This window comes from Peromyscus maniculatus, chromosome X (assembly GCF_049852395.1).
Source record: "Peromyscus maniculatus bairdii isolate BWxNUB_F1_BW_parent chromosome X, HU_Pman_BW_mat_3.1, whole genome shotgun sequence".
In the NCBI taxonomy this organism is placed as follows: domain Eukaryota; kingdom Metazoa; phylum Chordata; class Mammalia; order Rodentia; family Cricetidae; genus Peromyscus; species Peromyscus maniculatus.
Genome location: NC_134875.1, coordinates 79,623,249 through 79,753,880, shown reverse-complemented (window position 1 = coordinate 79,753,880; position 130,632 = coordinate 79,623,249). Strand labels below are relative to the sequence as shown.

Sequence of the window (130,632 nt, the reverse complement as noted above, 5' to 3'; positions counted from 1 at the left end):
GAGACCCTAAAGTATTTAAAATCAAAATGAAAGAAAAAAGTAAAAACTGTAATCTAGGCACTGGGAGGCTGAGGCTAGATTGCTACAAGTTTGAGGCCAGCCTGGGCTACAAATCTAGACCTCTCAAAAGTGTGGACTGGTGAGCTAGCTCAGCACAGCTGGTAAAGACACCTGCTGCCAAACCCAATTTGAGTTCCACAAGGTCCACAAGGTAGAAAGGGAACCAACTCTTGCACATTGTCCTCTGACCTCCACATATGCACCAGAAGTATACGTGTGCCTACACACACACACACACACACACACACACACACACACACACACACGCAAATAAAAATTTTAAAAGTGGATTTTTTTTTTTTGCCTTCTTGGCAGCATATATACTAAGTTTGGAACTACACAAAGACAATCGTCATGGACCCTAAAGAAATTTTTTAAATTTATTAATGATATTTTAAAACTCTTCACTAAAAACTTAGAGGACCAAGAGGGCTTTACAGACAGCCCATGTCTTTTTACTATTTAGTTTGTTTTATTGGTGGGAGCAAAAGTAAGATTGTGAAGAAGCATTTCCCTCTTTTTAAGGATCTTCAGTGATCTCAGCCAGTTTTCATCAAATATCCAATACTCATCTAAAATTAAAGATAATGCTTTACAGCTGAGGAAGATTCCATTTTTTGGTCCAGTTCTGTTTACTGTATTATAGAGCATTATAAGACAGAAGTGATTCACTAGATAATAATAATGCCCTCAAGAAGAAAAATAAAAAATGATAGTAAAATAAAAGCAACCTATTTATAAGTTGGATTTATTTATTTTGCAGTGCAGGGGATTTAGTACAGGACCCCACTCGAGCTAGGCAAGCATTTTACCACAGGGCTGCATCCCAAGCCCAAGTTGCATTTATTTTGAGTGTGCGGAACATATTATGTGATTACTCTTTCAGGTCCTATGGGAAAGCAAAATCCCCACAGAGTTATTCCACTATTTGGAGAGTTAAGGAGATATGAGAGGAAAGTAACTGGTCTCAACATAAAGAGACAGGAAAGAAGATGACCATGGTGACCTGCAATCCACTCACTCAAGAGATAGAGGCAAGAGGAGCAGGGGTTCAGTATTAGCCTGGGCTACATAGGGAGTTCCACCCTGAGCTACAAGAGACCCTGTCTCAAGAAAACAGAGAGAAGAGACAGAGACAGAGAATGCAATAGCCATATGTGGTGGCCCATGCAAGGAATCCCAGCACTTGGCAGGCTGAAAGCACGAGAATCAAAAGTTTGAGGCCCACTTGGGTTACATGGTGAGTCCCAGTTTCAAAGAAGAGAAAAACATATGAAAATAGGATATGAAAATATTAAGCTGGGCCTCATAGGGCAGCTTAATTCCAGCTACTTGGGAAGCTGAAGCAGGAGGTTTGTAAGTTCAATGTCTGCCTGAACTACAGAGTGAGTTAACAGCAATGTGGGCAACTTAGAGCTTATCTCAAAATTTTAAAATGGTTAAATTAAAAGTGTGGCAGCTCACATCTATAATCGCAGCTCTTGGGAAGCTGAAGCAGGCCTTGAGACCAGCCTTGGCTACATAGTAAATTCCAAGTCAGCATGGGCTACAGGATGAGATCTTGTCTCAAACAACGAAACAAACACATACATAAACAAACATACCAAAATAAGCATGGGTGTTTGAGTGTCTTTGTTGTATGCTGACTTAGACTGCTTCAGGTATATGACAATTTGGACAGAATATGGTACAGAATCACCAATGGCTATAATAATAAAACACAGTGGATGGAAGCTTGATTCAGAACAGGAGAGTCACAATGCATTCTTTATGTTACTCTTTTTTTTTTTTTTTTTTTTTTTTTGCACACAACCCTCCTTTCCTCACAAGATACTTTTTAATTACAAAGAGAGTGTAGTGATTTTAAAGTGTATAAATCTGGAGCACAGTGCTTTAATTAAATGATTAAAGTTCATACTGTCAATAATGGGACATGCTAAAGCTGCATACTTTCTTTTTTAAACATATTTATTTATTTAATTTATTTCGAGACAGAGTTTCTCTGTGTAACAGTCCTGGCTGTCTATGGAACTACCTCTGTAGCCCAGGCTGGCTTCCAACTCACAGAGATCCGACTGGCTCTGCCTCCTGAGTTCTGGGATTAAAGGCATGTGCCACCACCGCCGGCCCCATAGTATTCTTGCCAGATGTACATAAATTGAATGGAATCACTCAAAAACAAAGAGGCAAGTTGATAAATCAACAGTCTATATTTTTCAAAAATCAGAGCACAGACACATAGAGTCCTAAGCATCATCATTACTAGTTCAAACACTATAATTGCTTCACATTAATCTTGATCCGAGCTTGAGCAAGATCACTTAAGAATTCTGCATCTTGCCGGGCGGTGGTGGCGCACGCCTTTAATCCCAGCACTCGGGAGGCAGAGGCAGGCGGATCTCTGTGAGTTCGAGGCCAGCCTGGACTACCAAGTGAGTTCCAGGAAAAGGCGCAAAGCTACACAGAGAAACCTTGTCTCGAAAAACCAAAAAAAAAAAAAAAAAGAATTCTGCATCTTACTCTCTTCATTTGTAAAACTGAGACAACAAGCTTATGTCTATGGATAAAAAAAATTAATGCCAGAAAGACAAAGAAAGGCTGAAAAACAATAGATTTTTAAAGGAGTCTAAAGATACATGGTAACTAAATTCAATGTTGAGGTTTAGATTGAATTCTGGATAAAGATCTTGGAAAAACCTGGTGAAATTGGAATATAAGCTGTATTATATCAGAGCTTTTTTTCAATTTGGTAACTATATTGTGGTCATACAACAGTCATATATATATATATATATATAGATATAGATATATAGATATATAGATATATAGATATATATCACATATGGGGTTTGGGGATTTAGCTCAGTGGTAGAGCGCTTGCCTAGCATGCACAAAGCCCTGGGTTTGGTCCTCAGCTCTGGGAAAAAAAATGTATCACATATGTAAATACATGAAAAAGACAAAATACACTATCCTGTCCTTTTAATATTTTATTATGAAGGTACCCAAAATGGAGAAAGATTAAATCAATTATACTGGAAATATTCACCTCAAAGGTTCAGATTCATTCAATATTTTATTTTATCTTATTGTTTTCCTATTTGGTGACAGGATCTCAGGCATTGAAGGCTTTGCGGTGGAGGATGGCCTTGGACTTCTGTTCTTCTTGCATTCACCTTCTGAGGAGGGAGTATAGATATGCATCTGGCTAGCAACTTAGTTATTTTTCCTTTTTTATTTTTATTTTCCTTGTCTTTTTTGAAACACGGTCTTTCTATCTAGCCCTGGCTGGCTTAGACCTCACTATGTAGCCCAAGCTACCCTTGGTCTTGTAGGTCATCCTCTCTTCTGTCCACCAAGTGTTGATTACAATAAATTGTATACTATCTCTGTTTTTTGCTTTTGTTTTTCGAGACAGGGTTTTTTTTGTGTAGCTTTGGTGCCTGTCCTGGAATTCAATCTGTGGCCCAGGCTGGCCTGGAACTCATAGAGATCCACCTGCTTCTGTTTTCCGAGTGCTGGGATTAAAGGCATGTGCCACCACCGCCAGGCTACTATCTCTGTTTTAAAAGCATTTTAAAACTTTGATTATGCATATTCCCTTGAAGTCCAGGAAAAGGTGTTGGATCCACTGGAGTTGAATTTGGAATTGTTCTATTGCACCATCTTGAGTGCTGGGATTATAGATTATGCTACTATACCTGGCTTTAAGAATGTCTCTTTAGCCTGGTGGTGGTGGTGGTGCACACCTTTAATCCCAGGGGTTTAAATCCAGGCCAGGCAGATCTTTGTGAGTTCGAGGCCAGCCTGGGCTACAGAGCGAGATCCAGGAAAGTTGCAAAGCTACACAGAGAAAACCCTGTCTTGAAAAACCAAATCCAAAAAAAAAAAAAAAAAAAAGAAAAGAAAAAAGAAAAAAAGAAAAAAAAGAAAAAGAAAAAGGAAAAAAAAAAAAGAATGTCTCTTTATATGACCCTGGCTGTATGGAATTCACTATGTAGACCAGGCTGGCCTCAAGCTCGCAGAGATCTGCCTGCTTCTGCTTCAAGAGTGCTGGGATTAAAGGCGTGCACCACCATATCCAGCCTTTAATTTTTTTTTTAACAAAAATAAAACAAAGCAATTTTGCAGGCTTTTTCTAAATTTGGAGTTATTTCAAGATTAAAAATTAAAACGAGCATGGTGGTGCACACCTTTAATTCTAGCATTTGGGAGGCAGAGGCAGGAGGATCTCTGTGCGTTAGAGACCAGCCTGGTCTATATAGAGAGTTCCAGGACAGCTAAAACTACATAGAGAGACCCTGTCTCAATCACCCCTCCCAAAAAAATTACAAAAAAAATCATTAAAAGTTAAGCCAATTAGTATAGGTAATAGGAAACAGAAAATGAAAAATTTGAAGTGACAATAGTTTGAAGTGAGACACCAGACCCAAACCTCTGGAGTTTTTACACAATCTTGAAGCTGGTGCCTTATGTAAGGTCAGTGTCTCTCAGCTCTCTTTTGTAGAGTCCTAAACCTTCCTTTAAAGAATTATCTCAGTTTTCAATGAATACTAGTCTATGGCCCTTATGAAGCTCGAAACTACATTTCCCAAAGGCCTTTCTTTTCCCTCGCAGGAAACAGGATCACAATTTCTATAGGTCAACCGCCAAATCTCGCGAGCTCTCCCCAAATACCGTTCGGAATCCCTACTGAAAGCCATTTTGTTTTTCAGGGCTCTTTGCAAGGGTAGCTGGGGCGAATTTGCACTCAGGCAGTGCTGCGGTCACCGCATTTCCATCTTCTTCTCCGCGATGTTGCCCTTTGTCAAAAACGCAGTAAGCCGTCTCCAAGGTGAGCAGATAACGTGGGCGAGTCCTTTACAGCTGCCGCGGATCGGTCTGTCCTCGTGCTTTCGTGCCCTTTTCCTCTTCCAGTATCCTGCACTTTTAATTCTAGGTGCACGGTCCTCAGCGTGGTCTCAAGTCACTGGGAAGATAGCAGTGACAGCGGTAGCCGGGACAGTGGCTTTATCATCCCGTCGTTGTGTTCCTAGCCTAGTTCTGCATTCCCATTCTTCAGGGACCTATGATTTCCAGGAAGAACGCTTGGCGGACACCTAGTTCTCCTTAAGCGATGTTCTAATTTTTAGCTTTGGGATTGTATTTATTTGTTAACCCAAATAGAGGAACTGATCTTGTACTGTAACGGTTGTAGGACACTAAATCTACCTCACCTGGATTCATAGCAAGGGGAAATCCTAAGTGGTAGCCTGGCAGCTTTAGCCATCTGTAGGTTATAAACGGACTAGTAACTATTGTGAAAACGATCGTGGTCATTTTTTCCTGTTTGAAAGTAAGGCAAATACGTGGAAAATTGAGATTGGCGTTGTATATGGAGAATGCATTGGATTGGAGAGAAAAAAATCATTTTCATAATTGCTTTTCTTTGAAGGTGACCTTCAGTAATGTGAGTAGAGGTGACTTTACACAACTACCTTTAGCTTGCTTTTCTAAGCATGTTTTTATTTTTATTTTACAGCAATATTAGGAGTATCACAAATTATGTTCTAAACACTGAAATACTTTAGGAATAATTGAAAAAAAAATAGAAACCATCTGATGTGATGCCACAAATGTATTTATTATTTCTTTCACTTTGGGCAAATCATTTAACTTTATGAGCTTGTTTTCTTGTTTTTGAAAAACAGAGATTAGTAAATAATACATATTTCATAAGAAATTTAACCGGTCTCTGGTCAGTAAACACCGTCTCCCCACACACACACCTTTTTTTTTTATAGAGCAGAGACTTAAGGAAATCCACTTGGTAAATCAGTGTTGAAACAACAGTTTGGTAATCTCAATTTATTTGACCTTTAAGTGATTTAGGGATTTTTATACTGCAGGAAAAGGTTATCTTAAGAGTTTGTGTGTTTTGTTTCTCAGTGTTGAATTCTTATACTCACCTTTAAGTGTTCTAGGGGCAGAATACATTATGAAATATTTATGAATTTGCTTATTCTGGATGTGGCTGTTATCTGATGGTCTTATGTAGACTAGGTTGACCTCCAACTTAATATATAGCCAAGGATGATCCTCAACTTGTAATTGAGGATCCTCTTGCCTCCATTTCCCAAGTGGTGGGCTTACAAGTACTTTAGTACCTTTATAGACTTAATTGTGTGTGTGTTTCTGCAGCATTAGGGATCAAGTCTAGGGAATGCTCAGCAAGCACTACACCAACTGAACTCCATTTCTCTGGGTGTGGCTGGTTAAAGGTGAAAATGAAAGCTAAGTAAAACAGCTAAAGAACTATATGATGGTTGAGTAGTTATCATGATTATACCACGTAGAGACCATTATTTTTATCTTATTTTTGGGAGGTGATGGGGTTTGAACCCAAAGCTCTGCCACTGAGCGCTCATCCCAGCCTGAAACTATTAGGTTTTTAAGTGTGAGTGAGTGGACAGCATTTTTATTTTATTTTTGAAATGGTCTCACTCTAGTCCAGGCTGGCATTAAAATTGAGTGCAATTTTTCTTCCTTAGCTTTCCAAGGGCTCAGAGTACAGGTGTGAACCAACACGTCTCAGATCAACATTGCTCTCTTTCCACTGTATCTGTAAGCACCTTTAAAGACCCTTAAAACAATAAGGACGTACGTAATACCTAGATTGGAGAGGAAAGACAAAAACAAAACTAATAGCTTTTCTTGGTATTTACCACTTCTTTCTAGTTTTATTCATTATTAACCTGCCTATATACCTTGTTCTTCATCAAAACTTGATTGGCTTTCTTGTACAGTAGATCTGTCTATCTCTGTCAATTTTAATTCTACTTTTCTACATCTATATAAACAATGCTCCCTGCCTTTCAAAGTACTTAGTTAATTCTACTTTCTTGTACTACAGTGATTTTTGTCTTTAGATATAATATTCACTTCTAGGCTAGAAATTACCCAATGATAAAATCTCTATCTTACACATTTTTATATATTCCATTTTAAAAATTATTTTATGTGTATTAGTGTTTTGCCTGCATGTATGTCTGTGTGACGGTGTCAGATCCCCTGGAACTGGAGGTACAGACAGGTGTGAGCTGCCATGTGGGTGTCGGGAATTGAACCCAGGTCCTCTAGAAGAGCAGCCTACTCTTACCCACCGAGCCATCTCTCTAGCCCCCTATACTCTTATTTTTTTGAGACAGGGTCTCATGCATTCTAGGCTAACTCCTGATCTCACTTCCATCTTCCAAGTGCTGGGATTACAAATATATACTCTTATTATATAATCAAGCCTTATTCATTTCTAATTGTTTTAAAATTTGGCTTGCCATAGTTTGGAGATATTTTGTTGTAATTTTAAGGTGATAAACATTTGATATGTATTAATGTGATAATTTTGAGTTTATTTTCCCTTTTATACTTTATTTTATTGAGCAATGTTGAGTAAATTTTAGTGAAAATTGAAGTCAGAGATAATTCAAATTAATGAGTTGTATCCAATAAACCATTACTGACATACATTTCCAATTTTTCTTTTCCTCCAACCATTTATTGAGACAGGATATCACTGTATAGCTCTAGCTGGCTTGGAACTTACTATATAGATCAGGCTGGCTATACTTGAACTCAAAGAGAGCTGCCTGCCTCTGCCTTGGAGAGCTTAGATTAAAAGGTGTGTGCTATCATTCCTGTCCTCCAACTTTTTATTCTGGGAATCCAGAAAATTGAGACTAGCATGAAGAACATTCACCATTATGTGTTAACACTTTGTTGTATTTATTTAATCCTGCTTCTGTCTGCATGTCAGTTTACCATGTGTATATTTTTGAGATAGAGCATTTCTCTAGCTCAGTCTAGCCTGGAATTCACTGTGTTACTCAGTTTGGCTTTGAACTCGTGGCAATTCTCCTGTCAGTTTCCCAAGTGCTGAGATTACAGATGTGAACCCCAGGGCCTGGCATTTCATTTTCAGAGCATTTGAGAAGGTGCTTACTTGTTCTTTTCTCTCTTTCTTTTCTTTTTTTTTTTTTTTTTTTTTTTTTGAGACAAGAGTTTCCCTATCTAGCCCTGGCTGTCCTGGAACTCTCTCTGTAGACCAGGCTGGCCTCAAACTCACAGAGCTCCACCTACCTCTGCCTCCCAAGTGCTGGGATCAAAGGTGTGCACTACCACCTCCAGGCCACTTATTCCTATGTGTAATGTGGTTAACATTTAGTTGAATTGCATAGTATGTAGCGTTCACTACCTTTCCTGCTTTGTAGTTGTGTTCTCTCTGTTTTAATAATTGACACATATATTTCTGTGTTCTTTTTTAAGTTCGAAGCATTCAGCAAGTGGTAGCTAGGCAGAGCCACCAGAAACGGGCACCTGATTTCCATGACAAATATGGAAATGCTATATTAGCAGGTGGATTCCTCTTCTGTGTTTCTACATGGACATATGTAAGTACTACTAGTTGATTATTTCTTTTTTTTTTATTTTCAAACTCCTTGAAGCACTTTATTTTGTGGCATGGCACTGGGATTTAATCTCCAGGCCTTTCATATGCTAGGTAAGTGCTCTCCTTTTGAGCTGCAGGGCAGTTTCCTGGGAGCTCATTTAAAAATGCAGGAATCTCCCCAGCATGGAGGTCCATACCTGTAATTCTAGCACCTCTGAGGCAGAGTCTGGATGGTCACTAAAGTTTCTGAAAGTTCGAGACCAGTGTGGTCTACATAGTGTGAGAGTCAAAGTTACACTTTAATTACTATGCCAAAGAGATCCAATCCATGAAACAAAAAATGTCCCTGATCAGCAAGCCTCTTGCCTAAGGACAGATAATTCCTGGAATGATTATTTCTTCTTTTGCAGTGCTAGAGATTGAACTCAGGGTCTTGTACATGGTAGGCAAGTGCTCTGTCATTGAGCTATACTCAGGTCAGTGGTTTTTCATTTAGAGTTGTTTTATTCTTAGCTAGTCTATGTATTGGGAATGTTAAATTTCTAGTGAAGGAGGGATTTGAAAGACTATCCACCCAATGTGGGTTATGTCTTCATTTGCATTCAGCATTCACCCATCTTTTTTTTTTAAGATTTGTTTTTATTATGTATACAATATTCTGTCAGCATGTATGCCTGCAGGCCAGAAGAGGGCACCAGATCTCATTACAGATGGTTGTGAGCCACCGTGTGGTTGCTGGGAATTGAACTCAGGACCTCTGGAAGAGCAGTCAGTGTTCTTAACCTCTGAGCCATCTCTCCAGCCCCGTTTTCTTATTAATTTTATTTTGTGAAAAAACAAACAACAAAAACTTTTTAAGTGTATAGCTAGAACACTCTATCAAGGCAGAACAAGCAAGGCAACTGTATAGCCAGAATCAAACTGCTGAGTCATTGCTCCAGCCCCCATCTTCTATTCTTAATGTTTCTAGTAACAAATTGCTTGTTGAATCACAAGACAGCCCTTTTCTATATTGTGTAGCTATTAGAAGGATCTTATTTGTGGAGCCCAAGCATGGTGGTATATGCCTGTAATCCCAGCCCTTGAGAGGTTTACACAAGAGGATTGCAGTTGTGAGGTTAGACTGGTCAGATATTCTGACCCATCATATTTCCATATGACAGCCATCAGCTAGTCGAAGATTTCTGTCGTAGGTTGTAAAGCACATACTTGACATTGACGGGGCCCTGGGTTCAATCCACAGCACTAAAAAACCAAACCAAATCCCAGAAACCATTAGCATAGTGTCTTTAATTTGTTAAGATTAAAACATCTATATTTTTTGGATTTTCATATTTTGAGTCACCTTTCCGGATATACTTCAGTGATCAGATTTCCTTCTAAAATTCTGTAATCCGAACTGGTGCACAAACCAGTGTGGTTGTAGTTCCCTGCAATCCCAGCACTTGGGAGAATAAGCAGCTAGAGCAAGTGTGAGGCCAGCTTGGGCTACATAGTTGACTTTGTCTCCAAAACAAACAAACAAAAAACAATAACAAAAAAATCCCCACCCAAAACCTGAGTATAATTTTCTTGATAGATGAAATGTAACTTGTTTTCCATATTTCAGGGCTCTGCATCTGTTGCTTAACAACGTATTTTCTGGTTAAAAGTGGTTATTTTGAAATTTTGAGCAATGTATTTTGGGTGTAAGCAATACAAATTGCTGAGTGAAGTGGTACACATCTGGAATCCCAACACTAGACGTGCAGGGGATCAAGAGTTGGGGTCATCTTCAGCTACGTAGCAAGTCTGAGGCTACCCTGAACCACATGGAGCCCTAGCTCAGTAAAACAGAAGGGACAGTCCAATCTCCTTGCCTGAAATGAAAGATACTATTAATTTTGGTGCTGGGGATTGAACCCAGAGTCTTGTGTATCTAAGCATATTCATACACCTTTAATGATCTATACCTCAGCCTTGAAGTCAGATATTGAAATGAGTTTTCTTAGGTAGTTGTGCTTGACAGGCAAGATTTTGAAGGGGAAGGAAATGTAAAATATAATTTTGAATTAAGAACAATTTAAAATTCATTTCCTCATTTTTCTAGCCACATTCCAAGTATTTAACAGCCAGATGTGGCCAGTGACTCCTGTATTGGACAGTGCAGATTTAGAACATTTCCCTCGAGTCTGAACGTTGAGTTAAGCAAACTGCTTTGGAGAATTAGGACAGCAGTTGGTTTTGACCTCTATGAAAAGCACTGTATCCCTGGTAGCATTCTGTTTGCTGTTAACCTAAGAAGCAGAATTCTTTGTAATTTTAAAGAAATAGTTTCCAAGTTGAGAATGGACTGTGGTTTAAATATGTATAACTGACAGTCTTTTAATTCTTACAGACAGCAACACAAATTGGCATAGAATGGAACCTGTCTCCTGTTGGCAGAGTCACCCCAAAGGAATGGAGAGATCAGTAGTCATGCCAGCTGCTACAATAATCAAGTGATTGTGTCGAAATCAACTTAGAAGTGATGCCAAGGCAAAGAATCATGTATTCACTAAAATATAGCATATTGAAGAGAAAATAAAGTACTTCTGAAACCTTCATTTTAGGTTGTTTTCTTCCTTTGTAAATGAAGCCAAGGGTGATGACTTTTCATTTATTTAAGCATTGCATTTGAGTCAAAAAGCTGTGCTGTCTCTTAAAAATGGCTTTTTTCTTTGAAGTGGTATGAGGGCAATCTATGATCTGAAGACGACTTTATAGTAAGCTGAAATCACATCTAGTGTATAAATAACCACAGAGCTCGGTCAAGAGGTTGGTTCAGATAGGTTATGCCTAGTACCTTCTACCTCATGGTTATATTTGGAGTTGGCATTAACTCCCTTCCTCTCCTGCTTAGAGAATTTAAACTGTCACCAAACCCAAGTGAATAATGATCCTGTAAATGTGAACTAGGTTTGCTAAAGACTGGCTCCTCGGCCCCCATAACACATTTGCCTTAATTAGGTGGTGGGTTTTCAGCATAATCCTTAGGTAGGCTCTGTCACATACTTCCTAGTTATTGTTGCCATAACAATAAGAGTATCTGTTAATCATGGGTTTAAAGTGATAACATTTTGATACTTGACTCATTGGCCTCTCCTGTTGGCTTTCTGTAATTCTAGAAATATACAACATTGGGGTTTGGGGATTGTCCTGAGTTTAGTATATGGCACTGAACTTGCTGTGTAAGATGTCAACTAAGTGAAACATTAATTGAATTAGGTGCTCCATTCTTTTGGTTAGAGCTATAGTCTACAGTTACATTTATAATGTTCTAGTAAGCAGAACATGGAGTTCTTGTCGAGTAGCATTATTTGTATTAGTTAGATTTAGAGAACCCAGATACAAAACTGAGTTATAGAAGTTGCCTTTAAGCTGGGCGGTGGTGATGCACACCTTTAATCTCAGCACTCGAGAGGCAGAGGCAGGTGGATCTCTGTGAGTTCGAGGCCAGCCTGGGCTACAGAGTGAGTTCCAGGAAAGGCGCAAGCTACAAAGAGAAACCCTGTCTTGAAAAAAAAAAGTTGCCTTTAGCAATCTCTAAGTTTATCTGCTAGGAATTTCACATTCTGTTTACTGAAAGATTGTAAGATTTGTACTTGTAAGATTTGTAACTATATTAATACTTTTTGATAAAACTTCAGCTGGATGTGGTGCCATACACCTTCAACCCCAGCATTCAAGAGGTGGGAAGGCAGGAGGATCACTGCAAGTTCCAGGCTAGTCAGACCGTACATGGTTGAGACCCTGCCCCCCAAAACCGAAAAACTTGAACATTTTTATGAAATCTGTAGAAATGTTCAAACTGGTATTAAGCCATTTAAATACAAATTAATCTGAAATGTGATTAAACAAATTTAAAAGAGTATTAGGGGGTTGGGGATTTAGCTCAGTGGTAGAGCGCTTGCCTAGGCAAGGCCCTGGGTTTGGTCCTCAGTTCCGGGGTGAAGGGGTGGGGGAGGGGGGAAAGAAGATGTTTTAACATGTTAGATCCTAAACCTTTTAACCTCAGAACTAGCACTCATTTATAATGAGGTAAGTAATGTTCACTATGGTTTCTTTTTTGTTGAGTAAATGATAGCTGTCAGCTGCATGTAACATTTTACATTTATTTAATTTGTTTTTTGAGCTGAGGATCGAACCCAGGGTCTTGCACTACCACTGAGCAACCCCTATTTATTTAATTTTTGTGTTTGTGCCCACATTTACCACAGTGCACATGTGAGGGTCAGAGGACAACTTTTGGGAGTAGGTTCTCATTTAACTGGAGGTCCTGGGGAATAAACTCGGGTCACCAGATTTGGCAGCAAGTGCACCACCTACTGACCCATCTTGCCCTCCTTTGCTGGATGATTTTATTTTACTTATTTATTTTTTTTGGTTTTTCGAGACAGGGTTTCTCTGTGTAGATTTGTGCCTTTTCTGGAACTCACTTTGTAGCCCAGGCTGGCCTCGAACTCACAGAGATCCGCCTGCCTCTGCCTCCCAAGTGCTGGGATTAAAGGCGTGCGCCACCACCGCCCGGCCCCAGCTGGATGATTTTAACACGACCGTAACCACTAGTAGAAATGAAGCAGTAGTGAACTGATTCTTGCCCTCACAATATTCTAACCTGTATGCTTTCCTATTACACTCAGCCAGGTAGGTTCAACCCTTTCATGAAAATGTCGTCCGTTGTACCTCTAACACCTTCCTTGGAATTTTATTATTGCCTAGAGTTGGGAGGTCACTAAATTAACTTCTCTGTTATGTATTTCTTTTTTCTTTTCTTTCTTTCTTTTTTTTTTTGTTCTTGGAACCTGTCCTGTTACTCACTCTAGCCCAGACTGGCCTTGAACTCACAGAGATCTGCCTGCCTTTGCCTTCCGAGTGCTGGGATTAAAGGCGTGTGCCACCATCACCCTGCTTGTTTTTTTTTTTAAAAGATTTATTTTATTTATTATGTATACAATGTTCTGCCTGCATATACACCTGCAGGCCAGAAGAGGGCATCAGATTACTGATGGTTGTGAGCCACCATGTGGTTGCTGGGAATTGAACTCAGGACCTCTGGAAGAATAGCCAGTGCTCTTAACCTCTGAGCCATCTCTCCAGCCCTTGTTATGTATTTCTATGGCTGAAGAATTGAGACAATTTACCTCACAAGTATTGCTAATCCTTTAAAATTCTTTGAGGCACTATTAAGATTAAGCTGAATATGCCGGGCGGTGGTGGCGCACGCCTTTAATCCCAGCACTCGGGAGGCAGAGGCAGGCGGATCTCTGTGAGTTCGAGGCCAGCCTGGTCTACCAAGTGAGTTCCAGGAGAGGCGCAAAGCTACACAAGAGAAACCCTGTCTCGAAAAACCAAAAAAAAAAAAAGATTAAGCTGAATATAAAGTCTTGTTTTTCACTTTACTCTGAAATGAAATTGTCATGTATTTTTCTGTTATTTAAATTCATTAAGCTTATCAAGTACAAAACACTGGTATTTTGAGAATACAGATGTTGCCTTTTTTAAAGTTAAGAGATTTGCTCTTTATGTGTGCCACTTCATGGAGGTGCCAGTGGAGACCGGATTGCGTGTTGGATCCCCTAGAGCTGGAGTTACAGGCAGTTGTGGGAAGTACTCTTAACCATAGGGCCATCCCAGTGCCAGCTGTAGTTTCCTCACCCTGGCGACTTCATTAAGAATATATTAATGTCACATTTGAAGCAATTTGGAGGTACTTAATTACTGAACTCCCAGCAAACCTGAAACCTACTGAAGACATTTTCCTATGACAATATAGTAATATCGTTCAATATAGTAATCATGAAAAGAACATTAATATGCTGGAGCATTTGTCGGCAGTAGAGAAGATGGAGGCAAAGATGACATTTTAGAGTGAGGTGATAGGTGACATAAAACCAATATCTAGATTAACTTGAGGGGTAGCTGACTTACTATCCTGCTTCTCTAAAGCTGGTTTCCTGATTCCTACCATTGAGTGGGTTTTATTTTTAATAGTTCAATGACAGTTGTGTTGGGAAAAATGTGTACCAAGTGGCCGAAGGTATAAACTATGTGAATTTTCTATTTTTGTGAATTTCTTTGAGTTTAACACCAATCATATTGCACTTATAACTCAATTTGTTGATATTATGGAGACCACTTAAAAGTCACCTTAGTTTCTTGAAAAGATTAATTTTAAAATTATGTGTATATGTGCTTGGGTATGTGCACATTTGGGTGTTGATGGCCTCTGAGTTCAGAAAAGGGTGTTGGGTCCCATGGAGCTGTAGTTACAGGCAGTTGTGAACTACTCATTGTGGATGTTGGGAACTGAATTTGGGTCCTCTACAAGAACAGTATGTGCTCTTAACCACTGAGCCATTACTTTTTATTCAAAAATTCATTTTATTGTATGTATTTATATGTGGGTGTGCTGTATGTACTATATATAGTTCAGGTGTGAAGACCAGAGGACAACTTGGGGGAGTTCTCTCTCCACCAAGGACGGAGCTCAGGTCAGTAGGTTTGGTGGTAAGCATTTTTACCTGCAGGGGATTCAACTCAAGGAATTGCCAGCCACTGAGCTATACCTCCAACCCCATTGAATGTTTTTTTTTTTTTTTTTTTTTTTAATTGAGACAAGGTTTATCTGTAGCTTTTGGCGCCTGTCCCGGAACTCTCTGTAGACCAGGCTGGCCTTGAACTCAGAGATTCACCTGCCTCTGCCTCCCAAGTGCTGGGATTAAAGGTATTCACTACCACCGCCCGGCCTGTGTGATTTTTTTTTTTTTAAAGAAAATCTCTGTGTGTACGTGCGCGCGCTCAAGCACGTACCACAGCATCTATGTGGGTTAGAGGACAGTTTATAGCAGCAGTCTGTCATCTGTCATTTGGGTAGATTTATTTTTTCTGTGTATATGGGTGTTTTGCCTGCTTGCACGTCTGTGCACCAAATGTAGGCAGTGCCCTAGAAGGCCAGAAGAGGGCATCAGAGTTGTTACTTGCTCAAACTGGAGTAACAAAGTAACAACTGGTTGTGAGCTGCCATTAGTTCTCTGGAAGTCAGTGCTCTTAATTACTGAGCTATCTCCAGCCTGGAGGAAAAAAAATTTTTTTTGAGACAGGGTTTTACTCTATACCCAGTATGGCCAGGAACTCACTATGTAGCCCAGGCTGGATCCAACTCGCCATCCTCTTGCCTCATTCCAAAGCTGGGAAAGCAGCAGGAGCCATCACGGTAAACCACGATGTCAGTGGAAGTTCATGGTTATAATTTTTCCCGTCTGGAGTTAGTTTAGTAAGTAAACACTGTCAGGCTACGATATTTTATGCTGGACAAGGACGAACTATAGAAGGTTTGTGGCAAGCTCTTATTGTTCAAGTCCGTTTTCCCCTTTCTGTTGAGTTTGCATTAGGCACCAGGGTTGGAAGCCAAGGGGGACTCTAAGCGCCTAACCCATCTCGGCCGAGGCTGCGTGCGGGCAGCAGGGGGCGCACGGAGCTCAGGGAGCGCGCTCCCTTTCACGTGACCTGGGCCGTTTTCCCCAGGCGGCCCAGCTTCCGGGCTCTGGCATCACCCGGAAGTGGGGGCCGCCGAGGAGGGCGGGGCAAAGGCTGCGGGCTGGGGAGGCTGGGGCTGGCAAAGCCGTCGAGGGAGGAGCTGCCGCCGCTGGCGCCTAGACTCTTCAGTGTGTGAGAGCGCGGAGGCTGCGTGCGGGCAGATCGCTACCTCCCTGCGGAGTGCCGGAGCTCGAACCCCAGCCCTGGAAACCCAGGTGAGTCCCACAGCGGCTCCCCATCGGCGACTTCATTGGAGGGGCCGTTTTGTCAGTTGGTTTACTGTCGAGAGTGGTGAGAAGGTCACCACTCGAAGCTGGGGCAGTCTCTAAACTCCTTCACAACTCGCATTTTTAACTACACTGAGGCTTTACCCTCCCAACCAGGACAGAGAAGGGAGGTTGGGTCCCGATTTATGTCACTTTGTTGTGCTCTCCTGGAGAGAATATTCTGGTCATCTGTGGCCTGTGTTAGTTAATTGTGGACACTAGAAGGTCTGCCCGCAGTGGACTTCTTGTGAACTGGGGTCATTGCTCCAGTGACATCTTTTTCTACTTTAGAAACTGAGGTTCTGAAGACCACCATCACTGACTAAATGTTTTTTGAAAACGGGCATTTGGCTTCTAGTCACGTTCTGGGAGCATTAAGCTAAACGGAGACTCGTCACTCCTTCGTTTTGTTTTTTGTACTCCATTTCTAGTTAAGTTAGAGCCATTCCTATCCCACCCTGAGACGCCTTTCTGAGCCTCTTCCTCTGTCCATTTTTCCCTTTTCCTCTTCCTCCCCTTTCTCAGTGCTGGGGGTTGAATTCAGTGCCTACCACATGCTGGGCTGCATCTTACTTTTGACAATTTTTGTTGTAGATGCCGAGGTTATTTTAAACTCAGACAACACTCATGCTTTTACAAGCCAATATTTTTTCTAGGATCTGAACTGTGTTTTAATTATAGTCTCATTATTTAGTAATAAGGCTTTGTATTGAGGCAGTGTGTGCAGAACATTGAATTAAGTGATACTGAGGTTGAGGGATGGGGCAATTCCAGATTGAGACAGTTTCTGGACTCAAAAGAGTTTGCACACAATTGAGTCGAATTCAGCTAGAAAGACCTTGGGGTTCTAGCAGCCCCACTAATTGGATAAACTTAGGTTGTTTATACCATCCCTCTTAATGAAAGGTTATTTTGAACAGTGATTTTAGTGTTTTAATTTCAAACTTTCCTGCATCTATGGTAGTCACATGAAAGTTTTGTTATCATACTTGAGTGTCCCACAATGAAAGTAGGAAAGAAACACAATCACTTAGCGACTTAAAATCTCAGTAACATATATTACAACCAGGAAGTGTTATAAGGGTGTATGGAAAGAAGCATTTGAGCTGGGTCTGGAAAAGTAGATAGGACTTAGCTCTGTAGGAATGGAATAGTCCAGGCACAACAATACTGGTAAGATCACACTGTACACAAATGTGTCTATTTCTAACAACCACCCTTTCAAGATTTCAAGGGGAAAAAAAGACTAAGGGCTGGGGAGGTATTTAGCTTGTAGAGTGTTGCCTTTTCATGGACAAGGCCATGAGTTCTATCCCTGGAACCTGAAAAAAGTTAAAATACACTGGTCGGTGGCAGAGGCAGGCAGATCTCTGTGAGTTCGAGGCCAGCCTGGTCTATAGAGCGAGATCCAGGACAGGCACCAAAATTACACACAGAAACCCCGTCTTGAAAAAAAAAAGTTTAAAATACAAAAAAAAGTCATGAAGGATAGTCATTTAGAATTAATTGTTAATCCACAAAAAGCTTACATGTAGAAAAAAAGAGAAATGATAAATATAGTAAATGTATGAGCTTAATGGTAATATAACCCCAAATTTAAAAGACACAAAAGTAGGTAGGCATGGTTTGTGTTTTGGGAGCAAGTCTTGCCTTCCCCTCATTATGTTTCTTTGTTGAGCCTCAATCAGTTTTTAATTCTGATTATTGTGCCTTCATTTGCAATGAGTTAAAAAACAAGTATTGGCTGCCGGGTGTGGTGGCAAACACCTTTGATCCCAGCATTCAGGCGGCAGAGGCAGGCTGGATCTCTGAGTTCAAGGCAAGCCTGGTGTACAGATCGAGTTCCAGAGCAGCCAGGGATACACAGAGAAACCCTGTCTCAACCCCCCCTCCCCAAATTGTTGGCATTGAGTAACTTTTTTTTTTTTTTTTTTGGTTTTTCAAGACAGGTTTCTCTGTGTAGCTTTGGTGCCTGTCCAGGATCTCACTCTGTAGACCAGGCTGGCCTCGAACTCACAGAGATCCGCCTGGCTCTGCCTCCCGAGTGCTGGGATTAAAGGCGTGCGCCACCACCGCCCGGCTCAAATAACATTTTTTAAAGCTAGAAGCTGTTCCAATTTCCCCTCAAGGAATCCTTGCATTTCTCCTCAAATTGATTTCTCTTCTCATCTTGCTAATGTAATAGAAACTCTTCAAACCAGTGTTAGATCTTGATTTGTGGCCCTAAGCCAATGTAAACACTATTTTTCCCTAAAGGATAGGTGAACATCTTTTTTTCCTTAATGCAGAAGACTGCTTTCTTTGAAAAAAAAATGCATGTAAAAGCAGTAAAATTTGTTTTGGGATAAGGGAGAGGAGGCAATGATGGAGACAGGAGGAGGGAGATAAAGTGGAGAAGAAATGGAGGACGCTCCAGTATATCACAGGTAAGCCATCATAACCTGTACTCCTGTGAGGGCTCTAAAAGCTACACATTCCTTTTTAAAAAGTATAAATTACTTGTTAAACTGCTTTTTATCTATATAGTATATTCAGATTTGCTTGGCTAATGAAATAATAATTAAAATTTTTGACATTACAGGGAATGAAAATATATTCATTTTCCAGTTAGGGAAGTAAATTTTCTGAGCTGATACAGTCCCTCGCATAGATGAAAATAATATTTTGGAGTTTTCTCCTAAAATCCTCTTTACCTATCTTTGTTAAAAGGACAGTCCAGGTTTTCCAAGTATTTTTCTTCTTAAAATTTTTTTTGAGACTAGGTCTCTCATTATGTAGCCTTGGAACTCACTGTACAGACTAAGCTGGTCTTGAACAAACAGAGATCCACCTGCCTTTGCCTCTTGAGTGCTGAGATTAAAGGTATGCAACCCCATGCTTAGGAAAAAATTACTTATTTGTGTGTGTATGTGTTTGTGTCCCTGTGTCCTTTAAAACCAGGAGAGTGTGTCTGATGCCCTGGATACAAGAGGTTGTGAACTTCCTGCCACTGGTGCTGGCTCAGTAAGTGGTGATCCATCTTTCCAGTCCCATTTTTTGTCTTTTGAGATAGGGTTTCTGTATGAAGCCTTACTGGCCTGGAGCTTGCTATCTAGATTAGGCTAGCTTTAAATTTGGCAGTAATCTTCCACTATACCTCCCTGAGTGTTAGGACTGTATATATTACTGTGCCTTTTTTTTTTAAAAGAGCATTCTGCTTTAATTAACATTCTGTCAGAAAAGTGTTGTTTTTAACATTTTATTTATTCATTTTTTTGTACATGTGCATTTGTATGTGGGTGTCTGTATGTATGCAACAGCTCGTATGTGGAGGTCAGAGGACAACTTGGAGGGCTCAAGTCTTCCATCTACTATGTGGGTGCTAGAGATTGAATTCAGGTTATCAGGCTGGGCAGCAGGCACCCTTATCAGCAGCCTGTGATTGTTTTGTTCTTTTTGAGACAGTGTCTCATGTCGCCTAGACTGGCCTTGGACTCCTGTTTCTCTTACTTCCATCTTCCAAGGGATGGGATAATAGATGCCAATGTTTTGTTATTAGAGGGGAATATTTCCTAGGACTTAAGTAAAAATAAGAATGAGGCAGGTAGCTGATAAACCATGACTAGAATATTTCAGTTCAAACTACCATTCTGACAATTGTAATTCTCTTACTTCCTGATCTCAGTCCGTAGGTTGACTTAATGTGATGGAACTTACTTCTGAGTGTGGTGGTATATGCTTAATTCCTAGCACTTGAGATGCTAAGTCAGGAATATTAAGAGTTTGAGGCCAGCCTGGGCTATATAGCAAGACCTCGTCTCAAACAAAATAAAAAAAAAACTTGCAGATTTAACTTATTAAGGTAATATGGCAAGAAAAGTACCAATATTTATTTAGGATGCGTGTTATTATAGAGTAGGTGCTATGTTTCTTGTTTAGTAAATATGTTCCTATGTCGTCTAGCATTGTCAGCAAATTGATTTCCTCATTTGTAAGTTCAAGTATGATAGATCACACTGATTTTCACAAATACTTCTTTTCTTGATAGAAATGAGGAGAAAATAGCTCAATTTTGAACTGATTATATAACCACCATTGCATGTTGTCTGATTATTTGGAATTGTACAGCTATGCCTAGAGGATTTGAAAAAAATTACTCATTTTACTGTACCTAGTGTAGAAGTGCGTTTTTTCACACGTATAATCAAAAGTGCATTTAAATGGCTCACTTCACACGGCAGGGATATTGTTTTAGCCTGGCTATTTACACTTGCTGATTTTGTTCATAAAAGCAGTGTGTTTGCTGTATGCTGTTGTGATTGCTGCTGCTCCAGCATGTGCAACTGATGTCACAACTAAAGCAGACAGGGAAGGAAAAATGCAATCATTTCCCTTTTCCACTCCTGGTGGACAGTTTGCAGAGCTCTGCGTGCCTCTTGGCATTAAGAAGAAAATAATTTGTTCTCTCTGTCTTTCTGTCTCCCTCATATTTTGGTGGTGAGTATTGAATCAAGTCTTCAGGTACATGCTAGCCAAGCACTTTCCCACTGAGTCCTCTCCCTCCTCTTTCTTTTTTTTTAAGTAAAATTTGAATTTTATTTACTTAGGTATGTGTGTATACATGTAGGTAGTGGTAGTAATTGCACATCCCAGACAAAAGCTCTACCACTGAGTTCTATCTCCGGCTCCACGTTGTTATTTTTGAGACAGTCTCACTATGCAACCTCAGCTGGCCTGAAAGTCACTAAGTAGCCGTGGCTGGCCTTGAACTTGTAATCCCTTCCTTGGGTTTTCATTTACTATGCTGCTCAGGAGAAAGAAAAATTGAAAGGGCTTCTATTAAGACCTGAAAAACCATCAAAAGACCAGAACAGAGAAAAAGAAGTGAAAAGTCAATAGCCTCTTCTAAAGAAATTTTTCTCCATACTCTGTAGGAGAAATTTGTAGCCACTTGTGTGATAAAGTTTCATAAAAGTGGCTCCTAAGGGGTTTGGATGTAGTTCAGTCATAGAGCATGTGCTTAACATGTGAGAATCCCTGCTTTCAATCCTTGGCACACGGAGGAGTTGACCTTACAGCTAACCAATAGTTACAAAGGGCTCAGTTGTTAAGAGTTCCAAGTGTGTGTGCTCTCCTTTGTGGTGGAATAATGGAAGGTATCTAACATTTGTTTTGAGACAGGATCTCATTAGCTAGTCCGGATGGTCCTGGAGCTTACTGTGTAACCCTAGCTGACCTCAAACTTGAGATCCTCCTCTACTTGCCTCCTGATTGCTGGAATTATGGGCATACACCACCACTGCTATGCCTGGCATGTCTAATTTTTCAATTGATAAAATCATTTGCTCTAAAGACAATGGTAATGCTAATTCTTTCTCCTCCCTTTTTGTGATGCTAAATATATAACCTACTTTATGCTAGACAAATACTCTCCCTCTGCATTCCAACTCTAGTAGGATTCTTGTTTATTAATAATAAATTAGTGTTAGTCCAATTCTGTGTTAATTATTGTTAGTGTATTAGTAAACATAATAACAAGTTTAGGGTATAACTTAGTAAATATAGTATAATCTCAAGTGCTGGGATTAAAGGTGTGCATCACTGCAGCCCAGCCTGAGCTATCTATTTAGATATCTCTTTTAAAAAATATTTATTTGCTGGGTGGTAGTGTCCCATACGTTAGTCCCAACACTTGGGAGGCAAAGACAGGCAGATTTCTGTGAGTTTGAGGTTAGCCTGGTCTACTGAGCAAGTTCCAGGATAGCCTAAGCAATACAGAGAAACTGTCTTGAAAAATGAAAATGAATTATTTTATTTTTATTGGTGTATGCAGGTTCTGAGGAGGCCCAGAGAAGGCATAGGCTCCTATGGAGCTGGATTTACGGTGGTTGTGAGCCTCCAGATTTGGGTGCTGGGAACTGAGCTTTGGTCCTGTGTAAGAGCGGTATGAGCTCTTAACCATGTAGCTCTTTTTTAAACCCTTTGAGAAAGGATTTTACTCCAAGCCTAAGTTTCCTGGACTTACTATGTAGCCTGCTTCAGCTCACAAGTGTTGGGATTGCAGGTGTGAATTACCACACCTGAATTTTCTTTGTTTTGAGATAGGTTCTCTTGTAGTCCAGGCTGGCTTGAGTTTAGTATAGCCAAGCCTGACATTGAATTGCTAATCCTCCTGCCTCTTCCTCCCCAGTGCTGGGATTACAGGCATGAATCATCACTCCTAGCTTCTTATTTCATTGTTAATTGGGCTATTAAGTTTTATTTCTGCTGGGCACGCCATTGATCCCAGCACCCTAGCACTTGGGAGGCAGAGGCAGGTGGATCTTTGTGAGTTTAAAGCCAGCCTGGGCTACAGAGTGAGTTCCAGGAAAGGCACAAAGCTACACAGAGAAACCCTGTCTCGAAAAAAACAACAAAAAAGTTTTAGTTCCAATTTATAGCCACAGTATGTTTCCCCCCAGAGACAGGTTTTCTCTGTGTATGTCTGGCTATAGCCACAATATCTTGTTAGTGGTTTTAAATCACAATTATAAATACACTAGGTATCAATCATATGTCTTCAAATATTGTCCGTCTAGAGCATTTCTAGCTGGGTCTATTAATTTGGGTCAGGGAAACCACGTAGTCTTCAGAATTTTTTTCCTTTTGTTTTTTTGATAATGAATTTCACTTTGTAGTCCACAGTAATTTAGAACTCACTGTGGACCCAAAATGGCCTTGAATTCAGTAGTCCTCCTTCTTTTGTGCTTTCATTATACTTAGACCACTGAGTGATGATTGCTAAGAGGAGATCTCTTTTCTACATTGTATAATAGTGCAAAAGTCTGCTTAGAATTGTCTTAAGAGTTTGCCCACGGTGATTATTAAAAATAAAAACCACAAATTCCTATATTTTATTTTATTTTTTTGGTTTTTCGAGATAGGGTTTCTCTGTGTAACAGCCCTGGCTGTCCTGGAACTCACTCTGTAGACCAGGCTGGCCTTAATCTCAGAGATATACCTGTCTCTGCCTCCTGAGTGCTGGGATTAAACGTGTGTGCCACCACACCTGGCGCAGATTCCCATATCTTTTTTTGTTTGTTTGTTTGTTTTTGAGACAGGGTTTCTCAGTGTAGTTTTGGTGCCTGTCCTGGATCTGGGATTAAAGGCGAGACCACTGCCCAGCTCTTTTTGTGTATTTTTGGAGAGAGAGTGTCAGCGTGTGGGTTGGGTTGGCCTTGAACTTGGAATTCTGCTACCTTAGCATCCCCAGTGCTGGGATCATAGGCATGTACCATCATGCACTTGCCGTACTTATTTTTATGCATATAAGTGATAGGGACCAGAACAGTTTTGTTTAAAAAAGAAATCTCATACTTTGTCTGTTGTTTGTACTTTGGTAGAGATAATTTTTTTAGGTTCTGATGTTGAATTGTGGGCTTTGTACATGCCAGGCAAGCTCTATACTACTGGACTAAATCCCTAGCCCAAGACTAGCTAATGTCATAGGGGCAGATTCTATTCCCAGACATAGCAGGTGGATAAATTTAAAAGCACTCAATCTTGGCTTCAAAGCCTATGCTCTTACGTAACATAAAGGAATTGTAATTTTGTTGTCATTGTTATTTTGAGGTAATAGTTTTGCTGTGTTGCTTAGGCTTGTCCCAAACTTCAGTTCAAGCAATTTTCCCACTTTAGCCTCCCAAGTACCTATGATTACAGGTACCCTCCACTATGCCCACTTAAGATTTCTTTCTTTCTTTCTTTGTTTATTTATTTATTTTTATTTATTGACACAGTCTTACTATATAGCCTAGGGTGGTTTACAGGATAGGAAGTATGATTTGAAAATACACAGGTAAACCAAGAGTGCTTGTGCATTCCTTTAATACTAGCATTGGGAGGTAGCAGCAAGAGGATCAAGAGTTCAGTCCCAGATTGTAGCAAGTTGGAGGCCATCTTGACTATGTCAAAACCAAACCAAACCAAAAAACACCCCCCAAAAAGGCATGTGCCAGCACCACCAACATATTTTCCTATCTTTATAGTACACCTGGCCATACTTTACTATTTATAATCATGTGTAGAACTGAAGTATTCTAAAAGAAAATACAGTAGAACTTAAGCAGGTACAGATCACAACATTCCAGTTACATTTCTTGGATCCAGTGACTATATTCTCTTGCTATTTTAAGCACCTTAAGTCACTGTTGCATTACAATGCTGTGTTGTTTGAGAGAGGCAATGTAATATAGGGTTAAAAGTGGCTGGGGACTCTGGTCCCAAACTATCTAGGTTGGAATCCTGGGTCCTCTGCTTACTCCTGGTATAGGTAATAGTTTAGGGCATATCCTCACCCTTCTTCACAGTTGTAAAGTGGGGACAATAACAGTACCTACCTCCTAGGATTGGCAATGAGTTGACACTTATAATGCTTAAAGAACAATGTCTGGTGCCAGGTGGTGGCAGCTCACGCCTTTGATCCCAGCACTCTGGAGACAGAGGCATGCGGATCTCTGTGAGTTCAAGGCCAACCTGGTCTACATAGCGAGTTGCAAGACAGCCAGGACTGTTACACAGAGAAACCCTGTCTCAGAAAAACAAAAAACAAAAACAAAAAAAAGAACAGTGCTTGGCAAGTAGTAAACATACAATAAATTTCAGTTACTATTATTATTTTAATATATTATTCACTGTAAAGTAATTTTAGTAACCTATGTAGTAAAATTATAAATTATAGTTATGCTCTACTATCAATTTAGTAGACTATAGGAGCTCTATACTAATCAATACCCACAAGCAATAATTAATTTCTACTGTATGCCACAGAAAAGGGGAAACTGGTATTGGGAGGGCCCAGGAGCCAACAGTACACCTACTATTTGAACATGCATCTTGGAACTCGTGCTAACTAGCAGATGCAATCACCATGATGCAGTCATTCTACTTCCCTACCAAGAAAACCTGTAACAATATGCTTGTGTGTGTAATCAGCAGCCACAAATTCCGGGGCATCGAGATTTTCCAGATGCTTTCCCTAATTGCCAGATGCTCAGTCACAGTTCTGCTTAAGGAGTTTTGAAATAGAAAATGTCAGCAAGCGAAGAGGCTTGGCCATCTCTAACCTAGCGTGCAAAAATAACTATTCTCCCAAAGTTGCTGTAGATGGGAGTCTCATGCAGTACATCCCTATGCTAGGAAGTGTTTATGGTGTGCTTCCTGTGTATCCAAATTTCCTTATATTTGTGAGATATGCAGAGGTTTGTAAGGTGTCTGGGCTCTAATGGAGCCTAGCCAGGGAAAGAAGTCAAATGCAGAGAAATTAGGTGTTAGGCTGTGATACTAGTTCCAAGGTTTTTGACATTACAAAAGAAAGTGAGTAGGAAGGAGTGTTTGGCATGCCTATTCCTAGTGTAGGTGGGACTTCAGTTCCTTTAATTACTCAACAATGATTTACCAACTAGCCACCCTACTCACTAGGGGTATGCTAGTGAACACAATGGACAATCTTATGTATCCAGACTTTTTTTTGTTTTTTTGTTTTGGTTTTTCAAGACACGGTTTCTCTGTGTAGTTTTGGTGCCTGTCTTGGATCTTGCTCTGTAGCCCAGTCTGGCCTCGAACTCACAGAGATCCACCTGGTTCTGCCTCCCAAGTGCTGGGATTAAAGGCATGTGCCACTGCCCGGCTTCTAAGTTTAGAATTTTGTTGTGAGTTTTCTCAGGGATACAACTTCATAGGCATATTTGTATCAAGTGACTGGGGTCATTAACCCTAGGACCACGAGGCATTAGACAGGCTAATCAACATGAAGTGCCAGTGAGCTGTCTTAGAGATCAGGATAGACAGAAGTAAGTTAGGTGGGGAAAGCGAAAGCCATGCTGTGTGATAGCTGTGAGGGTGCCCAACGTCTTCAGGCAAAACAGTACATTTGAGTAGTCTGTCTGCCTGCCTTCTTTCCTTCCTTTCTCTTTCTCTGGAGACAGGGTCTCATAAATTCATGCTGGTTTCAAACTAGCTATGTAGCTGAAGATGACAGCCAGCTCCTGATGCTTCTGCCTCCACTACCTGAGTGCTGAAGAGCAGGCATGTATCACCATTTCTGTTTATACACTGGTAGAAATTGAATCCAGGGCTTCACACAGGCCAGGCAAGAGCTCTACCAATAAATCTGTATCACTAGCACTAGCCTTGTTTTTTTTTTTTTTCCTTTTTCTGAGGGAGGATCTCTTATGTAGCTGAGGCTGACCTCAAACTCCCTGTGCAGTTTAGGGTTGGCTCAGACTTTACGTGTTGCCCAGTATGGCCTTGAGTTTGCTATGCTCCTGAGTGCTAGGATTACAGGTGTGTGTGTTACTGCGCCCAGCCCTAGCTTTGGTTTCTGACTGTGATTCTGCAATAATCTGTTTCCCTTTCCCAAATACGAAGGGAAACAACTACTTGACTCGTCCATTTGAAACCTACCAGTAGTTGTTTTATCTTGTAAATTTTTGTGTCTCCGGGGATGGAGCCCAGGCACTTACTCAAGCTAGACCAGCTGTCTGCCACTGAGATACACCCACAGCTCTGGAAATGCAGATTATGTTCTGCATCTGAAGCATGTGGTCAATTTTAGATTATCTTTCATAATTGAAGCAACTGGCTAGACCAGTTGTGTCTTGGTTTTCTGTTGCTCCTAAACACAACTTGGGTAGAGGTTTCTGAAGCAAGAACTGCTTATAACCTCTGTTCGTTTCCCCTTAGTTTGTCTTACAACATGAGTGGATTGCCACATGAATGCCTGTTATGACCTGTATTTTCTCTCTTTTTATCTTTGGATTTGATGTGTTATCATGTTCTAGGAAGGTTTGGTACTATTGTCCTGGCACTTTTTAGTTCTTTTCCCCCACTCACTAAACAGGTAGAAATGATCATATTAGATCACTTTGTTGCAGTCCAATCTTTCGTTTGGATGATCTCTGTCTTTAACATTTTAATTCTTTGATTTTATCTTTTGAGACAGGGTCTCCCTATGTAACTCTGATTTGCTATGTAGTCCAAGCTGGTCTTGAATTTTTGTTAATTTTTATAAATCTGCCTCCCAAGTACTGGGTTTACAGACAATTGAGCAGCAACACATGGAAAAAAGTAGCTTTGGGGCTGGTTTTGTTTTTGTTTTTGATACAAGGTCTTACTCTGTAGCCTAGGCTTTCCTTACACTCACTATGTAGACCAGACTAGCCAAGAACTCACAATAATCCTCCTGCCTCAGTCTCCTGAGTGCTGGGATCATAGTTGTGAGCCACCTTTAATATAAGGAGAAGCTGCTTCCTCATTTATGTTTTTTAAAAGCAGAGTAAACAGGTTTATTAAGAAAATGTGAGGAAGAACGATTACCAGGGAGAAATACTCAACTTGTTTAAGAAAATTTAAAGATATTTGTGTGTGGGCATGTGCCATGTTGTGCATGTGAAGGTCAGAGAACAACTTAGAAGAAATAGGTCATCAGGCTTGGTGAGAAGTGCCTTTACTTGAGTACCATCTTGCTAGCCCAACCTAGCCCCTTTTTAATTTTAGAATCCTGAGGTCAGGGCAGGCTCTGCTAGTGTAATCCTGAGAGAGAGAGAGTTGCTTGCTTCCTTATTTTATCTTACTGAGAATCTCATCTAGGCCATGCAACAGGAAGGGGATAGATACATCAGAGAGGAGAGGATATTTTGGAACCAGTTTGGAGTGTCAGGAGTGGAGGTTTCTAGATGTGCCAGTAGATCCTGATCTGCAAGTTTGAGACACCCTACTTTATTTCATCTCAGGCTGCTGTGCTGCATGAACCCACAGGACATGGAATTATGCAATGGTGGGCCTGAAAGCTGCCCAAGCCATCCTTCGCCCTTCAGTCCATTCGTTCCCCTACTGTGTACAGACAATGAGTCCTGCCAAGTTCACAATTTGAATCTTTTCATTTCCCATCTTAAGGTTCTTTCTTGTTTTTTTTTTTTTTTTTTTTTTTTTTGAGACAGGGTTTCTCTTTGTAACAGTCTGGCTATCCTGGAACTCACTTTGTGTTAAGATTCCTGTCTAACCCAACAAATAAACTTTAGGGGTTTCTGTATTTCAAGAAATTATGCCAGTTTTCTTGCTCTATTTAGTGTGTACTCATTAGTAAATGACAGTATCTGCTCTAACATATAGATTATGAATATCAAGTAAAATGATTGTATGTGAAACACTTTGTAAATAGTGTGTGGTGCATGGGTGAAATAATATACACTTCGGATATGTTGTATAGCAGTGGAAGGTGCACTGAATTTCAGCTGAGTCTGGAGTCTTTTACTTTTGCTAACACACTGTGACCTTGGGCAAATTAGTTGGTATTTCTTAGCCTTTGTTTCTTTATCTGTAAGTTAAAGTTAATAATGCCACCTCATCTATCTAGAAAGTTGCAAGGTTATAAAACATTTTTATTTATTCTTCTCTTGTACAATATATCTTGACATGAAGCTTCCCTTTCTTCCTCTCCTCCAGATCTACCTCCTCCTCCATTTCCCTTCAGAGATAGTCCTTGAAGTAATATCAACTAAACATGGCATAACAAGATACAATAAGATCAGGCATGAACCCTCCTGTCAAGGCTGGACCAGGCAACCCAGTAGGAGGCAAGTGGTCCCAAAGCAGGCAAAAGACTTAGAGACACTCCAACTCTCACTGTTAGGAGTCCCACAAGAACACGCAGCTATAAAAAGCACAGCATGTATTCAGTGGGTCTAGTGCAGACCCATGCATGCTATTGGTGGTTCAAGCTCTATGAACCCCTATGAGCTCTGTTTTGTTGATTCTGTGGAATGTGTTCTCCCCATGTCCTTTACCCCTCTGGCTTCATTCTCCTCTTCCTTGGGGTTCCCTGAGTTTTGAGGGGAGGGACTGGATGGAGATCTCCAACCAGGGTTCTCTCCACCTAATGTTTGGCTGTGGGTCTCTACATCTGGTTCAATTAGCTGCCAGAGGCAATCTCTCTGATGATAACTAGACTAGGCTTCTGTTATGCCCAGATCGAGGGGACCACAAAAGACCACCATGGAGACTGAATCCTGTATGTAAAAAGCACAGAGCCTTTATTTCAAGCTCAAGCTTGGATTCTCCATCTGTCCTAAGCAGTGATGAGAGCAGAGAGCCCTGAGCCTGGGTGGGGTAGGGTTTTTATCATAGCAGAGGTTGGGGTGAGGGGATTTCCAGGGTTCAGGACCCTGATTGGCTGACATTTGTCTAGGAGTATCTGTAAAAGGGAAATAAATATGTGTGTGCTAGGCTCAGGGACATCTGGCAATCTAATCTTATCTAATGGTTGGAATGTTTGGAATGTCAGATAATTCCCCTCAGATGCTAGCCCTCCTTGGGTGTCTTCAGCTCTTATGGCTTTTGCTGGGGACCGGGAGGTGCCTGCCAGTAAGCTTTTCATGGCAGCTATATCTGGGCCCCTAAACCTGTCATAGCAACTGTGTGGTCAAGCTGTTTTAGGCCCCCCACAGCACCTATCTATAAGTATAGCAGAACCGCATTTGAGAACATTTCATCATTTTTGTTTGTTTTGTTTTGCCAGTTGTGTATGGTTCTACCTAGAACTCTGTATTCTTGTTTTGTTTTTTGTTTTTCTAGACAAGGTTTTTGTGTGTATCCCTGGCTGTCCTGGAACTTGTTGTAGACCAGGCTGGTCTGGAACACAGAGATCCTACTGCCTCTGCCTACCAAGTCCTGGGATTAAAGGCACATGCCACCATTGCCTGGCAAAAACTCCATTTTTATTACACCTGTGTGTGTGTGTGTGTGTGTGTGTGTGTGTGTGTGTGTGTGTGTGCATTTAAATAGAGCAAGAAAATTGATATAACTTTTTAAAATACTCATCCCCAAATTCAATCACCGAGTCTGTTGTCTAGTCCTTAATATTTCTCAGATTTATCTACTTTCCCCTATCTTTATTTAGTCCCTGATCTGTTTTTCCTTTATGAGCAATAGCATTTTAGAAAAAATTGTGGCGTGTGTGTGTGTGTGTGTGTGTGTGTGTGTGCATGTGTGTGTGTGTGTGAAAGTGAAATGTGCCTTTGTAACCATTGTTTGAATTTTTAATCTTTTAAGACAGGATCTCACTTGTTACATTCTGGCCTTCTACCTCTATGTGGAAGTCTTTACCCAGGAGTCATCAAGCAATCCTTATTTTACATAAACATAGACCCAACGTTCAATAGTGGCAAATGTGTTTGTGCTGAAAGAAGCTGTAAGTGCATCCTTTAATAAGAAAGGTGAAAACTCAGCTTGCCAAGGGGAAAAAAATGACCATCTTGAGCTTGTTAAGAGCTATATTAAGGGACTGGAGAAGACTGCTCAGTGGTTCAGAGTACTGGCTGCTCCTTCGAAGGACCTGAGTTTGATTCCTAGCACCTGTATGGTGACTCACAACCATCTGTAACTCTAGAGGATCTGATGCTTATATAAAGAAAAATAAATACAATTTTTAAAATTAAAATACCTTATGAGAATTTTTTTTGTTTGTGAAACTATAAAGACAAAAAACCTAACTCCTTTTCCTGTTATATTTTATTTAGTTTTTTAAAGAATAATTTGTGTATTTTATGTATATAGATGTTTTGTCTGTATCTACATCTGCACACCAGAAAGAGGACATTGGATCTAATGAGACTACAGTTATAGATGTTGTGAGCCACCATATGGGTGCTGGGAATTGAACTAAGGACCTTTGGAAGCTAGCCCTTTTAGGGTTTGCTATGGTCTGTGCCTTCAGGCATCCACTGGGGATTTTGGAATGAGAGACCTTTGGGTGTGGAGGGATGGCTACTGTTACACTTACACAGGCTGTGTTTTAGTCAGTTTATATCTTTCTCGGTGCCTATATGTCCAAACTGAACTTCTTTCTTGTATTTTTTTTTTTTTTTTGGTTTTTTGAGACAAGGTTTTGTGTGTAGCTGGAGAGCTTCTCTCCAGGTCTCGCCAAGCCCCAGCAGTCTGACAGCCCACTTATAAAATAAACACACAGACACAGACACTTATATTATTTAAACTGTTTGGCCTAATGGCTCAGGCTTCTTCCTAACTGTTCTTATATCTTAAATTAACCCATTTCTATTAATCTATAAGTAGCCACGTGGCTCGTGGCTTACTGGTACCTTACATGTTGCTTGTCATGGTGGTGGCTCTCCTTCCTGTCCTTTTCCTTTCTCCTCTTTGTTAGTCCCGCCTATACTTCCTGCCTGGCTACTGGCCAATCAGTGTTTTATTTATAGAGCGATATCCACAGCATTTGTGTATAGCTTTGTGCCTTTCCTGGATCTCGCTTTGTAGCCCAGACTGGCCTGGAACTCACAGAGATCCACCTGCCTCTGCCTCCCGAGTGCTGGGATTAAAGGTGTGCGCCACCACCGCCCGGCTATCTTTCTTTCTTTTTTTTTTTCTTTAAGACAGGTTTTCTCTATGTAACCCTACCTGTCCTGGAACTAGCTTTGTAGACCAGGCTGGCCCCAAACTCAGAGATCTGCCTGCCTCTACTTCCTGATTTCCCGATGCTGGGACTAAAGGCATGTGGCACAACCATCTGGCTGAATTTCTTTCTTTCTTATTTTCACTCTTTTGAGAGAGAGAGTTTCTTTTTCTTTTTTTTTTTCCTTTTATTTTATTTTACAATACCATTCAGTTCTACATATCAGCCACGGGTTCCCCTGTTCTCCCCCCTCCTACCCCCTCCCCTTACCCCCAGCCCACCTCCCATTCCCACCTCCTCCAGGGCAAAGCCTCCCCTGAGGACTGAGATCAACCTGGTAGACTCAGTCCAGGCAGGTCCAGTCCCTTCCTCCCAGAGCAAGCGTCCCTGTATAAGCTCCAGGTTTCAAACAGCCAACTCATGCAATGAGCGCAGGACTTGGTCCCACTGCCTAGTTGCCTCCCAAACAGATCAAGCCAATCAACTGTCTCACCTATTCAGAGGACCTGATCCAGCTGGGGGCTCGAGAGAGAGTTTCTTACCAGGCTGGCTCCAGACTCAGAGATCTGCCTGCCTCTGCCTCCCATGTGCTGGGTTTAAAGGTGTGCCACCACTTGGCTGACTTATATTCACAGTCACACTACTTTCTTTTTTCAAAAAACTGGTTTCTTTATTTTTATTTTGTGTATATTGGTGTTTTGCCTTCATGTATATCTGTATGATGGTGTCTAATCCTCTGCAACTGAAGTTACAGTTGTGAGCTGCCATATGGGTGCTGGGAATTGAACTTGAGTCCTTGGGAAGAACAGTCAGTGCTCTTAACCGCTGAGCTATAGCTTCAGTCCCCATTGTCACATTACTTTCAATTGTGTTTATTTTTTAAAATTATGTGAAAGTGTTTGTACCTCTACCCTGTGTATACAGTGTCTGTGGAGGCCAGAAGTGGGCTTTGGATCCTCTGGAACGGGAGTTAAAGTTAGTTGTGAGCCACATGATATGGGTTCTGGAAGCAAGGTCAGGTCCTCCATAAAAGTAGCAAGTACTCCTAATTGCTGAGCTATCTCTCTAGCCCCAAGTCATGTTGCTTTCTTTTCTTCTCCCTCCCTCCTTCCCTTCTCTCCCTTTCTCCCTTCCTTCCTTCCTTGCTTTCTTTTGTTCTTCTTTCATATATTATGTCCCAACCTCAGTTCCCCCCCAACTCCTCCCACTCCCTCCCACCCCATCTCCTCTCTCCCCCAGATCCACTCCTCCTCTGTTTCTCTTCAGAAAAGAGCGGGCTTCCTAGAGATATCAACCAGACATGGCATAACAAGTTACAATAAAGCTAGGCATATACCTTCATATCAAGGCTGGATGAGGCAACCCAATAGGAGGAAAAGGGTCCAAAGAGCAGGCAAAAGAGTCAGAGACACCCCCTCTCCCACTGTTAGGAGTCCCACAAGAACACCAAGCTGTACCATTACATATATGTAGAGGACCTAGCTCAGACTCATATAGACTCCCTGATTGTCACTTCAGTCTCCGTGAGCTCCTATGAGCGCTAGTTATTTGATATTGTGAACTGTATTCTTGTGGTGTCTTTGACCCCTCTGGCTCCTACAGGTCTTACCTCTCCCCACTTCCTCACTGTTCCCTGAGCTCTGCCTATGTTTGGCTGTGGGTCGCTGCATCTGCTCCCATCAGTTGCTGGATGAAGCCTCCCTGATGACAATTGGGCTAGGCACTGATCTATGAGTATAGCAGAATATCATTAGGAATCATTTCACTGACTTTTTTTTTGCCAGTCGTGTTTGGTTCTATCCTAGGTCTCTGGGCCATCCAGCTTCTGGTTCCTTGCCATCCAGGCAGTGTCATTTTATGAGGCCACAGTCACCCTGATACCCAGACTACACAAAGATTCAACAAAGAAATAGAATTACAGACCAATCTCCCTCATGAACATTGATGCAAAAATACTCAATAAAATACTAGTAAGCCGAATCCAAGAACACATCAAAAAACCATCCACCATGGTCAAGTAGTCTTCATCCCAGAGATGCAAGGATGGTTCAGCATATGAAAATCTGTCAATATAATCCACCATACAAATATACTGTAAGAGAAAACCACATGATCATCTCATTAGATGCTAAAAAAATCTTTACAGATTCCAACACCCCTTCATGATAAAAATCTTGGAGAGATCAGGGATACCAGGGACATAACTAAACATAATAAAGGCAATTTACAACAGGCCAACAGCCAACATCAAACTAAATGGAGAGAAACTCAAAGTAATTCCACTAAAATCAGGGACAAGTCAGGGCTGTCCACTCTCTCCATATCTATTCAATATAGTACTTAAAATTCTAGCTAGAACAATAAGACAACAAAAGGAGATCAAGGGGATACAAATTGGAAAGGAAGAAGCCAAAGTATCATTATTTGCAGATGATATAATAGTATACATAAGCGATCCCAAAAATTCTACCAGGGAACTCCTACAGCTGATAAACACCTCAGTGAAGTGGCTGGATACAAGATTAACTCCAAAAAAATCAGTAGCCCTCTTATATACAAATGACAAATGGTCTGAGAAAGAAATCAGGGAAACAACACTCTTCACAATAGTCACAAATAATATAAAATATCTTGCAGTAACTCTAATCAAGCACATAAGATACTTGTATGACAATAATGTCACATCACTTTCAAAGGGAAGGGTTAGCAGAGAGAAAACATTATGAAGAATTAGTTCTTTTTTTTAAAGATTGATTTATTTATTATGTATACAGTGTTCTGCTTGCATGTATGCCTGCAGGCCAGAAGAGGACACCAGATCTCATTATAGATGGTTGTGAGCCACCATGTGGTTGCTGGGAATTGAACTCAGGACCTCTGGAAGAGCAGCCAGTGCTCTTAACCTCTGAGCCATCTCTCCAGCCCCGAAGAATTAGTTCTTAACTGGAAGTTGTTAGTTTATCATATGTATATGTGTATATTTGTCTATGTGTACATATGCATGTATATGTATTGTAGTATTCATCAAATATGGAAAGAAAAGTCACACTACAAAAGCACTTTACACATGTATTTCAATCCAGGCTTTGTATGACATGTCTGTATCACCAGCACTATGGAGGCTGAGGTGGGAGCATTATGATTATTATGATTATTAGTCCTATCTGGGCTACAGAATGTAACCCTGTCTCAAAAAAATCAAAACAAAAAATACTTCAAATATTTCCATAGAACACAGTAGAACAGCCTTTGAAATTTAGTTGTAGCTTTATTTCCCCCCCACACACACCCCAGTTTTAGAATTCAAAATGCCTACCCTAGGGCTGGGCCGGGAGCTCTGGGTCTGATTGCCTGCACAACAAAAAAGGGAGTGCCTTCTCCTTTAAAGCGTACTAACTAAGGGCAGGAAGTGACTTTGTGAAAACTGCTTATCCAAAGTGGGGGAAATAAGCTTGCTTCTAGGTCAGGCTCATCTTGAACTTCGCTCAAGCATCTTTTCTAAAGCTTTCAGCTGATTTAAGTTTTGTGAGATGATAAAGTTCATGTTGTACTTTCTGAAGGAAAAAAAGAAATCAAAAGGAAAAGGAAAGGACTGCTTCAGACTGCTCCTTGGTATGGTGTAGGAGGTTCCTTGTAGATAAAAGGGAGAGCATAGGTAGAGGCAGGGACGGGGACATCTGGGAGAGTCCAGAGTGGCCATGACCCTGAGGAGATGGGTCAGGGGCCCTGGGAACGACAGGGAGAAGGGAGAGGGGAACCAGGTGCAGCAGCCAGGAGGCCCAAAATACAAAGGCAGTGGGTAACCAAAATGTCTGAGTATGTGGGGAAGAGCAACCCAGCCACCTGGGCTAGAGAGTTTGGGATAGCGGTGGGGTGTGCCGGCCAGGAGGGTCCTGTTACAGGTAGGGGCTGAGGGGTGCAGGGAGAACCCAGCCGCCAGGTCCACTTTGATATGCTAAATAGGCACCTCAGCCATTTGTCCCAGGTGTAAAGCCTAACACTTTTCAACTCCCACACCACAGAACTCAGGAGTGGGTTCTGGACAGAACACTGCTGCTGTAAATCATGACGAATTTGTACTTGATGTTTTTCAGCGTTAGAGGTTGAATGCCATGCACATGCTAGGCTCTTCCACTCTGAGTATGCATTTGTAATACCCACAATATTAAACGTTATTGTTAGTAACAATTTGGCCTAATTCACCCCACCCAGGTTTTCTCTAGCTGGCCTGAAACTTTCTCTCTAGACCAGGCAGGCCTCAAACACAGAGATCCTCCTGCCTCTGTCTACCGAGTGCTGGGGTTAAAGGTATGCCTAACATTGACTTTTTTTTAAAAAATAGTTTTTTTCCTGTGGAATACACATGTGAATTGCTAAAAGGTTACCATAGTGAAACAAATGCACATTCAAGACAAATGCGTTCTCTCTTCCCTTTCCGATCCTTCCTTCTGTCTGTCCCCTCTCTTCCTCTCTCCCTCTCTCCCCCCTTTTCTTTTCTGTTCCTTCCTTCTGTCGCCCCCCTCCCTCTCCCTCTCTCTCTATTCCCCCTTATCTCCCAATAAAGCTCTAAAAAGGTTTTTTTTTTAAAAAAAGACAAATGCGTTACTGGAGTTCTCATGTTTTCCAGTGACTCTAGACTTTGTTCATGCTATGCCTTTCCTGTGTCTTTGTTACTTTGCATCCTTTGACTTCCCCCTCCCTATCACCCATCCTTAGGAACTACTGTTTCTCTGTCTATCTCTGTACATTCAGTTTTGTTTATTTCAGGTACAAGCAAGATTATGGGATATTTTTTCTATGATTAGCTTATTTTACTTGGCAAGTCCCCCTACCTCATGAATGGCATGGAAAATGGTGAGCTCTTTTTTTTTTTTAAATAAAGCTTACCCTCCCATTGTATGCATGTTCTGTATATTCTTTTTGGTCTTTTATGTTTATTAGTATACATTTATTATACAAAAGGGTTTCATTATGACAGTTTCATACCTGTATTGTAATGCATTTGATCAGATTCCCCCCATTATTCTTTCTTGTTCCCCTCCCACTGTTGCAGATAGATCCCTTTCTCCTTCCACATTAGTTCCCTTTCTACTTTCGTGTGTTTTTAAGTGACCAGTGAGTTTCATTAGTGTTTACTCCAGGAAGTGAGATTGTTTATAGGATCATGTGCACATTACCTGTAATTGCAACTGAAGACAATCTCTCTCTATAGGTATATTTGCCTTGATTTCTGTTTAGCAAGTATACATTTGAGGTATTGCAGGATTTATTTTGTTCTTAGCAGTTCAATAAATTTGAGATGGCTGTATTAAGGCCTCCGTTTGTTTGTGATAACAAATTACTTAAAACTTGCTAATTAAGAGCCCTAAAAGGGGGTTAGAGAGAGATGGCTTAGCAGTTAAGAGCACTGCCTCCTCTTCTAGGGTACCCAGGTTTGATTCCCAGCATTCACATGACAGCTCAGAACCATCTGTAATTCCAGTTCTAGGGGGATCCATCTCCTTTCTTGGGTGTCTTTGGGCACTGCATGCATGTGGTACACAGGCATACGTGCAGACAAAACATCAAACACAAAATAAAAATAAATGAATTGCCAGGCAATGGTGGCGCACGCCTTTAATCCCAGCACTCTGGAGGTAGAGACAGGTGGATTTCTGTTAGTTTGAGGCCAGCCTGGTCTACAAAGCGAGTTTCAGGATGGCCAGAGCTGTTACACAAAGAAACCTTGTCTCTAAAAACCATATGCAACTTAAATTGGTAAAATTAAATAAAACCATAATGGCCCTTGATAATGGGGGAGATCATATATATGGCAGGAGGCAAATGGGAAGTTTCAATTTTGTTATGACCCTAAGAATGCCCTGGGAATAAAGCTCTTTTAGAAAACACAAGTTACATTATTGGATTGTGTAAATGCAAAACAAAACTGGAAGCTATGCAGAACAACTGGAACATTCATTCATTGCTGATGGGTGGGAAAGCAAAAGCAATACTTCCACTGAGCAGAACACCTTTCGGCAGTTTCTTGTGCAATTACCTGTATTTACCATATGACTCACCAGCCCTACTTCTAGGTATCTGCCAAGGGAAATGAAAGCTTAGGTTCACCAAAAGCTCTACTTGGTTGCTAGAGCTGTAGCTCACAGTAAAACACTTACCCATGGTTTTGAGCCCCTGCCTTAGAAACTTAACAATAAAACAACCCAGTACACAAATGTTTATAGCACTGTTACTTAGCAGTCGTCACCAAAATTGGCAACAAGCTGCTTCTTTCAGCTGGTGAAATAGATAAGCGGATTGTTGTTGTACTCCATGTACTGTATGCTCCTCTTTGATAAAAAAAGGAACTACCTGTTGATTATGCCATTATGTCACTGAGTCTCTAACACTGCAGTTTGCTGAATGAAAGGAGCCAACTTCAAAAGGCTACATTGTGCAAAATTCCATTTATATGACAGTCCCAGAAAAGAAACACTAAGGAGGAAAACACTGGGTGCTGGGGTTTCAGGATATTGGTTATAAAGTTGTGGAGGCCCACAAAGGTTTCCCAGTGAGATCTGAGCTTGCTTTATCCAGCAGGGCTGCATTAGAGGATTGCTTGACCATGTGCATGGTTTCTAGGTGATTGGAAGGGTCTACACTTGGCTGAGCTATGGGGAGGTCTTTGCGCCACCCCTTGGCATTCCTATAAATAGCCCTTTCTAAGAGACAGAAGGGGCTGGTGGATAATGATCCAGGTCCTACCGAGGCTATTCTGTGTTTCTGTTTCTCTCCCCTCTATCCTTCTACCTCTATATTTCTACCTCAATCTCTTATCCTTCTCTCCACAAGAGTTCCCTGTTGTAAAAGTGTGGGAGCTGGTCTCCCACTTAAAGTAAAGTAGTAACATTGGGAGTTTTTGGTGTTTCCCCCTCCCTCCGCTTCCCGATTTCCCTCCTTTTCTTCTTGTCCTCTATCCCCTTCCCAGTCTTCCACCCTTTTTTTTCTCTTGCCCACTCACACTAAATCAATGGACACACGGTTTGTGTAAATACTTGGTTTGGTTTGCTAGTTCTCATAGAAAAACTTAAAGGCAATCTTCATTATACTATCAATACTATATAAAGGTGGTTCAAGTAAAGAAAGTAAATAAGACATTGTTTACCATCACTATGTGGAAAGCCATAGAAATGTCTTTTTCAGCTAAAAATAGAGAATCACATGTATTTATCATACATTATAGTGTAGACTTTTTACTTCACTGGAAGTTGCTAGTTGTATCAGATAAACTTAGCACACTTCAGCTTTGAGTAGACCTTTTCCATAAGTTAATGGTAAATTTTGCAAGTGTAATACCTGTGTAAACTCCTTGGCCCTTTACAGAAAATCATTTATTTTTCAATCCAGGCAGCCAGGACAGAAGGCAAATGCTTTCCTTTTACTAGTACCCTGAAGTTTATATCTTATACGGGACAAGATTATAACATAATTTTTAATAACTTTTATTAAATGTGTTCTTTGACAGTTTAACACATGTCTAAAGTGCATTCTGATTACGGGAACTCTGTATCCCTCTACTATAACTTCACTTTTACTACTCCCACTTTTCCCTGCTAGTCCCTTTCCCACATTCATGCCTTTGTTGTTGTTTACAAGCCTCATTAACTTCTAGTATCCTTTTTCTTTTTTTCTTTTATAGAAAATAGATTATATCTCACATAATATAGCCTGATTGGCTCAGTCTGGGAGGAGGGGACTGGACCTGCCTGGACTGAGTTTACCAGGTTGATCGCAGTCCTTGGGGGAGGATTTGCCCTGGAGGTGGTGGGAATGGGGGGTAGGCTGGGGGTAAGGGGAGGGGGTGGGAGGGGGGAGAATAGGGGAACCCATGGCTGATATGTAGAACTGAATGGTATTATAAAATTATATATATATATATATATATATATATATATGTTTATATAATAATAATAAATAAAAAAAAGTTAAAACCTTCCTTTTTGATTAGGTAGAAAAGGGGAAGTGCTGTGGGATGTTGTTCTGTACTCTGTGAATATGTGTTGCTCTGATTGGTTGATAATAAAACGCTGATTGGCCAGTAGCCAGGCAGGAAGTATGGGCAGGGCAAGCAGATGAGGAGAATTCTGGGAAGAGGAAGGGCTGAGTCAGGAGTCGGGAGCCAGACAAAGAGGAAGCAAGATGACAAGGTAGGACTGAGAAAAGGTACCAAGCCACGTGGCTAAACATAAATAAGAATTATGGATTAATTTACGTGTAAGAGCTAGTCAGTAATAAGCCTGAGCTAATGACCAAGCAGTTATAATTTAAAAAAAAAGAAAATAGATTATATCTCACATAATATAGCCTGATTAGTTTCTTTTGCCTTTGCTCCTCCTAGTTCCTCCCCACCTTCCCTCTCATCCAGATCCACTTCCTTTCTATCTCTCATTAGAAAAGAAGCAGACTTCTAAAGGATAATAATAAAATATAACAAAATATAAGATAAAACAAATGCTATTATGTCAGAGTTGGACAAAATAAACCAATAGAAGGAAAAGAACCCAAGAGAAGGCACAAGAATCAGAGACCCAATCATTTACATACTCAGGAATCCCATAAAAACCACTAAACAGATGACCTGGTGCAGACCTGAGCAGGCCCTATACATGCTATCTTAATCTCTGTGAGTTCATAAGAGCTTTGATCATGCTGAGTTGAGGGGTTTGTTTTCTTGGTGTCCTCCATCCCCTCTGGCTCTTACATTCTTTCTGCCTCCTCTTCCCTGGGGATTCCTGAGCCCTGAGGGGAGGGATTTGATGGAGACCTCCCATTTAGGGCTGAGTATTCCAAGGTCTCTCACTCTCTATATATACTGCCTGGCTGTGGGTCTCTGTATTTGTTCCCATCTGCTGCAGGAGGAAGCTTCTGTGATGATGGCTGAGTAAGGCACTGATCTTATTCCTCTTTAAAAAAATATTTTATTTTAAATTATGTGTCGCGTAAGTGTGGCTGTCTATGGAGGCCAGAGATGTTGGATGCTCTGTGTATGAAGTGAGGACATGACCACTCCAAGCTATGGTTGAGAGGGAATTTTTTATTGTAGATATGAGGGAGTGTAGATATGCCAGAGGCATCTGGAAGAGTTCTGAGTAGGGAGAGAAAGTAGTACACTGAATGTGGCCAGCAGACTTCACTTGGCTATAAGAGGAGGGAGGGGCGGGGAGAGTGAGAGAGGAAGACAAAAGAGAGGACCAAGAGAGCCCATGGTCTAAATGGTAGGTTATATAGGAATGAGAAGCTGGGGAAGAGAAACCCAAGAGCTGCAGACGATTAGGTTAGGGCGGGGTGAGAAGAGCTAGGATGCCAGCATGGACTCTGTAATAGGTACTTGTAATGATGAGAGAGCCTGGAGGCCAGCCTGCACGTTGGTTTGCTAATTGGCACCACAGATAGTCATTTGTCCCTAGTTTCTTTTGGACCTGATACTACTGTGAGTCACAGGCTGTTGAGAGCCACCTAATGTGGGTGCTGGGAATTGAACCCTGGTCCACTGGAAGGTCTTAACCACTGAGCCATCTGTCCAGCTGCAAAGGCACAGCAACAAAGACCTCATTATAAATACAAATTTAGCATATATGTAATAGTGAAAGCATTTCAGATAGGGAGAAAAACCTATCTCACTTAGCAAATGTCTTTGTGTGAAAACAGTGGACATGTGTCATGAAAGTGGAGAGGAAGTGGGAGCAGGGAGATGGGGAGAGGTACAAGGGAGGAGGGCAACACCAGAGTGTGTATGAAAATTCCAGAATGAAACCCATTGCTTTGTATGCTAATTTAAAAACAGAGCTAAAAGTTCATGGTGGAGGACACGCATGGTGGTACATACCTTTAATTATATCACTCAGGGCAGAGGCAAGTGAAATCTCCGTGAATTCCAGGCTAGCTTGGTCATGTCGCAAGTTCCAAAACAACAACAAAAAGTGCATAATGCTAATAGAGCAGAAATTCAAAGTGTCAGAAATTCTTTTTACCAGAGGTTAGGATCAATGGGTGAACATTTTTCATATAACAGATTGACAGAACTTAAGAATAATTAAATAAAAAATATATTTTGCCTTGTCTATAATAGGCCTGATAGAGCACTAGGTTTCTCCTCCCCCCCACCCCCAGATAGGCTTTCTCTGTGTAACAGCTCTAGTCTACTGGAACTAGCTTTGTAGATCAGGCTGTCCTTGAACTCACAGAGCTCTGCCCATCTCTGGCTCCCCAAGTGCTGCAACTAGAGGTGTGTACCACCACACTGAGACAAAGCGCTGATCTTAATGTGAGAAAAATAGGTCCTCTGTAGCATCAGCTTTAAAAGTACTAATAGGGGCTGAGCCTAGTGGCACACACCTTTAAACCTGGCACCGGAGAAGTAGAGGGAGGTAAATCTCTGCGAGTTCAAGGCCAACATGGTTCACACAGTAAGAAAGACCATGTTTCAAAAAACAGCAAAAACAGTGTGTGTGTGTGTGTGTATGTGTGTGTGTGTGTGTGTGTGTGTGTGTGTGTGTGTGTGTGTATGTGTGTGTAATGGATGAATCACTGTTTTGTTTTGTTTTTTGAGACAGGGTTTCTCTGTGTAGCTTTGTGCCTTTCCTGGAACTCACTCTGTAGACCAGGCTGGCCTCAACCTCACAGAGATCCCCCTGCCTCTGCCTCCTGAGTGCTGGGATTAAAGGCGTGCGCCACTACCTCCCAGCATGAATCACTGTTTTTGAGGCAGATCTCATTATGTTACTGGAGCTGCTCTCAGACTTGTGATTTTCGTTCCTTGTTTTTCCAGTGTTAGGATTACAGGCATGCATCACTGCCTGAATCCCAACCATGTAGCTCAGGCTGGCCATGAACTTGCAGTAATCCTCTGGCCTCAAGCTCTCAAGTACTAGGGTTTCAGGCATGTACCATATCTGACTTTAACCACTTTAATGAGATGTTAGTGAGAACTGAAAACAACCTAAATGTTAATCAAAAAGGAATTATTGAAATAAAATGCGACAATCACACAATGTGCTACCATGTAATAATTCTTTTCAGTACTGGGGATTGAACCCTGGGCCTTGCACTTGCTAGCCAAGTGCTCTAACTTTGAGCTGTGTTCCTAGCCTTCATACAACAACTTTATAAAATGGTAGGTCTCTATTTCTTCTTTTGAGATAAAGTTGTTCTCTTTTTGTAGTATTGGAGATGAAACCTGAGGCCTCACTAGTTAGACACTCCTCTGCTGAGCTACATTTGTTTGATATACTTTTGTTTGATATAAGTAAAGACACTTGTTGCCAAGCCTGATGACCTGAGTTTATAAAAGAATTTTTCAAATTTATTTATATCTTTAGAATACGCTTTAGGAATAGATTCTATTCTGTTTTTTTTTCTTGTATTAAAGTTCTTTTGAATGATATAACATGCTAAGTAGGCTACATGTAAAATATCTTTATAATGGGGATGAGGATAGTTTATTTTGTTTGTTGTGGGGGACCCGCCCCCACCTTTTTCCCCCCGGGGTATTCTTTCTTCTTCTTCTTTTTTTTTTTTTTTTTTTTTTCGAGACAGGGTTTCTCTGTGTAGCTTTGCGCCTTTCCTGGAGCTCACTTGGTAGTCCAGGCTGGCCTCGAACTCACAGAGATCCGCCTGGCTCTGCCTCCCGAGTGCTGGGATTAAAGGCGTGCGCCACCAACGCCCGGCCCCCCTGGGTATTCTTGAGGAGAGAGGGATAAGAGATTTAGATAGAAATATAGAGGGGAGAGTGTAGCTAGAGTTTTCCTGGTCCTGCCTGGCCCACGGTCAGGACAAATCTCTCTCACCCGCCAGTCCTGCAGCTACTTAGGCCCAACCAAGTAAACACACAGAGACTTATATTGCTTACAAACTGTATGGCCACATCAGGCTTCTTGTTATCTAGTTCTTATATCTTAAACCAACCCATTTCTATTCATCTATAAGTTGCCACGTGGCTCGTGGCTTACCGGTATCTAAACATCTTCTCATGGTGGCAGCTGGCAGCATCTCTCTGCCTCAGCCTTCCACTTCCCAGAATTCTCTTCTCTGCTTGTCCTGCCTATACTTCCTGCCTGGCTACTGGCCAATCAGCTTTTTATTTATACAGAGCGATATCCACAGCAGGAGAGAGATAATAAAAACAGGATAGCTTTGGGAGGGCCTAGATCCTTATACACTGGCCCCTTCTGTCTCTTCTAAAGGGCTTTTTAAAGGAATGCCAAGGGGTGGAGCAAAAGACCTTCCCCCCAACACAGCCAAGAGCAGATCTTTCCAAACACCATCCCCTTATGCAGCCCTTCTGGTAAAGTAAGCTCAGATCTCACTAGGAAACCTCTGTGGGCTCCCACAATTTATTAGGTAAGTATATTACATTAACAGAATTTTTCCCTCTGGGAACAATGTCACCATGCCATAGGTCTCAAATGGAAATGACCAAGTACATTTGCAGAATTTTGGACCTTTTGTGTGGAAAGCATGGACAAAAAGTTGGTCTGTTGGTTTGATCACTTTTAAGCAGGTTAAAATGAACCCAAGACCTTAGTTACCAAATAATATGTTATTGCTAGTTCTTTTGCCCATGACAGAGAGAGTTATTGGAATTTGTTGACACTGAATTGAGTTAAAAAGTATACTCTCTGCTGAGTAGTACTCCATTGTGTATATGTACCTCATTTTCTTAATCCATTCTTCAGTTGACGGGTTGTTTCCAGGTTCTGGCTATTACAAATAGTGCTGCTATGAACATAGTTGAACATGTTTCTTTGTGGTATGATTGAGTATTCCTTGGGTATATGCCCAAGAGTGGTATGGCTGGGTCTTGAGGTAGATTGATTCCAAATTTTCTGAGAAACCGCCATACTGATTTCCACAGTAGCTGTACAAGTTTGCCCTCCCACCAACAGTGGAGGAGTGTTCCCTTTGCTCCGCATCTTCTCCAACATAGACTGTCATTAGTGTTTTTTGATCATTGCCATTCTGACAGGTGTAAGGTAGTATCTCAGAGTCATTTTGATTTGCATTTCTCTGATGATTAAGGATGTTGAGCATTTCTTTAAATGTCTTTCAGCCATTTGTGATTCTTCTTTTGAGAATTCTCTGTTAAGCTCTGTAGCCCATTTTTTAATTGGATTGTTCAGTATTTTGAAGCACTCAGGATGCAGAGGCAGGCGAACTTTGTGCATTCTAGACAAGTCTGATCTATATAGTGAGTTCCAGGCCAACCAGTGCTACACAGTGAGACTCTATCTCAAAATAATAAAGGTAATGATAATGATAAAAAACCATAATTTTAAGGGGCTGGAGAGATGGCTCAGAGGTTAAGAGCACTGGCTACTCTTCCAGAGGTCCTGAGTTCAATTCCCAGCAACCACATGGTGGCCCACAACCATCTATAATGAGATCTAGTGCCCTCTTCTGGCAAGCAGGCATATATGTAGACAGAACACTGTATACATAATAAATAAATAAATTAAAAAAAAGTATACTCTCAATTCCAAACCATCATATTCTAATTAAAATCTTCATTTAATATATGAACCTCTGTGATTGCTAATGTGTGGGGTTTCATATAATTTTTTTTAATGCCTTGTTCTCTATTTTATAGATTGCATATATTCCTAGTTTGGGAGATGATTTAATTCTTGGTTGTATTCTTTAACTCACATCCACTGCCAAAGTCAAATTAGAATATGAGGGGTTTTCTTCTCATCTGTAAGACTCTCAATCAGACAGTTGAATCTGGCTTGTTCTCTTTTCTGATTACAGTTGGATTTTTATTGGCTTTGAAAACTAGTTGTAATCTTGTTGCATCTTCTTGTTTTAAATTTTCCTATAATTGAAGAAGACTGTATTTCCAGATTTCTCTTGTTCTTCTGTTACAAGTGTAAGGTTAAAGAACCTTACAGAGGGTTGGGGGATGTAGGTCAGTTGCTAGCGTAGGTTGACTCTCGGACAGCACAGAAACTGGGGGCGGCGGAGGACTTTGTGATCACAGCACTATGAAAGTAGAGAGAGGAGGATCAGGAAGTTCTCAGATATGTAGGTCATTTGTGGGCAGCCTGGGCTCCATGAGACCCTGCCTCCAAAGATCTTAGACATTTAAAGAATATTATGAAGTTACATTCTGCTCATTATTTTAGTGCTCAGCACTGTTTTAGTCCAGCACTAATATAATTCCTTTTACTAGCCCTCTATCTCTTTTAAAAAGATTTATTTGATTTTTAATTATATATATATTTGTCTCTGTGTGGGCTGGGTATTCATGTGAGTACAGGTACCCATAGAGGTATGAAGAGTACATCAGAACCTCTGGAGCTAAGGTTACAGGGATTGTGAGCCTCCTGACAGAGGTATTGTGAACTGAACTTGGGTCCTCTGGAAATGCAGTGTGTACCCTTTGAAATTGCTGAGCCATCTCCAGCCCTAATCAATCCTCTTGTACGCTTTCTTTTTCCTTTTTTGTGTGTGTGCATATATACATAGGTGCACTTAGAGACCAGAGTTGATGTAGGGTGTTATGTTCAGTTGCTCTCCGACAAGATCTCTCTGGAGCTCCCCGAAGTAGGCTAGCTTGCCAGTGAGTCCCATAGGTCCTTTGTTTCTGTCTCCTTAGCACTGGATTACAGGTCCATGCTGCTGTTGGCTGTGACTTTTTATGTAGGTGCTGGGCATCAGACTCAGACATTCATGCTTGTGCGGCAAAGCACTTTACTGATTGAACCATCTCCCCTTCACTCTTTGCTTTTCTTGAAACAAGGTTTCATGTAGCCCAGGCTGGCTGTGAGCTAGCTGTTTAGAAGACTGGGTTTTTTATTGTCCCTTTTTTTGTTGCTGTTGTTGGTGCTTTTAAGACAGGGTTTCTCTGTGTGGCCACCCTGGCTGTCCTGGAATCTCTCTGTAGTCCAGGCTGGCCTTGTAGCCAGCTGAACTCACAGAGATCCTCCTGCCTCTGCCTCCCAAGTGCTGGGTTTAAAGGAGTGCGCCACCACCACTGGGCTTGAGGACTGTTTTTAAATCTTGATCCTCCTGCCTCCACTTCCAGAGTTTGGGGATTATTATTTTTTTCTTTTTTCTTTTTTGTTGAGACAGGGTTTCTTTGTGTAACAGTCTTGCCTGTCCTGGAACTTGCTTTGTAGAGTAGGCTGGCTTCAAACTCACAGAGATCCTCCTGCCTCGGCCTCCTGAGTGCTGGGATTAAAGGAGTGCACCACCACTGCCTGGCAAGTGTTGGGACCATAAATGCCTAGCTATTCTTTCCCCTCTCTTTCTTTCCTGTAGTCTCTTCTTTCTTTCCAACTCTGAACCTTTGCTTGATCATGTTCTTTAAAAGAACTGCATATAGTTGGGCTGTGGTGGTGCACACCTTTAATCTCAGTACTCAGGAGGCACAGGCAGGTAGATCTCTGTGAGTTCTAGGCCAACCTGGTCTACATTAGTGGGCTCTGGGACATCCAGGGCTACACAGTCTTTGTGACAATCATGCCATTCCTTTTTTGAAGATTTGTTCATTTATTTATTTATTTATTTATTGATTGATTGATTGATTGATTGTTATATGTATGAGTGTATGTATGTACACTGCATGTCTAGTGTTCTCAAAGATTGTGCCAGAAGAGGGCTTCAGATCCCCTGGAACTGGAGTTACAAATGGTTGTAAGCTACCATGTAGGTGCTGGGAACCAAACTCTGGTCCTCTGCAAGAGCAACAAATGCTCTTAACTGCTGAGCCGACTCTCTAGCCCATGACATTCCTGATAGTAGGCTAATGTAGGTTAATTATTTTTGATTTCTTAAAATTTTCTTAACCTATATTTTAGATAACTGATTTAGTTGATTAGTGCTTAATGTCAATCTGGCATGACAACTCTTTATGTTGTGTTTGTGGGCCAGAGTATATCTAATATACTCTGTAGGCCAGTATATTTAATTACCAAGAATTACAGAGCTAAGTTGTAGCAGAAGGGTAATTTGCCAAATTATCTCAGTAGGTCAACACAGAAATGATAAGTTGTAAGTTCCAACTTACATCCTATCACAAATTGAAACATCAAAAGCTGGCCAAGTTCTTTTCTCTTCTATGGTCTCAGTGTAATATTGTTCTCAGACAAGAGGTTTATCTGTTGCCTTTTATTAAAGACCTATACTAAGAAGCCAGGGAAATGGCTTACTTAGTAGGTAAAGGGGCCAGATATCCTGATGAGCTGACATTGATCCTATAACAGAAGGAGAGAAAAGACTCCTGCAAGGTGTCCTCTGACTGTCACACACATGCCATGGAATGCATGTGCATGTGTGCATACACACACACACTTCAAAATTAAAGACCTGTGTTAAAATCCTATATTGTTATATTTCTAAGGCTGCAGATTAGATTTCTTTCAGAATTTCAAGTAATAGCTTTATTTTTTAAATTTTTATTCCTAAATTCACTTATGAATTCAAACAAAATATACCAGATAAACTAATTTTAAACCTCATTTTCAGTCTTGTTAATTGGGAATTAACATAACTTGTACTCTGCCATTGATGACTACTTATAACCAGTCACATAGCTTATACTACTACTACTACTACTACTACTACTACTACTACTACTTCTTCTTCTTCTTCTTCTTCTTCTTCTTCTTCTTCTTCTTCTTCTTCTTCTTCTTCTTCTTCTTCTTCTTCTTCTTTTTTGTTTTTTCGAGACAGGGTTTCTCTGTGTAGCTTTGGAGCCTGTCCTGAAACTCACTCTGTAGCCCAGGCTGGCCTCGAACTCAGAGATTCACCTGCCTCTGCCTCCCGAGTGTTGGGATTAAAGGCGTGCGCTGCGTGTGCCACCACTGCCCAGCAGCTTATACTTCTTTATATGTTTTTGGGAGATTGGAGAGATGGCTCAACAGTTAAGAGGACTTGCTGCTCTTGCAGAGGACCTAGATTTGGTTCTAAGTACCCACTTGGTGGCTCACAACCATCTGTAACTCCAGTTCTAGGGGATCCTACCCCCTTCTCTGACCACCACAGGTACCAGGCATACAGGTGATGCATGCAGGTAAACATTACACATATAAAATATAAATAAGTAGATATTTTTTAAAAATGTTTTTTGCTAAGATATTTCAATGGGAAAAGGCATCTCAGATGTTATGATAATTTTGCTGTTGTTCATTTTGATGGTTATAACCCCTCCACCACAATTTCCAGCTCTTCCATTCACTTCCATTCTTTCTTCGAGAAAGTGTTTGAAATTTGCAGTACGTGGTTTCATCTTCTATTCTTCAGGGTCCGTGTAGTCAAGAATGAAATTCAATTCCAATGTTGCCCCTTACCCCCTTCTAAAAGCTTTTTCATAGGTACTTAGTTACTGTTCTATTGCTGTGCCAAGGTGACATGACCAAGACAACTTGTAAAAAAATCATTTAATTTGGGACTTGCTTACAGTTTCAGGGGGTTAATCCATTATCATTAGGGTGGCGATCGTGGTGACAGGCAGGCAGGCAGGCATGGTGCTGGAGAAGTAGCTGAGAGCTTTATATTCTGACCTGCAGATAGCAGGCAGAGAGGGGGAGAGACTGGTATGGGCTTTTTAAAAACCTCAAAGCCCATTTCCAGTGATACACCTCCTAATCCTTCCCTAACAGTTCCACTCCCTGGTGACTGAGCATCCAAATATCTGAGCTTATGGGGGCCATTTTTCTCAAACCATAGGTATCATGGTGGCACTGGAGGCAGAAAAGACAAATGTAGGTTTAACTCTTGAGTTTGACTGTCAAACAAAATGTGTGATTTAAAGTAAATTACATGTATGGTAAGATTGAGCAGAGTTAGAGGTTTTTCACATCCAAATAAAAGTTTGTATACAAAATTTTTACATCATAATAAGTGATAAAGTGGAGTTAGGCCCTTTTATTCTCAAGATCTGTGATACATAGGTCTAATCCCTAAAGTCATTTTTATGTATTAAAGCCATTATGCAGTTCAGCTAATCACATTCTTTTTTTAATTTTAAAAATTTTTGGCCAGGTGGTAATGCCACATGCCTTTAATCCTAGAACCCAGGAGGCAGAGATGGGTGGATCTCTCCAAGTTTGAGGCCAGCATGGTCTACAAAGCAAGTTCCAGGATAGCCAGGGCTCTTACACAGAGAAACCCTGTCTTGAAAAACAAAAACAAAACAAACAAACAAAAAAATTGAGCCTTCAAGTTTAACAGCTTCTATGGTACCCTGACTCTTAAATTGATACTCCTTTACTTTATTATTGTTACATATGTATGTATGTATAATGATGCATATATATGTGAATACTACCTGCTGAGTCCATTTTTATATTTGTGTGTATATAGTTTCATCCCTGACCACTTTGTATTGAATAATTCGCTAGGAGCCTTATCCCTTGGAGAGGCTGAGTCTCCCTCTCTCCGAGGTCATTAATTAGTTGCCTGTAGTTCTTTGTCTAGGGGTGAGATCCAGTGAGCTTCTCCCCTCTTCACAGTTAGCATGTCTATTGATGCTGCCATTATTCTAGTTTTATTTATGTAGCCATTTCTAGGAGAGACTGTTTTACAACAGACATTCTGGTTCTGGCTTTTAGAATCTTTCCATCTCCTCTTCCGCAAAGTTCCCTAAGCCATGTAGATGCAGGAGCTGTGATGGACATGTATCCATTGGAGCTGGGCTCTCCATGGTCAGTTGATCTCTGCATTATGTCTAGTTGTGGTTTTCTGTTATGGTCTTCACTTGCTGTAATGAGAAGCTTCTTTGGTGAGGGAAGATAGCTACACTTATTCTGTGAGTATAAGGATAAGACTAAGAATGTAGTAAGGAATTATGGTAGTCTAACACAGTGGTAGTAGTAGATTATGTTCTAAGACCTGTGGCCTCACTAGCCCAGGAAGTCTGCTTTGTTTCCAGTACCAGACATGACTTACTTCCAATTGGACAGCTGATGGTTACTGCCTCATGTGGGTGCCACTTACTGTATCTTTACAGATATCTTGCCATGCTGGTCATCACAGCTGGGTAGGACTGTTAATTACTTCTCACCCTTGGTAGCTTGTATAGTCTTTTCTGGCACTATGGAAGCTATAGACCTCTAGTGATGGGAGGCTTTCAGGTCAGATCCAACTTGTATAATCTGAGTCCTGTGTCTGGAGTGTGTTATCTTCAGTAATAGGGGCCTACCTTCAACCTCTGAGAGACAACAAAGGACAACAGTAGTGTATATTGTTTGGGGAGTCACTTGGACTACCCTGATCAAGCATTCAAAAAGAGGTTTCTCACGCCTGGTACTGGGTTTTTGTTAGTCTATGGTTCTTGTATTGTCAGCCTAAGTGGCATAACTTCCTTTAAGATATATATCGATCGTGTATAACTTAGGTAACTATAAAATAATACATTATAAAATATAACTATATTATAATATTTTATAATATAAAATATAACTATTTTATATAACTATAAAATAATGATTTTGAGGCTTTATCAAACAACCTTGGTGTTATTTGTTTACCCTTTCTCTTTCTCCTTCTGAATTGTACTTCCTTCCCAATCACATTCTTTTTTTGTTTCTTTTGAGATATGGTGTCATGTAGATCAAGCTGGCCTCAAAATCGCAATCCTCCAGCCTCAGCCTCCTGAGTCCTGGGATTCAGATTATAGGTGGATATCATGAAGCCTTTCTAATACTTAATTTGTTTTTTTTAAAAATTTTAAATTATGTATGCCTGTGTATGGGTTGAGTATAGATACCATTATAGGTTAGAAGAAGGTGTCAGATCCCCTGGACCTGGAGGCAGAGGTGATTGTGAACATCCCAACATGGGTGCTGGGAAGCAAATTTGGGTCCTCTGCAAAAGAGGTACATGCTCTTAATCATTGATCCATCACTCTAGTCTGGATATCTAGTTTCTTTCTTTTTTTTGATACTTAGTTTTCTATGGAACATCTCTATATGACTTTCCTTGGATGGTTATACTAATATTCTCACTAGACGTATTTAAGTGTTCCTTTTTTCAGTCTTTATTTGTTATTTTGCTTTATCTTATTTTATTTTTATAGTATGCCTGAGAAGCACTGAGGTACACACCCAACCCTGTTAACAGTAGTTCCTCCTTTTTGGTAATAGCCTTTCTGATTGGCATAAGATGTTAACTGACTATTTTGGTTTGCATTTCCTGATGGTTAGTGATGTTGAACATTTTTTTCATATTCTTATCCATTTGCCTATGTTCTTTTGAGAAATGTCCATTCAAATCATTTGTCCTTTTTTGTGTTTGTTTGTTTGTGATAGGATTTCTCTGTGTAGCCCTGGCTGTCCTGAAACTCAACCAGGCTGAGCTGGAACTTAGAGATCTGCCTGCCTCTGCCTCCCAAGCACTGGGATTAAAGGCACATGCCACTACACCCGGCAAGGATTTGTTTTGATTCACAGTTTGAAGGTACAGAGCATTTCAGCATCAGGCAGATGGTCCTTTGTGGCCACAGTCAGGAATTAGAGAGAGATAAATGCTGGTGCTCAGCTTTCTTTCTCCTTTTTATTCATCCTGGAAGCATGGTGGAATAGTGGAATGGTGCCACCTACATTTAGAGTGGGCCTTCCTCTTCAGTTAAACCTTTCTGGAAATAGTCTCAAGTATATCCAGAGGTATGTTTCCATAGTGATTCCAAATCCTATCAAGTTGATCATCAAGATTGAGTATCATAATACGGTTGTATTTTAGCTTCTTCCAATTGCTTTGAATTACTCAAATAAGTGAGTATAAAGGATCAAATCAAAGTTGTTTTCTGGTTAGAGATAGTCAACAATGGCTCCATTGAGAATTCTATGCAAGAACTCTGAAGATAAACATGGTATTTCTAAGCCTTTTCATATTCTTGTACTATGGGTTCCACTCTGGACTCTAATAGACAATCTACCTCTGACACTGGCACAGCCACAGTAAATGCCAGCAGACATATCAGCTGGAAGATAGTTTATTATGTGGCGATACCCCACCCAGCCTTACACTACTTGGGCTGCCAGCAGTATGCAAGGTTTCCTATGATTCTGTCCTCTGGGAATGTGGCCTATAGTACAGTCCACATGTCTAGGGAATTGTTGTGGGGGTGGTGCCTGGCCCCAAGTCTACAGAGAGGAAATGGGCAAGATCTCTGCCAGTTAATGGGCACAGACTGCATGGGATGGGCAGCATCAAAGATAAGGCATAGTGAGTCTTTCACAATCTTGACCCAACTGAAGCATCTAGAGGGCTCTGGAGATGCATCATTTCTGGCCCAGAAACTTGCAATAGCAGAAGTAAGCAGGGTTATAAATGAGAGCAGTGGTGTATGTGTGATTGTGTGTGTGTGTGTGTGTGTGTGTGTGTGTGTAGCCTGACCACCTCAGTTTTCTTGTACTTGTTAAGATTTGCTTCATGTTCTAAAAGATGGTCCTGTTTTAAAGAAAGTTCCATTGGCTGCTGTGAAGACTATATTCTGTAGCCATTGGGATAAATTCTGTAAATTCTATTAAGTCCATTTGATCTACAGTGCCATTTAACTTGTGTGTTTATTTGTTAAGGTTTTTTTTTTTTGGTCTATTACCTGTCTATTGATGGAAGTGGGGCATTGAAGTCACACACTTGTACAATCTTGTAGTCAATCTGTGCGTTTCTATTTAGTAGTGTTTGTTTTTTCTAGTAGTGTGTGCCAGTATTTAATGTGTATATATTTAGAATTGTTATCTCCTCTTGGTAGATTGTTTCCTTGATGATATGATATTTTAAATTTATTTTTTCTTGATAATTTTGGTTTGAGGTATACCTTGTTAGATTTAGTATAGCTATTTGAGCTTGAATTGCTTGGAGTATATTTTTCAGTCTTTTACAAAGCCTTTTTTTTTTTTTTTTTTTTTTTTTTGGTTTTTTCGAGACAGGGTTTCTCTGTGTAGCTTTGCGCCTTTCCTGGAGCTCACTTGGTAGCCCAGGCTGGCCTCGAACTCACAGCGATCCGCCTGGCTCTGCCTCCCGAGTGCTGGGATTAAAGGCGTGCGCCACCACCGCCCGGCCCTATTTTTCAGTCTTTTAACCCTAAAGCTGAGTATATATCTTTGCCAGTGAGATATTTATTAGAGACAACACATTTTTTTTTGTTAATATTTGTGACTAGTTGACTGGTCTGTGTCTTGACTGGAAACTTCAGACCGTTAACTCAGAGGTATTATTGAAAGATATGTAGTAACTTCTATCATTTTGTTGTTCTGTCATTTTCCCGTGGCTGCCTGGAAGTGTTTTCAAGTGTCTTCTGAAGTGCTGGGTTAGTGGTAATAAATTCCTTTAATTTTTTTTTAATCATGGAAGCTGTTTCTCCAGACAGTTTCTCTGTGTAGTCCTGGAACTTGTTTTACTACGTAGCCCTAGCTGTCCTGGAACTCTCTATGTAGAGTAGGCTGTCCTATAACTTACAGAGATCCCTCTGCTTCTTCCTCTCAAGTGCTGGGATTAAAAGCGTGTGCTACCACACCTAGCCAATCAAGAAAGCCTTTTAGTTCTCCTTCATTAGGATACTTCTGCTGGGTATGCTAATCTGGTTTGGTAGTAATTTTCTTTCTGAGCTTGAAGTACATCATCTCATGTGCTCCTGGATTTTAGTTTCTGTTGATAAATCTGCTGTTATTCTAATGGGTTTGGCTTTGCATGTGAATTGCTGTTTGTGACAGATATAACAGGTTGCTAAGGGTGATAAGTTAATTGTAGATTCTAGATATTGTCCATTTCATCTTAACTAGTCTATTTACTTTGCTGTACTCATGGTCAATATTGCTTCATTATTACTTGACTAATATTTTCTAGTGCTGAAAGCACAATATTGTATTTACTACTTTATTTGTGTTGCTTTTAGAAGAAATTTAGAGAAATGTTTTTAAATCTAAATGCAAACTAGGCATTTGAAGAACTAGTAGAAAGAAAATTCACATTTCAGTTTCTTTCTTTCTTTCTTTTTTTTTTGTTTTTGTTTTGTTTTGTTTTGTTTTGTTTTGTTTTGTTTTGTGTTTTGAGACAGGGTTTCTCTGTGTCATTTTGGTGCCTGTCCTGGATCTCGCTCTATAGATCAGGCTGGCCTTGAACTCACAGAGATCCACCTGGCTCTGCCTCCCAAGTGTTGGGATTAAAGGCATGCACCACCACCGCCTGGCCACATTTCAGTTCCTTATATCCACTGTGAAATTAAGTTCTCTACAAAGCCTGAGCCACTCACCAAGGACCATTTGTTTGTCTTTTTATCTGGATCCTCTTGAACTCATTCCAAATTATTGTACTAACTCATTAAACTAATCATTTATGAACTAAAATTCAAAGCTATTATTATTATATTTCACATTTAAACTATAATAAGGTATTTGTGGTGGTGTACACCTGTAATTTCAGCCCTAAGGAGACTGAGGCAGGAGGATTACAAATTCAAGGTCAGTTTGGGACTACATAACAAGTTCCAGGTGAGCCCAAGCTACATAGAGAGAGACCGTATTTCAAGTAAGCCAAAAATTATCAAGAAAAATTATAAACTGTATTATAAATGAAGTTACATTTGTATTTATATAAGAAAGGAAATGGCTCATAGTAAAATATATTCCTTTGTGTTTTATTCATATTTTAGTTCTTTTTCAACTAAAAAGGTTCCTCTCTGTAGACCTGACTGGCCTGAAACTCACCATGTATTCTAGGCCAAACTGGTTTTGAACGCACAGAGTTTTACAGTGCTAGGATTAAAGACATCCACCACCGTGCCCAGTCATATTTTAGTTTTGATTATCCATTTGTCTTTGACATTTCTGAGATGTATAACTAAAGCATGTTACTTGACATCCAGATGTAACAACGTTGATGAGCATATGGAGAAAGCAGAACCCCTGTGCATTTTCAGTAACATTTAATATGGCCTAGTCATGGTAGAAAACAGTATGGGGAATCCTTAAAAACTAAACACAGTTACCACATGATTCATCAATTCTCATTCTGGACATACACCAACCAAATTAAAAACAGAGACTCGACCAGATGCTTATATACAACTATTCATTATAGCATTATTCACAATAGTTTAAAGGTAGAAGGAACACAAAGGTTTTGATTCATCTAACCCAATTTGTTTTGACTCACCTAACTCAAAGGGAATTTATTGGTAGGCTATTAGATTGCTTATAGAGTCAACAGGAAGGATGGTCAGCTAGAAAATGAGCAATAACCCAAAGAGGATAAAACAGAGCAAACAAGGTCACACTTAAATAATCTGGTGAGGTCTTCTTCAGTGGTACTGGCTTTCTCAGATAAACAGATAATGTGGTGTGTATACAGAGTGGAGCAGTGTGTGCATGTGAGCGCGGGGGTGGGGGGAGTGTGTGTGTGTGTGTGTGTGTGTGTGTGTGTGTGTGTGTGTGTGTTTAAGCTCTAAAAAGAAACTAAATTTTAACATGCACCACATGGTTGAACTGTCAACACATACTAGGTAAAAGAAGCCAGCCACAAAAGGACAAATAATGTTTGATTCTACTTATATGAGGTAGCCCAGAGTGGTCAGATTCATAGAGATATAAATTAGAGCATTGATTACCAAGGACATTTGGAGGAGGAATTGAACTTACTGCTTTGTGGGTAAGGAGTTTTAGTTTGAAATGATGAAAAGGTTCTAGAGATAGATAGTGGTGGCCATTACATAACAAGGTAAATGTATTTAATGTCACTGAATTATACACATAAGTATTAGAATGATGTTTTATCTTATTTGTATTTTAGTATTGTTTTATTTCTCAGGAAATAGAATTTTTACTATAGCCTACAGATATTTTTAGAGAAAGAACAAATATCATCCAAACCTGTAAGTGAGGAAAATCATTTTCCTTTTGAGTATTCTGAACGGCTACAACTTAGAAATCAGTAGTATAACATGGATTGTTATCATTTTTAGGAGGCTGTTTCAGTTCATGACCTTATAGAACACAAATGAAGCAAAAGTCTGTGATGAGAAGAATAAGATGAAAAGTTATTTATTAATATTTATGTATTTATGTGTGAACCTGGATGACATTTTTTACACCATGTGTGCAGGAGCCCTTGGAGGAGACTGAGAAGAGGGCATCAGATTCCCTGGAACTAGACTTACAGATTTTCTTATTTTGAAACGTAATGTAGCCTAGGCTGGTTTGGAACATACTGTATAGCTCTGATCGACCTTGGATTCTTGATCCTTCTGCCTGCACCTTCCAAGTGTAGGAATTACAGGCATGTGCCAAAATGCCTGGCTAAGCCTAATCATTTTTTAAAAACCTAAAACTTTCATTCATTTATTTAACAATATTTATATGCAGGGCCAAGGCTTTTCTTTTTCTTTTTTTCTTTTTTCTTTTGGTCTTTTCTTTGTGTATGCATCCTTTAGAAATCTTCATTTTTCTTTTAAAAATGGTTTAGTTATTTTAATTTAATTTTATTTATTTCATTTTATGTTTTGCCTGCATGTATATGTGTGTGCCTGGTGTCTAGGCAAGCCAGAAGAGGGCATCAGATCTCTTAACTCTGGAGTTATAGAAGTTTATTAGCCCCTATGTGGGTGCTGGGACTGACCCCAGGTCCTCTGGAAGAGCAGCCAGTGTTCTTAACCACTCTGAGCATCTCTGCAGCCCCCATCATTTTCTTTCTTGCATAAACCATACTGATTGTTTCATTCTAGACTGCCGGTTTCTAGTTTGGTTGGATTAAAGCAGTGCTTCTCAACCTTCCTAATGCTGTGACCCTTTAATACAGTTCCTCATGTTGTGGTGACCCCAAACCATAAAATTATTTTCATTGCTACTTCATAACTATAATTTTGCTACTATTATGAATCATAATAAAATATTTTTGGAGACAGAGGTTTGCCAAAGAAGTCACAACACACAGGTTGAGAACTGCTTTATTAAAAGGAAGCAAATTTACGATGTCTGAATTCTTTCAGATTATTAAATTGATCTTTGTACGGCTGTTTAGGCAGTAACTTTGCCATTCACCTTTGTTTTCAGAGGGAGAAAAATCTTTTTTATGTTCTTATTTTAACAGTTTACATAATATTTAATTAAATTGCACAATTATGCGAAGGTCAGTGAGCACAAAGAACTTGAAGGTCAAACACAACTGATTGTTAGTGTGCAGACAGTTCTGATGGAATGAGGACTCTGCATTCCAGTCCCTAGAAGTTAAGCACACTGTGGGAACCTGAAAATTTTGGTGATGAAAGCCAGACCATTGACTAAACTGCTGGAGGTTGCTTAAGAGAACTTTGAGCAGAATGGAATTTGCTTTTTCTCACTTAGTTTCCTGAACTTTTTCCCTGCATGAAAGTAGACCTACATCCTTGTTTGTAATGACCACCTGCTATTTACTGCACATGTATTAGGCTTGGTTCTTGTTTGCAGCAACATAAAGCAGTGCTCACTCACCTAACCAGAAAAGGAATGTATTGGTGGCTGATTAGATTGCTTACAGAATCAACATAAAGGATGGTCAGAACCCAATGAAGCCAGAACAGAACAAAGTCACACCCTGGGAAGAGAGTGGTAAGGACCTTTTCACTAGCACTGGCTTTCTTGGGACTACTGCCACTGCCACTGCTGGAATGTTATGAAGTTAGTAATAATAGGGAATTTTTGTATTTATGATGAATTCATTATAAACAGAAGTTATATTTTCTCTCTCTTTTTAAAGCAGGGCCATGTAGTCCAGGCTGGCCTCAGATTTATTATGTACTCAAGGATGACCTTGAGCTTCTAATCCTTCTCCCTCCACTTCCCTAGTGCTGGAGTTAAGGGCATGCTCTACTATGCCCAGTTGCAGTACTAGGAATCAAGCCCAGTACTTCATGTGGAGCGCTTTCTGTTTTATTTTGTTTCCGAGACAATGTTTCTCTATGTAGCCCTGGTTGTCCTGGAACTCACTCTGTAGACCAGGCTGGCCTTGAACTCAGAGATCTCTGCCTCCAGAGTGCTGGACTAAAGGTGTGTACCACTACTGCCCAGCTAGGTAGAGTGCTTTCTGTACATATAAAGGCCAGGCCGCATGTGTTTGTAATCCCAGTGCTATGGGGCAGAAACAGGCATATCTCTGGAGCTCATTGGCCAAAAAGCCTACCTTGTTGAATCATTGAGCTTCCTGGTCTAGTGAGAAACCCTGCCACAAAAAAAAAAAATAAAAATAAAAATAAAAAAAATAAGGTGTAGATAGATTGAGGAAGACACCTGATGTCAACCTCTGTTCTCTACATGTAGGTACCTCTCTTTCTCTCACACATCCACATATTCACACATACCCTAATTCTAGAAAAAAATGCAATCATCCAAAGAGCAGGCAAGAGGGCCTTCACAGACTATGATACACCAAAGAGATAAAAAGCAGAATTGATTTTATATTGATTTTTGTACTGTATGTGTGTAAGTAGGGAAATCTTTTTGGTAAGCTAAGCACACCAGTGTACAGATGTCTTAAGAACTTTCTAAGGCTAATTTCTTTCATGTAGCTTTTGGCTTTCCATTTCTTCTTTGTTTCAAGTCCCCATCCACTTTCGGTTTCTTTCTTGTCATCCTTGTCTTCTTCTTATCTGCCTCCTCCTCCTCCTCCTCCCTCCTCCCTTCTCTTTCTTTTTTGAATTTCAGCTTCCATCTTGGCTGGTTGCTGAGTTCTTCAGCCTTGTCAATATCCCACTCTGCAGCCTGTCCTGTCCCCCTTTTAAGGTCTGGCTTGCTTTTGGTTAAACAGCATGCAAATCTGTCATTGTCTCTAAAACAGAGTTAGCTCCTTGCATTAGCTTTCATATGAGGACTGCACACTATTAGATTGGTTTTCATTCTGTAGTTTATCTTTTGTACAATTTATTTTTCTTCCTTCTGACTCCTGATGTCCAGTTTTTCTGTTCAAATGTTTCTGTGCAGTTCTAGGGCCTGAACAGTGGCCCAGTGAGTAAAATGTTTGCTGTGGAAGCATAAAGACCTGAATTTGGATCCCAAGAGCCCACACAAATGCCAGCCATGGTAGCTAGCATGTGCCTGTAACCTCAGTTCTGGGATGCAGACCAGAGGATCCCAGAAGCTTGCAGGCCCAATAGCCTAGCCAAGACAGTGGTCATCAGGTTCAATTGTCTTCAAAAATTAAGGTGGAGAGTGATAGGTGATAACTAAAGTAGATTTCAGTCCTCCACATGTGCACCTACAGGAGAGCATGCCCATATAGTGCCTATGAATATTTTATGGAATTGTTGAAAATTTCCATGTATTTAAGGGAATTCCAGAGGGGTTTGCTTCATAGGCATTTGCATCATCCTCTTCTGCTTTTGGTCCGTATGCTGGGAAAAATCAAGATTTCTGGCCTCCTACTGATCCTAGCCTTTTCCTTGTCCTATAAATTAAAGAAGCATCCAGCCTTCCCCCCCACCCCCAGACAGGGTCTGGTTGTGGAGGTGGAGTTTCCCTCAAGCTCAGCATCCTCTTGCCTCAGCCTCCAGAATGGTAGGAAGAACATTTTTTTTTCATGTATTTATTTGCCCTGTGTATATCTTCTTTATTGAGGACATTGGCCCAATTTTTTATGTATGCCACACTGTCACGTGTGAGATGTGGAGGTCAGACTTCAACTTGGAGTGCTGTTCCTTAGGCTCTTTCCACCTTGTTGTTTGAGACAGTGGGACCTGGGCCTTGCTGATGAGGCTAAGCTATTTGGCCAGTGAGCCTCCTTAGTGATGGGATTACAAGTGAACATCACTGTGCTTGCCTTCCTCTCCTCTCTTTTTAGTTTTTGAGATGGGATCTCACTGTGAGTCCCTAGCTGGCCTGAAACTCTATGTAGACCAGTCTAGCCTTGAATTTACAGAGATCTGCCTGCCTCTTCCTCTGGAATCACTGGGATTAAATGAGTGGGTTATCATGATGGGCAACCTTGGCATTTTAACTTGGATACTGTGGATTGAACTCAGGTCTTCAAGCTTGTGCAACAAGCACTTTACCTACTGAACCGTCATCTCTCCAGCCCCATTTACCTATTTTTAAATTGTTGTTTTTCTTGGTACAAGACTACTTGATTGGTTGTTTTGAGACAGGGTCTGAATATGTAGCCCTGACTGTCCTCAAACTCACAGAGATCTACCTGCCTCTGCCTCCCCAGTGCTGGGATTAAATGTGTTCTATCTGTCTGTCTGTCTGTCTGTCTGTATACCACTTGCATGTCTGGTGCCTGTGGAGGCCAGAAAAGAGCATCAGATTTCTTTAATTTTTTTCTCTGTGTTACTAGTTATATGAATACAACCTGCAGTGTCTGTATAATGTCACTTGTATGTGTTTTCAGGACTGATCATTTGGTATTAGATAACCAACTCGTGTGCTCTTCCCTGGGGAAGACAATTTTCCTACTCTCAGCATTCTTTAGTTGCCTGTAGTTCTTTGTGTAGTGTTGAGATGTCATGGGCCTTCCCCTCTTCCCCTGTCCACTTTGGCAAGTGTCATTCTTGTTCAGGTCTTGTTTAGGCAGCCATGTCGGTGAGACTTCAAAAGGTGTAGCTTCCTTGACATTTCTAGGACACACAACTTCACAGCAAACTTCCTGTTCCTCTGGCCCTTACAATCTTTCCATCCCCATCTTCTGCAATCATCCCTGAGTCTTAGGAATAAAAAAGCTTTTTTCCCCCTTTGGTTTTTTGAGACAGAGTTTCTCTGTGTAACAGCCCTGGCTGTCCTAGAACTTGCCCTATAGACCAGGCTAGCCTGGAACTCAGAGATCCTGCCTGCCTCTGCCTCCCAAGTGCTGGGATTAAAGGTTTATGCCACCATACTTGGCTCTATTATGGTTTTGTACTTTACTTCTTCCCAACCAACCAACCAACAAATATGAAACATTATTTTTCTACTTTATATGAATAGTTAAGTTTTGAAAGTGTTAATTTTCATATGTATTTAATGATTTGGGATACTGCCTTGTCTTAGAACTAAAGTTTTAAATGTTCCTTCATGAAGAAAGCTGTATTGGGACGAGCTGTGTTGATTAATGGTGAGGTCCTCAGAACTGAAAAACAATGAAAAAAAAATCTATTCTTGTAGGAAGTCTTTAATTTGCCTACAAGCTGTATCTGACAATCTTGAACCAGGTGATTGTTTTGATAGGGGTCAGACATCCCAACCGCCTGTCTTCTTAGAATCTAAGACTGCTGCATTCTGTTCATATTTAAGTCATGGGAAGTGGCTGATTCTTTCATGATGTTACATAGGTCAATCTGATTTTCTCCTACTTTCTTGAGGTCATGATAGCTGCCCTGTCTAAAGCAAGAAAGTTTCACGCTCACTGGAAACAGACGCTCTCCCTCTCTTACTGGCATGGATGGCAGTTGTTTAGCTTGTGATAGAAAGGTTCATAGAGACCTGAGGAATATTTATCAATTTCTAGGGAACCTGTCTTCATCTGTTTTCTTTGCAGAGCACTAATATTCTTCAAGCATTCTTCCACATTGCTTCATCTTTGTCTGGTTTTGCTTTATGGCTTTTGCAAACGTTGCCCTATTAAGTTAATCATTTTGATGCTGTGATTAACCCTGGATTCCTTCCTGACTTGGCTGTGTGAGTGTGGCTGCATCTGAGCTCTAGCTCCTTTATTTTAAAGGAGTTTGCCACTTTGCTTATTATGTAGCAGGATTGTTGAGAGATGTATGTGAAGGTTTTCAGCTATGCAATACTGTAGGAATCTTAGGTACATGGATAGCTGTTGTATGACTGATTATTTGTAGATGCTCTGACTAGTGTAGGAGTCATAAAAATGACCAGTAAAGCAAATGTTCTATGCTGTTGGGACCTCACTAATATTTCTTTTAGTATTGGCTCCTAATCTGGTAGGAATAGCCACATGAAAAGAGCAATTATGTTTTAAAACACACTCCTTACATACTCTACCTGTTTCATCTGGAATCCTAGTCCTTCTGTAATAACAATTGTCTGACGAAAGAAAGTTAGCACTCATTATTTTGGAAACAGATTAAGTAGAAGGATTAATTTTCATTTTGGAAGCTTACACAATTTAAAAGAAAGGGATGTGTTATATATAATAACAGAGGGCAGTTTCTTTTCTGTCTGTTTACATTGCAGTGGTAGTGATTTCCAGTGAAAGCAAATGAGTAGGAAAATTTAAGCCGATTTGGAAATATTGTGTAGTTACCCTGGAGGCAATTAGTTCAGTGTTGTTTGCATAGCTAGAAATTTATCCATCTGTTTAACTAAACAATTTTTTAATTTAACAAAGTAGGTGTGTTTGTGTAGCTCTGGTGTTATAGAAATGGGTGATTTGGACTATTTATATGCTTGAGTTAATTGTGAATTAATTATCTCACTGATTGTTAATCTCACTAAATTATTTCAGTGTTGGTAACTTCTAATTTCTATACATTCCTTACATCTCCTTCACTGTTTTCTCTTAAAATGGTCTTTTATTTGTTTATAAAAATTATTATAGGGCCAGGCATAGTGGCTCACCCCTTTAATCCCAGTACTCAGGAAGCAGAAGCAGGAGGATCTCTGAGTTCCAGGCAGCTGGGACTCTATGAGACCCTATCTTAAAAAATAATTATATTGATAATCTGAGGCAGGAGGATCATGAATTTGAGGCCAGCCTAGGCTAATAAGACCCTGTCTCAAGAAAAAAATATAGTAAGGAGTCAGGCATACTATTGCATGCTTATACTCCTAGTACTTGAGAGAGACCACCTGTGATTTCGAAGCCAGCCTGAGCTATGTATAGAATTTGAGGTCAGTCTGGTATACATAGCAAGACCTTGTCTAAAAACACAAAAAACTATAAGAGTCCTATAGAAAGAGGAGATCCTACAACATACTTCTGTGTCTACTGTCCAGCCTAAGAAGTGAGCACCTAAGGGGTTGAATTGCCCCTTTGCTTTCCTCTACAGTATTACTCCTGCTCCATTTCCAACCTCTGTTTCTTCTTATATATGTGTGTATATAAACAAAAGAGAATATACTTTTAAATTTGTGTGTCCTTCTAAAGCATTTCTCCCTCAATTCTGGGGTTTCTGGGGGTTTACCTTGTTGCTCATGGCTCTAGTTCAGAGTTTTCAGCCTCTGTGCTGCTGATATTTGGTGCCATCACAGGTTGTTCGGTGGTGTCCCTGGCCTATATTAACTAGAAATCAGTAACCCTCCCTCTTGACCTCGGTGTCTCTAGACATTGCAAAATGTCCCATTGGTGGTGAAGTCACTTGCACTGAGAATCACTTCTCTAGTTCACTCATTTTAACTGCTGTATGTAACTCCAGCATGACATTATAACAAACCTATATTTCATTTATCCACTAATGGGCATTTAGGTTATTTCCCAAATGTTAATGATTAGGAAGACTGCTTCAGTGAGACTTTTTGTTTACATTCATTCTCATTCTCTTTCTCAAGCCCCCTTTTTATTCTTTTGGACAGGGTCTCATTAGACCTAGTTGTTCTGAAACTCACTGTGTACACCAGATTGGTCTCAAACTTAGGGCAGTCCTTCTGTGTCTGCCTCCCAAGTGCTGAGATTACAGATGTGAGCTTTCTCGAGCACAGCTGTAAGACTGTCCCTAGGGTAATAGTAGAGGATGGAAGAGGTTGATGTCTATTATATTCATATTTTTAACTCTACCAGATATTGCCACATAATTTCTGCAATTGTAGTAATTTATATTAGTCAGATGAATAAGAAAGATACTCTCATTCTATATCAGTACCTTGTATGGTCATATTTTGAAATTTTTGTCAGATAAATGATATTCACTTATGATTTTAGTTTATTTCCTTGATTGTCACAAGGACTTTAAAAAACCTATCTGGATATAACTGTATCCAAAAGAGAATTTCCAAACCATGAGGCCTTATCTTACAGGAATTTAAAACTAATGTTTGTGCTTCTGTGAAGTGGTCTGGGCTGTGCACATGTTGGCTTTTGTATCAGAGATGATGGTCCAGTTGTAATGCTGATCTTCTTGTAGAAATGGCATTGCTGTCTGTGTTTAGGGAGTGGCTAAACTATTTTAATAACTAGAAATTATTTCCCTTAGTGTTGTTGAATGCTTTTGTCTCAGAGTCACTTCTTTTTAATAGCTGTATACCAGGTCTGTCTCTTTGATATTGTGATTTTCCAAAGCCTACATTTTTCATACCATGTGAAATTGCTTATGCACTGATTGCTAAGTCATTTTACTGAATGCAATGCAAGATTACAATACATAGTCCTGATTTTGTACTTACTTTAAAGACATTTGAAAATTTAAAGATGGATATTATGTATATGACAAAGTCAGTTATATATGTGTGTATGTCCATACAGTAAGAGGAAGATGAAATCCTGTTTTGTGTGTGAGGCCTAATTGAAATAGAATTTTGAAAATGAAAGCAAATGAAAAATGGATGTTCTCATAGTTTATTTTCCATACTTAAATTAAAATATAGTAGGAAATCCAGCTGCATTAATGTAATTTTCATTTATGTTCAGACATTCTCTTCTGCTCTCCCTAATATGTGAATCCCAGAGAATTTGGTTTTATTAAATGGGCTTGTGACAAAATCCTTGACAAGAAGTGACTTGAAGAAAGATTGATGTGATTCATGCTTTGAGCCCATGGAAAGATGCTTAATATTACGGGTAATTCGGAAGTCTGGATCAAAGCCACCATGAGATAGCTTTTCCTATTTAATAGATTAATAGATAGGGGAAAAGGCAAAGCCAGGGCCTGGCAGTCCCCATCTGTAATCCCAGCTCTTACGATGATGAATCGGTAAGATTACAAGTTCAAAGCCATCCAGAAAGGGAGAGAAAGACCTTGTCTCAAAAAACCAAAGCTAAGCCTGCTCCACACTCACAGTAAGAAGCAAACACACATTCCCCTCCCTCTTATTTTTTTTTTAAAGATTTATTTATTTTATGTATGAGTGCTCTAACTGCAGGTACAGCTCTATACCAGAAGAGGGCATTATATCCCAATATAGATGGTTGTGAGCCTCCATGTGGGTGCTGGGAATTGAACTCAGGACCTCTGGAAGAGCAGCCAGTGCTCTTAACCGCTAAGCCATCTCTCCAGCCTCCTCCCTCTTATTTGACAGTGAGTGTTACTATGTAAGTTGAACTTGAACTATTTTAAAAAATATTTTATATGTATAGGTGTTTTGTGTTCATGTATATTTGTGTACCATATGTGTGCCTGGTGCTCAAGAAGGGCAGAAGTGGCTGTTGGAGCCCCTGAAACTTGAATTACAAAAGGTTGTGAGCACTATGTGGATGCTGGGAATTAAACCCAGGCCCTCAAGAAGAGCAGCCAGTGCCTGGCTCTCTCTCCGATGCCTGGCCTTGAATTTTATGTAGCTCAGCTGGTCTTCATCTTAACATCCTCCTGCTATAGCCTTTCCAGTCCTGAGATTACAGGCAGACACCACCACACCATAATGACCTTTATGAGCTAGTCTTGGAAATTAACATGTTGTCATATCCATCATAATCTATTCATTGGGAGCATTACCAAGTCTAGGACATACTCAGGGTAAAAAGAATTAAATTCCATTTCCTGAAAGGAGTTAGAAAGATTCTGTGAGTGTTTGTAAACCCACTATAGCAATAGTTCTCAACCTTCCTAATGCTGTGACCCTATAATACAGTTCCTCATGTCGTGGTGACCACCAACCAGAAAATTATTTTCGTTGCTACTTGATAACTGTAATTTTGCTAATGTTATGAATCCTAATGTAAATATCTGTGTTTTCCGATGGTCGTCGGTGACCCCTGTGCAAGGATCGTTTGACCCCCAAAAGGGTTGTGACTCTCAGGTTGTGAACCACTGCACTATAGGAAGACTTTAGTAAGCAATGAACAGAATAAATAAGCAAATCATGGAGTTGCATATTAGAAAATGGGGAGTTCTATAGAAAAAAATAGAGCTAAGGGGAATCAAGATATGTTTGTGTTGAAGGGCTATAGGTTGCTGTTTTAAACGTGCTATCAGTGTGGGCCCCATGACAAAGGTTAACGACTCTAAAGGAATCAGAGAATTAGCTAAGCAGTTTTCTGAAAGTGAGGAGTCCCAGACCAAGAGAATAGCTAAACCAAAGGCCATGAGTGGCAGTCACCCAGTAGGCAGTGTGACAGGCACAGAGTCAGGTGTCCTGAGTGGTTGGAGACCAGAGAGGTCAGTTTGAGGTGGGCAGGAAGGGAAAATCATGTAGAACTGTATGAATAGCTTAAGGACTTTGGGCAATTTTGCTTCTTCTGTCGGCATCCTGTATTACACGAAATTATATGTTAAACATGTTTCATAATCAGCAAAGTAGTTTATAAAGGCAAGTTATGTTTTTTAAATTTCCTATATTTTGCTTATTTATATGTGTGTGCCTTCGTGGATGTCAGAGAACAACTTTAGGGAGTTGTTTCTCTTCTTCTACCACATAGGTCTAGGGGCTTGAACTCAGGTCATTGACTAAGCCAACTTGTTGGTCCCAAAAATGTATTGCTTAGAGTGTTGTATGTTTTTTTTAATTAGCTTAGCTGTGGAATCTACTTTCCTTTACTTCATCAAAGGGTTGGTTAAAACTTTCTCCTCACTGAGCGGTGGTGCATGCCTTTAATCCCAGTGCTCAGGAGGCAGAGCCAGGCAGAACTCTTGAGTTCGAGGCCAGCCTGGTCTACAGAGGAAGACCCAGGACAGACACCAAAACTACACAGAGAAACCCTGTCTCGAAAAACCAAAAGAAAAAAAAAAAACCTTTCTCCTCAGCAAGTATAAAAGAATGCTGATCATATTTTATTATTAGCACATTTTCAATTGGAGGCGTGTAGAAAAGGCTAAATTAATGATTTTATTTTCTCTAACAGGAATGTAAAGACATCAAAATGGAGCCAAGTATGGATGTGAATTCAGTCACTATCTCTGTTGAGGGAATGACATGTATTTCCTGTGTCCGGACCATTGAACAGAAGATCGGGAAAGCAAATGGTGTCCATCACATTAAAGTAAGTTACTCTTCGTAAATTAGTAAGACTCCATCAACAGTAATTCTGTTAAGCATTACTTCGATTACTGGGATTGAAGCCATCACACTGACACATTTGACAAAAAAAGACTATCACACTGCACTCCTAACCTGATACTAAATAATCTATATAATAACAATAATTTATCTACTTACTTCTGTTTTAAAGATATAATTGAGGCAGGAGGTTCGCTTGAGTTCAGGAGTCAAAGACCAGTCTGGGTAATACAATCAGTCCTAGTCTCAAAAAAAAAAAAAAGAAAAAGGACAGTTTTCAAATATGGACTCTATTGTGGTTGTATATGTGTGCTTTTTATTACTCCTAATTTCTACCTTTTTATTTGAATAGGGTCTTGCCTTGTAACCCAAAATGGTCTTGAACTCAGTATTCTCCTGCCTCAAACTCCCAAGTGCTAGAATTATAGGCTATATAGAATATAACTTCATGCTGGAAAAAAAATATATGATCTCAGAGAATGAGCTAGGAGATTATCTTTTATAGAATGGTGGTTATTTTGTAATTACAGTTGATATGAACTATCTAAAGCATTATACCTTATTGTTATTTAATATTCTTTAAGCCTCAGCAGGTTTCTCAGTGTGCTGTGGTTGAGACTGAAGTTCAGGTTACTTACATTTTGGGGAGACAGTACTGCAGTTTGAACTTAGGGCCTTGCACATGTTAGGCAAGAAAGAACCCTAGTACTAAGCTGTATCCCTGGCAGGTTATTTTACTTTTATTTATTTTGGAGGTTTTGAAACAACATTGTGCTAGGCTGGCCTGGCACGTGTGGCCGAGTCCTGTGCCAAACTATCAGTCTTCTTTCCTCAGTCTCCAGAATGCTGGGATTATAGGCATGGGCTGTGTGTCTGCTGAAGCTCAGGCTGTTAAAAAGTGCCCCCCCAACACTATGGGGGGCACCTGTGGCTGTCTTTTTGGTATTTCTTTTGGGGGGTAGTTAGGGGGGCAGGATCTATTTGTGTAGCCAGGCTTGCCATGGACTCACCATATAACTCAAGCTAGCCTCAAATTTATGTGATTCATCTGTCTCAGCCTCCTGAGTGCTAGGAATATAGATGGCGGCCACCCTGCCTGCCAGTATCTTGGGGGTTTTCTTAAGAATCTTTTTTGTTTTGTTTTGTTTGTTTGTTTGTTTGAAACATGGTATGTTGGTCAGTTTGACCATGAATTTGATATGTAGGCTTGGTTCCCCTTGAACTCCTGATCCTCAGCCTTCCTCCCTATTATATGTGGTAACGCAGAGATCCCTGAGCAGTGCATTGTAATTACTAGTGTGTCTCCATACCAATGGCCATTTCTAAGCCTTTTGTTTGTTCTTTTATTTAATTTTTTTATTTTATTATGTTTTGTGTATGGGTGTCCTGTCTTCATGTATGTGTACCAAATGTATGCAGTGCCTTTGAGACCAGAATAGGGCATCTGATCCTCTGGGACTGGAGTTACAGATGGTTGTGAGCTGCTATGTGACTATTGGGAATTGAACTGGCATCTTCTGGAAGACCAGCTAGTGCTCTTACACACTGAGCCATTCCTCCAGCCTCTGTATTTTGAGACAGGGTCTCTGTAGCCTAGGCTAGCCTACAATTTGTAGTAATTCTCCTGCCTTGGTTTCCCAAATGCTGGGATTAGAGGTGTGTGCCACCTGGCTTCAAGCATACTTTTTAAATTAAACACGTATATTTATGTATGTGTGATATATGAATGTGTTTGTCTCTGTTTGCATATGGAGGCTAGAGGTCCATGCCAGTGTCTTCCTAAATTTCTCTCCACCTTAATTTTTAGGCAGGTTCTCTTACTGGCCTGTAGTTACCAGTTGGCTACATTTGCTAGCTAGTGAGCCCCAGAAATCCTCTGTGTCTACCTCTCCAGTGCTAGGATTACTGGAGTATGGTACCACACCTGAACATTTATACGGGAGCTGGGAATCAACCTGAGTTTCATAGGGGTCAGTGTCCAAATTAAGGGAGCCGTGCAGATAGTTCAGCTGCTCCCTTAGTTTGGACCCTTTCCCCTAGCTCTTGTAGCTCTTGAATAGTCTCAGCACTGATACTAATTCATCTCATTTCACCAGTTTCCCATGCACCCACTCTCCCATTTCTCTGCAGCTCATACATAGAGGTCAAGGAAATGAACCCCTTTCTTATTAAAGTGTTGATAATTCCTAGGTATGGTAGCTTGGAAGGAAGCAGACCAATTGTTAGTAAGAGGCTGGTTGGGTTGTATAGCAAGTTCCAGTCCAGACTGGGCTAATAGCAAGACTCTGGCTCAAAGACAATTTGTTTGGAGATTCCTATTATAATAACAATAATAAGTGGAAGCATTTTCTTAAATATTATGCTACAAATTGTTTAAACTTGAACATGTTTATTTTCACTGCTGGAGCTTAATGAGTTAATTCCAACATGTAGTATTCTTTCTGGATTTTGTTCTTATTTGTACAATGTGCCTGGTGTCTTAATATTTGTTTTCACCATCTTTAAAATCACCTTATATTGATGGTAGTTGTATTTTCTTTAATTTTGTTTTTATGGAATGCTCGTTACAATGCTGGTGGAAAGTAAATGCCACTTTGGAATTTGATCAGCTTGCTTCAATCCTGGAATGCTTTCTCTGCGAACAGTTGATCCACATGCAAACATTGCATTCCTAGACATACTGCTAAGAGCAGGTGTTTTTGAGAAAAGGGGTCTCACTGTGGCCCAGGGTGACTTCGAATCTACTGGGTAGCTGAGGCTGGCCTCAAACTTGTGCCGATCCTCTTGCTTCACCCTCCTGAGTGCTAGTATCACAGGGGCAAGCTTCCTGGTGTTAGCATTTTAAAGGGAGCTTTGTCCAGATATACACCAGATTTAGCAACTAATTTAAAACTGAGGATTCACCAGATTTCCTTTTTATGAGAAGCTCATTATATTTTAAGTATATCTATATTACATTGGAACTAGAAGTTTTATGTATCTCTAGATAAGACACTCACCTAACTCTACTTTATCTAAATGTTAATTTTTAACTACTTAGTCACCAGAGATTTCTAATGGTTTTGGATTTTCAGAGAAATACAGGATTTATACTTTATTGGTTATATAATGTTTTGCCCATGATTTTTCTCAGAGTCTTGAACACGTTGATTTACTTTGCTTTTATTACAAAACATTTACTAAGTGCCACGGCATGATTCCTTTTGAATTTCCTTAATTCAAGAGTCATGTGAGAGTGTTCATATGCATGTGGTTCCTCTTTTCCAAATATGAATCTGTAGGTACTTTTCTCCATTTCTTTCCCACTCCTCTTGCTTATAAGGATGGAGTAAACTGTGGGTACAGTTCAGTATTTGCCGACTCTGTTCAGCTAAGGCTAAGTAGACAGCTGTAGTGAAGCTTAATTTCTGTCATGTGATTGAGTTGCCTGAAGTTTTCTCTCAGAGGCATCCATGTGAACACCTAGGCCTTCATTTTTCCATCTTCACATGTTTCAAAAATAGATTTCATCTTCTACCTTGGCCTGGTTCCTTTAGTTCTTACCAACAAACCAATAAGGATTTGTATGGCTGGCTTTAATGTTCTTTGGCAAGAGAGTCAGGTTGAGAGTCAAGCTGAGAAGTGATGGGTAATTATCTCATTTATCACTATGCTACAAGTTTCCTAAATAAATATTTATCTCCCCAAATAGGCAAATTTGTAGAAAATATTTACATGATACTTATGAATCATAGCTTTATAAAATTTGATGAATACTTTGTAGTTTGTCAATTAGGGAAGATGATCGGCAAGGAAGCTCCTCATCCTTCAGGCTTAAAGCTTTAAAATGAGTTTATTTCAATAAATAATATATATGACACCTCTATTTGATTTATTCATAAATGAATCCAATTAAACCTCCACTTGAGTTAAGGTAGGGCTGGTGCTGGAGGCCAGAACTCAAGCCAAATATTACTAATTATACAGTTGTACCTCTGCTAATTGCAGTAAAGCCATTTAACTACAGATGCTAGTTTACCAATTTTTCTTCAAGTTAGTTAATTGCTGTCTACTGACAATTGGGTATTTTCTGAAACCTTCAATTTCTGTCTAGTAAAGTGTATTGAGTATTTGTTTCTGTTAAAACATCTATATATAACTATAGGGCTAGATTCCACTTAACAAAATATTTATGCATTTATTTTCTTTTATGTATATGTGCCTGAGCTGAGTATATGTATGTGCACCACATGTGAGCAGGTATTGGAAGAAAGTGAAAGAGGATGTTGGATTGCCTGGAACTGGAGTTATAGACAGTTGTGAGCTGCGCATCTGGGTTCTGGGAACTGAACCTGGGTCCTCTGAAAGAGCAGCAAGTGCTCTTAACTTAGCTCTTCAGTCCCCTCCACTTTTTTTCTTAAGGCAGGGTCTCAGGTGTACCAGGTGAGTCTCAAACTCACTAATGTTGCTTAGGATGTCCTTGGATTTTTGATCTTACTCTTTCCCTCTGAAGTGCTGAAATTACAGGCCACCATGTCAGGCAGCCTTTTTTGTGGTTCTGGGGATTAAAAGTAGGGCCTTGTGTGTGCTCAAAAGCTCTACACCCTGAGCTAGATTCTATTTTCATATTTTCAAATACATTCCTATTTCTCAAAGCAGTGTACTTGTGCCCCACTCAGATGTAAAACTGCTATTTCCACTTCTAATAAGGTCTGTTTAAAGTTAGACAAATGCAGTTGCATCCTGATTAAATAGTAAAGGGAGAAGAGCAGGGCTGTAATATGAAAGAAAGCACTTCGGGTTACCAACAGTGATTTATATAAACCCTAGTGACAGATACTGAAGGCTGCAACTTTCCAGGGCACTAGGTAATTTGATTGCTGAACCTGAAATGAAACACGTCAGCCTTTTCCATCTCTGCCTCTCCTCTATCAAAAGCTTTTATGAAACAGGATACATTGTGACCTTTCCCTTAAAAAATATTTTACTATTAAGCCTCTTGACTCAGATAGAGATTTATTGTGAAGTTAATAAAACTTAAGTTTCAGAGGCTCTCCTGCATTTACTTCCTTCTGTGACTCTGAAAAGAGTCTCAAATGTGCTCACATGGATAGGCATTTTGTTTGCTTGCTTTGAGATTGAGTGAGTCTTACTGTAGCCCAAGCTGGCTTTGAACTCATGACCCTCTGTATACTTGCCTGACTTGGTGTGTTTTTATGTTGGAACTTAGCCAAAATGCTAAGAAGTAACATAGAGTCTCATTGTGTAGGATTTGAGCTTGCCTTAGTCTCCTTTCCCAAGAGTGAGGATTACAAATATGTTCTACTGTGCTCATTGTCATATTTTGTACAGTTTGCAAAACTTTTTAACAGTCCTTTTCACTTTTCCTCTACTTACTAACAGAGGTTTGTTCCCTTTGTGTTGAATGGTTGGAGTATATATGAGCATTTGGACAATCTAAGCGGGGGAGTCAAATTGGAGATATACTTAAAGATTGCTAGGCTATTTATTTGGCTTTGTATGGTTGGCTTTTGGTTATATCTGTTTAGTGAAGTTTTTGCTAGGAATTATGGTATAGGAATGGCTCACAATGTCCCTACCATCTATTGTGCTGTCTCCTTCTAGATCTTAACATGAAGATGTCAGACCTGATATAAAACTGGTAAAAGAATAGCATCACCTCGAAGTAACTAATGTAAGATTAGTCACCACTTAGGGAATTACAAAACTTCCTGAGATCTTATAACTTATATATGAAACTCAGGACTTTCCTCAAATATGCCAGCATCTATAAAAACTCAAGGTTCAGTTGTAATGCTGGAAAGAACCTTTCTAAACTATGGCTGAGCAAATACTTTGGGCTGGTGCTGCTGCTCGGGGATACAGCATTCTAGCACAAACATTGTAGAACAGATAAACAGAGGAAACTAACATTCAGTCTGTAGGAAAAACTGAATTATCTTTCTGTACAAAAATGATTTTATAAAATCATTAGCATTAAATAACTATGATTGAAAGTATTTATTACTGTGGGATATCTTTCTGTATGCTGTGAATATGTATAGCTCCCATTGGATAATAAATAAAGCTCTTTTGGCCTGTGGCAAGAAACCTTACAGCCAGGTGGGAAATCCAAGCAGAGATAGAGATTAAGGGTGGAGTCAGGAGAGAAATGAGCTCACCTGCAAAGGATCAACTAGATGTCAGCAGACTGGTAACACCACAGCCATGTGGCAACATACAGATTTATAGAAATGGCTTAATTTAAGATGAAAGAGCTAGCTAGCAAGAAGCTAAAGCCATATGCCATACAGTTTATAATTAATATAAGCCTCTGAGTGATTATTTTATAAGTGGCTGCGGGACTACAGGTGGGAAAGATTCATCCAGACTGCTAGGTAAGGCAGGACTGGAGAAACTTCCAGCTACATTTGGCACCCAATGTGGGGCACAAAGTAAAGTGAGAAATCCATGGGAGTCTGCTTAAGAAGTATTAGGGAATTTATTAGGGTATAAATTGAGTAAATACACTCACAAATACAGAACCAAGCCGGCGGTGGTGGCGCACGCCTTTAATCCCAGCACTTGGGAGGCAGAGGCAGACGGATCTTTGTGAGTTCGAGGCCAGCCTGGGCTACCAAGTGAGTTCCAGGAAAGGCACAAAGCTACACAGAGAAACCCTGTCTTGAAAAACCAATTAAAAAAAAATACAGAAACGAGTAAACAGCTGAAGTTGTCCTCTGTTCTGACCTGGAGCAAATCCACCTGGTAGTCCACTCATGCCAGGAGGTAGAAACCAGAGAAAAGGGACCTCATGACCCCTCTCCCTTTCCCTTTAAGAGGTCACATACAACAGTAAGAAGCACCGCCTCCATATAACCAAAGGTCATGGGTGGATCAATTAACCACTACAATATATAAAGAAACTTATAGAGTTGTTTCAGATATATTAATACAAATATTAGTTATGGAGTTTTATTACATTTATCTTTATGTGTGTGTATGTGTGACAGAGTCTCAATATATAGCCTTAGCTATTCTGGAACTCTCAGTATAGGCTGGCCTCCAAGTCATAGAGATTCACCTGCTTCTTCCTTTCTAGTGCCACCATGCCCGGCTAAACCTTTATCTTTGAAAAGTTTATAACTTGTGCCCTCTCTCCTTCTCTCTCTGTTGTTCTCTCCTTCTCTCCTCTCTCTCTCTCTCTCTCTCTCTCTCTCTCTCTCTCTCTCTCACACACACACACACACACACACACTTACACACACAGTAAAAAAAGGTTTAAAAGAAGTTTGTAACTTGTGATTTATTTGTGTATATATATGTGTGTGACAGTCTTGCTGTTTAGCCCAGGCTGACCTTCAACTTTTGATCCCCCTGCCTCCTGAGTGTTGGGATTACAGGCTTGTACCACAATGTCCAAATGTAACTTTATTTTCCATTTTATATTCAGAATACTTACTTTTGTATAGAATTTTGCTACTTGTAGTTTTATATTCTTTCCTTAAATAAGGCTCCTCCAATTATTTGTCTCAGAGGCTCCAAAAAAAAAAACAACAACCCAGGATTTGTCTCTTTCTAGGCACCATTTTTAAAATTGCCTTTGTTCAAACATTATTTATGTCAGGATGTAGTTCAACATGGAAATGTATAAATAGTGATCACTTTTCAAAGAATTTTAAAGTTTAGATTTTCTGAGCCATAATTTTTGAGGTTATACTATGCTGTCTGTGTGTGTGTGTGTGTGTGTGTGTGTGTGTGTGTGTGTGTGTGTGACAGAGAGAGAGAGGGGAGGGAGGGAGGGAGGGAGCGAGAGAGCGAGTGAGTGGAAGGGAGATATGCAGGGCCTAATACGTACTAGACAAACACTCTACCACTGACCTATATCCACAGCCTCTGTGAAGTCAATTTTAAAAACAGATCTGGGAAGAACAATATTTGGAGTAAGTCAAGGAACCCTTGATAGTGTTTGGAATGAAATAATAAAATTGTGATGTTAGGATGAGTGAGGCTACTTTATTGAATAATGCAGCGGTAGAAGAGAGTGGGGCTTTAACTCAAAGAGAGTGGTGAGTCAGGAAATCTCTAAATCTGAAATAATGGAATGTGATTATTTACCTTTTTAGCTTTAGCATTTAAATACATTTTGGGAATTTTGTCTGAAATTGTATTGTTATTGAGTGTAATATTCTTATTTGTCCTGCTAGGGCTATCACTGTAGACTTTAAAGGAATTAACCTGAAGTTTAATTGAATCACCCCAGTGGTCTGTTCAAAGGAAAAATAACATGAGAAGATAATGTGAAGATCTTTCTCTGCAATTGTTTGGCTCTTTTGAAGTGGGATGGAAAATCAAATTTCATTAGCTACAAGAACTGAATGACTGCAAATGTTAATGTCTTATTAACCTGAAACTTACAATGCTAACTTTTGGAGTACTTTCCCCTTTACTCATATGTGTAGATGTAATTCTGAATGGTTTTATTAAATAAGAAACACAGAGCCAAATGCAGAGTTAAAAGCCCAAGAGGTCAGAGCAGCAGCCAAGAGCTAAGACCAAGACCGCCATCTTACACCTCGCTGTTGTCCTTCCTCTCAGAAAAAGACTTACTTCCTGTGTGCCTGTCATTTTATTGACTTTCTGTTCTGCCTTCTCATTGGTTGTAAACCCAACCACATGACCTCTTCATCACTGCCTGTCTATACAGACCTCCAGGTCTCTATGGTTGGTATTGAGATTAAAGGCGTGTGTCTCTATGCTGGCTGTATCCTTGAACACACAGACTCTGCCTATCATGTGATCTGGATTAAGGGCGTGTGCTACCACTGCCAGACTTCTGCTAAATAGCTTGCTATTAGCTCTGACCCCCAGGCAACTTTATTAACATACAAATAAAATCACATTTCAGCACAAATAAAATATACCATACATATAAGTGTTGTAGTTTACTCTCTTTATATAAAGTATCTTTTAACAGTGATCTCCCAGGGGTCTGGGGAGATGGCTCAGTGGATAAAGTGTTTGCTGCACAATCAGGAGAACCAAGGACCAGAGTTTGGATTCCTCGAACCCATGTAAATGCCAGGTGGACATAAAACAATGATCAAGGAAGGCAATGCCTGCGCTGCCATTCATACATTAAGAGTACACATACCTACAAATGTGAATGCTCTCACAATGCTCTCACAAATGTGAACACAAATGTGAAGGCACAAATATATATACATACATACCATGCACATACCAGAAAATGATCTCTTAAGTGCTAGCAGTCACTAAAGGATTCCTATGGTTCAATGAGCACAACATTCCTATCTCCTCTTAAGCTTTCTTAAGGTTTCATTAGAGGGAACACATGCACTGATTGTCTTTCAAACTGATGCTCTTTTACCAACACTGCATTAGGATAAAATAGTATTTTATTATAAATATTAATGGATAGGGACTTAAGAGTACTTGCTTGCTGCTCTTGTAGAGGACCAGAATTCAGTTCCCAGCACCCATATGGCAGGTCACAACCATCTGTAACTACTGTAACCCTCTGTGGGCATCAGGCATGCATATAGAGCACACACTCAATGCAGGCCAAAAGACATAAAAATAAATAAATAAATCTTAAAAAAATAAATATTAATGAGCAAGCATATATCCATGAAGACATTGTCGGTTATTCAGAGAAGCTTAGGTTTCTGAACTCTGTTCCAAGGATCAAAGAAAGGTCAAATCCAAGATAAAAACCTAGCAGTGGAGAAATAGTGCAGAGAGGGTATTTCAGTATTTCCCTTTTGTACTGCTGCATTTAAATTTTATATGAATAATTATACATTTTTGTATATTTTTGATGCAATTGAAATCTATTAGAATGGGACTTGACAAAGCACTCAATTTACAAGTACCTTAGTTTGTGAAAAGCACTGTTAATTTTTTTTATAAATCTATAAAATCTCTCTTTCATCTTAAAATATTTGAATATTTACACTGCTTTTGGATTACTGTAGTAGTTCTAAGAATTCTTCCTCAGTCTCATAGTTGACTTAATAGTTGTAAGTGGTCACCTTTATTTTGATTGGTCTAATAGGATAAATACTTGCTGTTTGAATGTGTGCGTGCATGCATATGTGTAAGCTGAGGACTGAATTTGGGGACGTTCACATACTAAATATATGCTCTATCACAAAACTACAGCTCTGTCTCCTGGATAAATATTAATAGAGCTTTATGGCATCTTGTTATATTTCAGTTTTCAGTGTCATATATTAAAGGACAAGCATCCAGCATTACTCTATTAATATACATGCTTTTCAACAAGTCATAATATAGATTATATTGACAAATGGCATTTTTACTATGCATTAGAAATAGTTTTTAGTTGATTCAAAAATATGTTATGAATGGTAGATAAGACACATTAGAAATTTAGGATAATTGCTGGTGGTGGCGGCGGCGGCGGCGGCGGCGGCGGCGGCGGCGGCGACGACGACGACGACGACGACGACGACGACGACGACGACGCACGCCTTCAATCTCAGCACTCTCTGAGTTTCTATTCATATAAAATTTAAATGCAGCAGTATAAAAGGGAACTACAGAGCTAGTTCTAGGACAGCCAGGACTGTTACACAGAGAAACTCTGTCTTGAAAAAAAAAAAAACAAAAAGAAGAGAAGAAATTTAGGATAATTAGTAAATCACTTTGCTTTCTGACTTCAGTCTCTGTTTATAAAATGTCAGAGTCTTTTCAGTTCTGCAAAACCTCTGATTGCTTTTATGCTGAGTCAGTACATGGAAAATTTAAGAAAGTAGGCTTTAACCATTCTGAACATTCCATACTGACCAAGCAGCATGCTAACCTGAATTTATTGTGATGACATGTAAGTTGGTTTCTGGGAGAAAAAGGGAATTTCAGTGTGCTAAAACTTCAGCCAAAGGGGCTGTGGATATAGCTCAGTGGTAGATCACTTGCCTAGCATGCATTAGGCCCTAGGATCAGTCTCCAGTAATATATATTTAGCCAAGGACCTTTGCCGAGTTGACTTTTAAAATGGGAAAACACTAGAAAGTCAGAATTTTCAGTTCTACTAAAATCTCAAGAAATATGTTCTCTAAATTGTTTAGGCTGTGCCTGGTGGTTCAACACAACGAAGTGGAGGTAGGAGGATCAGGAGTTCAAGGTCATCCTTACTCCATAGTGAGTTTAAGAACCAACCTGGGCTACATGAGACACTGTCTCAAAAACATGATGATGTGAAATGTAAAGAGGAAAAACAGACATAAAACTAAACTTCAATTTGAACACTAGAAATATTTTGTGCTTTTTAGTTGTTTATATTTATAATCCACACATTGCTCAAATTACAGGCATAGAATTTTAGTTTTTCATTAAGGTGGAGTAAAGCGATAAATCCACAGGAGTCTGCATAAGAAGTATTAGAGAAATTTATTAAGGTAAATTGAGGAAATACATTCACGAATACGGAACACTGTAGACAGCTGAAGTCGTCCTCTGATCTGACCGGGAGCCAATCCACCTTTCAGGCAGGAGTAGGGAGAGGGGGCATGTGACCCTTCTCCCTCTCTTTTTAAGAGGTCACGTACAACAGGCCTCCTTTGGGCCCAGAGGAAAGTCCAACTACACCCTTCTTGTTAGGTTTCCACATTGGGATTTTGTGAGAACACATTTATTTATTTTTATGTGGTTAGGTGATTTGCCTATGTGTGCATATGCACCACATGCATATCTGGTGCCCACTGAAGCCAGAAGAGAGCATCAGATCACTTGGGACTGGAGTTACAGATAGTTGTAAGTCACCACATGACTACTGGGAATTGAACTTGAGTCGTCTGCAAGAGCAGACAGTGCTCTCAACTGCTCAGTTGTCTCTCCGGTCCTAGTTTTAAAACTTTTTAAAAATTATATTTTTATTTTGACTGCTTTGATGTTTTGCCTGCGTGTATGTCTGTGTGAGGGTGTCAAGATTTTGGAGCTATAGACAATGGTTAGCTGTCATGTGGGTGCTGGGAATTGAACCGCGTCTCTGAAAGAGCAGTCAGTGCTTTTAACTACTAAGCCATCTCTCCAGCCCAAATTTTTAGCTTTTTAAAATCAGCCAGCTAGCCAGGCAGCCTGGCTGCCTTCCTTCCTTCCATCTTGTGTGTGTGTGTGTGTGTGTGTGTGTGTGTGTGTGTGTGTGTGTGTGTGAGAGAGAGAGAGAGAGAGAGAGAGAGAGAGAGAGAGAGAGAGAGAGAGAGAGAGAGAGAGAGAGAGAGAGAGAGAGACACATTTGTGGAGATTGGATTTGGTTTTCTCTTTCATATATGGTTCTGTGACTCAAATGCAGGTTGTTAGATTTGGTGATAAGCACCTTTATCCACTAAGCCATCTTGCTGGCATAATTTCAAACTTTTATAGAACAGTAGATCTAAAAAGGAATATTTTCTCTGGTCTTCTCAGGAAACTGAAACGGTGGGATGATTTTTTTCCAAGGTTTTCACTTTTTATATTGTGTGAGAATGGAAGATACAGTTTAAACAGTTTACATAGAAATTGTATGTAGAAGATACAGTTTACATAGAAATTGTATGTAGAAGATACAAACAGTTTATACAGTTTACATAGAAATTGTATGTAAAGAAATATACCTTTTTAAAAGAGTTCCAACGTGTAGCCAAGTTGACCTGGACCTCATTATGTATTTCAGGTTAGCTTCAAACCTGCACTCATTCTTCTGCTTTAGCCTCTCAAGTGTTAGAATTATAGGTATAAGCTATAATGCCTCATTTGTGTCTTAATTTCAAGTTTAACATTTCAAGAGACACAGAAAATAACAAGCACTAATATAAATTATGTGGACAGTTAGCAACCTGTCTACATTATGGCCGTGGTGGTGGTGGTGGTGGTGGTGGTGGTGGTGGTGGTGGTGGTGGTGGTGGTGGTGGTGGTGGTGGTGGTATGTATAGCCTCAAGCTCAGCATGTAGTATAGGATGACCTTGGAGTTCTGATCTTCCTGTTGGCAGCACTTCCTGAGGGCTAAGACTGTAGGTGGCTGCTGCCCACTGCACCTGTTGTTGCTGGGATCACAGAGTACCATTAGTTCACTCCCCTTTCTTCTTTCCCACTATTGCCTTCTGCTAACTGGTTTATAGTCCTCCGTCTTCACTGCTTCCTGTGCTCACGATCTGTAGGCTGTTCTGATTACAGTCAGAGGGACTCTGGATATAATGGAAAATAGTTTCTCTAAAAATCAAATGACAGCATTGATTCCTACTGAAAAAGTCTGTAGAAACTTTGCAACAGTGTAGGGATTTGGAGGTGGTGATTTAGGAATGAGAGGAGCATGTGGAAGGAAAGCAGCTGCTCAGGCAGAGAATCACACTGCTACCAGCAATTTCCAGCTCTGCACAGCCTTGCCTGCTTTTCCTCACCATTGTGTCACTAACGGCCAGTACAATGCCAGGCTCAGAATAGACACTCAGTAAATATTTGTTAGGTAAATAAACGCCAACTTAGCTTCCTACCCAAGGTTTTGGCACTCACAACTGCCCTTGATGATTCTGAGCTACTGTGTGACTTTCTTCTCAGAGGAAAAGAAGGGACTGTGAAATTTTGCTTCCTTTGAAACTTTAGGTCTCTAAAGTCTCTTCCTTATAAGTTGAGTGCTAATATAATACCCCAAAGTGATTTGTGCTGAGCATGGTCCTCTCTCTAGCTTTAAAAGAGAAATACAAGTAACTAAGTAGAACGTGTCTTCCTCATCTGCAGAATGAATAACATGGGGAAATGCTATTTATTTATTATTGTTGTTTGACACAGGGTTTTATCAAGCCCAGGCTGGCCTCAAGCTCCTATGTGGACCCCTTGCCCCATAAGAAAAAAGTAACAAAACATTAAAAAAGACATAGAAGCTATGATGTATTGAAAGTTAAAAAGAAAAGAATCCTTTAAGTTAGTACTTTTAAATATGCAGTAGTCCACACAATAGGGCTGTGCAACAATCTTCAGCAGTGATGGAAGTATTTTATAGATGATATCACAGGCACTAGCCATGTAGGTTTAGGTAGAGAAGCTGAGTTACTGAGTTTTTAACCTTACTTGAATTTCTCATTTTAAAAAAAAATGTCATGTAGAACCAGATGTGGAGGCACATACCTGAGGAGGGAGGATTATGAGCTTGAAGCAAGCGTGAGCCATAGATATACCCAGTCTAAAAAAATTGCCATTTAACAACATTGACCCTTTTTTTGGTGTATAATAGTTAGAATTTTTCTTTTAATCTTTTCTTATTTTTTGCATTAAAATTAGAGCTCTATACTTGCTAGACATTTCTATTTTTGTGAGTGTTATTGATTGTGAATGTTAAAAAAAATTATTTTTGTAAATGTACATTTACATTTTGTGAATGTAACCAAATAGAATAGATTCCTGTCTTGGAGAGTATAAAAGCTAAAATCAGCTCAGCCAAATATAAAGGAGTGAAGAAAGATTTATTACCTACAGTAGGGAAGGTGATAGAGTAATTATTTCCAAAGCAGTGCTTGCCTGTTACCAAGGAAGCGTGAGGGTTTTTACTCAGGAAGCCTACACATTTTCATGCAGGGGCTGGCCCATTGTTGAGCATGCTTAGTTAAGCAGTACAATCCTGAATATGATGAGTTTAAGGTCATAATTTAAGAAGGAAAAGCAATAGACAAAGTTTGGGGCATAATTAGCCTAAGGTAGTGGAGCACATGTTTAAAAAGTTAAGACAAGGAATGCTTCTGGGTATGCTCAGTTTGTACCATAAAGTTTTAACTGAAAAGAAAGGTAAAGAACTGTTTGAAGGTATGTGACTATATCAGTTTACCCCTGAAGTTCCAGCCCCTTGTAGCAGCTATCAGAAATGTGTGTGCAGATTCATTAAACACCATCACCACCACCACCACCACCATTACCACTGTGCAGCTCAGTGCCAACACTCCTGAAACCTGCCTAAGGCTTATACATAGGCTCTGACAACCAGTGATCTATTTTCCCTCTTCTCCTTTAGCAAGACTGCCTAAATTACTTAAAGCCTTTTCTTTGCCACACTCAGGATTAGCCTAGGTCCTTGCAGACTAAGCAAATATATTACTACTAAGCTGCACTCGCATCTGTTTCCTTAATCAGAATCTTGTGGACCTCAGGTGAGTCAGATTAAAAGAGAGCTATTTAATAACACAAAGACCTGCATTTGATAGTGGCTACCATTATATTGTATCTCTTAAAAATGTGAATGTCTATAAACTATAATTTGAAAAACCATGTATTTGTTTTAGTTTTTATTATTTTATTTTATTTTATGTGTATGGGTGTTTTGCCTGCATGTAGGTCTGTACCTTTAGAGGGCATTGGATCCCCTGGAACCGAGGTTACAAATAAGGTTGTGAGCCACCTTGTGGGTGCTGGGAATTGAACCAGGGTCCTAGGCAAGAGCAGCAGATACTCTCACTGAGCCATCTTTTCAGCCCCAAGCTTTATTTATTTTTATTTTGTGTATATAGGTATTTTGCCTACATGTGTGTCTGTGTACCATGTGCATGCTTAGTGCCCATGGAGGCCAGAAGATGATGTTGGGTCCCCTGGAACTGTAATTATAGATGGCTGTTAGCTGTAGTATAGTCATGAGAATTGAACCCCAGTTCCCCGAAAGAGAACTATATGGTCCAGGCTGGACTGTATTTTGTGCTATAGCTGAAGCTGACCTTGAACTCACCATCTTCCCACCTCATCCCCTAAATGCAGGGATTATAAGAGTGCATCACCATGCATGGCTTTTAATTTTTCCCCTTTTCAAGGAAAATATTATATGGTATAATCTAAAACCAATATCAATTATTTTCCCATTTCTGTTTTGGATCATTTATGCTAGTGCTTTCTTCCATAATTAAGAAAAGGCTACCTAACTAGAGTTATCTCAGCCTTAGGAACCTCCATGCCATTATCATATTGCAAATTTTCATCAAAAGCATTGTTATCAGTTACAAAGCTAAAGGAAGAAATAAAAAAATGAAGTCATTAAAATAAGCAAAAGAGGGATGTTTTAGTGGTCAAGAGCACTGTCTGCTCTCTCAGAAGATCTGGGTTTGATTCCCAGAACCCAAATGATAGCTAACAACTACCTGTAGCTCCAGTTTCAAGGAATACCATGACCCTTTCTGGTTTCTGTTAGCACTACACACATATTTTGCACAGATATATGTGCAGGCAAAATACCAATACACATTTTTAAAAATCTAAAATAAATAATTTCAAAGTAAACAAAATATTTAACTATATAATTATCACAGAAGATTTAAAACAAGATTTCCTACTCTAAATTACTTTAAATTTTTGCATTATTTTGTTGTATAGAACAAAGCTTTGTACTAAGAATTAATAATAATGGTTCCTATCTTTTAACTGTCATTTAAACATTATTCTACTGCTATCTCAAAATGAATAGTTGTAGCATTAAACTAATCATTTACTCCTTCCTTCTATTCTAATCTGCTAAGTACCTCTTGTTTCCCTCCTGTTTCATATCATTTAACATCACTACCATCTGCCCACTGGCCCAAGCTAGAAAACAAGTCATCTTACCATCTGTATTTGTTGCTGGGTCTCACTCTGCTAAGTATGTCTTAGAACTGACTCTGTTCCCTTTTTCTTCATGCACGTGTCTTAATTCAGAGCCTGTGTTATGCTGTTGTTGCAATTGGAGTAGCCTCCTAATTGATACCTCTCCTACCACCCCATCATCATCATCTTTTTTTTAAGACAAGATTTCTCAGTGTAGCCTGTCCTAGAACTCATTCTGTAGACCAGGCTGACCTCGAACTCACAGAGATCCGCCTGCCGCTGCCTCCTGAGTGCTGGGATTAAAGGCGTGCACCACCACCACCCGGCCTGCCCCGTCATCTTCTATACTGACTTTGCAATGATTATTTAAGATACAGATCTCATGCCATCCCCCTGTGTAACTTTTTCATGGCACTCTATTACTATTAAGGTAAATTACAAACATAAGACCCCATAAGTGCTTAATAAATGTTAGCTGTTTCTTGTTTACATTTATTTTATAACTTACTACTGCTACAAAGAATTTTCCTACTTTAAAAAACCCTGAAAGATAATGCCTCCTGTGTGTGTGTGTGTGTGTGTGTGTGTGTGTGTGTGTGTGTGTGTGTGTGTGTTGGGAATTATATCTAGGGCATTACATCCAGGGTCTTGTGCATGCAAAGCATCCACTCTACCACTGAGCTATACCTCCATCCTTTAATTAATATTTTTAAGGGATTAGACTTTATATTACCTTATATTTTATATTTAAAAGGTTTTTTATTTATATTCACAGATGTGAGGGCTCATGGGTACTCAAAAGAACATTCTCCCTTTTACTTTTGAGGCAAGTTTCTTTTTATATTTTTCTCAGCTTTGGAAGCCAGCAAGCCCAACAATCCTCTTGTCTCTGCCCCACTCTGAGCTACGCTAAAAGCTGTGTGTTGGATGCCTGGATTGTGATTTAGGTGCTGGAATATGAACTCTGGTCCTCATGATTGCACAGCAGATGTTCTTAACTACTGAGCCCTACTTTTTATTTTCTATAGTAATCCTATTTCCTGTATAATCTTTTAAATCAATATAATATTACATGTTGCAGTAATTTATGAAAGGGTATGTTAGGAAAGTGTAGTCTCTATTCTGTGGTGAAATTCTAGTCTATGTCAGTGCACATTCTTTGCATACCTGATTGGCACCACAGTTACGAAGGCCTATACATTGCTCTTTTAGGTAGAGAAGACAGTTTGTGTTTCTTTCCAACAAGAATAGTAAAGGTGAAAACTTAATTGAGAAACCACTAGTTCCTAGTGCTGTTATTTATTTCATTCTTCTTGAATATGGCATGATTGATATTCTCGTAAAATTTATTTTTATTTATTTTGTTGAAAATTTTGTACATGCGTATGGATATTTAACTCATTTGTACCCCTTCCTTCCCCTCCAATTCCTCCCATGTCCCTCTACACTCCCTCTCAAATTTATGACCTCTTTCTTCTTTAATTATTATTGCTACATGTTTACACACACACACACACACACACACACACACACACACACACACACACACTGATGAGTCCATTTAGTATTGCTCATATGTTTAGGGATGACCACCATCCTTGGAGAAGACTGATTCTCCATCTCTCAGCAACCATTGGTTGGCTATATCTCTGCATGGGACCTTGTGATATTTCTTCCATCTACACTGGCGTGTCAATTGGTATTGTCACTGTGCGAGTAGTTTTAGGCAACCATATTGTTGTAGTTTCATGGATTCATCTTCCTTGTCATGCATAGAAGACACTATCTTTTCTTACCAGATATCCTGGTCTTTGGGCTCTTACAATCTTTCTGCCCTCTCTTCTGCAATATTCCCTGAGCCTTAGGTGTGGGATTTGTGTTGCTGATGTATCAATCGGGGATGTGTACTTCATGGTACTCTGCATTTTGACCAGTTGTGGATGTTCCATAATAGTCTTGATCTGCTGCATAAATAAAACTTCTTTGATGAGAAGTGAGAGCTACATTTATCAGGGAAGGCCAGTATGTGAACTACGTGTCCTAGAGCTAGGCATTGGAATGTGAGATGGCTCAGGAGGGCTTGGTTGTTGATCATTGATCATCTTCTTTCTTCTTCCTCCTTCTTCTTCCTTCTTCTTTTTCTTCTCCTCCTCCTTCTGTTTTTTTTTTCAAGACAGTGTCTCACTATGAAACCCTGACTGTCCTGGAACTCATTTTGTAGACCAGGCTGACTTTGAACTCACAGAGATCCACTTGCCTCTGCCTCCTGAGTGCTGGGATTAAAGACCAGTGCCACCACTGCCCATTCTTAATTCCTATGATATTCTTAATTCCTATGTCAAATAATTGAGCTAAACTAACTTCTGAAATTTCTTTCCAAAAGGTTTCACTAGAAGAAAAAAGTGCAACTATTATTTTTGATCCTAAACTTCAGACTCCAAAGGCCCTCCAAGAAGCTATCGATGACATGGGCTTTGATGCTCTTCTCCACAATGCCAACCCTCTCCCAGTCTTAACCAATACTGTGTTTCTGACTGTTACTGCTCCACTGGCTCTACCATGGGATCATATCCAAAGCACATTGCTCAAGACCAAGGGTGTGACTGGCGTTAAGATTTCCCCTCAGCAAAGAACTGCAGTCGTAACCATAATCCCTTCTATAGTGAGTGCCAGTCAGATCGTGGAGCTGGTCCCAGACCTCAGTTTAGACGTGGGAACTCAGGAGAAGAAGTCAGGAGCTTGTGAAGAGCACAGTGTGCCTCAGGCAGGGGAAGTCATGCTGAAGATGAAAGTGGAAGGGATGACCTGCCATTCGTGCACTAGCACCATTGAAGGCAAAGTGGGCAAGCTGCAAGGGGTTCAGCGAATTAAAGGTAATTGATCTGGTGTCATCTCTTTGCTTGTTTTGTGGAGCTGTTTTGTGTTTTGATCCTTAAACTTTTTGCTTTCTTCCCAAGCATGCGTTTAGAATCCATGGGCCTGCAATTGCTTCCTGCTTCATGGAAGTTGGAGGCGTAGTGTATTCCCAGGATTAATGTTAGTGAAGTTAATGATTATAATGAAAGGTTATGAGAGTCTTGAACTTTAGTTTAGTAGAAAAGGCAGCTGCAGTAGCAATTTGGAGTTCAGCTTCCTGAACAGCCTGCCTGGGGTGTTCTTTACCTCCAATGTATTTCTACTGGAGTGATGCAGAAATGTGGAGACCATAGGAGCAGTGGTCATGTCTTTTTCTTGTTTCCAGTGTATGCCAATCCCATTTTCTGAAAAGCACTAAAGTATCTAAGAGAAAGCATTGAGAAGAATGAGAGAGAAACAGCAATTGACTCTGAAATGGCCCAGGAATAACTAAGTTAAATATGTTTCTGTTTATTACTTAGTGTCCCTAGACAACCAAGAAGCTACTATTGTTTATCAACCTCATCTGATCACAGCAGAGGAAATAAAGAAGCAGATTGAAGCTGTGGGCTTCCCAGCCTTCATAAAAAAGCAGCCCAAGTACCTCAAATTAGGAGCCATTGATGTTGAGCGCCTGAAGAACACAACGGTCAAATCCCCAGAAGGATCACAGCAAAAGAGCCCATCATATCCCAGTGATTCAACAGCCACATTCATCATAGAGGGCATGCATTGTAAATCATGTGTGTCAAATATCGAAAGTGCTTTATCTACACTCCAGTATGTAAGCAGTATAGTCGTTTCTTTAGAGAATAGGTCAGCCATTGTAAAGTACAATGCAAGCTCAGTCACTCCAGAAATGCTGAGAAAAGCAATAGAGGCCGTTTCACCAGGGCAATACAGAGTTAGTATTGCAAATGAAGTTGAAAGTATCGCCAGCTCTCCCTCCAGCTCATCTCTTCAAAAGATGCCTTTGAACATAGTTAGCCAGCCTCTGACCCAAGAAACTGTGATCAACATTAATGGCATGACTTGTAATTCTTGTGTGCAGTCTATAGAGGGTGTCATATCAAAAAAGCCAGGTGTAAAATCCATCCATGTTTCCCTCGCAAATAGTACCGGGACTGTTGAATATGATCCTCTACTAACCTCTCCACAAACCTTGAGAGAAGCAATTGAAGACATGGGATTTGAGGCACTCTTGCCAGGTAATCACCATTTTTCTTTGATATCCCTAATGTTTTTGTATTCCAATTTTGTTTCTTCATTTGGCTTTTAGCAACAAAAAATTATTCACAGTCACTGAAATTTTACCTTTTTTTGAGATAGGGTTTTACTATGTAGCCCTTGCTGGTGTGAAACTCACTATATCGACCTGACTGCCCTTGAACTCAAAGAGATGCACCTGTCTCTACCTCCTTAATGCTGGGATTAAGGGCATGCACCACCACACCAAGCTGAAATTCCACTTTTTATAAATGAATCCTATGGCATTAGTCACCAGTGTGTATAAAAATGCCTAAGGATATCATGAGCCTAAAAACTTAAAGGCAAACCAAACATGGTAGTTTCTATCTGTATGTGATACACTGTACAAAAAAACCATGTGAGGAGCTTGGAGAGATGGCTCAATAACAGTGTATTGTTATAATTTTCTGGTTTATTATCAGTTGTTAAACCCTTACTGTGCCTCATTTGTAAATTAATCTTTATCACATATATATGTGTATACACACACATCATAGGGATAGTATTATTGATAGTTTCATGCACCCCCTGAAAAGTATCTCCCACAGATAAAGGAGGATCCTTTAATATCACTGTGCAAGTTGTCAGCATGATAATGGCAGCTAAATACAAGCTTAAGAACCGTCCACTAACTGATTATTCTCTACTTGGGGTTGGGGTTGGAGATAATGGCTAGAAGAGTGTGATGTAACTAAAGTTTTATATACTCACTTGGGTCAGATTTTCTTGGGACCTGGGTGGGCAGTAACAAAATTCACAGTCAATGTATTTGTTGAGGGCTTTTAGGACTTTACTGCTCTTAAAGAAATGGGTTAGCAGGCCTGGAAATGTGAATTGTGGTATATGACAAGGTGGCAGCCAGAGAATAATTAATACCACAAATGAAAAGAAACTTTCCTTTTCCAACAGACACGAACGAGCCATTGGTGGTGATAGCTCAGCCCTCATTGGAAACACCACTTTTGCCCTCAACTAATGAGCCAGATAGTGTGATGACACCAGTTCATAGCAAGTGTTACATACAGGTCTCCGGAATGACTTGTGCTTCTTGTGTAGCAAACATTGAAAGGAATTTAAGACGAGAAGAAGGTAAGATGCTTTTGAGTGTTGTTATTTTATGTACTTATTTCCAAATTCTTTCCCACTTGTATTTTGTGGTCATGCTTATAATTCTTCCCAAGACTTCATAAAGAAAATCCTCAATGCACAGAACAACCCTGAATTTCTGGTAGTTTTTGTTAATGTTATTTCATTTATCTTATGGTCATGTTTTAGTGCCAATGAAATTTACTGAAAACTTTATAGCTAAAAGAAGTACTTAGCATTACTATTTTGAACCATAGCTATAATGGACTATGAGAAACTACATTTTTTGTTAAAGCTTTCTCCTTAAAAGTGATAATGAATAAAAGTTAGATATTATCTTACACATATAAAGCACCAGAGCCAAACTATATTTGTATAGAATTATATTGTCTCTTCTAACAAATTGATCTCTGATCTCCCTTGTGGTAAGAAGTCCAAGTTGCTTAGTATCGTGTATTTTAACTTCATGTTACAGAATCTTCAAAAATCAGCACCACAGTTTTTCTTCAGTCACTCAGATGTTTTAGCTCAAATTTATATTCATATTTATAGACATTTCAGTATAGCATAGTAGCTTAGTTAACCATATAGATATGTGATTATTATGTTTAATGAGACCAAAGTCTTAATGTTTGGTACTTTAGCTGCCCTAACTAACCCTAGGTGTCCTGATAGATGTTACTCACAAGGGCTGGATAAGGAAGTGAGGATTAATGTGGCAAGCAATTATCCTGACAATTGAGGAAATAATTTCATCTTTATAAGACCAGAAGATTATTTTTTGGGAGATGTAAGACATACATCTTTGGTTCATTGTGCATTATTCATTTCAGCCCCCACTTTTCCTGACTGGATATGCAGTCAAGGCTTTGTTTGATTTATTATAAAGGAAAAGAGTGGCAGAGGCAGACAGCTCTCTGTGAATTTGAGATCAACCTGGTCTGCATAGCCAGTTCCAGGACAGCAAGGACGATAGAGTGAGATCCTGTTTCAAAAAAGAAAAGGAAGGGAAGGAGGGAGGGAGGGAGGGAATAAATGAATGTTGACAAGCAAATGAATGCAGAGGAAGTTTGGACAGTTCCTATTTGAGAAGCATTACAGAAATCTTTTCATGCGACAATGTCAATGCCAGTTACAATTGTCTGCTCAGGGCCTCATGAAAGCTAAATATATGCTGTTTCTAAGGAGATGTTGGAGGTTTATATCTAAATATTTGTACACAAAGTACTAGGGTGTTTGGGATTTGCTTCCACATAATGTGGATAGAGGACTGGGAGTAGAATCAGTAATAGTATAGATAAACAAGACCCAGTTGTTGTAGCCCCTGTGCTCCTGGCCATCTGGGAGGCTGGAGCAGGAAGATAGCTTGTGTCTAGGAATTTTATGTTAGCCTGAGCAACAGCAAGGTTCTGTCTCTAAAAAAGATAAAACAAAATAATAGGATGAGACAGGTGTAGTGGTGGCTATCTTTAACCCTAGCACTCGGGACACCGAGGCAGGTAGGTTTCTGTGAGTTCTAATTCAAGGCCAGCCTGGTCTACAGAGCAGGTTCCAGGCCAGTTAGGGCTGCATAGTGAGACCCTTCCTTGAACAAAAACAAGTGAGCCAAGTGTTATTGATAATTGTTTAAGCTCAGTGAAGGTATATCATATTGCTCTCCCCTTGACACATATGTAATTAAAACTTTGTATAATAAGTTTAAGGAACTAAGGCTACCTTTACAAACAGTTTTAAATTGTTTGGGTTTAAGACTTGTATGGAAAGTTGAGTAGTAAATTTCTGCAAATTTTCCTCTAATACTTCTGCAGTTAACTAAAAATATGAGAAGTAGTTATAACATCATTCTTTTTGTAAAACTTATTACCTGCATTGTTTTTCTTATCAATCTTCCCAGGAATATATTCTGTACTTGTGGCCCTGATGGCTGGCAAAGCAGAAGTAAGATATAACCCAGCTGTCATCCAACCCCCAGTGATAGCAGAGTTTATCCGAGAGCTTGGATTTGGAGCCACGGTGATAGAAGATGCTGAAGAAGGGGATGGCGTTTTGGAACTTGTTGTAAGTAGGAACTGTTGTATGATTAATAGACTTCTGTCGGGAACTTGGAGCAAAAAAGAAACTAGTAAAGAGCATGAGAAAGGCATGCACGTGGATACACACACAGACAAACCCATAAAAACAAAATCAGAAGCCATAATATACTAGAAAAAGATAAGGAAGGTTAAAAAGAGAGTCTAAACAAAGCAATATGAGACAGCAAATCTCCAAACCTACTTTTGACTTTGTTTTGTGTTGGCCATCTACTGTGGGGCATAGGGCCTGCACTTAAGGGAGTTTGGCTACACAGAGACTCTTGAAGAAACTAATTTTTCCTTTACCAATGGGTGTTAATTGGAAATAACTTCTTGGTTATACTTCCCCTAAATAATGAAACCATTCCTCGCTAAGGAATGTTCCCAAGAAGGAGGCTTTTTGCACTCATTCTGGTCATGTGGTCAGGGGCAGACATTCTTGCAGGGGCTATTTCCAGGAACCACCTGACAGGTGAAATGATAACAGTTCTCTGGAAAGGAGGCTCTGAATGAACTCTTTGTTCTGTGATGTCCAGTGGCTACACTGTTGTTTTTCTTCATGGTTGTGGGCCCTTAGTTCCCTCCCACAGATGGAGAGGAAGAGAAGAGAATGCAACAGATTGTAATGCCACACAACTTGCTGTTTTTATCAAAATTCCTCTGATTTGGTTTTGAATAAATGCTTCCTGGATATCTACAAGTTGAAAAACAAATTGGTTAAGACAGTTAAAAATTGTTCTTGTTTTTATGGAAGAATTTTAGAGGTATTTACTTAACTTTTTACTTACTTAAAATAGTTTTATTTTGTACAGATGTGTGTGCATTTCTGTATATATTCACATGTGTGCAGGTACCTGCAGAAGGCCAGAAGAGGATGTCAGATTCCTTGGAGCTGGCATTACAGGCAGTGTGTCAACCCACTTGGGTCCTCTGTAACACCAGCAAGTGTTCTAAACTACTGAGACATCTCTCTAGCCCTTATTCACTTAAAAGTTTTTAATTGGTCTGGTCAGATGGCTTAGCAGTTAAGAACACTGGCTGTTCTTCTAGAGGACCCAGGTTTAAACCTCAGCACCTACATAGAGGCTCACAACCATCTATAACTCCAGTCCCAGGGTATTTCACACCCTCTTCTGGCTAGCAAGGGCACCATACACACATGTGCTACAAAGACATATATGTAGATAAAACACAACCATGCACATAACATAATTTTTAAAAGTTTTATTTGTATTTGTGTGTGTATGTATGTGTGTGTGTATGCATGCTTAAATATATGTCACATGTATTAGGGTATCCTTGGAAGCCAGAAAAGGTGAGTTTTGTGTTCAGCTAGAGATGCTGCCTCAGTAATCCCAGTCAATAAAATAGAATAATTAAGTAAGATACTCAACTTCAACCTCTAGCCTCTACACATATGTATGCACATAGACACACAACTTCCCACACATGAACACATATACATGCACACCATATATGTATACAACAAAAATAGAATTCTTTTTTCCCCCTGAGACAGGGTTTCTCTGTGTAGCTTTGAGAGCCTTTCCTGGAACTCACTCTGTAGCCCAGGCTGGTCTCGAACTCACAGAGATTCACCTGCCTCTGCCTCCCGAGTGCTGGGATTAAAGGCGTGTGCCACCACTGCCCAGCTAAAAAATAGAATTCTTTATTAAATTTTTATCAAGATAAGATATAACTCACATACTGTATAATCCACTCATTAAAGATGTACAACTCCATGGCTCTTAGTATATGTGTAGCATAGTACAGTTATCTTTAGAACCAATTCTCGATCTTTTTCATTACCCCTGAGAATATGTCAGAGCTGGCAGTCCCTCATAAAAACAGAATTCTAATGATCATATCAAAAGTACACTAAGTACACAGGTAAAACCTTGTAAGACAATCCTGTGTTATGATAGTCCTTTTAGCTAGAAGTATTAACTCTGTTTTAATTGAAGAAAAGAGGTATTTTCAGTAACAAAGGCTTTGTTTTTAAACAGGTGAGAGGAATGACATGTGCCTCCTGTGTCCATAAAATTGAGTCTACTCTCACAAAACACAAAGGAATCTTCTACTGCTCTGTGGCCTTGGCAACCAACAAAGCACATGTTAAATATGATCCGGAAATTATTGGTCCCAGAGATATTATCCATACCATTGAAGTAAGTACCATGACTTTGCTTTTCTGTCTTACTTTTCCTGTCAACTACTTCCTGGCATCATATCTGGTTTACATTAGAGACAATGAAAAGTCTCTAACCACTTTGACTCTTCCACATAAGAACATTAGTGTAAGTGTGTCTGCTTTTGTTTCCCTCCACCAATGACCTTAGTCAGGGAAATTTACAAAGGTACATTTGCACTATTAAATCATGAGCAGACTTAAGCTGAAACGAAGAAAGTATTTAGGAAAAGGATATAAAGTGTAATTTATTAGGAAAATCCAAGCTAATCACTATGAAATTAAAGCATCATGCCAGATGTGTTATGGCTTGTTAAAGCAAAGCAGAACAAAATAGAACAAAACCACTTTCAAGTTAAAGTAAAAGTTAAAATGCCAAACCTCTTCTTTGTGCTAAGTTCATCCTGTGTTCCTCAGTGTGTCTTAAGCAGTAATACCTATAGGTGCAAGGTTTCAGTGTGCTATGCAATTGGTGTTCTGATGACTGAAGGCGTATGAGAGTTGAGTGAATCCCGGTCCATTTAGGCTGCATTACCATTGACATCTGTGAAGCTGCCGTTACTGAGTACCTACCGTAGCCACCCTCAGCAGGGACTCAGTAGTGCTGCCAGGTTTCAGTTCTGAATTCTCACAGCAGGGCTGCCATCTTATTTCAGAAGTAAAGCAACTTGAGAAGTTATTTGTTGGTCCTGATCACTCTGCCTCAAGAGCTCGCATATGCTCTTTTCACCATGTTCCACTGCTAACAGCTTGAAGATGGCAGCTGTCTCCCTAGCAGTTGAAAACATGGTGTCTGTAACAGTCTGTGTGTGTGTGTGTGTGTGCATCTTACTTTGCTGTAGTTATCTGTTTATACTTAGTTGGACTGGGGAAAAGGATTTTTTCATGTTCTTTTTATGGTGGAACAAGAATGAAAACTCTGCAGGCAAGGCCTTGGTCAATGTATGTAATATAATGCTAGCTTTTGTGCAGTGCCAGTGAAAACCTCTACTGTATGTGAGTGAAATTGCTAGTTTGAGAGCGGCACAATAGACAGCAGCTGAAATCAATGAGCTATTAATTTCTTTGCAAAATTAGAAACCAAAGCAGTCAAGGGCAGAAAACTCTGGACAGCTTCATGTTTCTAGTCCCCAGAATGACTTTTACTCAGGAATTGAACTGAATTGTTCTATGTGATAACAGCATGGTTTAGAGTATCTCTGCATTGAGTGAAATGACATTTTTCTTATAAATCTTCTTAGAGCTTAGGTTTTGAAGCTTCTTTGGTCAAGAAAGATCGGTCAGCCAGTCACTTAGATCATAAACGAGAAATAACACAGTAAGTACTTTGGTATTGTCAATAAAAAGCATTTCAATTCCTTTTAGAAATTTAACAACCTGTTAGCATGTCAATTTTTACCCTAGCATTTTTTAAGATTTACTTTTTTTTTTTTTTTTGTGATATATATTTTTTATTTTACAATACCATTCAGTTCTACATATCAGCCATGGGTTCCCCTATTCTCCCCTCTCCCACGCCCTCCCCTTACCCCCAGCCCACCCTCCATTCCCATCTCCTCCAGGACAAGTCCTCCCCCGAGGACTGTGATCGACTTGGTAGACTCAGTCCAGGGAGGTCCAGTCCCTTCCTCCCAGACTGAGCCAAGTGTCCCTGCATAAGTTCCTGGTTTCAAACAGCCAACTCATGGAATGAGCACAGGACTTGGTCCCACTGCCTAAATGCCTCCCAAACTGATCAAGCCAATCAACTGTCTCACCTATTCAGAGGGCCTGATCCAGCTGGGAGCCCCTCAGTCTTTGGTTCATAGTTCATGTGTTTCCATTCATTTGGCTATTTTTTTTCAATAATTGAGTAAGACTGAAATTTATTATATGCCACAGTCGTCCTACGGACCTCCATGCTATATATATATAGCCTCTATGGTTCTATGGGTTGTGGTCTGATTGTTCATTTTATATCTAGAATCCACCAATGAGTGAGTACATACCATAACTGTCTTTAAGATTTACTTTTAAAAAATTATGTACATGTGTATGTGTGAATGTATGCCACATATATGCAGGAGCCTGCGGAGGCCAGAACAGGGCATTGGATCTGCTGGTATGGGAGTTATAGGTGCTTGTGAGCTGACATGGGTGCTGGGAACTGAACTTGTGTCCTCTGCAAGAGCAGTAGGAGCTCTTAACTGCTGAGCCGTTGCTGCAACCCCATGATATCATTATTACACTGGGTGAGATGGTTACAATCTGGGTTTCTCTATAGTACATAGAATATTTAACTTTTAGGTACTCACGAAAATGTGTTTTTTTCTTTTAAAAATGTTTCCCATATAAGATGGAGAAGGTCTTTCCTTGTGAGCCTGTTTTTCTGTATCCCTGTAATGGGGCTGATGATATATATGATGGTTATGGATCACCACCTTGCAACTCTTCACCATAATCAGAGTATGAGTAATGAAGAAATGATCAAGATTCATTCTTCTATGTTCCTGGAGCGTCAGATCCTGCCAGGATTGTCCATTATGAATTTGCTGTCCCTTTTACTGTGTCTACCTGTACAGGCAAGTAACATATTAGCAAGTATATTTGTTAATAAAGAAAAAAATAACCAAAGTGTGGTAGGCACTGTTATTTTCCATTGTTAAATAGATAACAGCTCGAAGTCTGATCATTTTATACTGGTTACTTTATGAATACTTAAAGTCGCTAATATATTCCATTTAATCCCTGAGAATATTATTTCATAAAGTAGAGAAAAAGAGTTTGATTTTTGCTGGGCGGTGGTGGCACACGCCTTTAATCCCAGCACCGGGGAGGCAGAGGCAGGTGGATCTCTGTGAGTTTGAGGCCAGCCTGGTCTACAGAGTGAGATTCAGGAAAGGCGCAAAGCTACACAAAAAAGCCCTGTCTCGAAACACACACGCACAAAAAAAAGTTTGATTTTTTTTTTTAAACTGGGTATTCCTGTCTGCTGTCATATATAATTTTATATTTCCCTCTGATTCTTTAGTTATTTACTTTCTACACTTTTCTACCCTTATTTGAGATAATTTTTTGCTGTAAAAAGTTACACTTCTATTTAATAAGATTTTTCCCTTTATTTGATCTCCATTAATGGTTTAAAAGTGAGGGCTGAGGGTGTAGTTCAGTGGTAGATTAATAGTCTAGTATACTGAGAGCTCCGGGCTCAATCTCAGCACCACCAAAAAACCAAAAGTAAAACAAAAGGTACTAAATAGTACTAGCAACTAATTAATGCCAATTGCACTAATGAAAGACAAGCTCTACTGTTACACTTCTCAACAGAACCCGTGGCTTGTGATTGACTTTTGGAAAGGGGCTAAGTTTTATATATTTAAAATGTATAAAGTCGTTTTCTAGTTGACTTGTTTAGACTAGCATCACAAAGAAGAATGCCATAGCCATCTGACCTTCTTTATGGTATGAAGTATCCTCTGGATCATAGAGGATGTCCCGTGCTGTCTTGCACAGCAATTTGAAGCCCTTGTTCTGCACATAAGTCTGCTCTAGCTCAAAATCTCCCCCTTACAGCCAGATGTAGTGGTGCATGCCTGTAATCCTAGGAGTTAGGAAACAGAGGCAGGACGATCTTGTCAAGTTCAAGGCCAGCCTGAGATACCTATGAGGCTCTATAACAACAACAAACTCCCCTTAGTGTTTGTGGATTGGTTAAAAGGCAAAAGATGCGAACACTGATATCTTATTATGCTAAGTTTATTTGGGTATACATATGCATTTCAGTGTCTAAAGAAATCCAGTAATTATCACTCTTCTCTTACAGTTCTGTGGAGGCTGGTACTTCTACATTCAGGCTTACAAAGCACTGAAGCATAAGACAGCAAATATGGATGTGCTGATTGTGCTGGCAACCACCATTGCATTTGCCTACTCTCTGGTTATTCTTCTGGTCGCAATGTATGAGAGAGCCAGGGTGAACCCTATTACCTTCTTTGATACACCTCCTATGCTGTTTGTGTTTATTGCCCTAGGTCGATGGCTGGAACATATAGCAAAGGTAAAGTAAGAAAGGTTACATTTGTTAAAATATTGGATCAATGACCTTAATATTTTCTAGACCATTTATTAGAAATATGTATTGATTTATGTAGTTAACCATTTTAGTTTTAACAGTATCTTCAGGAAACATATCAAATTTAAATTACTGCCGAGGATAATATACCCAAGGTATTTTATGAGAGACATTTGAGAAGTACTTATGTATTATATCAGATTATTAATTGAGAACTGATTTGGCCATGTGGCTTGAAACTGTTGTCAAAGGCCATCCATGCTCCCATGCTGTGATGAAAGTCAGTTTCTAATCCTGTTCCATGTAACTTTATGTTAGCAGAGTAGAAAGCACTGTACAGGTTTTTCCCTGACTACAGTCTAGACAATCACGTGCGATTTCTGTCAAGCCACTGTGCTCCCATTTACTAAACCATTCTAGTTTTCTTCTCAATTTCTTTTCCAAATTTTTGTTTTAGATAGTCCTCCACTGAACATATTCATGTCTAATAGTCATCTCCTCTGAGCTGAGTGCCTTAGGAGCAATTAGAAAGGATATGATGGCTGTCTTAAATGGCATTTATCTTTTCATGGTGTCATGCTATAAACTGTGGGAAATTTTGCCAGTGAGGGTCTGTCAGCAAAGTAGTTTTTACTACGGTGTCCTCAGCATTGCATTCTAACTAAATCCTTGCTAAGTTAGTAGATGTTGAATAGAATTACAAGGTGGCTTTAGTTTGAGTTTCTGGATGAACATTTTCCTATATGTTGAGTATTTATATTCCTTCTTGAATGATCTGCCTACTCATTTGCTTTGCTCATGTATGAATTAGATTCCTGATATTTTTCTAATAAATCGTATTTTTTCATAAATTATGCTTGGTACTTTTAAAATGCTCTTTATAAGATATTAGTATTTCAATGTAAATGTTTTTCTCATCATATGTTTTTCTTAAGCTGATGTTTGAGTGAATGTTTAAGATTATATCTTTAAGGTTTAAATATTTTCTTTCTTAGCATCATTATTGTGTTTTAATTTATAGGGCAAAACCTCAGAAGCTCTTGCAAAGCTAATTTCACTCCAAGCAACAGAAGCAACTATTGTAACTCTTAACTCTGAAAATCTCCTCCTTAGGTATTTATCTTCATTTCCTTTTGTAACTTGCTTTAAACATTTTATTACATTGATTTTATTGTGGTGAGTACACACATGCAAAGGCACATATGTGGAGGTCAGAGGACAGCCTGTGGGAGTTTCCTCCTCCCATGTGGGTGCTGGGGATAGCACTCAGGCTGTTAGGCTTGGCAGCAAGCCCTCTTCCCTGCTGAGCCAGCTTACTGACTCTCTTTTGTAACTTCTTAGGAGCTGTATCCAGAAGTAAGGAATATCATAACCCCACATAATCTGCCTCTCAGATTGAGCAGTTATCCCTATCTTATCATACTTTATTTCATCTAGCTTTTTCAACTTTCTGTTGGTGAAATAGGAAGTAAATATCACAGGGTTTCTCTGTGAAACAGTCCTGGCTGTCCTGGTAGACCAGGCTGTCTTCAAACTCACAGAGATCCACCTGCCTCTGCCTCCTGAATGCTGGGATTAAAGGCGTGTGCCACCACCACCGCCTCTAAGCTTTCCAGGTTTATTGGAGGAGCAGGACCTGAGGGTTCCCACAGGCTGGGCAGAGCTCCACCGTTGAGCTGTGTCTGGTGCCCAGACTTTCCTAGTTCCTGCTAGCCCTTGTCTCAGATGCCCCATTGAAAACCTGTAGGCCCCCAAGGCTTATAAGCTTACCTTTGGGGTGAAGGGTCTCAGTTTCCCCCATTTTCACTCTCTTAAATACAGCATCTCCCCACCCCTTCTTTCTTTGTTTTTTCAAATAATTTACTTAAATTTATTTTATGTGCAATGGTTGGAAGGTGTCAGATTCCCTGGAACTGGAATTACAGACAGTTGTTAACTGCCATGTGGGTGCTGGGAATTCAACTCAGGACCTCTGGAAGAGCAACCAGTGCCCTTAACCACTAAGCCAACTCTCCAGCCCTTCCCACCTCTTCTTATCTGGGGTTTCCCTTTTCACAGTTTCAGTTACCTGAGATCAAACACACTCCAGAAATATTACATGGAAACTTCCAGAAGTAAACAATTCATTCATTTATTGATTTATTTATTTTTATGTGCATTGGTGTTTTGCTTGCGTGTATGTCTGTGTGAGGGTGTCAGGGTTACAGATAGTTGTAAGCTGCCATGTGGGTGCTGGGAATTGAACCCGGGTCCTCTTGAAGAACAGTCAGTTTTCTCAACCCCTGAGCCATCTCTCCAGCCAAGATCATGGCTTTGAGAGTATATGGGCCAATCTCTTACCGTCCTCATCTTTTAACATAAGGTCTTGCTTTGTGGCTCCAGAATTTTGCTGGTGTTAGGAAGAAATGACTTGAGGTCCTTAAGTATGCCAAGCAAGTACTCTGCCACTGTGTACTTACTTTATTTTTTTCCCTTAGTGATTCCTCCTTTGACTAAAGGAGGGAGGAAGGAAGAAAGGAATGAAGGAGCTGTCTATTTAAAAAGAAACATAAGATACCTGATGGCAATTATGTATAATTACTAAGGGTCTCATGTAACACAGGGTGATCTTGAATTCACTGTATATAGCCCAGGATAACTTTGATGATCCTCCTGCCTCCACTTCCCAAGTGCTGGGATTACTGATGTATGCTACCATGCTTGACTATGGCATTATTTTTTTAAGCTTTCCCGTATTCAGTGATTATTGAATAAATATTTAGAGTATCTGCTTAGGGCCAAGACTTTGTTCATTACTAATAGTGAGTAAAACTAATAGATAGTTGTTGCGAGCATAAATAAATGTTGGTCCTAGGTTCTGGTGGTAGGAATTATGGAGCTATAAGCTTGGCATGATCTCCAGATATGTGTGTGTGTAGGTTAGACTAAGAAGCAGATGCCATGACGCTTTTTATGTTAACTCATGTACAGTGAAGAACAAGTGGATGTGGAACTTGTACAGCGTGGAGATATAATTAAGGTGGTTCCAGGAGGCAAGTTTCCAGTGGATGGCCGTGTTATTGAAGGACATTCTATGGTAGACGAGTCCCTCATCACAGGTATGATCTGTCAGATGATCGTGACATGAAAGTAAGCAGACACTACAGGAGAACCAATGAATATATAAATCATGAGCAAAGAATATCAGCTCTTTAAAGACTGCCTTCAGTTCTCTAGGGTTTAACTATGTTTTTAGGTATGTTGTTGAAGGCTAAGCATTGAAGATTCTTTTTTTAAAGATTTATTGATTTTTATTTATGCGTATGCGTTTGGCCTGCCAGTGCTCCTAACTGTTGAACCATTGCCCAAGCACCCACGCTGAAGATTCTTAATTACTAGAATGCACAAAAACAAAGTTATTCAGTGCCTTGTAGAACCAGGTTGATTGGCAAATTTCCCAGGGCAGGTAAATACTCTATTTTCCTGCCTTAGCAGTTGATGTAGTCAAAGCTAGACCAGAGCACCAAGTTTTCCACATCAGGGCAGCTTGAAGAAAGCAGGACTGGAAGATGTTTAGAAATCTTGGCTAGCAGAGTGGATCAGAATCAAAATAACAGTTCTCCCACCTCTGGCAGTCCTAACAGAGGCTCAGTTTATTTATTAATTCTGGACTCTGTTTCACAGTGGTCTGCTATGGCCAGTTTGGATGAGAAGTTGTTAGTTCTATGTCCTGGGCTATAGAGTATAATGTAGTGATACTGACCCTGGTCTCCTAGGCAGTAGTAGCGCACCCTACTCCTCCCCCACACTGTTACAAAGAAAAACACGCTCCCCCATTTCCAAATGCCCTTTGAGGACTTCTGATCTAGGAGTAGAGAGAAGCTCCTAAAGTATCTGTCAAACAAAAGCTAACATCGTAAGCTTTTCCAGTTCAAAGTCTAGATCCCTGTGTTTGGCCTAAAACTGAGGTGAGAAAAAGCAAGGGCAATTTTACCTTTGCAAGTGTCCAGATTCTAGTTTGAGAAGAATGTCTTTTCTAGGTATTTGTGGATAGTGAATGCATAACCCTATGTTTCAAGAGGATAGTAATCATTTTTGGTCTCTGATTTTTTTTTCCTCTTCCTTCAGGGGAGGCGATGCCTGTGGCTAAGAAACCTGGCAGCACAGTGATCGCAGGTTCCATTAACCAGAATGGATCCCTCCTTATCCGAGCAACCCATGTGGGAGCAGACACCACCCTTTCTCAAATTGTCAAACTTGTGGAGGAAGCACAAACATCAAAGGTAACCTAGTCCCCTAGGAAGAGCAGAAGTGTATTCTTTAAAGCTTGCTAGTACGGGTCTTGATGTGTATTTTCTTCTGATCTACTTGCACTCATGTGGAGTTTATTAAAATATTTCTGTCTATGATAACTACCAAATATATTCTGTATTCCATGTGAGAAAAAAGACTTCAAGACACTCATTATTATTATTATTCTAAATTCTAGGCTCCTATCCAGCAGTTTGCAGACCAACTCAGTGGCTACTTTGTTCCTTTTATCGTCTTCGTTTCCATTGCTACCCTCTTGGTGTGGATTATAATTGGATTTCAAAATTTTGAAATTGTGGAAGCCTACTTTCCTGTAAGTGACTTACAGCAACTCTTGACTATGTGCAAAACACTTTGTGAGTCTTTTGTAGAGCTAATTAAGTAACAATAATTTTGAGGAGCTGGAAACAGTGGCTCAGCAGTACATACTGCTCTTGCAGAGGCCTGAGTTAGATTTCCAGCACCTACATTGGGCAAATCACAGCCATCTGTAACTCCAGCTACAGCAGAAGTTGATGCCTCTGGCTTCTGAGTGTACCTGCGCTCATCTTCACATACCCACCCACAAATCCAGACACATGAGAAAAATAAATAAATGATCTTGAGATGCATGTCTTTAACCTTAGCAGTCAGGAGGCAGAGTAAGGCAGATCTCTGTGAGTTTAGGGCCAAACTTTGTGACTACCAGGCCAGCCAGGGGTGAACAACAACAGCTTGTCTCAAAACAAACAGACTTTGGAAATGAGCAGTTTTGTCTGAGAGTGTAGGTAGTAGAACGCTGCCCAGCATTTGTTAGGCCCTGAGTGTGTATCCTCAGTATCAAAAATAAGGAGAGAGAGAAGGGAAGAAAAGAAAGAAAAGGAAATGAAGACAAGAATGGAAAAGAAAAGACAAACCTAAAGAAGAAATGCCCAGTATAACACTCCCTCCTTCTACTTTGGGAATATATTTTAAGAGCCCCAGTGGATGTCAGAAACCACAGATATTACCTAATGTTGTATGTGCCACCTTAGGCCCTATACAGACCCCTGTACACAGATTGAATGCCTTTTCCATCTTAACTAAGCACTGTCATGCTCTGTGCTTATGACCTGTGTAGTTCTGAGATATGACAGCAAAACTAGCACAATTTTCTGTTTTGTCCTTCACAGTTTTGTGAACAGAAGATTTGTTATTGTAGATCCTAGTAAGCTTAGCATATGATTTTTTTTCTGTCGTTATAATCAAGAACTTTCATCTTTTCCCTTAGAAGAAGCATATTCGGCATCTCTCTGTCATATCTAAATTGTCATCATGACCCTTTTACTCTTTGGGAACACAATTTAATAAAACAAGGTTTCTACCCAAGTGCAATACTTCCGTCACTATTTAATAACCAGAAGACAGCTGGTAGGTTGCTAAGGGCAGATGCTACATATGTACCATGGGTGTGCTGTTCAGGTAGGACAGAATAATATTGCAGTGTGCTCATTAGTATTTTTGAGACAGGCTCTCACATTGTAGCCCTTGACTGCCCTGAATTTCTCTGTGTAGACTAGGCTAGCCTTGAACTTCTGCCTGTCTCTCTGTCCTGAGTGCTGGAACTAAAGGTGTAGGCCAACATGCCTAGCTGGTAGTGACATTTTATAATGCTCGTTTTGCATAACTTGTTGTGATGTGCCTCACTTTATTTATTTTACTTAGGCAGTCTTTAATGAAAGTTGTACATGAGATTCCTCTACTCCTATATCTTCTCAATCACTTCTAACTTGTTGAGATGTGGCTTTCCTTTCCAGGATTTTTGGTAGTCTTTGTCCAGCTTTAGCCTGGTGCTAACCACTTTGCTGAGGTGGATGCCCACATGGATGACAGTTGTGCCATTAGCCTTTCCTCACTGCACTTATTCAGTGTAGATGACGTATTGCTTCCTGTGCACCTGGACCACATGGCCAAGCTGCTTGGATTTGTAGTGTCCTCGAGCACAAACTTCATCATCCTTTTGAATGGGCATAGACAGAACATTATACTTCTGTCTCAGCTCTTTGGAAAGGGGAAAACATGATCTTCCTCCAAATGTGAGAAAAGATGCATTGAAATGCCATTTGCCATTCTGTCTTCGGTCAGAAGTCACAAAGGGATTGAAATTCATCTTGGTGGATGTAGATCCAGTGATCCCTCACTTTAGATATATAAACTTATACTCAACTTCTCTTTTTGTCAGTTGCAAAGTAGGGATAATAATGCCTAAGTTAAAAGATTTGAACTCACATACGTGAGAGCACACAACATTATGTGAAAACGTTCATATATGATGTATACGAAAGTCTAGGCCTAGATATTTATGAAAATCCATTCTAACTTTCTATTTTAAAATATTTTAAAGTTTTTTTTAAGATTTATTTATTTATTATGTATACAGAGGAGGGCGCCAGATCTCATTACAGATGGTTGTGAGCCACCATGTGGTTGCTGGGAATTGAACTCAGGACCTCTGGAAGAGCAGTCGGTGCTCTTAACCTCTGAGCCATCTCTCCAGCCCTTAAAATATTTTAAAGACTTATCTTTAATTATGCATAAATGTGTGTATCTTTGTATGGAAATATGCATGTGAGTGCAAGTGGCCGTGGAGACCAGAAGAGTGGTCAGAGCCCTTGAAGCTGGAGTTAGAGGCACTTGTGAGTTACCACATATAGGTTCTGGGACTGAACTTGGGTCTTCTTCAAGAGTACTAAGTGCTCCTAACCACTAAGCCATCTCATAAGCCTCTTTAACACTTTAAATTTTTATTTCACTTACTCTGTGTGTGTGACATCTATATGTGAATGTTGGAACATGCCCCCGCATGTATGTATGCGGAGGACAGAGAACAGCTTTGAAAAGTTTGTTTTGTTTCCTCTGTAATTTCTTGGAACTGAACTGAGGTTGGTTGGGAGGCTTGCATAGCAAGTACTTTTGTCTGCTAGCCATTTGGTTCTCGAAAATGAATATTTAAGTTATTGTCTTTAAAATTTTGTATGATGTCTAACCTATAGCCTCAGTATCAGAGAATCAGAATTTGTTCAAGGCCAAATTCATTGAGAATTGTGTTGCTAATAGTTCTTCTACATATAGAAGATTGTGGAGTTCTGTGCTCCTTATTTTTCTCCATAGTTAGTAACTCTGGAATCATAAAAATGAAGTTTTTACTTTAAGATTATCACTTGTTAACCAGTGTTCATGTTGATTATTAGTAAGGAAACGTATGTCAGTAGCTAGGTAGAATGTGTGATTTTGACACTGGTGTTCTTTAAACAGGGTTGAGCTTTATTTTGTTTTGCACGGCTCTAACTGTAAATGAATAACCAAAGCGCATGTCTTTCTTCTAAAGGGCTACAATAGAAGCATCTCACGAACAGAAACCATAATACGCTTTGCTTTCCAAGCCTCTATTACAGTTCTGTGTATCGCATGTCCCTGTTCCCTGGGACTAGCCACTCCAACTGCTGTGATGGTGGGCACAGGAGTTGGTGCTCAGAATGGGATACTTATCAAAGGTGGGGAGCCACTGGAGATGGCTCATAAGGTAAGAGTCTCCAGAACTGAAAATTGCACTATCCAAACTTACACTCGCACCGCTATTGAGAAATCGGGTTCTTAGTTCTTTGCATGTGGTTCCTAGGCTGAGCTCTTCTGGGACTACCCTGAGGATTGAAGTAGGATAGCTGTGATGTTGGTTCTCCTTCAGATTTGCCTTAGTTATGCAAAATCTCTAATCATACTCTTTCAGCCATCCTTCAACAGCAGACCTGAATGGAGAACCTGTAGTTCAAACCCAAGTCTCCAGTACTTGCCTTGGAAAATCTGCCAGGGCTTCCCAGGGTTCTGACTCTATGGGAGCTGCACCTGCTGTGGCAGTGCCTTTACTGCCACCAGCTGGCAGTTTGCAGTTATGACTTCAACTGAAGCCCTGCTCCCACTAATACAATCTTATTACAGTGATATAAAACATATATAGATGGATGCATGGAGGATACAGAACACATGGCTTAGAACGATTCTGCAACCTTGAATAGCTAGCATATATATATACATACACACACACACACACACACATACATACAGGCTAGGACTTTTAAAAACGTGTGTGGGGCCGGGCGTTGGTGGCGCACGCCTTTAATCCCAGCACTCGGGAGGCAGAGCCAGGCGGATCTCTGTGAGTTCGAGGCCAGCCTGGACTACCAAGTGAGTCCCAGGAAAGGCACAAAGCTACACAGAGAAACCCTGTCTCGAAAAACCAAAAAAAAAAAAAAAAAAAACGTGTGTGGGTACATTGCCTGCATGTATGTCCATGTACCACATGCCTGCAGAGGCTAGAAGACAGTGTTGGATCCCATGGTACTGAAGTCATAAACAGTTGTGAGCTGCCATGTGGGTGTTTGGAACCAAACTTGGGCCCTCTGGAAGAGCAGCTAGGGTTCTTAACCACTAATCCATCTCTCCAGCCCTAAGGAATTTTTTAAAGATTAGTTTTTATTTTTATCCATATGTATGGGTACCTGTGGGGCCAGAAAGATGTGTCAGATCCCTTAGAACTAGAGTTACAGGTTGTTGTGAGCTGCTCAACATGGGTGCTAGGAACTGAACTGGGGTCCTCTGCAAGAGCACAAGTGCTTTTAGCCACCGAGTCATCTCTCCAGTTCCCAGGCTAGTAATTTTTATAGAAAAAAATGACATAATTTCAAACCCAAAGATAAGGGTTCCCTTTTTTGAAGCTGTTGAGCACCTATTCAAAGAATAAGGACACTTCCTTATGTGACCACAGTACATTTATCAAAACCAAGAAATTAATATTGACAATGTTCCCAGGCTAGTAATTTTTATAGAAAAAAATGACATAATTTCAAACCCAAAGATAAGGGTTCCCTTTTTTGAAGCTGTTGAGCACCTATTCAAAGAATAAGGACACTTCCTTATGTGACCACAGTACATTTATCAAAACCAAGAAATTAATATTGACAATGCTGTTGTCTTATCTGTAATTTTATGTTCTATTTTCTTCTGTTCTTTCCATGATACCCTTTACAGCAGTTTTTCTCTTGTCTAAAATGATGCTTTTGTTGTTCGTTATTTTTGCTTTTTTTATTCTTTGAGGGGCCTGCCACCCAACTCCCAAATAATCACACATAGGGACTTATTCTTACTTATGAATGCCTGACCATAGTTTGGCTTGTTTCTTGTCAGCTTTTTTTTTTTTTTTTTTTTTTTTTTTTTTTTTTTTTTTTGTTTTTGTTTTTTTTTTGGTTTTTTTTTTGGTTTTTTGAGACAGGGTTTCTCTGTGTAGCTTTGCGCCTTTCCTGGGACTCACTTGGTAGCCCAGGCTGGCCTCGAACTCACAGAGATCCGCCTGCCTCTGCCTCCCGAGTGCTGGGATTAAAGGCGTGCGCCACCACCGCCCGGCTTCTTGTCAGCTTTTTTAACTTAAATTTTCCCATCAACCTTTTGCCCATGGGCTTTCCCCTTTTTCTATTTCTGTATATCTATCTTTCTTACTCCATTCCTTGTTGTGTAGCTGGGTGGCTGGCCACTTGCATCCTCCTCCTTTTCTCACTCCTTCTTTTCCTCCCAGATTTCTCCTTCTATATATTCTCTCTGCCTGGAAGCCCTGCCTATCCTTCCTCCTGCCTTTCTATTGGCTGTTCAGCTCTTTACTAAGACCATCAGGTGTTTTGGACAGGCCAAGTAACACAGCTTCATAGAGTTAAACAAATACAACATAAAGAATGCAACACGTCTTTGCATCACTAAACAAATATTCCAGAGCATAAACAAATGTAACACATCTTAAAATAATATTCTACATTTCCCCCTTTTTGTCTAAATGAAAAGGAAGGTTTTAACTTTAACATAGTAAAACTATACACAACAAAAACAGTTATCAAGTAGAATTACGTTTACAATATTCTGTCCATTTGTAGTTAGCATATTGAGAGAAAATAATGCATTATCTATCCTAACTTAGTGAATCCAAAGTTTTATACCTAATTTACTTTCTATCATGACTAAGGAAAACTACAACTCTTAACTATCTACTCTTCTACTCCATCAGAGACCCAGAAGGGTGTAATATTACCTAACAATGGAGACATTTGGTTGCCTGGACAGTCACCCAAAGTTCCTCTGCTACATTGGGGCATCCATCTTCAGCCTACAGGCCCGGAATATCTGGCAGAATTTTCAGTGAAGCAGGAAATTTGAAGGACTGCCCTTCCTTGTATTGGCAAAGTTTGTCAGTCACTTTCCTCTGTTTCCTGCAGAATATCTGGCAGACTTTTCTGTGAAGCAGGAATTTTGAAGGACTGTCCTGCCTTGTTTTAGCAATGATCAACAGTCTTTTTCTTGTGTGTTCCGCATGTCCAGTCTGCACAGCACATTTTCAGCAGTCAAAGGCAAGAGCAGTTTCTTTGCTCAGTGGCTAACCTTGCCACAGTGAAAGCAAACTCCATAAGGAGTTTCTTCAATGCCTATCATCTCTGTAGTAAATTGTGCTGCCAGGAGCAGATGTCTCATTGTCATAAAAAACCTCAAGTTAACAAAACATTTCAAATGCCATATTCTATAGGTCTTTCAATTATATGAAGACCATCTATCTGTTTAAAGTATACCTATTTGGGCTGGGCGGTGGTGGTGCACGCCTTTAATCCCAGCACTTGGGAGGCAGAGCCAGGCAGATCTCTGTGAGTTCGAGGCCAGCCTGGTCTACAGAGAGAGATCCAGGACAGGCACCAAAACTACACAGAGAAACCCTGTCTCAAAAAACCCAAATAAATAAATAAGTAAGTAAAGTATACCTGTTTAACCTTGAAAACATACATAACTACCAATTTGATTATTATAGATTAAGCAACAACCTCATTTCTCAATTATATATTGCATTTTTAAATGAACTGCATAAGCACAATACCCCCAAACAAGAGTTAAAACATACATTCAGTATAACAAAAATAACTTTAAATTTGTATCAATATACAGAATCCATGCCAATGCAAAATATCTGAGATTAATAGTTGTCTTTTTATCCTATATTCCTATATTCCCCTAAGTATAAAAAACATCCATAACCCACCAAATAACCAAAAACCTCCCACACCCCTGTTGGGAATGTGGACGTTGTGTTCTCCAAACTGCTTCCTGCTGTCTGTGGATGAAGTATTTTTAGGGTCCCAGAGAAAATTTGAGATAATGATCAAGTCCTGGAAAGACCAGCAGTAACCTTTGCTGATAGATATCACCTGTCATGTTTTAGGAGGTCTCCCTTGATCACACCTGATCAATATCGTTCCTGAAGAAATCCATAGCCTCTCATCTCCTATGGGAACAAAACTCCAAAGCATTTTTTACTTCCATTTGACAAATATATATCTTTACTTCTTTTTTTAAAGTTAAAATAGCCCTAAAGTTTCTAGGTTGGTTCTGTTTTTCAGTCCAGTTCACACACCCATGTCTGCTAGCAGCTGTATTTCACTCATCTGCATTCAAAAAAATTCAAAATTAACACATTAACATTCAGGATCCAGACTCCCTGTGTATTTTCCATCATTACATGGCTTACTCTTTTTAATATTACTTTACTTCTCTTTAAAGACTTTATTATTTTAAAACTATTTCTTTTCTTCTATGACTTATCCATACTCTTTTTATTTCTTTCTTAAGCCTACACACATTGCAAAACAAACTTTTAGAGGTTTTTCCATTTGGACCTCTTTTACTGTGTATCTTTTAGCCTTTTTTGACCATGTGAGCAAACTTTAAGCTGCTAAGCTACAGCTGGCTCCTCTACACTGTTCTATTGGCTGGCTCTGCCAAGCCTAAAACTCAAGGTCCTGTTGGAGGTGCATGACCAGAAACTGCATTCAACCTTCCTAGTTGTAGGAAGCTGGTACCTGTGCTGCCACAAGCAGTTTTTACTCAGCTTGCCGTTTCAATTTAGTGCTGCCAGCTGAACAGCAGCTCCTCTTAAAGGAGGTGTGTATGTGTGTGTGTGTGTGTGTGTGTGTGTGTGTGTGTGTGTGTGTGTGTTTTCCCTGCTTTCTCAGGCCCTATGGAAATTCAAGAGTCCCACATTGGTATGCCAAAATGTAGTTGGTTGTTTTTTTATTCTTTTGGCTCTTTGGAGCCCCACCACCCAGCTCCCAAATAAAGCACACATGGAGGCTTATTCTTAATTATAAATGCCCAGCCTTAGCTTGGCTTGTTTCTTGTAAGCTTTACTTAACTTTAACTTATCCCATCTCCCTTTTGCCTCTGGGCTTTTACCTTTCTCAGTCTCTGTATATCTTTTCTTTCCTTCTTATTCCTTGGCTGGCTGTGTGACTGAGTAGCTGGCCCCTGTAGTCCACCTCCCCTTGTTCTCTTGCTCTTTCTTTTTTTTCTCCTAGATTTTTCCTTCTATTTATTCTCTTTGCCTGCCAGCCCCAACTATCCTTTCTCCTCCCTTGCTATTGTCCATTCAGCTCTTTATCCGACCAAGCAGATATTTTTAGACAGGCACTGCAACACAGCCTCACAGAGTTAAACTGATGCAACATAAACAAATACAACACATCTTTGCATCATTAAACAAATGTTCCAGAGCATAAACAAATGTAACACACCTTAAAATAATACTCTACAACATGCTTTGAATGTTATTCTTATCTTTTGTTTTGTTTTTTGATACAGGGTTTCTCTGTGTAGCTTTGGGAGCCTTTCCTGGACCTCACTCTGTAGCCTAGGCTGACCTCGAACTCACAGAGATCCGCCTGGTTCTGCCTCCCGAGTGCTGGGATTAAAGGCATGAGCCACCACCGCCCAACTTATTCTTATGTTTTTTTATATTGGTTTATTGTGCTGCTAAGTCTGCAAGGTTCTCATTCTAGTTCATGGTGAAGTAAGCATGGTCTGTCCAAATTCTTTCCTTTTCCTATGTGGCCTAACTTTTTCAAACTGCTTTCCTGAGCTTCCTCTTACCAGCCCATTATTAACCAAAACCTAGTCAAGGCAAGCAATCCAGCTGGGTTCCCTTCAGCCTAACATTTACATTTTCTCTTAGTCATCTGCTGTCTACCCAGATTTCTCCACTAGATCTGTAATTCATTAGTATTGAAAGCCTTTGTGTTTTCCCTAGATGCACCAGTGGCATCTCCTAATTACCTATTAACAGCCAACCCGTAACTAACAGTCTAGTTGTTTAACATAAATTCACATACATTTAACAGGATTAAAACTTAACTGTTGGGTAGGGAAATTGGTTGCTACAAGAATATTTCTTAATATGTCTTTTGTTCACACAAAGATGATCAGTTGATGAAGTTGGAAGCCAAAGGCCAGTTTATTAAAAAATGAAATAGCAGTCTTTAACGAATAAATCTGTCTCTTATTTCTGGGAAGATAATGTCATGTGGATACATTGTGTTTTTAATCTTTTCTCCAGGTAAAGGTAGTAGTATTTGATAAGACTGGAACAATTACCCACGGAACCCCAGTAGTGAATCAAGTAAAGGTTCTAGTGGAAAGTAACAGGATACCACGCAATAAGATCCTGGCCATTGTGGGAACTGCGGAAAGTAACAGCGAACACCCTTTAGGAGCAGCTGTAACCAAATACTGCAAGCAGGTACAATTTTATATTTCATATTCATGTTACCATCTCATATAGGAATGATGCAGACCAAATCTGGACTGACCTTTGACCATAGTTTTTGTATATAATGAGTATGAGGTTAAAGAGAATTGTATTTTCTTATTTAATTGAGTATGTTGGGCCTGGGAATGTAGCTTAGTTGGTATAGTGCTTGCTTAGATGCTTGAGGCCCAGGGTTTGATACCCAGCACTAATAAAGTGAGCATGTTGGCCCATGACTTTAATCTGAGAATTTAGGAGGTAGAGACAGGAGGTCAGAAGTTCAAGGTCATCTTCATTACATAGTAAGTTTGAGGCTAGCGGCGGTGGTGCACGCCTCTAATAATCCCAGCACTGGGAAGCAGAGGCAGGTGGATCTCTGTGAGTTCGAGGCCAGCCGGAGCTACAGAGTAAGTTCCAGGAAAGGCTTCAATGCTGCACAGAGAAACCTTGTCTCGGAAAAAAACAAACAAACAAACAAATGCAATGAACTCTGATCTTACCACACAGTAACCCCTGTATGACATAAAACATTAAAATAGAAGTCATATGTATTAATCAGGCAGTGGTGGCACATGCCTTTAATCCCAGCACTTGGGAGGCAGAGCCAGGTAGATCTTTGTGAGTTCCAGGCCAGTCTGGTCTACAGATCTAGTTCCAGGACAGCAAGAGCTATACAAAAAAATCCTGTGTCAAACTAAACGCCCCCCCCCCTGCAAAAAAAATCTATCAATACAATTGCTAGGTCAAAGGATGCTTAAAATTTCATTTTTCATGACTATTACTAACATCCATACAAACGATTGTATCAGTTTGTACCTGCACCCAAAGTTTTGAGTTCCTGTCTTCTCATATACTTACAAACATTGTTCTTTTAATTAAAAATTAGGCCGGGCTGTGGTGGCGCACGCCTTTAATCCCAGCACTCGGGAGGCAGAGCCAGGCGGATCTCTGTGAGTTCGAGGCCAGCCTGGGCTACCAAGTGAGCTCCAGGAAAGGCGCAAAGCTATGCAGAGAAGCCCTGTCTCGAAAAAAAAAATTATTACACCATTTATTTATTTATTCATTCATTTGTTTATTTGTTTATCTGTTTATTTGCTTATTTATTGTGTTGTGTTTCTGTTTGTTAGGAGCTGGACACTGAAACCTTGGGTACCTGCACAGATTTCCAGGTTGTACCGGGCTGTGGTATTAGCTGTAAAGTCACCAATATTGAAGGTTTGCTACATAAGAGTAACTTGAAAGTAGAAGAAAATAACATTAAAAATGCATCCCTGGTTCAAATTGATGCAATTAATGAACAGTCGTCAACTTCATCTTCTATGATTATTGATGCTCATCTCTCAAGTAAGCTGATTTCTTTGTAGTAGTTTTTAGATTTTTGTTGATATCTTTTGTTTGGTTGGAAAATTTCTTATTCTTCCTTTTTTAATGAAAATAGATTCTTCTTTCATACAATACATCCTGACCACAGTACCCCCCCCTCCACTCTTTTTCCATCTGTCCCTACCTCCCCTCTACCCTGGATCAACACCCTCTCCAATTCCCATCAGAAAAGAGGAGGCCTCCAGGAGCAACAACCAAACACAACAAAACAAAATACAATAAGACAAGGCAAAAAGCCCCACACCAAAGCTGGACAAGGCAACCCAATGGGAGGAAGAGTCCCAAGAGCAGGCAAAAGAGTCAGACATATCTGCTCCTACAGTAGGAGTCTCACAAAAACACCAAGCTAACAGCCATAACAGACAGACAACTTGGTACCGACCCATGCAAGCCCTGTGCTTGCTGCTTCAGTCTCTGAGCCCATATGAGCCCTGCTTAGTTGATTTAGTGGGTGGTATTCCCCTGGTATCCTCCATCCCCTCTGACTGCTACAGTCTTTCTGTCCCCACCTTGTGGGATTCCCTAAGCTCTGAGGGTAGGCACCCAATGAAGCCCTCCAATTTAGACTCTTGCCCTACATAATGTCTGGCTACAGCTCTCTGCATCTGCTCCCATCTATTGCTGGAGGAAGCCTCTCTGATGATGACTGAACAAGGCACTGATGAATGAGTATAGCAGAATATCTTTAGGAATTATTTTATTGATTCTTTTAGACTAGTCATGTTTGGTTCTACCCTAGGTCTCTGGGCTATCCAATTTCCTGTTCCTGGCCATCAAGCAGTGTTGGGCATGGGTTCTCTCTCCTAGAGTAGGCTTCAAGTTAAATAAGACATGCAAGCAGGATAGATTGTAGGTCAAAGGTTTTGTGGCTGGGTTGTTGTCCACATTTCTCTTTCAGTAGCCTGCAGAGTACCTTCCTGTACCAAAGAGACTAGGATGTAGGGGTGAGGGCTCCATGCAGGCACCAGCTCAACTTGTCCATGTTCAGTGAGCTGTGTGGATGCTGTCCTTGGCAATGGGGCCCCGCTGTCAGTTTTCGGAGAGCAACTCTCTGTCCTAGCATCAGCCTGTGTTGTTTAGGGATCTCCATGGCACCCGTTTAGCCAACAACTCAACCAAATGGAACCCAGTCCCACCACTGGAAGCCTTGCCTGGCTACAAGAGATGGCCAATTTAGACTCTATATCCCCCATTGCCAAGAGTCCTCAGTAGGATCACCTTCATAGATTTTAGGAAGTTTCCACTGCACTAGGTTTCCACACCACACTCCAGGTGCTCCCAAATTCTAACCATCTTTTCCCACACTCTCTCCTTCCATCCCATCTCCAACCAGCACCTGATCCCTCTGGCTCCCTTCCCCACCTGCTCCCAGTCCACCTGCAAAATCTATTCTATTTCCCCTTCCCAAGGAGATCCATGCATTCTGCCTAAATCCCTCCTCTATACCTAACCTCTCTGGGACTATGAATTATAGCTTGGCTATCATTTATTTAACAGCTAATATCCACTTATAAGTGAATACATACAATATTTGTCTTTCTGGGTCTGAGTTACCTCACTCAAGATGATTTTTTTTCTAGTTCCACCCATTTGCCTGCAAATTTCATGCCATTTTTTAACAGCTAAGTAATAATGCTCCATTGTGTAAATATTGCACATTTTGTTTATCCATTCTTCTGTTGAGGGACATACAGGTTGTTTCCAGTTTCTGGCTATTATGAATAAAGATAGCCATAATGAACATAGTTGAGCAAGTGTCCTTGTCGCAGAATAGAGAGTCCTTTGGGTATATGCCCAAGAATCAGATATAGCTGGGTCTTGAGGTAGATTGAATCTCAATTCTCTGAGGAACCCCCATATTGATTTCCATAGTGGCTATACACGTTTGCACTCCTACCAGCAATGGAGGAGTGTTCCCCTTGCTCCACATCCTTGCCAGCCAGAGTTGTCACTTGTGTTATTGATCTTAGCCATTCTCACAGGTATAAGATGGAATCTCAAAGTAGTTTTGATTTGCATTTCCCTGCCTGATGGATAAGGATGTTGAACATTTAAGTGGTTCTTAGCCATTTGAGATTCATCTATTGAAATTCTCTGTTTAGATCTGTTCCCCATTTTAATTGGATTATTATTTTTTGATACCCATTTTCTTGAGTTTTTTTTATATATTTTGGGTATTAGTTCTCTGACAGATGTGGAGTTGATGAAAATCTTTTCCTGTTATGTAGGCTGCCACTTGTGATGGTGTCCTTAGCCTTACAGAAGTTTTTCAGTTTCATGAGGTCCCACTTATTAATTGTTGATGTCAGTGCCTGTGCTATTAATCTTCAGTTCAGGAAGTTGTTTCCTGTGCCAATGTGTTCAAAGCTATTCCCCACTTTCTCTTCTACCAGGTTCAGTGTGTCTGGTTTTATGTTGAGGTGTTTAATCCATTTGGACTTGAGTTTTGTTCTGGGTGATAGATATGGATCTATTTGCAATCTTCTACATGCCAACATCCATTTTGACCAGCACCATTTGGTGAAGATGCTTTCTTTTTTCCAATGTATATTTCTGGCTTATTTATTAAAAAAAAATCAGGTGCCCATAGGAGTATGGATTTATGTCTGGGTCTTCAATTTGATTCCATTGATCAACATGTCTGTTTTTTTCTAATACCATGCAGTTTTTATTACTATTGCTTTGTAGTACTGCTTGAAATCAGGGGTGGTGCTTCCTTCATCCTCAGGATTCTTTAGCTATCCTGGGTTTCAGATGGCTAATTGTATATAACCTCAAGCTGTTGTATAAGAAAAAAAAATGGACAGCATGATTGCATTTCATCCAATCCCTTTTTTTTTTTTTTTTTTTTTTTTTTGGTTTTTTGAGACAGGGTTTCTCTGCGTAGCTTTGCGCCTTTCCTGAAGCTCACTTGGTAGCCCAGGCTGGCCTCGAACTCACAGAGATCCGCCTGCCTCTGCCTCCCAAGTGCTGGGATTAAAGGCGTGCGCCACCAACGCCCGGCTCATCCAATCCCATTTTACCACAGGCCTTCTTAGGACATCACTGTTACTCAGAAACATTTGCTAACTGTGCTTACTGACTTGTCTTAGTTAGGGTCTTTTTTGGTTTTTCAAGACATGGTTTCTCTGTGTAGTTTTGGTGCCTGGCCTGGATCTCTCTCTCTCTCTGTAGACCAGGCTGGCCTCGAACTCACAGATATCCCCCTGGCTCTGCCTCCTGAGTGCTGGGATTAAAGGTGTGTGCCACCACTGCATGGCTTAGTTAGGGTTTTTATTGCTGTTGAAGAAACACCATGACCATGGCAACTCTTATAATGCAAACATTTATTTGAGGGGGCTCACTTACAGTTTCAGAGGTTCAGTCTGTTATCATCATGGCAGGGAGCATAGCAGCATGCAGGCAGACATGGTGCTGGAGGAGTAGCTGAAAGTCCTACATCTTACAGGCAACAGGAAGTCAACAGAGACCCTGGGCAGTATCTTGAACATATGAGACCTCAAAGCCCACCCCCCACAGTGACATACTTCCTCCAACAAGGCCATACCCACTCCAACAAAGCCACACCTCTTAATAGTGCTACTTCCTATGAGATTATGGGGAGTAATTACATTCAAACTACTACAACTAATGACTCTAGGGTGATGAAGATAAGTCAGAGCTGATCTTCTATGATCTTTCTCTTATTTCTTTCCATAGCTGGTTGAAATTGTACATCTTTCACAAAATCTTGTGGTCCTCCTCTTTCTCTTCTCTGCAGATTACCTTATTTATCCCATGGAAAATTAGAGTTCTCAGGCAGTGTTCTTTATTTTTGTTTGTCTTTTTGCCCAGATGGTCATTACTTTTTCATTAGAGGAGATATTCCTCATCTTGCTAACAAGTGTATCTTTGTCTCTTCTCTAGATCCTACCTTCTCTGAATTCCTCAGGGTCTTCCCTCTGTTATGGCCCCTTGCTTCTTTACAATCCATGTCTCTTCCTGGAGTAGTGTCTCTAAAACATATAAACACTTCTTCCATCAAAACCCACTCTATTTCCCTGAAACTTCAAGACAGAGTAGTCTAGACTTGTTGAATTGACTCACTTACTCCAGAGGCATATATCAGTTCATTACAAACCCACTCCTGCTCCGTTCACACTATAAAACAGTCTCTTAGGACTGGGGACCCCAAGCCCACTCCAGTGCTTGCTGCCCACTCCAGTGCTTGCTGCCCACTCTGCATTCTGCATGTCCTCACAAAGCAGCTGAGGATATTGGTTGTGCACTCCTCCAAAAACTCCTTTATCCTCTGAATGCATGTCAATTATCTCTGGATTCTTCTTTCCCTTCCTTGGGCATTCCTTCTAATTTTTCTTTGATTTGAGTATTAGATATCCTCAATGATTTACTTGGTCTTTGACTTTCTTCTCATTTTCCATTCTCTCCTCTATACAATGTTGTTCATACCTATCTCTTATTTCTTTTGTTTTGAACGCTGGGATTAAAGCTATGTGCCTCCTGGCTTCCTATCACTTATTCATCAACTACAGGTTTTCATTACCTCTCCAAATTCTGTATCTCTGGTGGAGATGTATTTCTTGGGTATCATGTTGGTCAATCAAACATGATCTACTTACCTAAGTGTTCCCAAACCTCCCAGCAATTTGTGCCAAGTGATTTTGTTGAAATGCAAATCTGATCATACTACCTATGACTTTATTTTAGTGGTTTATTGTCTGATTTTTTGTTTGTTTTTTTATTGTTTGTAGGGTTTTGTGTGGCTGGTTTTGAGACAGGGTTTCTCTGTGTAACAGCCCTGGCTGTCCTGGAAATCAATTGGTAGACCAGGCTGGCCTTGAACTCACAAAGTTCTGCCTGCCTCCACCTCCAGAATGCTGGGATTAAAGGTGTATACCACCATGCCTGGCTGCCTGTTTTTGACTTATGTTTTTTTGAATGAATGTACTAGAAGTTGTGGATCACCCCCATGATAAGCTATTATTATGTCTGGTTTAAAAGGTTCCCTTATATCCTAGAGCCCTTCCATGGAGCTTAATTAAGGATCTTTGTTTTTTATTTGTTTGTTTTAAGATAAGTTCTCACTATGTACCCTTGGCTGCTCTGAAACAGTTCACTATGTCCACCAGGCTAGCCTCAATCTCACAGAGATCCAGTTAACTCTGCTTCCTGAGTGTTGCAAGGTGTGCACACTGTGAGCCGCGCAGAGTCCTTGTCTTCATTGTTCTCACTCGCTCAGGACTTTGGTGTCTGCTCTGCTCTGGTTGGTCTCTTGCCTTCCTCATTACTCATCTGTCTCTCCCTGATGCTCCACATGTGCTCTATGTTCTAGTGCTATTAGTTACCTACCTATAGTTCCTCCTCCTGACCTACCATTTATTCTTTCATTACTTTTGTCTTGAAAATTTTTCATATATTTCTATCGTATTTCCCCTCCCATAACTCCTCCTAGACTCTCCCCACCTCCCTACCCTCTCAACTATATTCTTTCTCTCTTTCAAAAAACAAAAACACAAAAAAGAAACATCAAAGCAATAAGACAGAAAATGCCCAAACAAAGCAAAATGAAACAAAAAGTCCATATAAATACCATTGAGTTAATTTTGTGTTGGGAACAGGGCCTGCCCTAGAGTGTGGTTCATATATATACTGATAACACTTGTTTGGAGAAAACTGACTTTTCCTTTGACAATGGGTAGCAATTGCAGATAGCTTCTTAGTTAGGAGCAGGACCCCATCTAGCTTGAACCTGTGCAGGTCTTGTGTATCCTGCCACAGTCTGAGTTCATATGTGCAAAGGTCCTGTTATGTCTGGAAGGTACTGTTTCCTTGGAGTCATCCATCACCTTTGACTCTTAAATATTTCTGCTTCTGCATAGATCCCTGAGCCTTGAGGGGAGGGTGTCGATAAAGGCATTCCATTTAGGACTGAGTAGTCCAAAGTCTCTCACTCTCTGCATATTGTCCAGTTGTGGGTCTCTGTGTTGATTTCCATCTTCTGCAAGAAGCTTCTCTGATGTGGATCGAGTAAGGTGCTGATTGATCTATGGGTATTACAGTATGTCATTAGGAGTCATTTTATTCCTGATTCTTTAGCGAAATAATAACCTTAGCCTTTCCCTCATCCATGATCTGTCTAGTCTCAGGGTCTTGGCCACTTTAGTAGTACCAGGTATTGGTTCCGTCTCATGGGGTAAGCCTTAAATCTGACCAAAAAGTGGTCAAGTCCCTCCCGTAACACTTGTACCACTGTTGCACTGGTGTGTCTTACAGGCAGGTCACTGCTGCAGATTGCAAGGTTTGTTGTTGAGTGGTGATAGTGATGGCCTACCTTTCTTCTCTAGTGGCACGCATAGTTAGCACGTACCTTCTAGTACCCTGAACTAGTCAGTAGGAGCGAAGCTTCTAGTTAGGCACCAGCTCAACTATTCCATCTTCTATGACATAAGTAAGTGTTGTCTTCAGCAACAGGGCCTTACCAGTAGAGAGCAACAAATAATCTTGGTAGTAGCCTGTGGTATTTTGGGGGGTGTGCCATGGGACCCCTTTATGGCCTGCTATATCGTTTCATTTACCGTTTTCTCCATGCAGTGGCCGCACCCACAAATACATCTACCCTTTTGACTTGTGCTTATCTTTCTAGACCTGACTTCCATCTCTTTTTCAGTGACACCTTTGCTGACATACACTGATAGAAATACTCGCTCTTCTTAAATTATAGCTGTACTTCATTTCTATTATATTAGACACACTACAAAATAATTATTTCCTGGCCATTTCTACTTCTCTGTGACTTCTTTTTATTTGTCTATGGATGTGATATCGAGTAACTGACATGTAGGAAATCATTCAATAGCTTTTTCGTTGAGTATCTATCTACTGTGTATTATGGAATGTTGACAGCACTTGAAATGATCACCAATGAGGGTGGAGGTGTAACTCAGTAGTACATCTCTCCAACAGTTCTCTTTTCCCCTTGAGCTTAGTGTGTGTGAGGCCCTGGGTTTGATCTCCAGTACAACTGAGGGAGGAGATGGGAGTTAGGAGCAAGAAAAGAAGCTGGCAGATGAGTTAGTGGGCTGTTTCCATAACCCAGGCAAAACATATCAATGGCTCAGACCTGTGTGGTAACAGAGTTTGTAAACATGGGCAAATTCCAGATGTGTCTTGAAAGGCAAGCTGAAAGATTTAATTACCAAATTAGATATCTAGAATGTAAGTAAAACAAGAGTCAATGGACTGGAGAGGTGGCTCACCAGTTAAGAACATTGGCCGCTCTTCCATAGGACACAGGTTCAATTCCAAGCACCCACATGGCAGCTCATAACCGGCTGTTAACTCGAGTCCCTGGGGATCTCATGCCTTCTTCTGACCTATATGGGCACTGCATGCACATGATGCACACACATATGTGCAGACAAAACATATAACACATAAAAACTAATTAATTTTTAAAAATTAAAACACAAGAGTCAAAGTCATGCCAAAGTTAGTCATCTGCCCATTTAGATAGATGGAGTTACCATTTAAATAGTATCAAGAAGACAAGAGGAACGATACTGGAGACAGGAGCAGGAGTCCAGCTTTATAAAAAGTTACATTTGGATGTCTGTTAGCTATCTAAGTGGAAATATCATATCAATGGAATATTAGGTAGGCAGTTTTCTACAGGGGCCTGAAGATCCCAGGGAAAAGACTGAATTAGAGAAAGAGAGTTTGGAGTCATTTGCTTTGTAGATCTGTGGTATTGAGTACTATAGTCACTAGTTACATGTGATTATTTAATTTTGAGTTAATTAAAATTTACTTTCATGTAAAGTCCAGGTCTTTGATCATTTTGGCCCTTAATAGCCACATGTGTTGGCTAGTGGCCATGGAATCAAACAGCAGGTATAGAGCATTTCCATCATTGCTGGAACAGCTGTTCAAACCTCACTGGGTTCACTGAAGTCAAGGTCACTGGTGCATTGTGGGAATAGTTTATCGGAATAGTAGAGACTAAAGCTTTATTTGAGTGGGTTCACAAAAAAATGGGAAGTGGTGAATTAGAGCCAGCTAGGAGGGAAAATACTTGTCTTGTGCACAGAAGCAGAGAAGTGTGACAGCTAGAGCAATGAGCTCGAGAGAGGCTTTTTCCGTTTCTAAAGACAGGACGATGTGCAGCAGAGATTATAGAAAACTGATTATTTATGAAGGAGAGAAGATCTGGAAAGGCAAAGGAGGGTGACCTAGCATACAGGTAGAGAAAGAGATTGCCTTCAGCAGGTACAGGCTCTGCCTTTAACAGAGGGAAAACAAGCTATGTGCACCTAGGAGGTGCAGGAGCTGGGGAGGTATGGCCATGAGAAGTCCTCTTATGATTGGGGGCAGCATTTGAAAAGGGATTTGAAAGGAGAGAAGATTTCAAATAGCCATCTTGAAGAAATAATGAGTGAACTAGGGACATGCAGTCAAACATCTATCCCAACAGAACTAAAAGGCTCACTTAAAATTAGTGGTTACCAGTTTAAAACGAGACATCAACATATTTGCATATTTACATTTAGCCACATTAACTACTGATGCACAGTTAAGTGTTTGAATTGTGTTAGAGGGCCACAGGGAAAACCTCAGTAAGAAGGGACCCTCTGAATCCCCATCTTGCTGGAGATTGAACTTAGGCCTTCCTTCACTCATGCTAGGCAAGTACTCAGCCACTGAGTTATATCCTTAGCCCTTGAACAGTATGATGGAATTTGCTATTTGGAAAGAAAATTTAAGGACCTTTGAGTGATGGTAGCAACATGGGTTCAGAGGTATATGGAAGAGCAGAATGTATTCCTGGAAAACTTGAAAAGTCACTGTTACAGGTTATATTCTACCAAAAATGCACTGTAGTGACTGCAAGTTTAGGCAGGAAGAACTTGCCTCCTAAGATGGATTTAAAGGTTAAATAAGCTCACTAAATGGTTTTTCTGTACTTCTAGATGCTGTTGATACTCATCAGTACAAAGTCCTCATTGGTAACCGGGAATGGATGATTAGAAATGGTCTTGTTATAAGTAAAGATGTAGACGATTCCATGATTGAACATGAAAGAAAAGGTCGGACTGCTGTATTGGTGACAATTGATGGTAAAGTTTCTCTGAAATACTCTATGACACAATTGTGATCTGTCATTATTTTATGTGTCTGTAGGACTTCAACTATGAGTTTTATTCCAAAGATGCTTGAATACAAAGTTGAAAATTAGCAAAATATGACTATTGTTAACAAAGGATTTCCTTACCAGCTGTTGTGGCACATGTACTTGGGAGCCTGAGCTAGGAGAATCAGAATGTCTTGAGTTAAACTAAGCCCTCAATGGCTTAACAAAATTCATTTCTTTCTGAACTTTTATTCTGCTGTGTTCTTCTTCTTTCACCATAATCTCTTTTTCTGCTGTTCCTGTATCAGATGAGCTGTGTGGCTTGATAGCCATTGCTGATACTGTGAAACCTGAGGCAGAGCTGGCTGTCCACATTCTGAAATCTATGGGCTTAGAAGTAGTTCTGATGACTGGAGACAACAGTAAGACAGCTCGTTCTATTGCTTCTCAGGTAAGGAATTGGTTTACTTAGTTATTGAGATGGGCACCTGTGCTAACATCTCATTCTAAATACACGTTTTCTTTCTTCCGTTTAATCGCCGAGAAAGTCACCTGACCTATTGTTTGCATTATCTTCAAGTAGCTATCCCTAACTGCTTCAAAACCATCAGCATGGTATGGTAGAAGGAGCTTGTCTGTTGCAGACGTAAGTGAAAAGGTATTCGCTTAGCTTGTGGGATGGTTGAGTGATACTGCACACTGGTTTCTGTTGATGCTTCCTTTGAAATGGTACACCGAGTTTTCAGCCATGCTGCCAGTCCTTCAACGTCACCTGTTGTGAAAATGACAGCAGCTGCATGCACGTTCTTCTCTGATCCATTCTGGATGCCACCAGCGGGACTCTTTTCTTTGACCTACCATTTTTCTTAACCGTACATTTGTTTCACCTCCAGAATTTTTCAATTAGAATGCCTTCTCTCCTCTTCTAGTGTGTATGTATATGGGGGGGGTCCATGCATGTGCCACAGAATGTGTAGGTCAGAGGGCAAACTTGTGGGAGCTTGTTCTTTTCTTCACTGTATGGATTCTGGGGACTAAATTCAGGTTTTATCAGACTTGATGGTAAATACCTTTACCCACTGAGCCATCTTGATGGTCCTCTTCTAGTAAATAACAGAAGGAATATGGGAGTACATTCTTCTGTAAGAATATGAAGATTGTAAAGAATTTGTACGGGGGGTGGGGGAGCGGCAGAGCAGGAGCAGGGATGGGAGGGGGATCTGTGGTTGGTATGTAAAATGAATAAATAATTTCTCAGTAAAGAAAAAAAAGAATTGGTACCATTTCCACATTCTCTGTCAAGTTCTCCTCCCTTGCTTTTGTGTATGCATATATACCTGTATACAACTACGTAGTTCTGCTTTTTCAGCACTAATTGGATCATTTTATAGTTTATTCAATAGTTTTTATATATAACAACATTTCCTAGTTCTTTGTTCATGTCTTAGCCTATAAAATTATTTCATTCCTTCTAATTGCCACATGAAATTCTATAGTATGGATGAATTATAATTTATGTTACCATTCCCCTAATGGTGGACATTTAGGTGGTTTTGAATTTTCTGTTTTTGTAAACAGACAGTAATGAATATCCTTGACATCTTTGGACATGAAAGAGTCTGTCCAGATATAGTTAAAAGTTGATTTTCCAGAACAGATGATGTGCACACTTCGATGAATGCTCTGCCCCTAAAGACAGTGACATTCTGTACAAACAAACAGTACACAAGATTGCTTATTGGCTGTAGATATGGCTCAGCCATTTAAAGAACTAGCTGTTCTTGCAGAGGACCTAGGTTTGGTTCCCAATACCTATTGGTGGTTCACAACCATCTTTTTTTTTTTCTCACAACCATCTTTAACTCCAAATTCAGGGCATCCAGTACCCTCTTCTGACCTCTGTGAACACCAGGCACATGTGTATGCTTATAAACACGCCGGCAAAACATTAAAAATAAATAAGTATTAAAAAGAATGCTCACTTCTCCACATTATCAATGGATATTTTCAGTCTTTTAAATGTAAACATCTGGCAGGTTAAAAATGATGGCTCATTACTCTAAGCTCAGCTTTATGTATAGTGCTCAGTATTACTTCCTGAAATGAGTTGATTTTCTTCACATAGGTTGGCATTACTAAGGTGTTTGCTGAAGTTCTGCCTTCCCATAAAGTTGCTAAGGTGAAACAGCTTCAAGAGGAGGGAAAACGGGTAGCAATGGTAGGAGATGGAATCAACGATTCTCCAGCTCTGGCTATGGCAAATGTTGGAATTGCCATTGGCACAGGCACAGATGTAGCCATTGAAGCAGCTGATGTGGTTTTGATAAGGGTAAGTCCTGGGTCGGGCAGTCCTTATACACTAGAGTGGGTCCTGTGTCTGCAATCTGAGGAGTGGGACATTGCTGACATGGGTAGTGGTAGTGCTGTAAGGCACACTGTGTAGTGATCCTGCATGTTATGTAAACATTCAGTCCTTATACTAGCACACAATCTCTTCCAAACTTGACTCAAGGCTTAGCAGTATCTGAAGTTAGTACTGACTTCACCTTGTATCCCAAGGCATATGTAACCCCCATTGTACACAGTGACAAGTAGAGAAGTTCCTAGTGAAGTTAGTCTCACTAATATCACCCATCTCTCTCTTCTCAGAATGACCTTCTGGATGTTGTGGCAAGTATTGACTTGTCAAGGAAGACAGTCAAGAGGATTCGAATCAATTTTGTCTTTGCTCTAATTTATAATCTGGTTGGAATTCCCATTGCTGCTGGTATGTGACTTTTAAACAGTTTTCACTTTTGTGGTTAAAGTCATTAGATACCTATCATATTAGAAGAATTAGATTCAGTTTTGACCTTAGTTTTCACATATACTCTTTTAATTTGGTGAGAGGTGATGTTCAAACTGGTAATGTTCAACAAAGTTCATTACAGCTTAAGAATTTATAAAAATTTTGATATTTATAAAAAAAATTTCAGCTGTGTGGTGGTGGTGCACGCCTTTAATCCCAGCACTCAGGAGATAGAGGCAGGCGGATCTCTGTAAGTTTGAGACCAGCCTGGGCTATAGAGTGAGTTCCAGCACATCTAAGGCTACACAGAGAAACCCTGTCTCAAAAAAACAATAAATAAATAAACAAACAAATCTATTGAAACCAAATGTGTTTCGATATGGTAGCTCACATCTGTAATCCCAGCATTTGGGAGGCAAAGGCAGGAGGATAGCAACAAGTTCAAGGCTAGCTTGGGCTACATAGCGTGTTCCAGTTGTCAGAGCTACCATGGCAAGACATAGTTTCAAAAAACATAAATTGATAGATGGGCAGATAGACTGACAGACAAATAGATCTAAATTTTTAACTGAAAACAAAAACGTTGGGCCAGGTATGATGCTGCATGCCTGATTTAATCCCAACCTTTGGGAGACAGCACTTACACAGTTCTCTGTGAGTTTGAGGCCCCCTAGGGCTTCATAGTGAGACCCTATCTCAAAAAAAGAAAATATTCAGAAAAAAGAAAAGAAAAAGCACGTGTGTGTGAATTAGTAGAGTATGAGCTCCGGTACTCTAGAGAACGAAAGAATATCCACCTACAGCTATCAGGATGCAGCTGTTTCTCCCCTGGGATGCACCCTAGGGAAATTCTTAAACATGAGTAAATATGGACAAGAATATTCATGACAGCACTCTACTAAGGAAAATTTGACAGCAGCAACACAAATCTCCACAACCAAGAGGGTAAAATGCTGAAGAAATAAGAAAATAACTTGTGCATGTGTGAGAAATGTGTTGGTGATTCATTTAGTACTGCCTACTCTGATCCCCACTTGTTTGCAGGAGTTTTTCTACCCATTGGTTTGGTCTTGCAACCATGGATGGGATCCGCAGCAATGGCTGCTTCATCTGTTTCTGTAGTGCTTTCTTCCCTTTTCCTCAAACTGTGAGTATGATGACTTGCTCATATTCTAACATCCAGTGTTTGTTAGTATGTTTGATTCTTGTATTGATGGGGTATACCCAAGTAAGAGTGTGTGGTGTGTGTGTGTGTGTGTGTGTGTGTGTGTGTGTGTGTGTGTGTGTGTGCGTGCGCGCGCGCATGTGTGTGGAGGAGGTCAGAGGTTGACATGGGGTGTCTTCTGTTTTTCTTTATATTTTGAGGCAGAGTCTCTGACTGAACCTAGGGTTCAGCAGTTCAGCTAGACTGGAAACAAGTCCCCATGTTCTTCCTGCTTCACCTCCCTAGTACTAGGATCGTAGGTGCAGGCCATCACACCCAACTTTTATGTGGGTGCTGGGGATCCTAACTCAGGTTCTCATTCTTGTACAGCAATCATTTTACCTGCTGAGTCATCTTCCCAGACTCTTAAACAATTCTTAAGAATTATTAGGTAATAATTAATAAATACTGTGTGTGTGATGGTACATACTTGTATTCTCAGCACTCAGAGGAAGAGGCGAGAGAATCAAATTTTCCAGGCTAAGCTACATAGTAAAGACCCTGTCTCAAACAAAAAGAAAAAGCTAAGTAGTTGTCATTTTATGTAGTGGATGTATTGCAGACACAAGCCCAGAAAGGCGTGAAGTATCATACACTAGCTTTGAGAGTGGGAGTTTGGTTTATGTGACACCATGAAGTCAATTGCAAGCAACTTTCTTAGCAGTAGCCACCTTTGCATATCTCATGCTGGGCAAATCTCCTTTTCTTTGTGCACATAACAAGCATCTAGTTAACATTTGGTTGCTTTAAACTTATGTCCAGTTACAGGAAACCAACTTATGACAATTACGAGTTGCGTACCCGAAGCCACACAGGACAGAGGAGTCCCTCAGAAATCAGTGTTCACGTTGGAATAGATGATGCCTCCAGAAGTTCTCCGAGACTGGGCTTGCTGGACCGGATTGTCAATTACAGCAGAGCATCCATAAACTCACTGCTGTCTGACAAACGCTCCCTGAACAGCGTGGTTACTAGCGAACCTGACAAGCACTCGCTTCTGGTGGGAGTGGGAGACTTCCGGGAGGATGATGACACCACGCTGTAAAAGGCCTGGGGCGATGCTGCTCACTGAAGTTCATGTGCACTGACGCAGCACTTACGTTGTCACGGAAGATCTCGTGGCGGCCTCATGCTCTTATGTACAGGATCTACCTGAGTTGTGTTAATGGCAGAAGTATCTTTCTCAGGGCAGGAGCTCTGAACCTGGCATTATCCAAAACAAATTCCCAGCAGTTTTTGTTTTACTAGGGACAGAGGATAGAGCAGCAAGTTTAGAACAAACTCTTCAGTTAGAGATTGCTGACCTGCTGCTAGTATGGCAAATCATTATTTGACCAAAAGAAGTGCCCAAAGACAGGATGATTAAAAATGTGAAGATTTGAGAGCATGAACCTGAGGATATTCTTGAGCCTGTATCCTTGCCCCACTGGGGAGCAATGGCTTTCCAAGCACTGCACAAAGCATCTAGTTTAGAAGGCAAACAGTTGCAACTGTTTCAAAATGGATGTGCCTTATTTATTGTGGGTTTGCTTTCACCTCATAACACTTGCATCCTTGTCCTGTAGTTCTGGGAGCCTCCAGGATGGCTTTTGTCAGCTTTCAAGTGAGCCAGGTTTAGGTGGGTTTTCCTTGACTAAAAATAACTGACCGTAATCACTTGGAGTGAGGCAGGAAGACTGCAAGTTCAAAGCCATCCTGGGCTATATACACTAAGACTGTCTCAAACCGTTTTTGTAACTGACAGTTTTTCTGAAATCTTCTCTTGTTTCATTGTGTCACTCAGAAGACCTTAAGGCATGCAGAGTCCCCTACCCTCCGGTTTCTCTGCTGTTGTCAGAAATCTCACATTCTTCCCTCAGTTTCCCTAGCTCTGTGCTAGCTTTCAGTTCTCCTCTGCTGAGTCCAGCTTTGTTCAGACTGGACCCTATCCATCAGTCCCCGTCTAGAAACTTCACATGTGAGCCTCTTTCACTGAAAAATCCGTCAAAGATTAACACTATTATTTTAACACATATGGGCCATATCAAAGTACCTGAGTTCACTAAATTCTTCTTTTAGGATACAATCACTTGGCTGGTATATTATAGTTTAATAAAAATTTAGTTACCTCTTCTGTTTTAGATAATTTGTCAAAATGATTTTAGAGTACTATCATACAAAGCTGCTTTTATCAAAGTACACAGCAAACTGTAAAATAGAAATAAGAAAATCCCTGATTCATGATCTGTTATATTCAATTCTATTTTTTTCTTGTTCAGAACATTTGTGCTTATAAACAAACTCCTACTCTTTTATTTACATGCCATACTTGAAGCCAATAGCACAATGCCTATGATACATGATTTCTGCCCCAAAAGTGTTCATTTCTCCTTTTCAGGTCACTATTGAATAAAAAGTCATTTTTATGGAGCAGAGTTTAAAGTGAAATGGAGAACGGTTCCCCCTCTGCCTCTTTTCTCTCTTCTTCCTTCACACACCTCCATGTTTACACTCTTCAGTGCTATCTTTCCAGATTTGGAGAAGACCTAACTTCTGTCCAGCTGTCGGAGAGAGACTTTTGATGAAGGTGCTAGTAATCTAGAAAGGCAACCCTGTTTTATTATGTTTAAACTATTGTAGACCAATCCCTATGCCATCTTGAGAGTTTGAGTTTGAATATTTGTTTCTTAATTCTAGAGGCCCATCATAACATAACTCATTGACTCCTAGAAGAAACAGCTAATACTAGAGATTTACAATAGATTTTCTTGCTCTGGACCCAAATTGAGAATAGAAGTCCCCCAGCTCTCAGCCAGTTACTCCTTCTCTTATGCATGTGTTATTGAGTCCTCCTCTTGCCTCCACATAATGTTATTGGACAGTGTGAATAGCATTTCAGTTCTCACTACCAGAAAAAAATGTGTTTGAGAGAAGCTCTATTCCTAGGAGGGCGGGTTCATTTAGAGAGGGGATCAAGCACATTGCCTTCAGTTGGCCACTAACCTTGGGTAATGAGTTACTGTTGAGAACAGGTTTTGTAAGTGAGTGTTCACATGTGTGTGTATACACACATCATACACACAGAGAGAGAGAGAGCGCGCACAGAAAGAAAGTGGGTTTCTATTTGCATCTGTTGTGAGGCTCTTTACCCTTTCTTTCTTTGCCGCTCTTCTGTACTCACCCAGCAACCATTCTCTCTGTCAGAAGGCATTGTGGACGTTTTGTTGTCCAGTGCTGATGTGGACTCAGCTAGGGGGCACCTTTAACTTCACTATCCAAAGATGCCTTTTGAATTTAAAGATGAAAACACAACTAGAGAATTTACTATTGTAGTTTTAAAAGTATAGTTGTTGGTGTGAAGTAGAAATGTTGCTTTTCCTATTTTAGTATCAACATTTTAGCAAGTTAAATTTGATGCCTTATGAACAAATAATTTTATATTATGCTTTAATTTTTTAAAAAATTATTCTTCATTCAGATATACAGAATGTTTGAAATAGCACTATAGACAAGATGTTTCCAAAAATGTGAGTGTGCATATCTTTTCTGTACTCAGCTTAAAATCAAAAAGATGTAGTAGAGGATTTTTCCATTACTTGTAGATTCTGTTTTAAATTTATTTTTCTTAATATTTATTTTACTCTATGTTATTTTCTTTGGATGAGGCATCTGGTTACAGGTTATCCCTTTTTAAAAAAACATACATTCCTGACATCACTCCTTTGGATTATTTTGTTTTCTGTATTTAAAAAACAATTTCTTTACCAAATATAAAAATACAGATCTATACCAAATCATTGCCAACTTTAAACTGACTTTCTTAAGTCCCTTGGTCTGGTATGAGTAACCAGATAAAACAAAAAGCATGAAGTCTTATTTCTCAATCACATGAGCTTTTTAATGACATTGATAATAAACGCCTTTTATAGCCAGAACCAGGTGTCTCAACCTTGTGTTTTTAAAGAAATGTTTAACCACGTATTGTAAAACTTTGGTTAGTATCCAAAACAGGAGCGGACAACTTTGTGCAATATTTGTTTGCTGTAGTCTAGTTTGTTTCTTCTCATGCGCATGTAATTGATATTCTGCCGAAGATGTGCCTTCAACTTTATAATTATAGTGTTGTAGAAAAACAATGGTGTCAAGTGTCACTCTGTTAAATCATCCGGCTCCCTCTCCCAGCAGTTCCACACCACCCTCGTGTTCTTTGCGGTTCTTTGGATATTGTTTCAACTGTAAATCCACGGTGTGCTAAGATCAGAGGTGGTAGCGCACATTCACTAGGAGGACAAAGTCTAGTGTCCTTCAGATCCCACTCATCTGCCACTGTCACTTAGTGAGAAACATGACTATGCATGGCCTGTTCTTTGTGATGTCTAACCTAAGTGA

At 40.1% G+C, this 130,632-nt stretch overlaps 2 protein-coding genes across 3 annotated transcripts; both read left to right on the top strand.

The window, feature by feature from the left end:
- Nucleotides 1–4,733: 4,733 nt before the first annotated feature.
- On the top strand, nt 4,734–11,070 carry Cox7b (cytochrome c oxidase subunit 7B). The gene is made up of 3 exons (XM_006992606.3): nt 4,734–4,894; nt 8,362–8,486; nt 10,863–11,070. Exons 1-3 carry the CDS (start codon nt 4,855–4,857, stop codon nt 10,938–10,940), a joined length of 243 nt encoding a protein of 80 aa, XP_006992668.1. The 5' UTR covers nt 4,734–4,854; the 3' UTR covers nt 10,941–11,070.
- A 4,987-nt stretch (nt 11,071–16,057) lies between these two features.
- On the top strand, nt 16,058–130,379 carry Atp7a (ATPase copper transporting alpha). Of its 2 annotated transcripts, XM_076562212.1 has the most exons (24): nt 16,103–16,257; nt 19,249–19,311; nt 67,607–67,744; nt 86,697–87,186; nt 87,691–88,416; nt 89,366–89,545; nt 91,437–91,600; nt 93,621–93,782; nt 95,044–95,120; nt 96,138–96,363; nt 97,605–97,838; nt 98,875–98,966; nt 100,824–100,951; nt 101,961–102,115; nt 102,322–102,456; nt 105,490–105,684; nt 111,571–111,753; nt 112,890–113,106; nt 122,112–122,258; nt 122,581–122,723; nt 124,398–124,601; nt 124,922–125,039; nt 126,105–126,207; nt 127,027–130,379. In XM_076562212.1, the coding sequence occupies exons 3-24, from the start codon at nt 67,625–67,627 to the stop codon at nt 127,307–127,309; spliced, it is 4,482 nt and encodes a 1,493-aa protein (XP_076418327.1). In that variant the 5' UTR covers nt 16,103–16,257; nt 19,249–19,311; nt 67,607–67,624; the 3' UTR covers nt 127,310–130,379. The 2 variants fall into 2 exon arrangements, with proteins under 2 accessions (XP_006992669.2, XP_076418327.1); XM_006992607.4 differs by lacking the exon at nt 19,249–19,311 and having other exon boundaries at nt 16,058–16,257.
- Nucleotides 130,380–130,632: the final 253 nt, after the last annotated feature.

What these genes read in the sequence shown, in the direction of transcription:
- Cox7b (XM_006992606.3), top strand. Translation starts at nt 4,855, where the DNA reads ATGTTGCCCTTTGTCAAAAACGCAGTAAGCCGTCTCCAAG. An exon ending in CGCAGTAAGCCGTCTCCAAG is followed by an intron (nt 4,895 to 8,361) that starts GTGAGCAGATAA and finishes TTCTTTTTTAAG; the next exon opens with TTCGAAGCATTCAGCAAGTG. An exon ending in GTGTTTCTACATGGACATAT is followed by an intron (nt 8,487 to 10,862) that starts GTAAGTACTACT and finishes TAATTCTTACAG; the next exon opens with ACAGCAACACAAATTGGCAT.
- Atp7a (XM_006992607.4), top strand. Translation starts at nt 67,625, where the DNA reads ATGGAGCCAAGTATGGATGTGAATTCAGTCACTATCTCTGTTGAGGGA. An exon ending in ATGGTGTCCATCACATTAAA is followed by an intron (nt 67,745 to 86,696) that starts GTAAGTTACTCT and finishes TCTTTCCAAAAG; the next exon opens with GTTTCACTAGAAGAAAAAAG. An exon ending in AGACGAGTCCCTCATCACAG is followed by an intron (nt 100,952 to 101,960) that starts GTATGATCTGTC and finishes CTCTTCCTTCAG; the next exon opens with GGGAGGCGATGCCTGTGGCT.